This window comes from Panthera onca, chromosome C1 (genome assembly GCF_046562875.1).
Source record: "Panthera onca isolate mPanOnc1 chromosome C1, mPanOnc1 haplotype 2, whole genome shotgun sequence".
Classification (NCBI taxonomy): Eukaryota; Metazoa; Chordata; class Mammalia; order Carnivora; family Felidae; genus Panthera; species Panthera onca.
In genome coordinates, this window is record NC_138346.1 from 115,394,584 (window position 1) to 115,512,185 (window position 117,602).

Below are 117,602 nucleotides of genomic sequence, written 5' to 3' on the forward strand. Positions count from 1 at the left end.
AGCACCTGCCCCCCACCCCGAGCTGCAGCCTTGGGCGGGGCGGGACAATTAAAAATGTCTGGGGAAGGCTGCTTCAGTTGGATCCCTAGGAAAGGACTCGGAGGAAGTGCCTATCTCAGGCATCATGGGTTGACTAAGCACTGGACTTCCCAGCCTCCCTTGAGGAGGAGGCCATGTACACAGGTCTGGTCGATGAGATGGTAGTGGGAGCTGGGGGTGGGGGACGGAGTGTTCTGGGGAAGACCCACTTTCCAGAAAAGAAAGACAAGTATCCCTGGTATAGTCCCTTCCTGCTGATCCTTCAGCCTTGCGGGAAGGGGGAAACTGCAGAGGCAGGTCCTGAGAGCACTCCGGACCCAACATGTGTGAGAAGCAAGGCCTGTGCCCTAAGTGGAGGCTTCCTCTCAGAGCAGGTGATCCCAGCTGGACCGCCAGCCCCATGAAGGCCTGGAGAAGAGAATCCAAGCAGAGTTCGAAGGTCCTGGCTTAGGAGCTCCTCTGGCACGTGTGAAGGAGAAAAGACCTGTGTGTCTGGAACATGGACAGGCAAGAGTCAGGGGGCCCGAAAAGTCCAAGAGGGGGAGGGGGTCTTGCAAGGCTCCAAGGCTCCTGGAGAGCTATCTGGATTTTAAGTGCCTGGAAGACCACAGGAGGGTTTCAGGCAGGAGAGTGACAGTCTGACTCAGGTTTCTTAGAGGATCATCCTAGCCAGGACATGGAGAAGGAAACATGGAGGCCAGACACTGCTTTGGGGCTGACCCAACAGCAATTCCCACTCTTCTCTGGACACGTTCTTCTCTAGAAGCTAGAGGAATTAAAGGTTCCCTTTCCTGGTCGCTAGAGCACCTGGGTAGACCTCACTACCCTGATCTGGCCTGTGAGAGGAAGGTGACAGGGACTTCCAGGAAAACTTCTCTTCTTCCTTCTCCCCGCCTGGAGTAAGGCAGAAGACACGGAAGCCCGTCTGGGTGCTGGTTGACACCACTGAACTTTTGGATCTTGCCTACAGCCTGGGGTTCTATTGGGTGGGAAGAATAACACCCCACTGGCCAGAGCGGATGTAAATTGATTTTCTGTTCCACACAGAGCAGCTCACAAAGCGGGCAGGAGTCGGCACAGACCTGCTAAGATGCGGGTGGGGAGGTGGTGTGGACTACGGGGCTCTCCATTTCTAGTCCGAGTTTCCCCTAGTTGGTCTTCACACTCTGACACTTCCTAAACGCACATCTCTTCATGAACTGTGGGTTTAAAATCTTTTGCTGGCTCTTCATTGCCTACACGATACAAATCCCCCTCCCGTGCCCAGCAGGCAGTGCCCTTTGTGACTTGTCCCACCTTCCCATCTGGCATCTTCTCCCACCACTCCCACCCCTGCACTGTGCCCACCTCCAGTCAGACCCCCTCGTTAACACTGCCCACGTGCCAGGCACCGTCCCTGCTTTGTCCCTAACCCAGCAGCCCCAAGAGGAACAAATTACATGTTTTGGTTTATAGGTGAGAAAGCTAACCTCACGCAAGTTAAATGCCTTGGCCAAGGCCACACATCTAGTAAGTGCTGGGTCAGGACTTAAACTCTGGTGGCCTTTCAAAACAAATCACAGATGGATTTTTCTCACTTGTCCAGAAGTCCGAAGGCAGGCATGTGCTAGGCTGTTCAAGTGCTCAAAGATGCCACCAGGGCCTCAGTCTTCTGATCTTTCCTCTGCCACTCTGGAGGACTGGCTCTCTCACCCTCCTGCCCATCCCTTCACGGCCTTACCACGGCTTCTTGGCTCTAGACATCACATGCAGGTTCAAATCAGGAAGGTGAGAAAGTTGGGGGGGCACACCATCTTCATCTGTCAAACTCCCTCTCCCCCTTATTTTTGTTAAGAAAGTAAAAGCTTTCCTAGAAACCCACAGTGTGTTTGTATACGTGGCTGCCCTTGCTGCAAGGCAGGCTGGGAAACCAAGGAATGTGGTTGCTGCTCAGTAAATGCCATCCTTCCGCCGCTTGGGGCCGAGCCCACTGCTGCCCTCAACAAAGCCGATGCTCCATTAGCAAGAAAGGGGCAAGGATGGGGCACCTGGGTGGCTCAGTCGGTTAAGTATCCGACTTCAGCTCAGGTCATGATCCCACAGTCCGTGAGTTCAAGCCCCACTTCGGGCTCTTTGCTGACAGATCAGAGCCTGGAGCCTGCTTCGGATTCTGTGTCTCCCTCTCTCTCTGCCCCTCCCCTGCTCATGCTCATGCTCTGTCTCAAAAATAAATACATTCAAAAAAAGGGGGGGGGGCAAGGATGAGCCGGCAACAAACAGGGTCTGCCACCACCACCCTCAGCAAAATGGAAGCACCTGTGGCACCCTGACTCCCCCACCCCCACATCTCCCTGGCAAATCCCTTCCCACCTAGCACATGTCAGTTCCCCTGAGGCTTCCCTCACTCCTGCAGACTGACAAGGTATTCTCTTCCCTCCTCCTTTATATGTACCTACTTCTGTCACCAGTGTCTAACTTTACAGTCTGTGTTTGTGGTGTTGTTTAGAGAAAGAGAGAGAGTGAATGAGTGGGGGAGAGGGACAGAGAGCACGAGAGTCCCAAGCAGGCTCCACGCTCATCAGAGCCCAATGCAGGGCTTGATCCCACCACCCTGGGATCATGACCTGAGCCAAAATCAACAGTTGGACGCTCAAACGACTGAGCCACCAAGGGGCCCTACATTCTAGCCTTTATAGTGGCTGATATAACACGACTGCTCACTCAGTTATGCAAGCATTCATTCTTTCCACAGATGGTCACTGAGCACTAGCTGTGTGCCAGACACTGGGGCGGAAGTCAGAAACTCAGCACTGAACAAGTCCGGTTTATAGATTTGGTCCCTGCTCTGATGGAGCTTTCAGTCTAAAAGGCGAGAGATCCAAACGGTTAAGGTTTGGGGAGAAAACCTGCACATCTCCTCCCAGACTTTAAGCCAGCACGTGGCAGGATGGCCTCCCCACCGCACCTGGTGGACCTGGCAGACTGTGTCCCACAGAGCAGGTGCACTGTGACCACGTGCCAAATGCATGCTTTCCTTGGCTCGCAAATACATGCTAATCAAAATGCATTTCTTGGGGCGCCTGGGTGGCTCAGTCGGTTAAGTGGCCGACTTCGGCCCAGGTCATGATCTCGCGGTCCGTGAGTTCGAGCCCCACGTCGGGCTCTGTGCTGACAGCTCAGAGCCTGGAGCCTGTTTCAGATTCTGTGTCTCCCTCTCTCTGACCCTCACCTGTTCGTGCTTTGTCTCTCTCTGTCTCAAAAATAAATAAACGTTAAAAAAAAAAAAATTTAAAAAAAAATGCATTTCTTCTTCCTGCCAGGAAACCCCCCAGGAATGAGCCACTGTACCCTCGCAGGATCGCATCATACACTCAAGCATCTGAAAAACACCTCGTTCTCTCTCCACCTTGTTGCAGGCCTCTCCTCCCAGGAAAGTTTCCAAGAGTGTCTAATTTAACACTTCACATCAGAGGTCCTCAGCACATGTGTGTTTTCTGCTGAAGACTTCGTTCAGATTTTCTAAACAGGGACACCTCACTGTTGGAGCCACAGCTGCTGAAGTGTGATTCTGAAAGTACCCAAATAACTCCTCAGGTTCCTGTTCTATAGCTTATCATGCATAGTTTTAATAGTTCTTGAGATGCTCTTCTACTATGGCAGGTGCTGGCAGCTGGGAACAAGATGGACGAGACTGCTTGTGGCTGTGCCTGTTGCTATGGTGATGTGGACACAAGACACACAGGTGAGAGGTCCTTCAAACAGTGGGATGTGGAGGTCAGAGAGGTGGGGCATAAACACAGGAAACGTCTATGCCTTCTGGGCCTGGAAAGGACCCCTCAAGGCCAACTGGCCCACTCCCCTGCCTGTTAGCTGAAAACCAAATGGACGGGTGGCTTGTTGCTAAAAATCCTCAAGAACAAATTCCACCACCTCTTGAGTCACCTGTTAGTCATATTTCACAAGACACATTACCTTAAATAGGCTCTCTCGGTCCCATCTCGTTTTCTCACTGTCCTTCCAGCGGGTTCTGGTGTCACTGCTAAAGAGGTTCGTCATCGCCCGCACACTCTGTACAGTAACCCAGGAGGGAAGATGAAGGAAAAAACCTCAAAGAGCCCCACTGAAGCGTGGGCTCAGCTTGTTTCCACCCCAATCAGTTGCAGTCTCCACAGGGTCCCCATCCCTGTTCTGTCCAGCCCTGGCCCTGGGAGCAAGAGGCGGGCTGGCCTAGTGGGTCAGAGTGGGAGCAGAGCTACCCCCACACAGAAGGACTTCCTCCTCTGGAGTGAAATACAGCGGAAACATCTGTTTTTAATGAGTAGCTTTGCAAGCCTTTGTAACAGCAGACCAGGCCCGAGGCGGCCTGGAAACCCACACTGATGGCACCAGGGCTCTCCTGCTTCCAGGCAGTCCTGCAAAACACAAACGGTGCTGTTAAATCAGGAACGTGGCCCTGTCCCACCTCACACCAAACAATCCCAGCCCACAAAATCACTTCAGAAATCATCCTGCCTGAAAAATGTGAGATGGCCCTCATGGCAGAGCCTGGTATAAAGATGTCCCCCCTCCACCAAGCAGGAAAGCCCCCAGCCCAAGATGCAAGGAGGGAAACTGCTCCTGCCCCTTCCAGAAGCAATGGGAAGCCCCGCACCAGGGGCTTAAAGAAAAGGGCACTATGGGAGCACTCGGGGCCCTGCAGTCCCACAGCAGAGTGCGGGCAGAGCGGGCCCTACCCCCCCATTTCCCTGGCTCTCTTCACTCCCTTCACTCCCACACGCCTGCATTTCACTAGGCTCAGAAGACAGATGTCTCTTCCTGCCATGGACATGCCAGACAAACCCTGGGCCGCTCTTCACAGTCCCTAATTCCCCAAAATAGTGTCAAGAAAACTAAACACTGTATGAAACTTCTCTGTAGCTTCTCCCTTTGGTTTCCTTCCCACCCGGCAGAGAACATGGGAACACGGTGCTTATTTTGACAGGAGTAAAGAAGCCTCTGTCTGTAAGTGAGGTTAACACCCACCCTGAGGCTGTGTTCTTGCTGGTCTCTCTCAGCAGCTGAGCATCAAGATTCTGCTAATTAAGCTGCTTTCTTCTCCTTAATTAGCTGCATGTGAATCTTGTTGGGAAGTCTTGGATCCGTGAAATACTCTGGGATAAGAATCGAAAAGAGAAAATTATCTAAACCCAAGGGGAAAAGGCAGGGAGGGAGACGGCTTACTCGGCTCAAAAGCCAGCATGGCTCGGCCTCAGTAGGGCTGTTCCTGGCAGCCCAGCTTTCCGAGGTACAGGGAGAGGTCACAGCAGATCCGGAGGTCGCTGTCCCCGCCCGAGCCTGCCAGCTCAGGCCTTCCCAGGAAGGACTTACACAGGATGGCTCCGGTCCATTACCTGCTGCCCGGCAGCCTGTCGGCGTGCTGAAACACAGGGAGCCATCAGAGGGCTAAGGGATCTCGGGGTTTTCTGCTCCCGGCCCATCCTGGGGCCCAAACAAATGCCAAGTGTTATTCTTGCCTCAGCTTAGCTTGCCAGCTCGTCTAGGAGACATCACGCCCTCTCCTCTCTGAGAATATCCTCTCCGAAGAGAGCCAGGCTCTCACACGATGACGCCAGAGGAGGGTTTTCATACACCCGGCATGATGTGAATCAGAGGCGGCATCTGCTGTGGCAGCAAAGACGCACTAGACTCACTCAGAAATGGTGCGAGGCCAAAACCACTCCCTGGGCTAACAGGACCCAAGAAAGCGTCCAACCCAGCCCTTCCTTCTAAATACCTTTGACCTTAAGCCAGCGGCTGGGGAGTAGGAGGTAGTGGAGCCCATTAGGATAACCTGGGGAGCCTTTACAACTGCGGGGCTGGGCCCCAACCCCGGGCTAATTAAATAATCACCTCAGGGAGTATGCCTAGGCATCAGCATTTCTTAGAAGGCATTTCTTAAAAGCTCCCCAGGTGATTCTAATGCGTAGCCAGGGGGGAGAACCCTGCTTTAGGATTCCTGGGGCGGGGAAAGAGCTGCGAGTATGCTCAGTCCGTTAAGCTTCCGCTTAAATACAGGTTAAGGCTTCGTTAAGCCCCATGTCAGGCTCCCTGCTGACAGCTCAGAGCCTGGAACCTGCTTCGGATTCTGTGTCTCCCTCTCTTTCTGCCCCTCCCCTGCTCATGCTCGGGGTGTGTGTGTGTGTGTCTGTGTGTGTGTGTGTGTGTGTGTGTGTGTGTCTTTCTCAAAAATAAACATTTAAAAAAAAAAAAGAGCTGCCAGTATGTTCCTCTGGGAATCTCAAAATTCTTCATGGTTCTCACCAGGAGGAAGCTCCGCCTCCTTTCTGATCTGTCCTCATTTTGAGGAAGTGGCAGTGGAAGAAAGGGCCTTCTGAACAAAGCTCCCTGGGGGGACATCAGGTGAATAGGTACCCAGACTCCCAGGGAGAATCGTGGGCTCGTCCGGAGTCCAAATCTGCGATAATACAAACGTGCTGGTTTCTCAGACACCAAAACCGACGCTGCCTTACCTGCAGCAAATTCTTGGATGTCGTCCGGTCTTTTCAAAAACATTTCTCTGGAAAACATGAGGGATAAGGGCAGGAGTAAAGCTGGCTTGAAGGCAGGCCATGCTCGGGCTGGGCTGTGGGTCCCGCACTTTCAGGGAATGGACCCGCCCAGGGGTCAGTCAGCTGGAGGGCTCCCGACAAAGACCCTCCCACTGGTGACTGTCCTTTGGGTCCTGCTCAGAGGCAGGGGGCAAAGTGTTCCAGATGGCACTAAGCCCGAGCATTGCTTGCCCCCCCCCAGGACAGCTGCGCCACAGCCCAGCGAGGCTTGTCATTCATTCAACAAACATTTTCACATAACCGGAGGCCAAACCACGGGCGGGCGGTGAAGGCCCACTGCCTAGTCCTCGAGGCACAGATACACAACCCCACAGCCCGAGGACCACGTTCAACCATGGATTCCCACAGGGGCCAGGGGACAATACCATCAACAAAGCCGAGAAGATGAACTTGAGCTGCCGGTGGGGCCTGGTCCCTCACAGAGTTTTATGGTTCATAAAGAATGTTCACAAATGTTATCTCACTTTACAACCCTGGGAAACAGCAATGAGCCCACTCCATTTTACATATGAAAGAAATCAAACCTTCAAAAGGTTAATCATTTGCCCAAGTTCATAAAGTGAGTAAATACAGGGCCAAGGGCCCAGGTCTTGTGGTGCCAAGGTCAGTGCTCTCTACATCACATCCCGTCGGCCACGGATGCCCTTGCCCACCAGCCTGGAAGGCCTCCCCACCCAGAAAGCCCTGCCTCCCAAGCTTTAAGAATTTGGCCTCCCTCCTCCTTGAATTCCATTTGAGAATTACTGAGCACAGATTTTGTTTAAGTGACTATACTGGATACGAGGGAATGATTTTTTTTTTTTTTTAAGATAAAATACAGCACCTCCTCAAAGAAATTAGTCAAGTAAAAGAGAAGGAGTAAGTTCTTTTTTTTTTTAACGTTTATTTATTTTTGAGACAGGGAGAGACAGCACGAACGGGGGAGGGTCAGAGAGAGAGGGAGACACAGAATCTGAAACAGGCTCCAGGCTCTGAGCTGTCAGCACAGAGCCTGACGCGGGGCTTGAACTCATGGACCGCGAGATCATGACCTGAGCCACAGTCGGATGCCTAACCGACTGAGCCACCCAGGCGCCCCGAGAAGGGGTAAGTTCTCAAATGTCCAAAAGGCCAAGCAACCTCCAGGAAGGGCTATAAGAGGGTGTTAACAGTGTGCTGCAGACAGGGAGAAAGTTACTGAGAGCGGCGGGGGGAATCTTCACAGAGCAGCTGGCACCCCTTGAGGTGCATGTGAGATTTCAGTAGACAGGACAAGGGCATCCCACACCGAGGGGGGCAGCAAAGGCCCAGACATGAAAGGAAACAGCCCGTGTTCTGTGGATGGTGAACTCCTCAGGGTAGGGACTGGGTCCTGTCCACCTTTGAAACCCCAGGGTCAGAAGAGCACTTGGAGTGTCAGCACCCTCGACAATGTCAATGGGGTCAGTGGAATGATGAGGTTCCGTCTGGCTGGGTTGGGGGGCAGGCACACAGAGCAGGGGAAAGCAAAGGGGCTGTATTATGGAGAGCTGGAAGGCCAGGGAGAGACGATTACACTCAGTTCAGGAGGCAAGGGGGTGGGTGAATAACAGACTAGTCCCAAAGTGGAACATACCCGGCATGAGAATGGGGGGTGGGGGGGGTGCGGATCTAGGAGATACCATTGAGCAACTGTCACAAAAGAGCATGAACTGTAGAATTCCACTTACTAAAGTGCAAAAAAGGCAAAACAAATCTGTGCTAAGACAAGTCAGGATCCTGGCTACATTTTGGGGGGGGTTGTGCTTGGAAGGGGCCAAGGGCCCCTTGGAAGGGTCTGAGGGGCTAGTCAGGTTCTATTTCTTGATCTGGACCCTAGTACCATGTATATTCTACATCTTGTGAAAGTTCACCCAGGTTAGGGTATGCTACTTTTTATTACATTTCAACAGAATGTTAAAAAAAAAAAAAAGGCAGAGGGGGCAATACTGTAGAGTCACTGAAGATTTTTCCAGCCAAGGAATGACACTATCACTTCTAAACTTTGGGAAGATCCATCTGCCTAGCTATATACTAAAATATTTAATAATGCCTTTCTACAATTTCCCTACTCTTCCCATTTTTCAGGTCCAAAATTCAAGATATTAAGAGTTCCATACAGTGTGTACAAGTATACCCTGGAAAACTGTGACTGAATGACCATAAATCATTAGGATCTGGAAAACCCAAGTGGAGAGCTTGCTTCCCAACAAAAACACTTTGGAGCTTCTCATGGGTTAGAGTGAGTCTAGAACAGAGACCTGAAGAACAGGTGAGGGCAGGTATGCTGTCCAGAATTCCATCCCTTCCTCTCCCTTCCTCTTTTCCCAAGGGGACAACCATCTGAAGTATCCAGTACACTTCCTCTCCTCCTCCCACCTCCACCTCAGAAAGAGAAAGGCCTAAAAGGGGCCAGGAGAATTTCCTGTAGGTAGCTTCAAGATCAGCAAAGGGAAAATCCTGGAGGCTTCCGTGGCCTGGAAGGTAGGAATAATAAGGAAGAGAAGGGGCTATTCTTGAAGCAGCCAGGCAGACACCCAGTTCTTCCTAGAAACTTCCTGGACAGAGAAGTTGGGCCATCCCTGACATGTGACTAAAACACCACCCTTTTCATTCACCACCTTGTGTTTGTGAACAATGCAAATGATTTAATTCAGGCTTTTAACATCTCTCCCTAACCTCCCTGCTGGAGTCATTCCTAATGTGGACTGCAAGCTTCCTGGATATGAATGATGTCAACCTTTACTTCCCTTTAGAAGAAAAAGTACAAAGGGGCGCCTGGGCAGCTCCGTCGGTTAAGCACACAACTCTTAATCTCGGCTCAGGTCGTGATCTCACGGTTCGTGATCGAGCCCCACGCGGGGCTCTGCATTGACAGCACGAAGCCTGCTTGGGATTCTCTCTCTCTCCCTCACTGTCTGTACCCCACCCCCACCTCCTCTTATGCGGGTACACACACTCTAATGATTAAACTTTAAAAAAAAAGAAAAAGTAAAAGTGCAAAAGTGATGGCCTGTTCCCCAGGACTGACATTGACAAAAGACCCCTAAACTATTTTTTGCCCAAGCCTTATGCCTGGCCCAAATAAACCAACCTTCACAGAGAAGTTTCTATTTTCCTTTTCTCCATCTCCTATCTGCCCTGTGAGAATCTGCTGCCATTGGAGAAATGACTAGGATATGAAGAACAAACGGTAAGATCCAGGAAAGACAAAAAGGAGTGTCAAAAATAACAAAATAGTGTCCTACACCCAATGGCTGCCTGTTGAGTTTCTCAATGCCAAATTACCTCTTCCAAGTGTCAGAAGATACATACTTACCCTTACAGCTAAAATGACTGAATATTCATATTTTTGAGAATTGAGAGATAACTGAAGAAAACCTCTAGAGATAACTTAAGAACACTCTGGGTGCCACAAATCCCAGAGTTAGAAAAAACTCAATTTTAAAATATTCTCTAACTTTTGAGGTGCCTGGGTGGCTCAGCCAGTTAAGCATCCAGCTTTGGCTCAGGTCGTGATCTCATGGTTCATGAGTTCGAGCCCCAGGCAAAGGGCTCTGTGCTGACAGGTCAGAGCCTGGAACCTGCTTCAGATTCTGTGTCTCCCTCTCTCTGTCCCTCCCGCTCATGCTCTGTCTCTCTCAAAAATAAACATTAAAAAAAAAAACTTTTAATAAAAAATAAAATATTCTCAACCTTTAAAATATATTTATATGTGTACACACACACACACACACACACACACACACACAAAATACCTTTCTGACCCTAAAGGCAGCAATAAGGAGTGTTTAAAGAAAGAAGCGGTCAGTCACACTCATGTCTCCGCAGCCAAGATCTGGTCATATTTCCCACTAGTTGTGGCCGGCTGGGAAAACCACCTACCTGAAGAAACCACTTATGAGCAACTCCACTTCTTTGTGCGTCCTTAGGTATTTTTCGTTAGCAATCCGAGTCTGAATCTGGGGGGACGAGAGCAAAAAGGTCACGCTCCATGAGGAGCCAGATTTCAGGGTTCAAGACCTGCGGGGGTGAGGCCTTGGGGAAACAAGATGAGCCTCTGACCTGGGTCTCTCCCCGGGATGTGTGACATTTCAAGCCGCCTGCTTTCTTACAGATCAACACCCCCACGCCGCCGCCTGCTCGGGCTCAGGGGCCATTACTAAGGACGGGTCTCCACCGCCCGGAAGTTCTTGTCTGGATCGAAGGTACTGTCTCCGGTAATAACTTCGATCCACTTCCCCGTCTAAATGCCCGCTGTAGTTCTTCCTGCAGGCGCCTGTCGGGCTCGGTTTAGGGCCCCCGAGCCCAGGGGTCCGCCGGGGGCCCCCCAGCCGTCCGCCCCTTTACCCGGGAACCGGCCCTCGCGCTCCTCCTCCCGGACTTCCCCCCGTCTGCGGCCCCCCGTCCCGGGGGAGCCGCCCTTTGACGGAGGCGGGAGTGGGGGGCGCACCCACTTTGAATTGGCTTAGCTGCTCCTGCTGCGCGGGGCTCAGCGCCCCGGGGTCTGGCCCCAGAAACCCGCCCTGCAGCGTCGCCATCTTGTCCGGGTCGTCAAGGCGACGGGCCACGCGGCCGAAGAGGCCCCGCCCCCCCAAATCCGGCTCTCTCCGGCGCGCGGGGCGGGGTTGGGGCAAGTAGTGCGGGGGCCGCTCTGAGGCCGAGGAGTAACTTCGGGCTGCTGTCCGCGAGATCTGCTTCCCCAGAGTGGGGGCTCATTTCCCGTCGTGGTTGTATATGGAATGGGCCCTTCTGGACCCCACCCAGCCTCACATAGTGTTTTTTCTAGGCTCTAGAGGAAAACTGGAAAAGGGATTCCTAAATTAGCAGTCTCCCAGAATCTGGCTCCTAACCCTCTCCCTTGTTTGGCAACTGTTGAAACCTAATAGTAGGGAGAGAGGATTCAAGCTTCTTCCCCTTCCGCTGAACCCCTCCATCAGTCCTGTAGACACTTGACACTTAGCAGCCTGAAAGCATCCCAAAGGATGGAGTGAACGGAGTTCTGCAAAGGAAGGAACGTTCTCACGCCAGAGACACTGGAAAGGACTGGGGGGGGGGGGGGGGGGGGGCTCTTGCCAGATGTTTCCCCTCTTGGACTGACTTTCTCGTGGAGACAACGTGCTCCTCCTAAATTCTAAATTATCCCTCCCACTCCCAGTTGAACAGAGGAGGGGAAAGGCAGTTGGTCTTCAAGGTGGGTTCTTCTAGTGTCTAATTAAGAAAAGAAAGTGAAACCTAAAGCCAGAGAGCTGGAAATAGGCCTGGAAAGGGCAGGAGCCTTGTCAACACACACCATGCTGGTTTTTGCACACCCAGAGATCATGCCCAGGAAAGGCCTTCTGGAGAACAGGGAAAAGAGCTCAGAAGGAAGGCTGGTCTTTCAGATTTGGGAACCACTGCCCAAGGAGAAACAAGCCCACCATTGGGCCATGGCTCTGAGGGGGTCTTTCTGTGGTCTGCCTCTATCCTCAGCGAAGATGGAGGAGAAGAAGTGAAAATGTTGGCAGTTCCCAAGCCAGGGAAAAATCACTGAAGGTAGATTAGGTAGTGAGCTACAGGCCTCTTCCCAGGAATCTCATTCAGGTTAGCAATCATTGTGGTTGTTTGTCTGGTTTTTAGGAGAAAGAGTTAACAGAGAAGTAGATAAGCTGCCATCTGTCACAAGTGATTTTTTTCAAGCAGGAGCAGAGGTTAATCAGAGGTGGTGGTTCTTGTTGGCCAAGACCGGTCTCTTCCTGCCCCTTCACCCCCAAGAGAAGCTAGTGAGGGAAACCCTTAAGCTGCATCACCCGATATGGTCACCACGAGCCACCGGTGGGTGTTCGGCAGTCAAAATGTTTCTGTATCAGATGTGTTATCAAGTGTAAAATACACACTGGATTTTGAACACATACTTTGTTTGTTTTAAACTTATTTTTAGAGAAAGAAAGAGAGCATGAGTGGGGGAGAGGGGCAGAGAGAGAGAGATCGAGAGAGAGAGAGAGAGAGAGAGAGAGTCTTAAGCAGGCTCCATGCTCAGTGTGGAGCCTGACACTGGGCTCTGTCCCACAACCCTGAGATCATGATCTGAGCCAAAATCGAGTCGGATGCACAACCAAGTGAGCCACCCAGGTGCCCCTTGAACATGTAGTTTTTGAAGAAGTAAAACCTCTTAACAATCTTTATATGGATGACATGTTGGATAGTTTAGATATATAAACACTTTGAATAATATTTAGGATATATCAGTTAAGTATAATCTATTATTAAAAGTGATTTCGGGACACCTGGGTGGCTTGGTCTGTTAAGCGTCTGACTATTGGTTTTGGCTCGGGTCATGATCTCTTGGGTTCATGATTTCAAGACCTGCATCAGGCTCTGCACTGACAGTGCAGAGCCTGCTTGGGATACTCTCTCTCCCCCTCTTTCCCTTTCCCTCTCTCTCTCTCTCTCTCTCAATAAATAATAAAAACTTAAAGTAAAAGTAATTTCAGTTGTTTCTTTAACTTTCTTAATGTGGCCAATAGAAATGTTTGAATTACATATATGGCTCACATTATATTAAACAGCACTTGTCCAGGGGCGCCCGGGTGGCTCAGTCGGTTGGGCGTCCGACTTCAGCTCAGGTCATGATCTCGCGGTCTGTGGGTTCGAGCCCCGCGTCGGGCTCTGTGCTGGCAGCTCAGAGCCTGGAGCCTGTTTCAGATTCTGTGTCTCCCTCTCTCTCTGGCCTTCCCCCATTCATGCTCTATCTCTCTCTACCTCAAAAATGAATAAACGTTAAAAAAAATTTTTTTAAATAAACAAACAGCGCTTGTCTGGACTGGGAAGTGCGCGCGCACACACACACGCATGTGTAAGCATGTAAAATTTTCTCCATCTTCACACCCCATACATAAAATAAGTACTATCCTCCTTCTGCTAGTCTGGGGTCTCCTTGTGCTTTGAGAAGCAATCCAGCTTTCTTGACTGATCACATCCCATGGCCCAAATACCCTCTTGTGTACACAAGACAGGCTACTTCTAACTACTTCTGCTTTCTTACAGCATCTCAGTCGTCGCTGTTGCACCTGATGTTGGCCTGTCTTCCCTCTCCATTTGAGACAGAAGCCCCTTGACAGACGGAAGATCATATAATAGGTTGTTTGTATGGGCTCATGGTTTCTGTTGCAGATGGCCTCCCTCTGCTTTCAGTTGTTGAGGGCAGCAAGTGACTAGCAGCTCTGCCCACCATTTCCACCATCACATTTTGCCCTTTCTGAAAAACATCTCAATTATTCAGCATTTCTCATTTTCTAAGAATCTAAAATCAGTAGTGGAACTCTCCCTTTATAAAGTCAATCATCCTTTTTATGTAGGGCAGCTTAGCATTGAGTGCAGAATAAGAAGGAGGGTGAGCCTGGGGATGGCAGGTAGAGAAAGAACCTTGGAAGACCGAGGGCTGGGAAGCCTCATTTCCTCCTGGAGAGCAGCTCCCCAGAATAGCCTCTGAGTGGTAGGATTTACTCCCCGCCAGAGTTAACTCCCAGGGCAGAGATGTGCCCACAGTCACCCAGCAAGCATAGCCTGAGGCAAGCTCCCGCCTCTTCTCCCCTTACCCCTGCCTCTCCTTTCAGATGGAAACCTTCCAAATGGGAACCACAAGCTAAGCAAAGGATTGGAGGCATTCTGCTGCCTGCGGCTGTCTCCCCAATTGCTGACTGGGAGGAGGAGTGAGGGGAGTTCATTATAATTCATTTTTGTAAATGTTGAATATTTCAATTAATGTGATTAGCCCCAAGCCCAAACGGGAGGCAGGGCAGCAGACCTGCTGACAAGACATCCTCAGAGGGTGTGATCTATTTAGCATCTCCATAAATACCAAGATCAGATTAAGAGGCAAGAAAAGGAGCAGTGAGGGTGGAGTGTGGGAAGTTACTTTCCAGATGTGTCTGCACTCTTGGTTCCCTGGCACTGTCATCAGGTGTTCTGACCACGCAGAACTGGGTCCTCTACCAGCTCCCCTCAATATGCCCATCTTAGGGGCCCAACTGGGAGGACCTGAGCATCAATATGACAAAGTGTAATCGTATCTTCACACACACACACACACACACACACTTCAAACCCAGGCCAAGGAAGAATGAGAGGTGGTCAACAGAGAATCAAGCAGTAGAAAGAAGGCCATCTCTCACACAGGGCTGAAATGAAGACACAAGAGGAAGAAAGGCCAGGTTTAACCACTGTCCCCACTCCCACAGGGAGCATTTGATATGGAGGTTAAACTCAGGACTGAGGAGCCAGACCACCTGGGCTCCACCCTCACTGAGCTCTCTTTCTAGCTGTGCAACATTGGGTAAGCCATTTTATCTCTCAGTGCCTCGGTTCCCTTACCTTTATTTGGAGACAATGGTAGAAGCTTTCTCATAGGGCCATGCTGAGATTTAAACAAATTAGTAAATATAGAGCACTTGGAACAATGCCCGGGACACCATAAGTGTCATCTAAGCACTGGCTATTACTATTACTTCCTGTCCAGAGGAGAAGCCTGCCTGCTGTGGTAGCTGAAGAATGGGGGCTGCTGGGACTGAGTCGGGACATATTTCAGAGACATCAGTGCCATTGTGGGGACATCAGCCACACTCTGGGGTGAAGAAGGGAATGACAGGAGACAGGGTGTTGCACAAGAGCTGCAGGCAAGGGCTGCCCTGTCCAGAAGAGTCCATGTCAGCAGGTACTCCCTGCACCTAGTGGTGCTACGAGTGGCCCCAGTGCATGGAGAGGTTAAGCTCCCTGGAGATTATGGGGCAAACAGATCACCCATAGAATAGTTGTTAAGAGAGTAATGGCCCACAAGTGTGCTGCCCCCGCCCGTTTTTGCTACCGGACTCACTTTGAGAGTCCCACTCAAGGAACCTAACTGGGAGAAGGAGGCAAAGGGAGGAGAAATTGGGTTTCTTTGGCCCTCCAGGGGAGCTGCCAGCTGTGGTTCTTCCCCCTAAAGGAAACAGGAATCTCGTTTTACCAGAGGTGCTTTGCATCAACTGTTTACTCGAGAAATAACCGTTAAGCAACTAGGTATGAGCCACACACTGTGCTAGACACCAAACAGTAAAATGCTGAATTAAACGGTGTCCTGGTCTTCAAGGAGCTTCCAAGCAATAGCTCTCCAAGTGGTCACCACTGCCGCCTCCCTGCCCACGCACTTAAACACACAAACCACCAAGAGGGAGAGAAGGGGGCGTTGGCAAATGCCAGCAAGACATAGGTTTTCTTGGATCCTTTTCTGGAAATTGCACAGTTCTCTCTTTGCGCTCATTTCACCCTGGCTCTCCCCTTCCCCACCCCCCTTTCCATCTTTCCTCTCTGGGTGCCCTTCTGCCCTTTCCTTCAGTCTCTGAGACCTGCTTCCCGCCCCATCTACACCTCCCTCCTTCCCCCACCCCCAACCTGCCCAACTGTTCCCAAGCCATTTTCGGTTCCCTGGATTCTTTCCTTGGATCCCCACACTCGGTATCCCCAGATGCCGGCTTCCCTCTCCTCCTCCCCACTGCGCCCCTCTCCTGGGTCTTCGCCTCCAGCACCGGGGACAGCTCCAGCCCCCGGAACAATGGACCCCACCTTAGGGCTCCTCTATAAATTCTCCATCTTAGTGTCTTGCCCAACTCGTGATTGGGGAGTAAGATGGGGGAAGGGTTATTATCAACAGGACCAGCTGCTCTTCTGGGGGCGGGAAGGGAGTCAGAGAGGAAGGAGATAGAAAGAGGGCGTGGCTCTTGTCTGGATTGTGCGTCCCTCTCCAGGGTAGAGAATTTGTATTCCACCCCTGAGACTGACATCACTGATGTCAGGGGAAAGGAGGTGGGAGTGGGGAGGGGGGTGTGGAGGGGGGAGGTTTTTGTTGAGGAGAGCGCGGCCGGAGAGCAGAGCTCCGGGACCCAGGTGACCGGGAAAGCAGGCAGCCCCAGCAGCGGGAGCAGCCGGCAGCAGCCCAGGCCCGGGGACCAGGGTGGGGGTGGGAGGGGGGCTGAGGGGAGGAGCTGAAGGGGGGCGGCAGGGCAAAAGGGACCCCCGGAGCCCTGCCGCCATCAGAGATCCAGCATCTGGCATCAGGGATCTTCGGACCCAGCAGAAGGATCAGCCACAGGGGAGGTGTCCTCCCGGGAAAGCCAACGAGAGCTCCACCTGCCCCACATCAGGAGTGCCCCCACCCCTGAAGCTGCTGGCAACCTACCAGGCCCCTCCCCCCTAAGCCTCCTTCTCCATCACCCTCTGCAGGCCCTTTCCCCCTCCAGCTCTTAGCCCCCAGTCCCCAGCGCCCCTGATACCACCCTGATCCTCCAGGTTCTGAGCACACTGACCCTCATCCTGGGATATCTGCCAGATCTCTGGGAGGGAGGTCATTTGTCTGGGCTATGCCCCCTGGTGGCATGACAGTGTCTGCCTAGACCCCTGACCCCTAGCCCTCAACTCCCTGGGCCTCCTTTGTGTGAAGACCTGCCCCTCTGCTCAGCACTGTGGTTGGGGGCCAAAGGGAAAGCCAGCTCCGGCTGGGCCCCGGCCCCCACCACTTGCCTCCTTGCTGGGCAGCTCCCCTTGGCCTTTGGGCCTCTCCCTGATCCCTTCGGCCCCTTCTCCTGGGCCGCCCCAATGAAGGAGCCGGATGCCATCAAGCTGTTTGTGGGGCAGATCCCGAGGCATCTGGAGGAAAAGGACCTGAAGCCCATCTTCGAACAGTTTGGTCGGATCTTCGAGCTGACTGTCATCAAGGACAAGTACACCGGGCTGCACAAGGGTGAGGGGTCAGGCCAGGCTGGAGAGGTGTCAGGGGTGGGAGGGGAGGCTGGGAGGAGGGGAAGCCAGCCTGGAGGGCCTGAGTGGCTGGAAAAGACGAATGTGGAAGGAAAGAGTTCAGGGGCTAAGGAGTCGATGGAAGGGCTGGAAAAGAACAGCCAGGGTGAGCAGGGACTCAGATGCAGGCCCGAGGAGGACCTCTTTGGGGGAAGAGTTGTGGAGGGGGATGCAGAGATGTGGATCCTAGAGATGGGGGGTGGGTGGAGGGGTGGGGGGGGGTGGTGGTGGTGGTGGTGGTGTGGATGAACTCAAAGAAGGATGAAGGACCAAGAGATCTGGTTTGGGAAATAAGGAACCCAGCAAGTGCGCGCGTGAGTGCGCGCGCGCACGCGTGTGTGTGTGTGTGTGTGTGTGTGTGTGTGTGTCTGCGTGTATGCGTGCACACGTGGCTGCGAATGTTAGTGACCTCAGACATTATTGGGGTGGGGGTCAACGTAGTAAGAGTGGACAGGGACTGGGCAGGGCAGCTCCAGGACCCAAGAAAGGGACCTGAGAAGCAGGGTATGATGGACAGAGACTGGTACAGATCTGGGAAGTATGGGGGCAGGAAGTTAAGAGCGCTGGGCCAAGAGGCACTCCTCTGGCCTGTCCAGGGCTGTGCACTCTCACTAAGCAGGGTCAGGCCCCGGTCAGGACTTAGAGAGCTCCAGGCACTGGGGGTGGGGGTAGGGGTGGGGGCCACTCTCTCCCCCTCCACCGGCCTAGAGACTTGTAGGGAACTGCTCTATCCTTTTCTTCTCCTCTATCTCACTCTCCACCCTCCACCTGCCTCCCTCAGAGTTGGAGAGAGATGAGGAATTGGGAAAATGGAGAGGAGAGGGGTGATAGGGACCAAGATGGAGGGAGGTGGAGGCGAAGGAGAAGGGGAAAATAGGCCAGCTGTAAGGAAGAGAGGAACACATTGCGCACTTGTCTGGCCAGCACATTCTCCTTCTACCCCAACACCAAGCCCCCTCTCCAGATATCACCACCATATAAACCTCCCAGGCTCTGGGGTTCTGCCCCGAGACTCCCTGGGGTGAAATGTCTGGGCCCTCAGACAGGTCCCCACTCCCGCAGGCAGAAGGTGGAAAGAAGAGACAAGCCTCCCAGTCCTTAGTCTCACGGTGCGGGGAGACTTTTAGGGAGAGGAGACCAGGGACTCACCCCCACCCGGTCTCTTTGCCCCTGCCCCTCCTCAGGATGTGCCTTCCTGACATACTGTGCCCGCGATTCAGCCCTGAAGGCCCAGAGCGCCCTGCACGAACAGAAGACGCTTCCAGGGGTGAGTCCCGTATTTGCAGGGCCAGGGGGCTGAGAAGGGCCCTAGAAGGGACAGGGGGCTCACCACCTTCCTGAGACATGGAGCTCATTTTCTACCTCCTCTCAACACCAGGAAGCACCCCTCTCCTTCTAACACCCCTCTTTATTGCTGAAGATGCATGCATTTTTCTACCTGGAGAGAAGACAGACAGCAATTAGCAGAGCAAATGCGACCTTTGTAAGGAGGAGATGCAGCCCTGTCCCCACTTCCCAACCTGCTCTTGGGGCAACACTTAGAGAGAGTTCAGCTGGTTGGGAAGCGTGGGGATAGACTTTGACCACCAAGTGTGCAGCAAAATGAGCAGGAGGCACCCAGGCACTCTTGTGGCTCTGCAGGGGCAGCTGGTGTCTGCTGGACTTCCATCTTTGTCTGTGCTGGCTTCTGAACTCTAACAGACTCCCCCATGTCTCCTAGGAAGAGCCTCGGGCATTAGAGTGGAGTAGGGCCCCGGTGGGCCCCGGGCTGGGGGTCAAGCAGGGGCAGGGGCAGACCTCATTGCGGACGATGCCCAAAGTGTGCCCAGGGTAGCAGGGGTGCCTGCCCACAGCCATTGACTCTCTCCTGCAAGGTCAGAGCTCTTTTTCTCTTCTTCTGAGACAGACTTGCAGATTGCCCCAGGCCTGGGCTGGCAGGGATGGAGAATCTTGGGCTGTCCCCAGTCATGCACCTGGGGGGGAAGGATATACCATTCCATGCTGCTATCTGTCCGCTTCCGCTGTCTTCCGCCCTGTGAGCTCAGGATGTAGTACTGAGAGCTAACCCCACCCCTACCCTCCACAAACATTTGCTGAGCACAACCTGGGTGCTGGAGACACACGTGTCGCAGCCTCTGCCCCTTCCCCCATGTGGGAAATGGAGAAAAAGGCTGATTCCCCATCTCTTCCTGGAGGGAAATAGACAGATGGGCAAAGAGGGTGGGGGCATCCAGGAAAGTTAGAACTGCTTCAACCACTCCCAACTTCAAACCTTCAGTAGGTCTGTGCGCCCCCCTCCCCGTGGCCCTCAACCCTTGAATGCACAGGAGAGCAAATCTTGCAGCCAAGCCGGCTTTCAGCCCGCCGCCTCATCCTAGCTGGTGACCAGGCAGCCAGGACAGCCATTGCCCATGGAATCAAGGACCTGGGCGAGTGTGTGAGAAGGCTTGGGATCCAGGGATCCCACGGGTGTGGGTGTGCGTGCACGTGTGTGCGCCCTGCCAGGCTGGGTGTGTGGGTGTAGGTACACACGTCCCCGGGCAGCCTGGTTTCCATCACGTCACATCTCAACTTTCCTTTCCTTCCTTTTCTCTGTGGACACCCTGACAGATCAGTAGTTTTCATCTCTGTCACCGTGTCTCCGGCTCTTTCTGTTGTCTTGCTCTCGGAGCCCCCCACCACGGGAACCAGAAGGGGTCAGGGAGAAGGCAGAGAGAAGAAGGGAGCCTAGAGTGCGGACTTGGTGACAGGGATGGCCTGGGGGTGGACATAAGCCCCCAGGGCCTTCTGTGCCAGCCGGGGCACCTGTCATGGGTCTGCCCCCTCCAGCTGCCTGTGTGCTCAGGCAGGGCTCCAGCTGCCCAGGGTGTAGAAAGGCGCCACCTCCCCTTCCAGAAAAAATAGGCCCAGGGTGGGAGGTAAGGGAGAAGAGTGACTGGTTAATGATTGTCTAGCCCTGCCCCTGTGTGAGCTCTCAGGTGACACTGAGGCCTCCACTTTGGCCCTTGCCTCAGGGGACAGAATCCAGGTTGTCCTGACAGAGCCTTATCTAATAGGAAATGGGGGATTCTGTCCTCTATAGGGCCCCACATTCTGGGGGCGCGGGGGAGCAGATCAGGGCAGTCTAGGGGAGCAGATGTCTGTGACCAGGCTCTGCCTACCCCTTTGTACCCCCCCCAGGTCTTTTCTCTGCCACCTGCCGTCCTGGCAGTGTTGTTTGTGCATGTGTGTGCACACAAGTGTGTATAGTGTGCCAGCTCTGTGGGAAGTTCTTCCTGCTGTCTAACCTCTACACCCTCCTAATATGGGCTCTTTCTGTTCTTTTTTTTAAGAGATTTTATTTTTAAGTAATCTCTACACCCAGCGCGGGGCTTGAACTCACAACCCCAAGATCAAGAGTTGTGTGCCCCACTGACTGAGCCAGCCAGGCACCCCAGTACAGGCTCTCTTTTACTGGGAGCATTTAGCTCTTTCTCCTTTCTCCTCATCTTTGTCACCCCAGAATCTGGAAGGTGCCACCATATTAGGGTGATGCTTAAGCTGCAGAGAGGAAGAATGGAGGCTGGGCCTGTGGCTGTCAAGCCCCATTTCCTTTTCTCTCCCCTGAGTATTCCCAGGAGGGGCTCTGCCAGAAGCCCCTGGATTCCTCCTGCCAGCAGGGTGTGGCCTCCTGGGGAGGGACTCTTCCTGCCTAGCCTGCCCTACCGCCTTTGCTTGGGCCCAAATCCCACTCTGGAGACATGGGCCCTCACTGTCGGCTCATTGTGGGGCCAGTGGACTCTGCCCCCATGGAGAGGACCCATGTGCAGTCCTGGACACTTGGAGGAAGGAAGTCTGGAGCCAGGGATGGTAGAGCAGCAGGCCTGTGCCCTCGGGAGAATCAGATTTGCTGGAAATAATGAGCTCTTCCTGGAAGTGGGGTCTTTGCTACTGGGGATGAGGATGAGGGTCTTATGAGTGACCAAGCTGGTGAGGGGCCTGAGTGATACTTGAAGTATAAATAGCTTCTTCTTCTTTGGGAGGCCCTTGGGAGGGTTTATCACCTGGCTGGCGGTGGCTAGGGAAGAGAGGCGCCCGGCTCCCGGTTGCCAGGTAAACAGGGCCCAGCTGGACTCAAGGGAGGGGGCAGGTGTGCCCGAGCTGAGCTAACAAAGAGTGAGCTTCCCACAGGAAGTGCCAGGCCAAGAAGGAGAGGCTGGGCATGGGGCAGCTGCCTGTGAGGGAGTGAGGGGACCCTTCCATTCAGTGTGGTCTGTGCTGTGGCCTGTGCGCTTGCGTGTGTCTTTGTGTGAATCCATATCAGCTGATATTTATTGAGGTGCTATTTTTGTGCCTGGGAGCCTGTGCAGCAAGGGAATGGCATCCTTTCTCTCTGGGTCTCAGCCCCCCTCCCCCCAACTGGAACAGCAAATCCTCAGGGGCTTTTGGGAAGGGGTTAGTGTCAAGGAAAGAATCCTGATGCTGTGAAAGCACCCTGGTTAGGATTCTACCTCTTCTGTAGGGGGGTGGCTGGTGCTGAGGAGCACAGCGAGGGGGAGGGTACATGACTGAGAGCCCTGAGCATCTGACACCCCCACACACACACCTCTCTGTCACACGCGCACGCACACACACACACACACACACACACTCCTGAAGAGATTGAGTCTCTCGATGGGATAATCCCAGATTGCTGGAGGATAAAGCTGGGGGCAGATTGGCTGGAGGATTTGGGGGACCGTGACCCACCTCCCCCAACCAGCTGCTCTCAGATCCATAAATGGGGGTAGGGCAGGGCAGGAGTGTCAGCTGAGGTGGGACTTAGATTGGATCCAGGGCTGGGGATACCTCACCAGCAGAGTCCAGTCAGGCTGTCTGGGATGACCTGATGCTGGGGAAGAGGGTCCAGGGTGAGAAGGGGCAGGAGGCAACGATCAATCCTGCCCTTCTTTGTGTGAGGCACACAAGATCTCCAAAAGGCTAGAACATTAGAGCGGAGGGGAACCTGACTCACCACCACCGGATCTGCCCCCACTGTTTTACCGATGAGGAAATTGAGGCCTTGAGGAGAAAAGTGACTTATCCAAGGTCACCCAGCTAGTGAGTGGTGGGGCCAGTCCTGAGCCCCAGGCCAATGCCTTTCCTGCAGATACCTGTAGCCCCCCGAGAATGTAGATAAATGGTTTCTTTTGTTAATATTTATTTTTGGTCGCTGGAGCTAGGACTGCCCCACCATCGGATGAGCGGGGTGGGGTGACAGGTGTGGCCCCGATGGTCCTAGTCCACAATAGCAAAGTATTTTCAGACATGAAAACACTGAGTCCTTCCCCTCCCTCCAGTTCTGAAGGTGCTTCCCACCCTAGTTAAGGAAGTCAACCTGCAGGAGTCATTGCTAAGTCCTCTCACCAGACAAGAACATGGAGAGTGGAACTGGGGGGTGTCTGCTTTTCCACGGGAGACTGAACAAAGGGAGTGAGAAGGCAGAGCTCTGGAGGACTTCAGAGTACAGGGAGGGTCTTATACAAGCACGGGACAGCAGTTCCTCCTTCAGAGCCCTCTCAGCCGGGAGACACCAAGGATTTGATCTAGAGGAGGAAGGCAGGGGAAGGGACAGTGTGGCCCCAGCAGAGCCTGCTGGGCACACAGATCAGGAAGCTTGTCCTGGCCCCTCCCCCACCTCCCAGCCCCCACTGAATCTTCCACCCCCAGCACACCCTGTTCCCACCCCCCCCACACACACGCTCCTTCTCCGGGTGTGTGGAGCAGCAGAAGTGATGACGTCACCACGGTCGCCAGGGCGACGGGAGGGATAAATCAGGCTGAGTGGGCGGTTGCCATGGCGCGCATTCTCCCGTTGCCACGGAGACTGGGCATCTGCTCCCTTTGTGCTGCCCGAGTGCCTTCCCCCTGGGGTCAAGGGGTGTAGGGGGGCAGAAAGAGAGGCAGACACACCTCTAGGGGTCAGAAGGAAGTCGGGGCATCTGTGGGGTGTCCCTCGGTCTTGTCTTCTTCGGGGCTGCTTGATGGAGTGGCCTCTGTGGCTCCTACTTTGTAAAATCGAGGCAGCTCTTGCTGAATAGCCCTTTGGTTGGGCTCTGACTCCGAACCCAGGTCCTATGGGCAGTTCCATTCTCCCCCCAAAGAGAGCATCACTTATCCCTGGCCGTGTCACCTGAGGCCTCGCCGGAGCCTGGAGCCAGCCCCAGGAGCAGCCTCCTCTACATCCTCGCCTTCCACTGCCTCTAATCCGCTCAGGTCCTAATCCTAAACAAGATTAGGCCCATCCCTTTCTTCCCATCAGAGGGTTTACTCCCTCTAGCCTCTCTGCAGGTCTTGGCCTGGGGAGGGCTCTTGGGGGTGTGGGGGGGAGCTCCGAGCGGGTCCCCAGCAGTTGCCTTCTCTTCTCCCCTTTTAGATGAACAGGCCGATCCAGGTCAAGCCTGCCGACAGCGAGAGCCGAGGAGGTAGGTTCTGGACCTTTAGACTTTGGATTCAGTCGTTCCCCGCCAACCTGCAGGCCCCGGGGCTTGGAGAAGCTGAGGGACAGCCTCTCTGGAGGAAGAAAATTTGAGAATTCCAAAGGGTTCCCAGTCACGGTGGGGACTGGAGGCAGTGTGGCCAGAGGGGATGTGATCCAGCCCACTGTCGAGATGCCAAAACCGAAGCCTGGGGAAAAGTACAAGTCCTTCAGAACCCGGCTGAGCGCTCAGTGGAACTGGGCCCCATTGCCCCAGACATCACCAGTGTCACACGCTAGAAGCATTAGTTCCATGGTGAGGGGAGCCTCTGCAGCTCCAGGGAGCTGCTGAAGTTCATGAAAGGGCAGGATGTCTACCTGTCCCAAGCGGAAGTAGCCAGGAGGCCCTGAACATGCCCCTCCTCCTGTGCCCTACCCCCCCAGAAGACCGGAAGCTCTTTGTGGGGATGCTAGGGAAGCAGCAGACAGATGAGGACGTCAGAAAGATGTTCGAGCCTTTTGGGACCATAGACGAGTGCACTGTGCTCCGGGGGCCAGATGGCACCAGCAAAGGTACCCAGTCGCTACCCCTTCCCCAACTGGGCCCTCTGGCCTTCCTGCCTCTCCCCCATCGACTCCCCCGGAGCAATGGGGATGGTGGGGACCCGTGAGGGTGGGCACTCACCCTTTTCCTCATTGCTCTTGAATCCTGTAGGCTGCGCCTTTGTGAAGTTCCAGACCCACGCTGAGGCCCAAGCAGCCATCAACACCCTTCACAGCAGCCGGACCCTGCCAGTGAGCACCCCCACTTACATTCACATTTCAGATGGCATCTTCCCACTGTGACCCCTAGCCCTGTCCCTTACCTCCTAGCCTTGCCGTCCTCTCTGGCCTCCTCCACCGCTCCGCCTCTCCATCTCCTGTCTCTTCTCCCACCTTCCCGTACCCTCATCCCCACCGGCTGGGCATCTGAACACTTGCTTAGAGGCCCCGCGTGCCCTCTGCACATTAGCAGAGGGTCAACCCAAGGCACCTGTGGAGGGCTCTCCAGCAGAGCACACATCTCAAATGGAACTAGCTGACTCCAAAGCTTCCTCGGCAGAGGCAGGGCGAGGCTTTAGCAGGAACTTGGTCCAGACGATGCAACACTGGAGAGAGCACTGCATTCCAGATTCTGAGATTCTACAACAGTTCTTGCAAATGTTCTTGGGTTGGGTTTTTATTTAGTGCAGGGTGGTATTAAAATGTGAGGCTTCATCCTCTGAGCACACCACGAGGACTGGGATGAGGGAGTAGGAGTCACGGTGGGGGGCTGTGGCAGCTACAGGCACGACCAGCCTGAGATTAAACATTTGTTGTGGTTGATCCACCCTGGGGATAACTTCTGGCCCAGATGCCTCACGGAGAGGCCAGGGATGCCCTTTGGATTCTAGTCAGCCTTTCCCTTTTCAAGCACATGCCTTCAAGTTCCTCAACTTTTTCTAGTGTCTGGCACACCCTGGTACAGGGGGAGAGTGGGATTAAAATCTCCGCCTTTGCCGGAGGCACAGTGATGGCTGCTCTCCCAAAGAGGCCAAGCCTTCATGGGTGGAACTGAGGCTGGGTCCTGAGGGCTCTGAAAGGAAAGACCCCAACCCTGTCCCTCTGACCACACGTGCGGCCCATGCCCAGGGTGCCTCGTCCAGCCTGGTGGTGAAGTTTGCTGACACGGAGAAGGAGCGAGGTCTCCGCCGAATGCAGCAGGTGGCCACCCAGCTGGGCATGTTCAGCCCCATCGCCCTGCAGTTTGGAGCCTACAGCGCCTACACCCAGGCCGTGAGCACTGACCCCTGGTGCTGGGCACAGCCTGTCCCCAGCTCTTCCTGGCCTCCGGGACCCACCCCCATCCTCCCCGTGTCAAGGCCCAGGGTTGGGAGGGGAGCCAGGCCAGGCACAGGGGACCCAGCCCCGCTGTCCTCTCTTCCCCACCCCCCAGCTGATGCAGCAGCAGGCAGCCCTGGTAGCGGCTCACAGTGCCTACCTCAGCCCCATGGCCACCATGGCTGCCGTGCAGATGCAGCACATGGCTGCCATCAATGCCAATGGCCTCATCGCCACCCCCATCACCCCATCCTCAGGTAAGGCCCAGGCAAGGCAGGCTGGGCTGGTGTGAATGGGACGAGTCAGATGAACTACCACATGGTGTGGGGGACTGTGGGGGGTGGGACACAGGGTACTGCTCAGGGGGGGGAGGCCATGCTTCCTCCCTTCTGCCCTCAGACTTGCTGACTGGTTCTCTGCATTTGTGTGTGTGTGTGTGTGTGTGTGTGTGTGTGTGTCTGCATCTCTGCTCTGCTCTGGCGCTCCCTCCTCCCCCAGGAACCAGCACCCCTCCTGCCATGGCCGCCACGCCCGTCTCTGCGATCCCTGCCGCCCTGGGTGTCAACGGCTACAGCCCGGTGCCCACCCAGCCCACCGGGCAGCCTGCCCCCGATGCTCTGTATCCCAACGGGGTTCACCCCTACCCAGGTGGGGGTCTCCGCCTGCCCACCCCTCTCCCCAGCAACCATCCAAGCCGCCACTCCCCCTGCCGGCAGACAGCTGTGACACACCTTCCGGCCTCAGGCCTCTGGGTTAGAGGGTGCTTTGTCCTGCTCTGTCCTCCCTGGGCCGGGATGCTCCCTCCTGTTGCCAGCCAGAGAAGCTGAGGCTTCGGCCAGGGTTGCACAGCCAGTCACAGACTCCAGGCTCTGTGTGTTGGCGCGCTCTCCTGTCACGCCCGGCCCGTTGCCATCCCCCACTGCTGTGCCCCCCCTCCACCGCCCCCCCCACCTGCTGCCGTCCTGCCCCTCCCGCCGTCTCCCTCCCCCCGCCGCCCCCCCCCCCCCCGTGCTCTGCACCCCGCCCCACCCTCACAGTGGGTGCCACCCTCCCCAGCCCAGAGCCCCGCGGCCCCCGTGGACCCCCTGCAGCAGGCCTACGCGGGGATGCAGCACTACACAGGTGAGGAGCCCCGGGCCCCTGACAGGAGGGACCAAGCGGGATGGGGGCTGGGCTTTGAGGCGACCTGCCAGCCACCCCTTCAGGCTTCCCGACCACGGGTCCCACCTTTAGGGGCAGGGCACCCAGAGTCACAGGCAGCCCCTTTCCTGCCTCCTCTCTGCCCTGTCGACCTCACTGGCCTGGGCTATCGGGGAGGGAGATGGGGTGGCCAGAGCGCACTGGAGGCCAGGGGGATCCCGGGACCCCCATTAGCTCTGTCTGTTTTCCTACCCCAGCAGCCTACCCAGCAGCCTACAGCCTGGTTGCGCCCGCGTTCCCACAGCCTCCCGCCCTGGTCGCCCAGCAGCCCCCCCCTCCTCCCCAGCAGCAGCAGCAACAGCAGCAGCAGCAGCAGCAGCAAAGGGAAGGTGCGGCCTGGGGGGGTCCCCCCGGCTGCCAGCCTTCAGGGATGGAAAGTGCCCTTGTCCTGGGCTGGGGACTCCCTGTTACCTGCTCCAAGCCTGGCTCTGTCCCCTCGTGTGGGAAGAAAGCGAGTGGGGATGAGGTGTCTGGCACCGCACGTATGCAGGGGGCTGGGACTGGAGGGTCCTTCGGGGCCTGCTTTCCCTGGGGCCAGTCACCAAGCTCTTCCTCTGTCTCTGCTGCTGCCACCTAGGCCCTGACGGCTGCAACATCTTCATCTACCACCTGCCCCAGGAGTTCACGGACTCAGAGATCCTCCAGATGTTTGTCCCCTTTGGCCATGTCATCTCAGCCAAAGTCTTTGTTGACCGGGCCACCAACCAGAGCAAGTGTTTTGGTAAGAATAGGATGATCCCAAACCTGAAATACGGCACGTGTTGGCCACACTCCAGACGAGGACAAGGTCTGAGACGTTGGAAGACATTTAGGGTCGCGGTGGGCCCAAACTTTGAAACCCAGATTGTCCCAGAGTTGGAAAGAACCATTCCTTACGCCCGTGACATCCCATACCAGCTGCTGTCCGGGCTCAGCCCGTCCTCCAAATGCCACAGCTTCGCCCTTTCTCCTTGAGCACTGGTCACGTTCATGCTCCATGAGGTCTGGAAGAGGCTCAGCAAGTGGAGTTTTTTGCCTTCGAGTCTTTGAAAGGTTGCTTCAGGGGAGAAAGGGCTTTGTCCTCCTTGCTTGAGGGGTCACATAGGGCCAAAAGGGGTGTTTGCAAAAGGCAGGTTCAGAGTTATCCAGGCTAAGGCAGGGGCTGCCCTTCAAAGAGTGCCAGAAAGACTGTCCTAGTGCATGTGACTGGCTGGACTGCATTCATTCACTCAACCCATCGATCAGCAGCTACCTATCGAATGCCTACCATGTGCCAGGCAGCTCTCCAGGCATCCGGGATCCCTGGAGGAAGTAGGGTGGTGCCCGGGAACCAAAGAGCAGGTTCTGGCCCTAAGCACAGACGAGTGAGGTGAGCTTGGGCCGGGCCTTATGCCCCTCTCACCTCAGGCTTTGTGAGTTTCGACAATCCGGCCAGCGCTCAGGCTGCCATCCAGGCCATGAACGGTTTCCAGATTGGCATGAAGCGCCTCAAAGTCCAGCTAAAGCGGCCTAAGGATGCCAACAGGCCCTACTGAGGGCCCCCAGGTGGGTCCTGCTCCCATCCTGTGACCTCTCCAGCTCCCGCACACTGAAGCCAGGGCCCTCACTCGGACTGCCCCACCCCCTATTCCCTCAGCCTCAGGGATGCCCACTCCCACCCCGCCCCTGATGCTGGGCACTTGAAGCAGGGATCTGGTATCACTCCCTCCACTACTGTGTTTCAACCACCTGAGTTATTCTCTCTCTCTATCTCTCTCTCTCTCTCACACACACACACACACACATACACACACACTGTGACCACAGAGGGAGCCAAGTCTGTCTATATCTGTGTCTACTCCCCAGATCTTCCTCAGTATCTGGTCTCGTTTGTCTGGTCAGTGTCCATGTGTTCGTGCGTCTCTCTCTCGTTTTCCTTTGGATCAGAATAGAATTAGGGGAGTAGAGTTGGGGGGGGGGCAAGGGGGCTGGCTGAGGATACTGGAGGGTCCTAGAATCATGGCTCCTGGAATATGCATTCTCCTGAGAGGTGGGGACATCAGACCTTCGGTGCCCTGGACTCCAGGTAGTATAGACTCTGGATTCTTACGTAATACAGATCCATGGGACAGTGGAGAGTTCACAGAACAGACTGGGGGGAGTCCAAGCTTCAGGCCTCCCAGGAGCAGCTTCAGTTCAGGTGGAGGAGGCCAAATAGAATGCCGGACTGCCTGAATTTTACTGAATGGGTCCCTTTCCCCGCACTGCCCATCACCACCCCACAGCCTCATGGCCTCAGAGCTGTGAACTTTGGTGACTTTTGTGTTTTATTTCCTTTGGGCCAAACCCCTGAAAAAACACAACCCAAGAACAATACCCACATTTTCTGTTTCTCCCCCTTTCCCCCCAATCCTGGCTGCTTAACTCCCCCCACCCTGGGGGCCCCCCAGCCCAGGGCCCGTGTCCATTGTCGGCCGAAGCCCCCATCCCCGGACCCCTGCTCCGGGCCCCTGTAAGTTGCATGGAACGAGCGTGTTGTCTTTGGAGCCGATTGTTTGTTATTTGGGGAGGGGGCCGTGGAGGGAAAGCGCCCTTCAGCCCAGGGTCAGGGCCGGGGGCAGCTCGCGGGATGTGCTTGGTCAACAGTGGTTGGTGACTGTGGTCTGTGTGTTCTGTGCATTTCTCTCTCGCTTTCTTTGTCCCTTTCTGGAAAGGAATGAGAGCGCTCTCCAGGGGCTGGGGGGGGTCTTAGCCCTCAAGTCTGCAGCCCCAAGCCAAACCCCAGGCCCTCACCTGGCCGCCTTGCTCTTTCTCCAGGTGTCTGTCTGCTGCCCCTTCTCCTCCTTTCTCTTAGCTGTCTCTGCCTGCCTGCCTGTTGTCTCACTCCTTTGCTTTGTCCCCTCCAGTCCCTGTCGCCGTGTCTTCCAGCCTTTCTCTCATGGGCTGTGTGAATATCTCCTTCTGAATGTCCTTTGGTTTCTTGTATCCTGGGCCCTCTCCCTCCTGTCTCCTCAGTCCCTTCCCCTTGTCCAACAGCTGGGGGGCTCCGTTTGGACTGAAGCCTTCCCGATGACCTGCCCCAGGTGGCCCCATCCTGTACTGCGTCGGCCAGCCCAGCTACCTCTTCCCCTGCAGGGCCTGCAGTGCACTGGCTCTGTCTTCCCCGCAGCTTCACCCACGTCTCCTTCCTTCGCAGGTCTGGAGACACCAGAGGAAGGGGCGCCACACCCCGCTCCCCACGACTGGCCCCAGCCCTCTCTGCACACCTGCCCAGGGCCTCCATGGGGCTCTGGGGCAAAAGCTGCTTCATAGCCCTGGGGGAGCAGGACACCGGCCCATCCCAGCACCCCGCCCCTCCTGAAGGGCCTGTTTCCTCCCAGGTGCCCTTTTGGCCTTTGTGAGGGACCAAGGGACAGGCTCGAAGGCTCCGGGGGATCTGCCTTCTGCTGGGGCTCCTGTGGTGACCTTCTGGGCCCAGCTTTCGCACTTGCGTCCCCCACCAGCGGGCCTGCGGCCCCGGGAGGGCAGCGGGGGCCTCCCACAAGCTCCCCACCTCACCTTTGCCCCAGCCTCTTCCCCACCTTAGGGGTTTCTCAGAAGCTGGTTCTCACACTCCCTGCCACCCTCAGCTAGAGGTAGAATATCCCTAGACCCTGGACCCTGGGCCCCCGGCCCTAAAACTCACTGCCTCCCCCATGGGCCCCTCTAAGGAGGGTGTGGGGGAGCCCTGAGGGCTGCCTCTCCACCAGTCAGCCACAGAGACCCTCCTCCTTTCACGAGGAAAAGACTTCCCGCGAACCCCTAAGAATGTTTACAGTCTCTGCTGGTCCCTCCGTGTAAATACCACTACCACCGTGCGTTATCCAGCCCGGCCCGGCCCGGATGCTGCCACCTCTCTTTCTGGGAGTTTAGACAATGTTTCCCTTGGATTTTTTCTCTCTCTTGATTTCTCCCTTTGCTTTGGGGGTAATTGGGTGTTTGGGAGGAGGGGTGTGGGGAGGGTGACAGGGGTTTATTACCTGATCATTTTCTTTAGAAAGAGGTTTTAGGGGAAAGAAACGGGTGGGGGGAGGGAGTGGTAAGGGGAGACTGGGGAGTCCGTTTCAGACACTTCTCTATGCTTAACTTATTTATTTATTGCATTTTACTTTTAAAGAGTTGGTCTTTTCTGTCTAAATAAAGAAAACAGTTTAAAAGCATCAAGTGAGAGTCTTGGAAGATTGAGGGTAGGGGATTTTGTGCACTGGGGAGGGGAGGAAGGGAGGCGTAGGAGAGAAGCTTGTCAGGAGGGTCCAAGACCTTTGAGCGGGCCCAGGCCTTGGCTGGCTTCACGATCCCATTCTTCCACCTTTCTTTAGGGCTTAATTCTAGAATGCTCTGTGGCAAGAAAGCAGGTCAGCAGGCCTCTTGTGTCCAGCCCTGTCCCTCTGAAGGCTGCGGACTTGAGTCTCACGTTCCCAATCCCCATTTCTCCCTTGTTCATGGGGGTGAGCTGTTACTGCACCCACCAGTGGGCATACAGGGAGCTAAGCCTTTGCTCTGTGAATTCTGTGGAAGGCCCTTCACGTGCATTTCCTCATCTAACCTCCCAACAGCCCTGTGAGGCAGGATGTAATTTTACAGACAGGTTAAAAAGGGCTTTGGAGGGCAATTAACTGACTTCCCCAGAGTCACAAAGCTACTAAGGGTGGCTGCAGGAAGGAGGCCCAGTCTGTCAGACTCCAAAGCCCACTTACTCTCACGAGTAGCAGGCTCAACCACAACCACCTGTTCTTTGACCCAAGGCAACTATCCCAACAAACATCAAGCAGGCTGCTGCAGGGACTCCCATCAAGCGGAAGTGGATTGCATAAGCCCTAAGGTCCCTCCACTTTGGTTCTTAGATCCTTCTCTGTGAACTACCTTAGGGCTGGGTTCAGGGAGCTCACACAGGTGCTATAGTCTGACTTCACAGCACCTGCACCCTGCTCCCCCGCCCTCGTTATGCCCCTGGCTTTAAACTTGTTTACTTACCTTCCAGCCCAGCCAGCCTTAGGCCAGAGCTGTTCCATCAGGATGTGTAAATCCCCACCAAGTCCCTCCACCTCTCCCCCACACATCTGCTTTCTCTTAAACTGCCCCAAACTGAGAGCAACATGTGAAGTATTATAGAAACATACCTGTGGACATTGTTTCAGGAAGAAAAGTTTCTTAGATTGGCAGAGATGAGGGATGGGGCCTTAGAAGGAAGAGAATCCAGCCAGGAGCATCCAAAATCTCAAATATAGGTGTGTGTGTGTGCATATGTGTGGTCACAGGCAGGCAGAAGTGTACGTAGGGTATCAACACTAGAACTTTTCCCTAGGCCTCACAACAGTTTCTGGGTCAGGACAGAAAGATGGAAGGTGAATTGTAGACCAAAGGGCATGTCTCAGAGTGACATGCTGACTGCTGGGCTCTCCTGGGATGTGGGCTGTGGGAGCTGGGAGGCAATGGGACTGGGAAGCTTCCCACTCCCGGCATGTCCCCTGATGTCGGGCAGCCCCTCACCAAACACTGAAGACCACTGTCCCTACTCACCGCTCTGCCCCTCCCTGCAAGTCTGCAGCCAGATTTTCTCAGAGAAGCAGTAAATATAAGTTGAATGAAGGAGACACAAGAGAGGTCTTTGGGGAGGAAACAAAACATTTTTAGGGCAGGGATTCTCCAGGTTCTTCTTCTTATTTTAATTCCAGTATAGTTAACATACAGTGTTATATTAGTTCCCAGTGTACAATATAGTGATGCAGCAATTCCATACATCACCCAGTGCTCATCATCTCCAGGTATTTTTTTTTTTTAATGTTTATTTTTGAGAGAGAGAGAGAGAGAGGGCACACAAGCAGGGGAGGGGCAGAGAGAGAGGGAGACACAGAATCCGAAGCAGGCTCCAGGCTCTGAGCTGTGGGCGTACAGCCAGATGCGGGGCTCGAACCCACAAACGATGAGTCCATGACCTGAGCTGAGGTCAGATGGACACTTAATGGACTGAGCCACCCAGGCACCCCTTCTCCAGGTATTTTGATGGCAAAACATAGGACGCTCAGAGACAGAAAGGAAGCTCTGAACTATTTCTTGTATAAACAGATTCCTCGGGCATCACATTGGCTTCAGATAGAGTAGGAAGGGTGCACAGGAGGGGTAGTTCTGTTAGCTCCTGGAGTTCACTACCACCTCTTCTGAGCAGAAGAGGCTGGCAGTAATAAAATGGGACCATAGAAGAGATAAGAAATGAGGACAATGGGATCCCCTAATTCAGACCAAGCAGGATGAAACTCCACTTCTTTGAAAATAATCAAGTTACTGTTCAAACATTAACGGCAACATAAAGAGGAGGGAGAAGGGAATGAACCTCTTGAGGCAGAAGAGTGGAGCTGACAGGTTAATAGCAGGGATTGGGAGAAGCCTTCCATTTATAGAAACGAAAACAGACATTTAGAAAAATATCCTGAGCTAGGGGGGCTCCAGGGATGGGAGTGTGGCAGGGACAAGCCAGATAATTCCTCCAATGCATCCGTGTGCCCTGGCCATATTTTTAGAGCTTAGAAATGTACAAATGGCAGGCGAGGGGTCTCCCTTCCCCCCACCGCAGACCCTCCACAGCCTGTCCGATCTGCAGGGTGCCCTTTGTCTTTTCATTCTCCAGCTAAAATTTCAAAGCCTTCACAGCCTTGGCTTCTAGTATTTATGACTGCAGGCATTCCCACTCACGACCAAGACTTATGCTCTTCTCCAAGTCTGACAACCTGAGCCAAATGTCTGGTCCTTTGAAGATTCTCGTTCTCTGGGCCTTATCTTGGTCTACTTCCCTGAGTAATCAGGCAGCTTCCTCTTGCCCCCCACAAATGGAGTCTCCCTCCAATATATTGCATTCATCCACTCAATGATAAGGACTCCCAGGTGTGTGTTTCTAAGTGAACTTTTGTCCTGAACTCAGTCTAGGTACGGCCTTCCTCACAGGCACCACTGTTTACCCTCTCATGCCTCCTAGCCAATCCAACTGCAAAGTCCCACTAGTCCCCTCTCTCAAATCTATTGTTGACCTAGGCACACGTGCCTCTCCTCTCCATTGCCACCAAGTCCAGGCCACCCTCGTCCCACCAGCGCCCCCTGGTATCTTCATCTGTCTCTGCATTTCCCCTTCTATAACCACCGACCTACAAATTCATTCACAGACGGATGTTGAGTACATATTCCACTTTGTTCACCACTGTTTCCCCATCACCCTCAACAGTGCCCAGAACATTGGAAGGTGCTGAACAAATAAGAAGTAACTGCTACAGGGCGCCTGGGTGGCTCAGTCAGTCAAGGGTCTGGTTCTTGACTTTGGCTCAGGTCATGGTCTTATGGTTTATAAGTTCGAGCCCCAGCCGACAGCCTGACAGCACAAAGCCTGCTTGGGATTCTCTCTCTCCCTATCTCTTTGCCCCCTCCCCAACTCGCACACACATATGCTCTTACTCAAATAAACTAAGAAGAAAAAAAAAGTAACTGCTGGACATCTATATACCTAGATTTCTTATCCACGCCTAAATCATAATAGGTCCAAAGCTAAAACATTTTCTCCCTGTTTCAACTCTGAAGTATTTCTATTTTCTAGCCACCTAGACATGAAACCTTGGGAATCTTTTACTCCTGATACATGCATTCAATGTTATTCAATCACAAAAGATTTTACTTCCATAATTTTTTTCTCACACCCATGTTCTTCCTTTCAATCAGCACTGACCAACTAATCAGAACAGGGTCTTAATGGATTCTTCTGCATTATTATGAAACAGCAATGTTTCTAAAATGCAGCTGATGAAAAAAACACAAACTACTTTGGCTTTTTTTTTTTTTTTTAATGTAGAACGCTTCATCCTGGCGTCCATGGCTCTCCAAAGCCTCCCCTTCCATCTTATTCCTACACATTCCTGATTTTTTTTTTTTTTAATGTTTATTTATTTTTGGGACAGAGCATGAACGGGGGAGGGTCAGAGAGAGGGAGACACAGAATCCGAAACAGGCTCCAGGCTCTGAGCTGTCAGCACAGAGCCCGACGCGGGGCTCGAACTCACAGACCGCGAGATCATGACCTGAGCCAAAGTCGGACGCTCAACCCACTGAGCCACCCAGGCACCCCACATTCCTGATTTCTAATCAAATGGGACTATTCACTGTTCATCTGGACAGGTTTGATCCTCCCCCTCCCATGGTTTTTCATTCCCACTTATAAACACCAGGCACATATGGGCTCAGTAAAGTTTGAACACCTTGTTGAAATCCTGCTCATCCTGGATGATTCACCTCAAACGCCACTTTCTTCATGATTTCCTTAACTGCTCCCCTGCAGAGGTCCCCCCCTTTTCCCAGTCCTTATGGCACTCCCACCTTCCACTGCCGCACACGGTGTCATCGGTTCGTCTCTCATTCCTCTGCTGGACCGAAAGCTGACACAGTGGCTCTTATGTCTCCTTTGTCCTGCTGCCGTATTGGACACGATGTCCTGCATGTGGCAGGGAGCCAATAAATGTTTGTGGACTTAAGCTTCTGTAATTCAACTCTGCAATTCTATTTCTCTACAGATTCTTTCCTTGTTAAAGAAAACAAATTCTGCATCATCAGGTTCCACAGATTCCAATTATTCAATGCTGATGGCCAAGTGAAGGAGACCCAGAACAAATGTCTCTCCCCAGACTGTCAAAAGAAATGTCAACCTAGTCCTTGCTTTCATGGTCTTCAATCAAGGAGCAAAACCCCCTTCAATCAGGGGTAAAAAAAAATAAAATAAAAAGGTTTACAAATATATCCAGCCTAATACCAACGCTGAGATTTTGAGAACAGATTTGGCCTAGGAGCCCATGTACGGAGAGGAGGGGGCCAAACAGGCCACAGCACCTGAGATTCCTTGGTAACAACAGAGGACATCCAGGGCTACCCTGTTGGGGCTGTGGGCAGAGGAGGGGCACAACCACCCAGCGTGCCTGTCACTGTGCTGGCACTCATTAGGTCCCAGACCCCAGTTTCCTACCGAACTTGAACAATGAAACAGTGCATCACGTGGCTGGGGCTGGGGACAGTGCCGGGCTCTACTGGCAGAGGCCAACGAGCCCTGTAAGCCTTGCCCGTGGCCCAGGGCTGGCCGGCACAACTAATACGGACACACCTGAGGGAGGAGAAGGCATTTTCATAGGAGTCACTGGAAATGGAACTTTAGGCAAAGGGCCTTCCGGCTTCTCCTCTTCCTGCCTGACTCTATCTCCCGCCCTCATGGGAGGACCAGCCAGGTGTTCCTTCCCATCTTCAGACGGATCTTTCTAACCCCAATCTCAAAGGCCCCTCCTTCACTCCTTCCCACACAACCCAAAGGATTGGTAGTCTAGGAAGGCATAGACTAGTTTCATCAATAAATCAATTTATTTAAAAGAATATGTTACAATTAATTACACTAAGTGACATTACCAAACAATTTTAGAGTGGTTAGCTGTAGAACAAGGAATGAAAGAAACACTGTTAGCCATTATGTGTCTGTGTATTTTCTCTTCACATTTCTTAAATCACAAATAAAAAATACAAGATACTGCAGTGAAAATACAATTAGAGTTTGTCAAATAAATTAAAAGTGTGCATGGCCTGGGGAAAACTGAAGCCCAGCTCACCGGCTTAAAAAGGGGGCATGAAATAAAACCGGGGTCTAATTTAGCAGCTGGCCAAGTGCCTCCAGCCCACAGCACTGCCCTCTTTGCTTGTGCCCTTCCCCAGAACCCTAAGCACCCCCCACTCGAGATTATTGCTGAGGACTGAGCTGCCGCCCCGGGGTGAAGCCTGGCACGGCGCTGGGGGGCAGAGGGGAGGTAGGCGGGTGGTAGGACTGGAATGCGCGAGTTCCGCTGCTGTCTCTCTTCTCTCTCCGAGCACCAGCCACACTGTTCCCCCACCCCTCTTCAAAGGGAAGCTAATGGGACACACTGACTCTGGCAGGGGAATCTAGTGGGGTGCTGGGCTCCAACAGCCCAAATGGTCTCTAAACTGATCCAGCCAGAAAGCACGATGGAGACAAGGGGGCACAGTAGTCCCTCCAGGTCTGGAGACTTTGGGTCAGCCAGGATACAGTCCCCTTGAGGAAAACTGCCTCCTCGGAGCCAGGCCGTAAGGGGGCAGACTCTGAGAGGAGAGAGATGTGTCCCCTCCTGTCAATGCCCTGTACTGCAGCTCCAGGCACTAGGTTTGGAGCTAGAAGGGGATAACCAAAGCTACTAGCCTGGGTGACGACAGGAGAAAACTAGACAGGCCAGGCCTAGGAGCTGCCCTGAGCAGACAGCTGGGCTGAGCTTAGGCAGAGGGCAAGAGGAGGGCAGGAAAATGGAGAGTAGAATAAAAATATAAAGAGCAGAGAGCCCAAAGCATGGCCCAAGGGAATCTTTCTGCAGGGACAGGTTTCTCAGGGCCTGCATTTTTCCCTGATCTATACAAAACTCTGAGCTTTTACCAAAGAGGATAGAAACTGAGCAGTAGAGGGGAGGACAACAGATCAGGAAGACCCTGCTGGCTCTGCTGGGGCAAAGGAGGGGGGGAGGGGAGCCCCTCCATTTTCCATAGACAAACTGCAAAAGAAGACTGGGCAGAGGGCTCCCTGGGCAGAACCCAGGACTGAGAACCATAGCAGGGATTAGGGAGAGGAAGTACAGAACAAGGGGAGGGGGGCGGGGAGGAGTGTCACACTAACACTGCTTCATGCAAAAAAGAGCTTGATCCTATGGAGTCACAGTGACCTCTGCGTGCCGTCCAAGAGGCCTGCTGTGGGAGGAAGGGGGAAAGGTACTGTTGGCCAGGGGCTCCCTCCTTCCCCGTCCTCACTGCAGCTTTTACTGGTACAGCCAGTAGGGGCTGTTTCTAAACAGATTCTGCCAACAGGCCAACCACCCATGTGTGGCGCCCTTGCCCAGTCTCCAAAGCACCGAGTGCGTGCTCTGCCAAAGGAACAGAGTGGCACCCGCTCCAAGGGGCCTCAGACCCAAGGGCACCCTCCCCCCACCTGACACCTCACACCCAGAGGTCAGCAGTGGGAACATTGCACGGACTCCCAGATTTGTCCATTCCTTTCCCAGTCTGAGGGCACAGGGGAAAGCCGCTGCTGTGTTTGCAGTGGGAAAAAGCTGGCGCCAAAAGCCTCTTTGGCGTCTTGGAGTGGGGAAACAGATCTCCTTTCTAGGGCCCTCTGGCTCATTATTAAATTCACTTAAGCCAAAAGAAGCTAATTCTGTATCAAAACTTTCAAATCGGGGATCGCTCTCTGCACCTTTAAACATTGAGCATTCCTACGTTCTGCACTGTGATCCCAACTGGGTTTGGAGAAAGGGAGGGAAGACAGATGTCCTGTATGATGGACAACTGTCCGGGGGCAAGCAGCCGCCAGGGTAACAGAGTGAGAAAGAAAAGTGGCCTCACAATGATCTGCAAAATCAAGTCACCAAAACAGAAACTTCAAACCACCCCGCCACTGCTCAGTGGAGTGACTAAACCTGGTACGGTGGCCTCCCAGTTAGACAAAGCCAAAGACGCCACCCAGTGGAGGTTTTGTGTAGAGAGTGGAGAAGGGAAAAAGAAAAGAAGGCTCGTGGATGTGTTTCAGCAGCATTAGAGTCTGACTTCGAGCTCCCAGTGCAGTATCTACAGAGCCTGCCTGAGAGTGTTGCCCCAGCTGGTGAGCCCGGCCCCCCAGGCCCTGAGGTGCAGCTCTTAGGGCTTAAAATCCCAACATGAGATGCCAGCTGGTAAGCCTGGCCCCCCAGGCCCTGGGTGCAGCTCTTGGGTCTCAAAATCCCAAGGTGAGATGAGGAACTCTTTGAGAGACAGAAAGGCTTTCCTTCAGTCTCCTTTTCATTAGAAGTTGAGATCCAACCCAAACCGACCATATCCCTACTGGTCCTTCCTGGGTCCTCAGCTGGCTTGGATGGGCACTGGTTTGGCTGGCCCAGACCACTGACTAAATTTCCCCAAGGCCTTGGGGACACTGTCAGTTTCCTCCCCAACACAGCTGTTTAAGGAAGTCACAGAGAATGTAATGGTTATGGATGGTTACTGGTCAGGAATGGAGTGGGGAAAAGCTTAGGTATACAGGGTATTCCTTCCTTCCTTTCTCCTAAGTCCAATCTTTGTGCCTAAAGGTATTGGCTTTAACTCTGGTCCCTAGTACTCTGCCTGCTTCAGAAGGAGAAATGGGAAATGACAACCATGAAATGTTTCAGGTTCCTGTGGCATCAACCTCCTGAGCCCACCTCTCCCCTCCATTCTAGGTCAGTGGAGAGCACACAAGGGGCCCTCGGGAAGCAAGAAGGAGATGGGGAGTGTGGCTGGAAAGCCGTGAGTGGGAGAGCTGGGCCAGGAAAGCTGTCTTGGAATCGAGGACCACACCAAGTCTTCAGACTCTCCCTGCAGATCTGCAAGTCTTGCTGCCCTTGAGAAACACGCCTCGGTCTCCTCCCAGCAGCTTCTTGGAAGATAAAGAAACTATGCTCCTTGCTCCTCAGACTCTATGCCAACCCATAAGCCAGAATCTTCACTCAATACAAAAAAGGGGGAAAAAAACCCAAGCAGGTTGTAAACTTTTCGAGTCCTTCATGAGGAGAGGTATTTTCCCAGTAAAATATTTTTTTTTTCCTTTTTAAAGTTTGTTTCAAAATAAAGAGAGCAAGAGAGAAGTCATGAATTCTAGTGAAAGGTGTGTAAAAACACAAGCTAAAAAAGGTACTGCCATCAATATGAAATTTAAAAAGAAATATATATATGTATATACGTGCAGCTAATTTGTGTATATATAATTTTTACATACATACATATATATGTCTGAACAGTGCAAATGGATGGAGTTCATAGTTCCAGTTTTAAAAATATAGTACAAGGAGAGTCTGTTGGTGTGAGGCCCAGGTGAGAGGATAAAGACACCTTTGGCGCGTGGTTGGGTTTAATTTCCTGTCTGAACTCAGCTGCTCCCGGTGCGGACCAATCTGTCATTCTCTACCAGCTCAATTCCAGAGACATGAAACTCAGAGGGATTATTAATAGTATTTAGTTTAGGGCTTTTGAACATAATGACTTTTTTTCCTTTTTCTCTTCTTTTGTGTTAATGGTTACTCTGACACAGGAGACGGAAGGGGTGAGAGGATGAGGGTGAAGAGGAGGGGTGAGGGAAGGCTAGGTGGCCACATCCCTCTGCTGTGACCTCGCCATCCGGAAAATGTTCTGAAAGGAAAACAGAAAACAGTCACTGGGAAGCCTGAGGTATCTGCATCTCTCCCCTTCTGGAGGCCAGCCTCAGACAGACACACAGACGCATGGCTGGATGACTCCACCTCACTGGCCTCCACCTCTGCTACAACTTCCCATGTGGAAGCATAGCCTTTTAGACCCAGAGAGGAGCTTAACTATTAATAATCTGGTTCAGCCTTCCCATTTTACAGATGAGAAAACTGAGATCTAGGGGAGGCTTACTTGCCCAACACTGCAGGGAGAAAAAATGCTGGGAGAGAATCGTCGTCTGATTCTCAGAGCCCGGTGTTCTATACCAAGAATTTGAATTTCATGTTCTTGACTTTACCTTCTGAACTTCAGAAACATTTTCTTTGAGAATAAGTAGCTAATTATTCAGAATCTTCCGAATTCTCCAGCACTGGCATAAGGACAGCAGTAAAGCAATAGTGGAAACCTTCCCACACACATGCATTCCTGGTTAGCCCCGACGGGCACTGTCAGGAGTCATCTAGTCAGAACAGCTAAAACTGGGGACAGCTGCCCTTCTGGGTCAGGAACAACATAGGCAGTGATTGGATTAAAAAACAAAAACAAAAACCAGGCAGAGGAGGGTCCATGAAGTCACAGGAGGTGGAACAGCCTGCAGCCAACAGCTACCCTCTAGACAGAGGAAGAAGCAGGGCTTTTCTCGTATAGTCTATTCAGCATCCAAAGGCTGGAAGAATAACCAGTCTCTAACTAGTATTCCTAGAAAGACAGATGGAGGTGAGGGTCCCGGGTATCTGGCCACAGGCCTATCATTTTAAACAATAAAAGATGAAAAGGCCAATTCAAGATTGCTTCGAATTACCTCTTTTCTCCACTTGAGCTCACAGAACACCCTCTCGAAGCATTCGTGCATATAATTAAACTGAAAAACAAAACAAAAAACATAACAAAAACAAGATAGTGACGCTGACTTCTTATGACCCACCGGGCACCACAGGGCCATGCCTCTGAACCCATGCCCCCAGTCTCCCCACCTTCTCAACCTTGCCGAGCACAAGAACCCCTTCACTAGTCTGGGGCCCCTCCTAGTGGCAGCTGTGAGTCAGGCGGGAAGTGAAGCTGCCACTCCCAGTCTGTCCTCAGGACAGCCAGGAAGAACCTGGGGCTCTAAGGCTCAAAGACAACTGCTATGGCTGCAGCCCTCCCCATTTACGCGCTCAGCTGGAGAACATCAAACCCAATATACTTTCCCAAGAGTGCTTCCGGTCTACCACTCACATATGGTGTGAAGATTTTAACCCATCGAGGCTTCTTCTCTCCTCGCGCATACTCGAAGCAGAAGGCCATTCCTTCTTCATCCGTATCCCATCGCTGCATCTCGTCCCATTCAAATGCTATTACCTGGTTCTAAACGACCAAGAACAGAGTGTTAAGTCTGAGAATGCTGGGCACCTGAGCTGAGATGGTTCTGGGCCAGACAGCAGAAGACAAGGGAGTGAGTGTCTGCATCATGTCAATAAGACTGAGGGAAGAATGAGTCCATGTGAGCAGCCAGGAAGGTGAGGATCCTTGTGGACCCAGTGCTGATTTACCTGCCCCATCACCATAGTATGGATTTCATCTCCCCTCCTGACAGGAACGAAACCAGAGTGAGTGCGTAAGTGGCAGTGTCCCCAGTGCTCCCAGCCCTGGCCCCATGCTGAACTGTCACCTCCAGCTGTCCTTCTTCAGTGCAGGCATGCAGTTTAAAGTGCGTGATGCTGATGGCTGTGATAACGTGCCCCTTCCTCCTGGAGTCACAGGCGCAGTGGGGGAAGATGATTTCATTGTAGCCCTCACAAGTCCTCAGCATGTTGAGATACTGGAAAAAAAAAAAAAAAAAAAGGTGTGTGTGTCTGTGCGTGTGTGCGTGTGTAACAGGGTTACTACGGAACTAAACCACCACGAACAGCTGCTGGGATGTCACCACAGAAAGAACAAAGAGAATCCTCTCACCCAGCAACCTGAAGACCGTGCTCTGGTCTCACAGCATGACTAGCTCTAAGAAGGGCCAGGACTCCAAGCCTATTCTTTGTTCCACTTCCAGCCCCACCTCCTTTCTCTGCCTCAAAAAGTACACAAACGAAGTCAGAAGAGGTCCTGTGACCAAGACCCGTATGTGGAGAGGGGAACTCACAAGGCTGTTTAGGCTGCCCCTCCTTTCACTAGCATCCAGGAAGGGAATCAAACGGATCTACATGACTGAGTAAAGGGAGCTCATGTCTCCTCACAAATCAAAAGTTACAAGGACCTCAGTGACGAGGAGTAAGCTACCCTCAAATCCCATACTCATAACATGTTTAAGCCAGTCATTTTACAGAAACCCAGAGTCACAGGAGACTTGCTGAAGGTCATAAGTAATAGTAAGTGGCACAGCCAGGATTAGAAGCTAGGTTTAATTTCATGGCCACTGGTCCTTTCTCTATCGCCAACTAGGCCCCAAATCAGCACCACCATCCCCTGATCTCCAGTACACATGCCTCCTTAAAAATCATGTGGACCAAAATCGAGTGGCATATATGACCCTCAAAGGTACAATGCTACAAGACTGATTCAGAGAGGACTTTAACTCAGCTCTCTGTCCTTTCTCCTCTACAGTGAAGACTGGCCTCTCTTTCACTCAACTCACTATTTTGAGTTGAGATGGGAGAGTAAAAGATGAGTGGGAAGGAGAGTAGAAGAGAAATAAGGAAAAGATGATTAAAAAAAAAAAAAAAGACACATGGACTCTGAGCCGGTTTCTCCTTAGGGACTGACTAGGAAATAAGTAAAGAACTTTGAGTCCCTGCACCCTCAGCTGCCCAGCACACAGGCCAACAGGGTGCACTAGGAACATGTGGGGAGTGTTGGAGAGAAGACAGAGGCACAGCACCCTAGCTGATTTCAGCTAGATGGGCAGGGAGACTGGAACACATTGGAGGGTCACCTTTTGCCCAAGAAAGAAGAGACCAAGGGACCTAGGTACAAAAAGGGCCCTGGGCAACCGGCAGCTCTAGTACCAATGAGTGGCACTAAAGACGGTCACTACTGCCCCAGAGATGGTCTGGGAGGACTTAAGGACCTAGGGAAAAATCACACCACATACTCCCTTTCCTACCTTGTACTTATTTCTGTTTAGGTAAAATAATGGCAACCTTGAAGGGGAAACATTATAAAAGGACAGCAAGAACACAGCGACAGGATCAATTCAGAAGTGCCACAATAACTGACTTGCTTTTCTCAGTTCTCCTTCCTTCTGTCCCACTCCTCCACCCCCTATCTCATCACCCTTCCTGTACCAGGGAGAAAAGTAGCCACTGCTTGGGCCTGCCAGTGGCACTATGAACAAAAAATATCTCTGGCCAGGGACAGGCAGTGCCACAGAATAGAACTCTTCTGGGGTTGAGACAGGAAGCAGTACGAGGAGTGGTCAGGAGCCTGGGCTCAGACCACCCTGGGCTTGAATCCTGGCTCCACCACTTCCTGACTCTGTCACCTTGGATGAGGCACTTGCACTCCAGCCAAATTACTAACTCCCAGGAGCTCTAGTTTCCTCTTCTATAAAAAGAAAAGAATAACAGCACCTACATCACACAGTTACTTGTGACCATTAAAGTATTTAGCACAGTACTTAGTACATAATTAGGTATTCAATAAAGGATAGCTTAAAAAAATAATTTTAAAGGCTCCATTATCCCTAGCCAGAAGGCTCAACTATTTTCTCTCCAGGGAAAAGCGCATGCGAGTGAGACGGATGAAACAGGAGTGGTAGAGAGCAGAAGGTTGCTGCAACTGATTAATGGGTACTTGGGGGGCTAAATGGACTATTCTTCCAACTTCCTTACATACTTGAAATTCTCTACAATAAAATATTAAAGGCAAAGAGAAGAGTCCCTGCATGCCAGTGCTCAATCCAAGGCGCCCCCCTAACACAGTCATGGGGAAATTTCTGTGTGCTCAACAAGCAGCAGGTACCGCTCAAAGGGGCTCAGGGAGGCGCCTGCGTGGCACAGTAGGTTAAGTGTCTGCCTCTTGATTTCCGCTCAGGTCATGACCTCACAGTGTGTGATACTGAGCCCTGAGTAAGGCTCTCTCTCTCAAAATAAATAAATAAAATTTAAAAAGAAAAGAAAGAAAACAGATTTCAAAATTGCTTTAAAAAAAAAAAAAGGGTGCTTAGGACCTCTGCAAACGCTGGAAGGTGTCACGCAGCCTTGAGACTGGTTCTGCTCACGTCCTTTACCAAAAAAGCCTTATGTATAACACATTTCCTAAGAGTTCTCCTCTTTAAGAGGCATCACTACTGCTCTAAAAGTTATCTCTGGAGCACCTGGGTGGTTCAGTTGGTTAAGCGTCTGACTTTGGCTCAGGTCATGATCTCACAGTTCGTGAGTTCGAGCCCCGCTTCGGGCTCTGGGCTGACAGCTCAGAGCCTGGAACCTGCTTCAGATTCTGTGTCTCCTTCCCTCTCCCCTGTCCCTCCCCACTCATGCTCTCTATCTCTCTCTCAAAAATAAATATTAAAAAAAGTATTTCCGCCTTATTCCTAATGGGGAGCTTGACTTTATTTATTAAAAAGAGAAACATGCAAAGGGAGGGATTAGGAAAAGACACCAGGTGAGGCCTGGTGCTCAGCATACCCTGAACTCTCTGTGACTCTGTAAGTTACTCTGCCTAGGGGCTTCCCCCTGCCATTTGGAAATAAAGGACACTGCTGTCAGCTTCTTTTCCCTGTGACAGCAAAGAACACATGCTTTGAAGCAAGACAGAAACAGGTTCAACTTCTAGTTCCACTTCTGATAAGCAATATGATCTTAGGTAAGAATCGTGATCTCTCAGAATCCACTTCTCCTCTGTAAAGTGGGGATAACACCTGCATGGTTGTTATCAGGAGGAAATGAGAACACACATACTGTGTCTGGCATAGTACCAGGCACATAGTATGTGCCCCTCTCTCTCACCTTTGAATCAAAACACTGATTTATCCCTCCATATTCAAGAATGTAATAGTCCTTGAAAGCAAAAGACCTTCAGAGGACTTCCTTTTTTTTTTTACATTTTATTTATTTTTGATAGAGACAGAACACAAGTGGGGTAGGGGCAGAGAGAGACGGAGACGCAGAATCTGAAGCAGGCACCAGGCTCCGAGCTGTCAGCACAGAGCCCAACACGGGGCTTGAACTCACAAACTGCGAGATCACGACCTGAGCCAAAGTCAGACGCTCAACCAACTGAGCCACCCAGGCGCCCCCAGAGGACTTCCTAATAGCATTAAGTTCTAAAAATAACCTGAGTGGAATTTGGTGACAAGACAGAGAGGTAAAGTCTCATTTGGGAAATATAAGGTTTTCAAAGATTCTCAGGTCAGGCAGTACTTCTCAGTTTTAGACAAAGTTCTACATTCCTAGATTTGCACAAAGTGTAAAGAGAAGAAATATTTAAATTTTTACATACATCCAAAGGTTGTTTGGTTTTTTTTCTTTGAGTTTATTTATTTATTTTGAGAGAGTGTGTGAGCAGGGGAGGGGGAGAGAGAGAGAGAGAGCAGTGGAGAATCCTAAGCAGGCTCCGCACTGTCAGCACAGAGTCTGAAGTGGGGCTCAAACTCATAAACCATGAGATCATGACCTGAGCCCGAAACCAAGAGTTGGATGCTTAAGAGCTACCCAGGCGCCCTCTACATACATCCAAAGTTTCTTTTTTTTTTTTAATTTTTTTTTTTAACGTTTATTTATTTTTGAGACAGAGAGAGACAGAGCATGAATGGGGGAGGGGCAGAGAGAGAGGGAGACACAGAATCCGAAACAGGCTCCAGGCTCTGAGCGGTCAGCACAGAGCCCGACGCAGGGCTCAAACTCACAGACCGCGAGATCATGACCTGAGCTGAAGTCGGAGGCTTAACCGACTGAGCCACCCAGGCGCCCCCATCCAAAGTTTCTAAAAGAAGAGTGAATTTTTGTTTTCAACCACATTTATTAAAGTTATATATTTAAAACACAGAATTGTCCTGTCCATTCTCCTTTCTTATTAAGTTTTGACTGGCTAAATATGTATCCTATACTATCTTCCTTGATCCACGTATCATTTAGATGAGGACCCACATTAGGCCAGAGGTGAGGAAAAGTATAGCACAGGACATCTTATAAATGTTCAGTGTTCAGCAAGATAAGTAAATATAGAAACAGGACAATTATTAAAGCAGAGACTCAGTACTTAACAGAATAAATACTTTAGGTTGAGTGGGTTGAGATCCATTCTAGAGAACTCTCTGTTCTCCCAAGCAACCTACTAAGAATCAAACCAGGTCTAAAACTGAAATAAGGGCTTGAAGGGAACCTCAGGAGCCAACTCTCCCAAGCCCCTAGAATAGCGATTCTGAAGCAACTAAAGTTTTAGAATCACTAGGGTGCTTCTGTAAAAATCTTTACAAAGATTCCTAGGTCCTACCCAAGATTTTGGCTTAGTAAATGTGAGATGGGGGTCCAGAAAGCTGCATCTTAAGTAGGTTTCACAAGTGACTCCCATGTAATTGAGGTGAGGACCACACTTTGAAAAACACGGACTTTCACATATATTGCCTTGTGTGAAATCTTAATTAAAAGTCATATTGAGAGGGGCGCCTGGGTGGCTCAGTCAGTTAAGCGTCTGACTTCACTCAAGTCATGATCTCATGGTCCATGAGTTCGAGTCCCAAGTTGGGCTCTGTGCCAACAGCTCAGAGCCTGGAGCCTGCTTTGGATTCTGTGTCTCCCTCTTTCTCTCTGCCCCTCCCCTGCTCATGCTCTGTCTCTGTCTCTCTCTCTTAAAAATACATATTTTTTAAAATAAAAAAATTATATTGAGAAACACTAACAGAAATTTTTTTGTCAGTTTAACAATGATAAATATCAGGCCACTTAAATACAAGAAAACCATAAGTTATACACGTCCTACTGTTTGTGTGAGAGTCAAAAAAAAAAAAAAAAAAGAAAAAGAAACAAAATCTCTCTTGTATATTATATTCTCAACCATCCAAATTTGAGATTCAATCTACCTTTGTAAATAAGTAGAAAACAAAACCATTTTTTTTATCACACTGGGAATGTTTAAGAATTTTGGGAGTTTTTGTCAAGATTCTACTTGACAGCTGGCAATCTGAACATCCTCATTTTAAAGAAAAGAAACTAAAACTGAGAAGTCTGTTGAATTGTTGGAGGCCTCCCAGTAATTTGGCAACTAACAGTGATTTGGCCTAATCTTAGGCCTATCAATCATATTAAGTTGCTACAGATAATGGAGTCAAGGTGTATGGGCTTGGAAGGGTCCATCTGAGTTGGAAGTTTCAATGTACTGAACATGACCGCTGGCTAGGCTAATGTCTTTGAACACTAATACTTGAATACACTGAATACAATTTAAACTTTTCAAACTCTGGTGGGACTTTATATAAAATCTGATTGCAGTATTATGGGGCTAGTACACACTTGTTTGTTGGCACTAGGTTTTTAAGATAATAGAATTCCATTAATGTTTAAGCATATCTTATACTCATTCCAATGACCCAAAAGGAAAACATCAACTGTACTCAGTTCTTAACTGAGTGATAACAAGATACAAACTTGAGTCTAAAAGTAATTTTGTAATAGATTACCATGCTTGTTAAATTCAGATTTTCTATATATTGCCACAGAACAACCCAAATCTACTTATATATTTTTTAGCACTTTGTACTGTGTCTGGCACACACTCAGTACTCAACAAATATTTTTAGTTGGATACATATATGGAAGTTATTGTGTTTGAAGTACTATATGTACAAAGAAACAATATATATCCCATACTGTCATTATCAGTAGCCCTTATGAAATTACTTTGATTTGCCGCCTTTGGCAAAGGCAAAGATATATTTCAGAGACTGATGATCCTTCAGTATTTGGTCCTTTTCGTCAAAAAGATGCAGAAGTGCTGATCAGAATCATGCACTAATATACAGAAGACAATGCCATGATCTTTAAGAACAGGTGGAAATCGAGTTTTAAAAGTCTGTTTCTCACATAGTAAAATTGCCTTTACCAAAATTCTGCCAAGACCTATTTAAAAGATTTTTGTGTCTATTCTAGCCTGCTGGGATGCAGAACACTGATAAATGGTTCCCTCATCTCTGGCAGTTTTCTAAGGCAAACAGATTTATTACTTTTTGTCATATAAGTGATAAAATAACTATCTAGACAAAAGATTAGGGGCTGAGTTCAATGGCTGACTTGTTTGCATTCTTATTCCAACCCAATTAATTTAGATAGAGAATGTTCCCTCATAAAAAATGCACACAGAGAGGGTACAAAAGAAATTCAAGTGACCTATCAGAATCATCACGAATACAGTAATTGTCTTGTGAGAAACCATGAAAAATTATAATTGGAAAAGTTTCAACTATATGTGAATTTGCAAAGAAAGAAAATTTAAAATGCTATGAGTGAAAGTTTTTATAAGCATAGCGTCCCTTACAAAATTTTTTTTGACAATTTCCATCCCTGTATTTATGGCAGGTGCAAATTGAAAAATAATTTTATTTTATTTTTTAAGTTTATTTTAAGTTTATATTTTAAGTTTATTTATTTATTTTGAGAGGGAGAGAGAGAACCCCAAGCAGGCTCTGCACTGCCAGTGTGGAGCCCGACACAGGGCTCAAACTCATGAACGGTGAGATCATGACCTAAGCCGAAATCAAGAGGTGGATACTAAACCAACTGAGCCACTCAGGTGCTCCTGAAAACTAATTTTAAAACATTTACAGGGGGGGGAAACAAAAACAAAAACAAAACATTTAGGCACTACTATAGGCAGCACCCCCTCAGCACTCTGTGATGATGAAAATGTTCTGTATCTGAGCTGTCCCGATATGGTAGGTACTTACTCAACACTTGAAATGAGGCTGGCACATCTGAGGAACTGGATTTTAAACTTTATTTAATTTAAATGAGTTTAAAATTAAACTTAAATAGCCACATGATGCTAGTAGCATCTATCAAATCAAACAGCACACATATCACACTAACCAAAGACACTACTGAGCATTTTAAGCAACTGTAGAGAAGGAAGTTGTAAAGACAATTTTGTAATTGCTAAATCACAAATAAAACACTTTCTAATGTTAAAAATCTAAATATCAACTCTTAGAGAATTGATATCTATGAAATGTTTTGTACATCTTTTGTTTTAGAACTTTCTATCAAAAAATAATACTCAGTTATTACTAATTATAAAGCTATATACACATATATAGCAACATATCTTCTCATGTGCTAATGGAGGAACATAATGGGTATGTTACATCTATATCCCCTCCTTTTTTTTTTTTTTTTTTAAATCAATTAAGCCACTAACCAGTTGTATTATCTCTCAGAAATAACTGGAACAGGTTTAAGAGATGTAAGGAGATTATGGGGACATAAACCTACCATGACCATTTTCCTTTGTTCATACAGCTTCTGTAACTGGTAGGACTTTTCCTCTGCTTTGATATAACCTTTTTTCACATCATCAACGGCCTGTCACCAAAACAAGGGCAGGGAAGAAAGGAACATCAAAGTCATTATCAAGCACATTCTTGACAAAAGAGATACAGATTCATTTCAGAATAACTTTTACCCATTTGGACCATCATAATCACCACCAGTGAACTCTGCCACGTGGATATATTTATTAGAATAAGCAGCACTTAAAGAGTGCCCAGTATGTGCTCAAGAACCGTTCTAGGCACAGGAGGGATCTTGTTTCTCATGTTAAGAGATTTAAATTCCACTTAATTTATACAGTGTAAAGATGAGAGAACACTGAAAGGTAGTCCATAATTGTTAAAGGTAACAATGAGGTAGCAAAGATGTATGATAGTAAGTGATACATGTAGTCAGGATAGCAGAGCTTTTTGCTAATTGTAGTTATCAGGAAAGCCTTGATTGGACTCCAAAGGTTAGGCGGACAGAATAAACTACAAACAGAAGTCAGGAATGTGTTTGAGCTTAAATACATTCAGGAGACAGATCTGTCTGATTTAAATAAAGGGTATGTGTCAGGGGACAACAAAAGATAATGCCGGATGGGTAGATTAACAGATTATGAAGGATCCCAGAGAACAGGGACAGGAATTTAAACTTAAGGACAGCAGCACTAAGACTACTGGAGCTAAAATAAGGAATAAAAATGTGTGTTATTTTTCAAAGAAAGATTGAGGGGCGCCTGGGTAGCTCAGTCGGTTGAGCGTCCGACTTTGGCTCAGGTCATGATCTCGCCGTCCGTAAGTTCGAGCCCCGCGTTGGGTTCTGTGCTGACAGCTCAGAGCCTGGAGCCTGTTTCGGATTCTGTGTCTCCCTCTCTCTCTGACCCTCCCCCGTTCATGCTCTGTCTCTCTCTGTCTCAAAAATAAATAAATGTTAAAAAAAAGAGAGATGATAGTGTCTAAAAAAAAAAAAAAAAAAAAATGCTCTGTCTCTCTCTGTCTCAAAAATAAATAAACGTTAAAAAAAGAAAAAATTAAAAAAAAAAAAAAAAAAAAAGGGGTGCCTGGGTGGCTCAGTCGGTTAAGCGTCTGACTTCAGCTCAGGTCACGATCTCGCGGTATGTGAGTTCGAGCCCCGCGTCGGGCTCTGTGCTGACTACTCAGAGCCTGGAGCCTGTTTCAGATGCTGTGTCTCCCTCTCTCTGACCCTCCCCCATTCATGCTCTGTCTCTCTCTGTCTCAAAAATAAATAAACGTTAAAAAAAAAAAAAAATTAAAAAAAAAAAAAAAAGAAAGATTGATTTGTGTATGAGTGCCAAATGAATCAAGCTAAGGAGAGAATGAAATAAGGGAGAATGACAACGTTATAGTGCTTTAAGCATGAAGTGAAACAAGACTGTAAACTAGGGTGGTAGCAACTGGAAGAGAGGAAGTAATAAATCTGAGACCCCATGCAGACAAAAGTCCCCAACAGGACTTGATACAGGTACGAAGGTACCTAGATATAATACGCTAATTCTAAACTACTCCTGGCTCAGCTATACGAAACGTGCATCCCCTTCCCAACTTCACTCTACCCCAAGAAAAGCTTTTAAAATCTAATAGAAGGGAAAACTCATCTTTGGAAGAAAAAAAAAAGAAAGGAAAAGAACAAACACAATCATTTGTACAGGGCACTCGGAATCTAACCTCAGTGTTTTACTACAAGGACAACTTTTGCAGGCACCAGGCAGGGACCCGCTTGAATCTTTACCAGAAGGCTGCTAATTTCCTTAAGGTAGAAATCAATCCCTATATTTAAGGGAAACTACGTGCATAACACAGTGAGTTCAGGGTGCCTGGTGGCTCAGTCAATTGAGCCTCTGACTCTATTTGGCTAAGGTCATGATCCTGGGGGTTGTGGGATCATGCCCCGTGTCAGGCTCTGCACTGAGCATGGAGCCTGCTTGGGGTTCTCTCCCTCTCCCCCCGCGCCCCGCCCCTCTCCCCTGTTTCCTCTCTCTCAAATAAAAAATAAAAAATAAAAATAAAATAACACAGTGAGTTTAGAGTTAAAGTCAAAAGACTAGTTCAACTTCTACCTCTGTCACCTATGCTTGAGTATGGGTATGGGTATGTTATGTAGCGGGAATGGGGGAGGAAACGTATCTAGAGTCTCATCTTCTATACTAGGAAATCAAGAGATACTGCTTGATTAAAAAATCAAGTAGGAGCAATATAATCAAGTTATAACAGAGAAATGGAAGTAAATATAAAACAAAACCAACAATAACAAACAAAAGCTAAAGGAGGTGAAAATGGTTGCCTAAGGGAAGGGGAGATGAAGACAAGCAGGGTAACTAGTATTTTTCACAATAACCTATGTAGAACTATTTGATGCTTTAAACTTTATGTATGTATAATTCTGATGAAAAAAATTTTTTTAACAAACCTGGTTACTTTTTAAAAACGGTGTTTTTTTTAATGTTTATTTTTTGAGAGTCAGAGAAAGACAGAGCATGAGTGGGGGAGGGGCAGAGACAGAGGGAGACGCAGAATCCGAAGCAGGCTGCCTGCTCTGAGCTTCAGCACAGAGCTGGACATGTGGCTCAAACTCACAAACCATGAGATCATGATCTGAGCCGAAGTCAGATGCCGACTGAACCACCCAGGGGCCCCTTGATGAAAAGTTTTTTGAAAGATATATAGCCATATGCTAATTTCCTGTTGTTTAAAAAAACAGTAATAATTTATTCTTTTAAAAAAAATTTTTTTTATGTTTTACTTTATTTGGGGGGGGAGGGGCAGAGAGAGAGAGAGAGAGAGGGAGAGAGAGAAAGAGAAAAAGAGAGAGAATGTGAAGCAGGCTCCAGGCTCTGAGCTGCCAGCACAGAGCCCAACGTGGGGCTCGAACTCACAAACACTGAGATCATGACCTGAGTCGAAGTCGGAGGCCCAACCGACTGAACCACCCAGGCGCCCCAGTAATAAATTTATTCTTAACTCCAGGACATCTTTACTTCTTAAATTTATTTATCTTTTGTTAAATGGGTTAGAATATATTATTTGATTCTTTTTTATTTTTTTATTTAAAAAAAAAAAAATTTTTTTTTTAACGTTTGTTTATTTTTGAGACAGAGAGAGAGAGCATGAATGGGGGAGGATCAGAGAGAGAGGGAGACACAGAATCGGAAGCAGACTCCAGGCTCTGAGCCATCAGCCCAGAGCCCGACGCGGGGCTCGAACTCACGGACCGTGAGATCGCAAGATCACAACCTGAGCTGAAGTCGGACGCTTAACCGACTGAGCCACCCAGGCGCCCCTCTTTTTTATTTTTTAAAGATTTTATTTTTCAAGTAATCTCTACACACAATGTGGGGCTTGAACTCACAATCCCAAGATCAAGAGTTACATGCTATACTATAGACTGAGCCAGCCAGGCACCCCAGGATAGAACATTTTAAAAATGTAACTTAACTAAGATCCAGGAGGCAAAGCAGCTTGTCCAAGGATTCACACTGAATTGGCAAATAACTCACTACATACAAGTATAAAAAGAAATCAGGCCTTTCCAGGAAGATCAATTCACCCACCTGATGAAAAAAGTAGGTAACAGCAAGGTCATTGTCATTTAAGAGGATTTCTTCTTCTGTCGTAAAAAGCCACTTTCGAATGGTCAGGCAGGTGCCTGGCACAGCTGATGTGTAATTCTGGACGTAGAGTTTATGAGGAAATTCATTAGGTGCCAGCTTACGTACTGAAGAAAAGACCAAAAAAATAAAAAATAAAAATAAAAAAGAAAGCTAGAAGATTAAAGATATATAAGGAATTTCCCTAGCATAAACTGTGTAAAGCAGACTACGAATGGCAGGCTATCCTTAACCAGAACATCAGGTTAGATCCATCAAGCAGCCTGCTATGGGACCACAAAATAACCATTTCTCTACCCAAATGTATCCCTTCTAACTATGACTATGGCCAATTAAGTCTTAAACTGACTGAAATCTATCACCTGTATGACACATCCTTCAGTTAACATGCAGACTGGGCAGACAGCATCTATTCCAAAGTCAATTAAAATATCTTATCTATTATCTGGTAAGTTACAGTGATGTCCACTGAACATCTTTAAGGCAAGCCTCTCCTCTTACCCAGCTATGGAGCAATCAGAGTCTCTCATGTGGCAATTCCCTTGTTTGTTAAGAGCTGAAAGGCTCTCCCCAATCCCCATCCCCAACTCTAAGACATTCATCAAAGTGAAAAATGTTTCTGAGTAACGTTTCTTTCTCTTCCTAACAATGCACAGGCAGGATAAAACACTATCACATTTAATTTCTATATTGCTTTTCTTAAGAAAGGCTCAGAGTTTTTTCTTCTTTTGATGCTTACTTGACTTTGTAACACTGCAAAAAACAGATTTAATATTTCCCATTTTATTTCTTAACTAAAGCTTAGAAAAAAAGGATAAGATTAGAATCCAAGTGCCCGGTTCCCTAGCAATCCTTTGTAACATTTATATCTGCCTAGTTAGACCACAGGGAGTTGGGAAGATGAAGAATAATAAAAAGATGGCTGCTTCACGGAGAATCAACCTAGTTTTATCTTGACCAGGGATGGCAAGGTCTGATCAATCAATATTATCTGTTGTTTCTGGCCTTAGCCCCATGTATATGTAATGTGGAAAAGACCCATAAACTATAGGAAATCTATGTCATTCATAGCAAGCACTCAGACTTCCTCCCTTTTGTGATCTCAATGCAACCAATGTGGCCACCATCCCTAGCTTTTATAAAATAACATGAGAAACTTCCTGCCAACATGCAATGAAATTTCCTAGAAAGAGAATGTATATTTACATGGAAACTTAAATATATGCATCAACGCAAAGACTTTTAAGTAATGTATATTTTTCTGACTCCTGAAAATAAAAAGCTATTCTTAACTATCTACAAAAAGCATAAAGTACACCAAAATAAGTTGTGGCTAGATAGAACATCCCTCTTTTTGGCTATTTCATTGGAATATATTACTTTTGAACCCCTGATTTAAAAGAAGTTCATGAAGTATCTGTTTCAGTGCTAGGTATAAGTAAGTTATACTTACAAAAGAGGAAAAAGGATCATCAGTGATCAGACACCTTTTTGACTTGGGCTTAATAAGATTTGCCTGGTCTGCTTGTGGGAGACAGTCCTAATGAGTGTGATCTCCCCTTGCCTTCAAGCTCTTCTTCTCTAAGCAAATAGTTTCAGTCTGACGGCTTCCGGGAGCTTCAGTCTGATAGTATTAGAATAAAATACTCACAAACAAAACTCAGTATTAGGCTACTGATACTTACCAAAGGAATGATTGATCACTTCAAATAAGGCAAAGTAATTCACCGTTGTACTGTCCATGCCAACCTTTGCTGCAATAGCCTATAAGTAAACAGGATAGATTGGTTTCAGGGTAACTAAATCAGACAAACTATGGGAAAAGACAGGTGTGTGCATGTGCAGGGGGGAGAAGGGAGGAGTTTTGCCATCTCAGCTTCACATGAACTAAATTCATGGTCTATACCTTTTCTTTTTATATGTATGTGTGCACATACTCATGCATACATATATATGACATAAAAGGGGGAAAATACCTATATTTGACCGAAATAGATATAATCTCTAAATATGAGTTTCCATGTCCAATTCAAGCTAATAAGCTATCCTTAAATATCATCTTCCTTCTCTGAAATATGATTTCATCCCACAAAAGTCTTTTTTAACAGCACTTACAAGTAATGTGCTTCACAAGAACAGACCTTAAGAAGAAAATAAATTCTTAAATATCCAGTCTCATACATGTAACCTACATTTATATTTATTTATTTGTTTGTTTATTTATTTATTTTCATTCAACCTACATTTAATACAGGCTGTTAACATGCAAAATCTTTATCTTTGGTTCTTGAGCCGAAAAGAGTTTGTCAATTTTGTTCATGCTTCACAAATTGTTCTTATTTATTTTTTGGATGATCCATGCCTCAGGCTGAGGATCTCCATTTCCTAAGAATTACCATCATTGATATCGACATGAAAACAGCAAAATGTTGTAACAGAGACATATTAAACAAGTATCAGTCCTCCTCTCTAGGAGCTAATATGACAAAAAGCAATTGAAAGATTCCACGTACAAATAAAACTAAAATTACAAATGACAACAAAACTCAAAAAACACAAAATAGTACCACAATTTCTTTTCAAGATCAATCCCAATATAAATAAGGTATTAATTGAACAAAATACAATTGTGGAATGTCAGTGGCTCAGTAGACCAAGTATAATTATACCATTCTCATTCTCATCCCTGATGACACTATAAACGTTCTAAGTTACCATTCTTTACTGCAGTGAATGGAAACTGAAATGCTCTCTGGGGTTGGAAAATGGTTTATAGCTACAAGTCTCAGTAAGCGGATGAGGAGAAAAGTGCTGCTCCTCACCAAAAGGCCTTGCTAGAGACAATTTGGGGGCGAGAGGCAGAAACAAAGAATACAAAACAAAAACATGAGCAACTTGTAAAATTAACATTTTCCTTGCAATCACTTCACCCTTTTATAATTTCAGAAATACCTTGAATTCTGCACATACCCTTTGCCATGGTATACAGTACATGAGCAAATGTATGGGGAACATATTGTTTGCTACAAAGGAACAATAAACATTAATATCCAGAAACCTGTTAGTCTCCCTGAAAATCTTGATCACATCAGGATTAAAGACAAAAAGGCCTAGGCCTAAAAGCAATGATTATATCTAGCACCCAGATCATGATCTTTAAATGTAATTTCTCACTGAAAGAAACCAGGACTCCTTGAGGGAAGTGGCTGATTATAGATCTAGGATAGGAAATACACAAAGATGAGGCCAGAACACCTTGTTGTACCAAAAAGCAAGGATGCTATCATAAACAAGTAAGTTGCATCAGAAGAATACAGGAGCAGATATGAAGGAGCTTCCACTGGCCAGAGATGAAACAATGTGAGCATCGAAGATGATACACATGATTGATTAAATAATACTGAATGTCTAAAACCCACAAATACTAAAGTAAAATAAAAATAACATAAAATAAAATAAAAATAAAATAAAATAAAAATATCTCATTGGATATCATTGGAATCACCAACATCACACTCCAATGCCAACATTACACTCTGAAAATTGGCAATTAAAAAAATTAAATATTTATCCTCTCTTTCCTACAAACTGTATTTTAGGATAACTATATACATAGCCTTAGTTGGTAAGGAAAAGTTCTGTATAGAAAAATTCTACCTAACAAATATGAAGAAATGACAGAATTAATGAAATTACTGGTTAAGGCAGCAATCATCAGTGTATACACTCATCTGATTACAGGCCAATGGGGAATTTTACAATAGAGAGCCCAGGTTATCACCATCTAAATAAATGCACCGATTAATCTCAGTATCACTAAAAATGGGACAACCAGACAGATACTGTGTACCTCCTGAAAGCAATAGGAAAGATATATCTCACCAGTTAGGAAGTATTCTTATAAAAAAGCTGAACCTATTCGAGCTCTCTAGAGAAAACTTCCATTCATGCAGAATGTAAGGAGATGGACATATTAAATGATGCACATAAAAATAAATAGATAAATTCAGAATGTGGGACACTGTACAACACAGACCCAATTTCTGCAACAAACTAATAACATCTAAATAAAAAAGGTGAGGAAGGGAAGGGAAGCTGCTTATATTCAAACAAACATAAAAACTGGGGCGACTGGGCGGCTTAGTCAGCTAAACATCCAACTTCGACTCAGGTCATGATCTCATGGCTCGTGGCTTCGAGCCCCACACTGGGCTCTCTGCTGTCAGCACGGAGCCTGGAGCCTGCTTCAGATCCTCTGTCTCCCTCTCTCTCTCTGTCCCTCCCCTGCTCGTGTTCTCTCTCTCTCTCAAAAATAAACATTAAAAACAAAGATAAAAAACAAACCTTGTTTAGATCCAGATTTTAACAAACAATAAAAAATCATTTTTAGACAGCTGGAAATATTGGGACTATGGATTTGTTATTAGTTAATGCCAAGGAAATACTGTTAACTTTTTAGGTCTGATAATGGCTTTTGTCTTTATGTAAAAAGAATGCCTTTATTTTTTAGAAATTTATACTGAAATCTATACAGGCCCAATAAAATGGAATTTGCTTTAACATATTTAAACAGGGGCACCTGGGTCGCTCAGTCAGGTAAGCATCCTGACTCTTGATTTCAGCTCAGGTCATGATCGTGGGTTTGTGGGTTCAAGCCCTGCCTTGGGCTCCGTGCTGACAGTGCAGAGCCTGCTTGGGATTCTCTCTCTACCCCTCTCTCTTTGCCCCTCCCCCACTTGTGCATGCTAGCTCTCTCTAAATAAACATTTAAAAAAAATAAAACATTTAAACAAAGGAAAAGAAAAAAAAGATACACGTATAATGCAAATGTGGCAAAATCTTGATGGTTATTAAATATGAATGATGCGTAAATGGAGGTCCACTGTACTGTTCTGTTTATATTAAAGTTTTCTACAATTAAAAAGAAGCAGGGCTGGAGCGCCTGAGTGTCTCAGTTAGTTAAGCATCTAACTCTTGACTTTGGCTCAGGTCATGATGATCTCACAGTTCATGAGTTTGAGCCCTGTGTCAGGCTCTGTGCTGAGAGTGCCGAGTCTGCTAGAGATTCTCTCTCTGCCCTTCCCCCACTGGCACTATCTCTCAAAATAAATAAATAAACTTAAAAAAAAAAAAAAAAAAAAGAAAGAAAAGAAAGGGAGGGGTGGCGCTAATTTCAACCACTACGACCCAGGATACATACTGTACTTTTCTTTAAAGGAGGGCAAAGTACTTTCACATTAATAACAACATCAGTAGTAGTAGCTCACATTTAATAAATTATGTGCCAGATAGCCCAAGCACTTTATTAACTCATTTCATCCATCCTCCTTAGCTTCATACCATCCAATGTTGAGTCTACTTGTTCAAGTTTAATTTACCTGATACACTTGGTCTGTAGTACTGTTCTTTTTAACCCTGACTGTAACTGTTGTTCCATCTGGTAATGCTACTCTCAGTTCTACGTCGGACACACCATTGTAGTTCTGTGGGAAAAGACACAGAGACATAATTTGTAACTCAGCATATCCTCACTCTCCTTATAACATGCTGACTAAGCAACAATCTAAACATGTGATAGAAAGTTAAGTTCCAACGAAAAGGGGAAAAAGACACCTTAAAGTCAATACATTTTACAAGTCAGAAAGCTGACTTCAGGCTGCAGCAAAAGTTAACCTTTAAGATGAACAGGGAGGAAAGAAACATGTTAAAGCCAGTGTGCCCACATTTCAAAACGGAACACTTGTGTGAGGCAGTCTAGGTCAAATACAGATGACATTTTTGGCCTACTTCCAAACATTCAGAACTCACCATTGAGAAAAGAAAACAACTGGAAGCAGTAGTTTTGACAAAAATTCTCTGGGTTTAAATGGTTAGGCATGCTAGATTGGCTCAAGTAGTGTAAGTTCCTCCCTGAACTCAGAAGGAATCGTGACACCTCTGACAGGAAAAATGGATGAAAGGCAGGAATCTGAGTTAACGTGATGCCTAGTTTTCTTCGAAAGAGTAAACAATTCTTATCCCTTAATTCAGAAGATCCTTCTTTCTTATTGCTTTTGATGATTAATACATTCCTCTAGCTTGTAAGTTTGATTAGAGAGAAACTATTGAGGAGCAAGTCCATCTTCGTTTATCACTTAAAAAATGGTGCTATCTATTGTCTAAAACCATCCTAAGCATTAATTATAAGCACTTGTCTGCAAGAAATTTATAACCTAGTTGAGAAAATAAGACATACACATATAAAATAACTAGTAGATAACGCACTATTTAATATAGCAGCATTACATATTCATTCTTCTATTCAATTAGTATTTATTAAGCACCTCTAATATGCTTGACATTATTGTAAGGCACTGGGAATACAAAGATGGTCAAGATTTAGCTCTTGGTCCAGAGCTCTAATGTATAATACCATGGTGACCAGAATTAACAATACTGTAACGTATACTTGAAATTTGCCAGGAGGGTAGATTTTAAGTGCTTTCACCACACGAAAGAAAGAAAGAAAGAAAGAAAGAAAGAAAGAAAGAAAGAAAGAAAGAAAGAAAGAAAGAAAAAGAAAGGAAGAAAGGAAGGAAGGAAGGAAGGAAGGAAGGAAAAGAAAATGGTAACTATGAGGTAATGGATAGGTTCATTAGCTTGACTGTTGTGATCTTTCACAATGTATACGTACATCAAAACATCAAGTTGTACACCTCAAATATAGATGATTCTTATTTGTCAATTCTAACTCAATAAGGCTAGAAAAAAAGACTTAGCTCTTACCTACAGGTAGTTCACACTGTAGTGAACTAAAAATATAAAGTAATAATTTGATTATATGTACACAAAATGGGAGAATAGGATAGCAACAAGGTGATGATTGAGTGGTCTGACTGCAAAAGTTCCTAAACCAAAGACTTGAGGGACACCTGAGTGGCTCAGTCAGTTGAGCGTCCAACTTCAGCTCAGGTCATGATCTCATGGTTTATGAGTTTGAGTCCTGCATCAGGCTCTGTGCTGACAGTGCAGAGCCCACTTTGGATTCTCTGTCTCCCTCTCTCTCTCTGCCCCTCCCCAATCACGCAGGCTCTTAAAAAAAAAAAATAAATAAATAAAGATAAAGAAAAACCAAGGACTTGAGTATCAGGGAAGGCTATGCAAAGAGAAAGTGAACCAAGCGCTAGGTCTTAAAAGATAAGCAGGATACATAAGAAAGGCAACTTGAAAAAAAAAACGGTCATTGGGGGAATTTACAGCAATTCAACCTGTAATTGACATCTTTATCCCCCGCCCGCAAGGAGCCAAGGGGTGAACAGTCATTGTGGGGAGTATTTACCTACCTCATCTGATTCTGATAGGAATTCCTGCATGATGTCACTCTCACCAATGACACGTATTGAGCATACTGTAGAAAACAAAAATTGAATCTGGCGTGAGACCCTAAAATGGAGACTTTAAAGTCAACAATGTATCAAGGTTTAAGTATAAATCATCAGTAGCAGGCAATGCTGAGGTGGTCATTCCTGATGTATAACACATTAAGGCACAACAAACATTCATATAAATATGAACCACAACAGAGGAAAATTAGGATGTTCAAAGATGTAGCTTGCTAAAAACATTATACATAGCCAAATGAAGTCATTCAAAATAACACTTCAGTAAATCTAACTTTGCAGTCTCATGTGAACGAAGACCAAGCCAGACAACAGAGCTAGGGTAAGGTCAATCAGGAATAAAGCAAACACAAAACTGAAATACAGAAGGAAAAATGTATACTTGGTCTACCTAGGAACGAGGCCAGTCAGAGAACCATAAGCAGTTAAAAACACTTTGGGAAAAATGGGTAGGTAATTAAGTATTAAGCTCAGCGCATCTTCTCACCTCACTGACTTAAGCTTCAAAACAACAACCTTTAAAAGGAAGGAAGGAAGGAAGGAAGGAAGGAAGGAAGGAAGGAAAGTAGCTAATTGTCTAAATCTAAGAAAGTTAATTTCCTGACACTCTCATGAGGATAATGAGTTATACTGATGACTTCACTTCATTTTATTAAAAAAATTTATACCCTTTTCATTTCCCAAGGGCTGTGTTTAGAGGCCATTCCATGTTAGAAAAAAGCTAAAAACAGATGAGGAAGTCTCACTACCTTCTACAGGGGAAACAGTTTTTCTTCAGGGATAAGGCTCTCCACTAAAATTTTAAAAAATTCAACTAGGTCAATTAGTTCTTACACAAGGACACAGAATTAATAAATATCACATAAGACTATTTTTCTATTAAATTAGTATTTTAAAGAGAAGCCTGTTGCACAACTGGCAAATTATATAACTCTATAATGGAGCGAAGCAAGGTGTCTTCTCTGAGCCACAAAATGAACTATCTTATTCCGGAGATCTGGGTCATTTCTCCTTGACTTTCCGATAACCAAATGTTTCAGCATCCATATCCACAAACTCCTGATGTACTATTTGGAAGTCCTGAGATAACAAGTAAAGTTTCAATACTTCCACCTATAACCTGCTTAGATCAAGGGGACTTTAGAGATCCACAACTTGGCAAACCTATCCATGGACAACTGTAAGAGGAAAAAGGACTTTTCAAGTAGGATATGCCAGTGAACTAAGAGTCATTTCAATAAAAATGTTTTAAACACAGCCCACTTAGTTGCCAAATCAATTCAGCATGTTGATGAGTAGGTCTGTACGTGTTTGCTGGCAAATAACATAACCCAATAAAGGTCCCTAATACATCAAAAACTAATTATGCATTTTTCTGTTTTTAAGTGCTCAGCAAGTCAATAACATAGGCTATTAATCCTTGTATTGGACATTTCAGTTTTGGCTTCAAAGCTCAGATCATTCAACACCAATGGTCAGAAATTTGATTTACTTTCACTATTCAGTTTCAGGAAACTTAGCCATGCGGTTTAAGAGTTGCAACACATACCTAGAATCCAAGTCTACTTAAGGTAGTAGCATTTAATAGGCCAACTTACCTTTTTCTAGATATTCTTCCAACCCCCGACGTCGGGCATCTAATTGCTGTTCTGATAAAGAGAATGGCCACTTCCCTGGAAGTCGGGGAAATGTAAAGTTGGCAAACTCTCTCTTCAGGTTCTGGTGTAGGATAGCAAACTCCCGGTACCGCTTAGAACACAGCTGCCTCCCTGCCATATAAACATTGTATACCTGGTGAGGGGGAAGAACAAAAAAAAAAAAAAAAAAAAAAAAAAAAAAAAAAACAACAAACAAACAAAAACAAAAAACAAAAAAAGCCTACTTACTACCAATTAAATCACAGAATCATCTAAAGTCAAGCTCAGGCTGATACTGGTGAGGTATATTCTGCTATGCACTTAACAGAGAACATGTTCAAGGTCACTGTCAAGTAAGGCTTACTTTCAATAAGCATGCCAGAAATGATGTGGACAACAGAGTGCTACTCTTTTCAAGTGACCCATAATCTAATTTTTGCTATTAAAATTACCTCCAACACAGTGCTTTCAATATCTTCAAAGACAATTTTCAGCTTTTAAGCGTGGATCTTTATTTTTAGAAAGTTAAAAGTCATTCAAAGCCAATGGTAAATCTAGTGAATGAATAAGCAAGCAAATTTGGAGAGAGATGGATGTACAAAACGAAGGTGGATTATAAAGCATTGTGACTGATATTTGTGTGTGGTCCAAACTTCTAAAGGAATGTCTAAAAATGATGTAACAGTGGCATTTTGTTAGCAAAAGGTTTCTGTGGCAAAAACTCCTTTCCTGAAGTCAGGTATCCTTAGCTTTGCTCTTCCTTAAAATCGGGTTAACAAAAAGTGAAATAAACGTATTCTAAGGACCATCTTGTAATAACAAAGAGTTAATAATCCTCATGAAGAAACAGTTAGAGATTTTTGTTTATTGTTCATAGATGCCTGCCAAACTTTTAGAACAGGGTCTGGAACATAGCAGGGAGTCAGTAAGTATTTGATGAAGAAATTAATGCATATATGTGAAGTTTCTGAGTATGCACCCACATAAAGGAAACTCTTGAATATGTACCCTCATAAAGTGACGGAATGTGTAATCCAAAAACATCTAATAATCCAAGTTACCCTATATTCTCAGAACATATCAAATTAGGCAGAGATGGGAAAAAAAGGCCCCAAATCACATTTACTGGTTTTGCAAAAATCATTCTGAATTTTAAATGTGCACAAAACAGATCATCTACACATGGAATCAAGAGTTAATCACTGAGAATGTGTGGGCCAAAGCCTTCCCTTAAAGCTCAAAAAGAATCTTTACCATGCTTCTGTGATTTAGGAAGTATGAGTTAAATGCAAAAATAAAATAATTTACTCATTCAAGACTCCTCTCCCATAACTCTCCAACTATGATTCCTCCCCCAATTAAAGGCAAAATCTCTAATCACTATGAAACAGTCTCCAGGGATGTGTATGATCCTGATCAATGAGCTTTCTTCCTGTGATTATCACTCAAAGTTGTGACTGTCTGTGATGAAGCACATATATTACCAAAGTATTCCCATCACTTCCTCCTGAAGTACAAATGCATAAGAAAACAAGAGTCTCTTTACACAACACCACCTGTTCTCTTTGGAGCAGGCAGTCTTAAAAAAATTTTTTTTTAATGTTTATTTTTGAGAGAGAGAGAGAGGGAGAGAGAGAGAGAGGGAGAGAGAACATGGGGGGGAGGGGCAGAGAGAGAGGGAGAGAGAGATGGAAACACAAACTCTGAAGCAGGCTCCAGGCTCTGAGCTGTCAACACAGAGCCCGACACGGGGCTCAAACTCACAAACCATGAGATCATGCCTTGAGCCGAAGTTGGACACTCACCCAACTGAGCCACCCAGGCACCCCTGGAGCAGGCAGTCTTAAGAAGTCTTATTCAGTTTGGTCTTATATACTTCCATCTCAAACTAAACTATCCAAATTTCTCACTAATATCACCATTCCTTTGCTTAAAAAGCAAGTCCGCAATACTATAGGTGATATGTATCAGCCTGAATTCCTCATACAATGAAGAAAGGAAGGGAGGTAAAACTAGTTAGTGACACTGCCGGCTCAAAGATCTGCCCCCAAGTCTCTTTCCAAGGAAGAGTACAGTAGGTCCTTGATAATGTACATGAAGACTATGACTGCATTTCCTCAAAGGTGACCACTTGAGTGATCTCCAGTCCAGTAAAATATTTCCTAGGGTAGAACCCTAGAGCTTGAGAAGCCTTTGTGATAGTTTCAAAAAGAAATCTGAAAAGTTGATTCAACTTTCAGTTTCTTGATAAAGTGAGAAGAGTTAACATTAAATAGCCTCTCACCTACCTCCCTACCAATCTCTATTTAAATGTGGCATCACAGGAAACAGAAATATAAACAGGATGCCTGACAGTTCTGTAATATTTTAATGCAAGTAGAAATGGCTTCCACAAGAGCCAAAAACACTTTTAAATTAACTGTGCTTAGTAAATGAGAAATATACAAAAAGATCACAACAGGAGCACCTGGGTGGCTCAGTTGGTTAAGCCTCTGACTGGCTCAGGTCATGATCTCAGTTTGTGGGTTTAATCTCTGCATCAGGCTCTGTGCTGATAGCTCGTAGTCTGGAGCCTGCTTCAGATCCTGTGTCTCCCTCTCTCTGCCCCTCTCCTGCTTGTTCTCTCTTTCAAAAATAAACAAACATTAAAAAACTTTTTTTTTTTAAATCACAACAGAGACTGCTTTGTTCTTCATTGGTCCTTAAAATGAACCAAGATCTATTAGTATTTGTATTTCCCTGGTTTGGATACACTCATTTGCCCAAAAAATGACCAATTCACTTAGTGCATGCTGAGATCTTCTGCCTAAAACTCATGAATGTCCATGATCCATGAGAAACGTCCAGAGCCTCATTACAAATGAGAAAGTCCATCAAAAAATATATTCTCTGGGGGTGTCTGAGTGGCTCAGTCGGTTAAGCATCTGATTTCAGCTCAGGTCATGATCTCACGGTTTGGGAGTTCGAGCCAACTGTCACGCTCTGCTGTCAATGTGGAGCCTGCTTTGGATCCTCTATCCCCTTCTCTCTGTGCCCCTTCCCTGCGCATGTCCTCTTTCTCTCTCAAAAATAAATAAATGTTGAAAAAAAATATATATATATATTCTCTGGACTTAAAGGAGAACATAATCAAATAGAAATTAAAGATATACACAGGCAGGCCGTGCTTCTAGGATCTTTCCATTTTAATTTAAACCCTAAGACTGGTTGGCTCATAAATGGAATTAGATGAAGTTAATCTAGCTTGTGATAGTACACTGAATTTAATGATCACTGGTCACCTTCTTCTCCAACTGACCATAACCTACAAGACTTCAAGTTGGAATGTTCAGACTGCAAAACCAGTTGTCTGAGAAAACAATTCTTTCTTCCTTTTTTTTTTTTTTTTTTTTGGTTTATACTAGTTTATTTAGGGATTCCATTTTCATTCCTCAATAGACTTTATATATTTCTTATATTTTTCTTCACTCATTAATTCATCCAATTCTGAAGGATTACTGTTATCTTGATCAGACAACCATCTTCCTAACAAGATTTGTTGACAAGTCCTGGATTTTCTCTAAGAGCTTCATTAATTTCAGTTACTTCTTCTGATAGAGGAGAATAAGAGTTCACCAGCAGCTTTCACACTGTCCAAAGCACCAAACTCATTTTGTTTGTTCAGTTTGGTCCCAACTTCAGGCAGACTACATTAAACAACATCTCCCAAAGCTTCCTGTGCAAAATTGCTGATTCCCACTGTTCCAACATCATTTCTGTTGTTTGTCTGTGAATTCATGCATGGAGAGCAGAGCCCACCCTCAGCCCCAGGACCTGGGCAGGCAGGGCACTGCAGGCATGGATTCCGTACACAGGTTACAGGCCTCAGCCCGCATGCTCCACATCACTCATAGCACCATTGAGGGTAACAAGTTTCAGTCCTCTTGAGATAGTCTTTGTTCAGTAAGAACCCAATAGGGAAAAAGGCATGGATTATAGGTGGGGAAAGTGTAAAACTTATCTGATCAGTGATCTTATTTTGTTTCTCTAGATTCTGTAAGTCAAAGTTCCAAAATTCAACTTCAAAATGACTTCTAAATATGTAAATGCTGAAAATCCATGCTATGCCATTTATCTCTCCAGCCTCATGATTTAATGCTATGTAATGAATGCCAGAAGATGGTAACTGGTAAGTTCTTTTCTTGCTTTCTTTCTCTCTCTCTTTTCTTTTCTTTTCTTTTCTTTTCTTTTCTTTTCTTTTCTTTTCTTTTCTTTCTTTCTTTCTCTCTCTCTCTTTCTTTCAAGTAGACTCCATGCGCAATGTGGGGCTTGAACTCACAAGCCCAAGATCAACAGTCTTGTGCCCTACTGATTCAGCCAGCCAGCCGCCCTGTAACTGATAAAGTCTTACAATAAGCACAAGCCACTGTGGGAAAGCAATTCTAGTAACATCTGGGTATTCAATAGCAAAACTGAAATCCCAGATATCAGAGATCTTCATTTTGTTGGTTCCTTAACCCTCCCACCTACAGATAAGGCTTTTAAGTGATAACGTCTCAACCTATGTAGGATCTAGATATTAAAACGTTCTCATTTTTTCAAACCTTTAGTAAACCGACAGGAATTGTGCTACTGAACAGAGAAGAGAATCTCCATACATAATGCAAAAGTGAAAAAAAAAAAAAAGTAGAATGATGACATTTTGGCCATGGCAATATCACTCAAGTTCAGCTTCTGAAAGTCTAGCAGACACTGTCCTGGTTCCTGCCGTTGATCTGGATGAATCTTCAATGTACATTATGACCAACAAATTGCTTCCAACAGCACCCTGCCATTTAATCTTATTTTTAGCTGAAAATTCATCTTAAGAAAACCACATTAGGGACACGTGGGTGGTTCAGTCAGTTGAGCATCTGACTTTTGGCTTAGGTCATGATCTCACGGCTTGTGGGTTCGAGCCCTGCGTCGGGCTCTATGATGATAATTCAGAGCCTGGAGCCTGCTTCAGATCCTGTGTCTCCCTTTCTCTCTGCCCCTCCCTCCCTCATGCTCTGTCTCTGTCTCTCAAAATTGAATAAACATTTAAAAAAAATTAAAAAAAAAAACCCAAACATTATTGCCATTCATAAGCTGCCTATAAAAGCAAAAGGAGATACAGCACTCTTAGCTGATTTCTGAGTAAAATGGGTGAGATCCTTAACAATGGAACACTGAAATATTTTTCCTAAATGCTGAAGCATTAGGCTCCTTCTTGGGAAGAAAAAAGCATAAAGGCCACAATATGCTCTTAAATAACTTCGGTTTCTTGTGTGTGTATTCTCCCTAACATGGATCATAAATGGTCTCCATTACTTTTTTTTTTTCTTTATTTGGACCTTGGGTATACAGAACTGGATTAATCATAATCTTTGGTTCACAACATAGTCTCATGGCAAGCTCTTTGGATATTAAATTAGTTATTTTTAACCTTGCAAAAAGTAAACTATAAACTAAGACCCTGACACTTATTTCTTTTTTTTTTTTAATTTTTTTTAATGTTTATTTATTTTTGAGACAGAGAGAGACAGAGCATGAATGGGGGAGGGGCAGAGAGAGAGGGAGACACAGAATTGGAAGCAGGCTCCAGGCTCTGAGCCATCAGCCCAGAGCCTGACGCGGGGCTCGAACTCACAAACCGCGAGATCGTGACCTGAGCCGAAGTCGGACGCTCAACCGACTGAGCCACCCAGGCGCCCCATGACACTTATTTCTTTTTTTTTTTTTTTTTTTTTTAAATTTTTTTTTCAACGTTTTTTATTTATTTTTGGGACAGAGAGAGAGACCGAGCATGAACAGGGGAGGGGCAGAGAGAGAGGGAGACACAGAATCGGAAACAGGCTCCAGGCTCCGAGCCATCAGCCCAGAGCCTGACGCGGGGCTCGAACTCACAGACCGCGAGATCGTGACCTGGCTGAAGTCGGACGCTTAACCGACTGCGCCACCCAGGCGCCCCTGACACTTATTTCTAACCATAGTCTCTGCCTCCTTCATCCCCTCTCCCTGCTTCCCTGACCCCCAAAATGATCATAATCATGTTCATCATTCCCTCGCTTTTCTTTTTATAGTTTTTTCCTGTATTTATATGTAATACTTAAATTCTTTTTTATTTTAATTTTTAAAGGGCATTTAGGTTTTATAAAAAGGTTACCATGCACAGTGAGACCTTCCAGGGCTTATTTTTTCCCTTAGTCTCATCCACAATGTTACACACCTTTGTGGTTTATTCTGCTGTATATAACAGTTGTTTTGCTTTTTATTTATTTTTAATGTTTATTTATTTTTGAGAGGGACAGACAGAGTACGAGCAGGGAAGGAGCAAAGAGAGAGGGAGACACAGAACCTGAAGCAGGCTCCAGGCTCTGACCTGTCAGCACAGAGACTGATGCAGGGCTTAACCCCACAAACTGTGAGATTGTGACCTAAGCCAAAGTCAGAGGCTTAACCGACCGAGTTACCCACACACCCCTGTTGTTTTGCTTTTTAAATACCTGTTCTGTTGATGAGCACTTGGGTTGATTCTGGGTTTTTGCTATTGTGAACAAATACTGCTATGAACTTGTACATATGCCCCCTGTTGTACGTATAAGAGATTCTCCTAGATGTACTCAGACTAGAACTGCAGGGTTATAAGGTATGTGAATATTCAACTGAAAGAGATCATGCCAAACTGTAAGCTAAAGTGGTTACATCAAGTTATACTCCTTTCATAATACATAAAAAAATTCTTTTACTTCTTGCCAATGGGGAATGGGTGGGAAAAGATTTCCTACTGTGGTTCCAATTTACAATTCTCTTAATGTTACATGTAATGATGTCAATCATCTCTTCACGTATTTATTGGCCATGTGAGTGTCCTCTTCTGTAAAAAAACATATTCATATATTTTGTCCAGTGTTGCATTAATTTTTTGTGTTTTTCTCACTGATTTGTAGAGTTGTTTATATGTTCTTGACATAATCTTTTTCATGTTGTATACACTGTATCTTCTCCTACTGTATCATTTGTTTTGTCACTTTATTAACTTGGTTTTTTTGGGGTTTTTTTCTGTTTAATTCTTTTAAAGTTTATTTATTTTGAGAGACAGTGCACATGAGCAGGGGAGGGGCAGAGACAGAGGGAGAGAGAGAATCCTAAGCAAGCTGTGTGCCATCAGCACAGAGCTGGACACGGGGCTTGATCTGATGAACTGTGAGATCATGACCTAAGCCAAAATCAAGAGTTAGATGCTTAACCAAAGTAAGCCACGCAGGTGCCCCCCAAATTTCTCAGTTTTAGAGTCCAATTTATCATTATTTTTATTACCAGTGCTTTCTGTGTCTTTTAAACTCTTTGCTATACCCAGGATCAAAAAGCTATTCACCTATACTTTCTACTAAGAGCTTTTAATTTTTTCATTTTGTCATTTAAGTCTTAATCCATCTAGAATTGATTTTTCTAAATAGTATGAAATAGGATTCTGTTGGTATGTCTTCTAAAATCAAGAAATAAAATACCCATAAATAAAAATATTCTGCTTTTATAGGATAGTCTGGAAATTTTATGGATGGTCTGGAATTAACCTTCCACTGTAAACACTAGAAACTAGGCAAAACATAGAAACAACTATTTTTGGACAGTGGACAATAGGCAGCTAAGAACTGTGATCCCTGAGAAAAGGAAAACAAACACGATGAGCCCTACCTCAACCTAGGCTTCCTGTCTAGAGGTAACTCTTGAACTACAACTCAGACAGGGGCAACCAAACAATTTGGCAACTTCACGGAGTTGTGGAGACAGAGACTAGAGTTTAGGGAGGCTAAAGCAGCTAGACTTTGCAGAACACAAGAGGAGGGAGCTAAAGAGAGACAGAGCTCTAGAAATCTGCATAGGCTCCCCTTGAATTTTGGCTGAATAGCAATTTGAGGAAAAGAACTATTACCAGGGTGAGTTGTAAAAATAACAATTACCTGAGTTCAAAGACCATCTTTAATCATCTGACTTTCCTCCAACCAGAATAGAGAGACCTCCCTTGAATTTCTATAGCAATCAAAAGAACTAAAAAGGGCTATGCTTTAGGAGTAGGGCTAAATTAGTTCTAGAGTAAAAACTACTCTATGCTCATACTAAAAGAGCTTAAAAACAAACCTAAAAAAGAATCAAAGTAATCTGTAAGGAACTTAACTGCATGCCAGCAAAAAAAGAAAGAAAAAAAAAAAAAAGAAAAAGAAAAAATTTCAACATTCTTTAAAGGAATGTAACAAAATCTAACACACAATAACATTAAATTAACAGTGTACAGGGGGTGCCTGGGTGGCTCAGGATTAAGCGGTCAATTCTTGATTTCAGCTCAGGTCATGATCTCACCTGATGAGTTCCAGCCCCACATCTGGCTCTGTGCTGACATTGCAGAGCCTGCTTGGAATTCTCTGTCTCCCTCTCTGTCTGCCCCTCTCCCATTCACAATCTCTTTCTCTCTCTCTTTCTCTCTCTCAAAAATGAATAAACATTAAAAAAAAATTAACAGTGTGTGATACCCCATCAAAAATTACTAGACATACAAGGAAACATGAAAATTTAACCTGTAAACCAGGAGAGAAATCAGTCAATAGAAACAGACTCAGAAATAACAGAAACAAAAGAAGTAGCAAATACATTAAGCAACTGTAGGATTTAGGAAGGTGCAAGAACAGTAATCTCATTCCAGACATAAGAGAGCTCCTATGCACATGCAAGTCTCCCCCCTGGGCCTCTTGTGCTCACAAGAAAGACTAGGGACAGAGCAGGAGCCTAGAAATGGTCTACCATAGTAGCCTAGGCATGAGAAAGGTGACTGGCAATTGTTAGGGGACAGACACAATGCTCCACCCACCTTCCCTAGACCTTTCTCTTCCATTAAGCAAAAGCCTTAGTCCCTTGGGGGATGGGCAGCAAACCCTTTCATCTGGAGGGCACTGGTGAAGATCCCCTGCTTCTGGGAAAAAAGTAAAAGCAAAAACCCTCCACTCCTGGTGAGAGGCAGGAAACCATCTTAGGCCCAAGTTCCTGATACTAAGTAGAGATTGGCCATAGCTGGGGGAGGGAGAAGAAACTCTTCCAAGACTAACCACAGATACAAGGCAGAGTTTAGTTGTGATAAGGAAGAAGGGTAGAAAAACTAAAAGTCTCACTCCCAAGACATAGGCACAGGGTCTAAGTAGACTGCCTAAGACAGAAGCAGGACCAGATAACAGAGAACCTTATTACAAACCTAGCCTACATAAAAAGCAAGAGTGGTTCACCAGCGGAAGAGAGGCAAGAGTATGGAGAGAATTTGTCTGTGGTACAGGCATGCAGGGGTGGCTAAAAGTTGAGAGAGGGAAGAGGAGAACAGTGAGAAAAAACAGAGCCTCTGACCCCAGCCCCCAGTCTAAGCACAAAGCGACTTACTGTTAGAGGGATTTGAACTTTACAGCACAATAAAGGTACCAAAAGCCACAACAACACCCAAATTGAGCTTGACCGGCTCAATCCCCTAACAGAAGAAGATGCCTGCATATTTTCAGATTCAAATACTACTTACCTCAGTCGCTACTGTTATACACATGATGCTTGGCATATTCAATCACATATTACAGGACAAAAAAGCAAGACATAAAAAACACGTATGTCAAGAGATAAGGTAGTCTCAGAGATATCTAGATATTAAAACTATCAGACAGGGATCTTAAAATAACTATGATTCAGGGGCACCTGGGTGGCTCAGTCAGTTGAGCAAATGACTCTTGATTTCAGCCCAGGTCATGATCTTGTGTTTCATGGGTTTGAACAGCATGATGGGCTCCACGCTGACAGTACAGAGGCTGCTTGGGATTCTCTCTTTCTCTCTCTCTCTCTCTGCCTCTTCCCTGCTCACTCTGTCTCTCTCAAAATGAATAAACAAACTTAAAACAATTTTTTTAATAAAATAAAATAACTATGATTCATATATTAAAAGATCTCATGGGGGCGCCTGGGTGGCTCAGTTGGTTAAGCGGCCGACTTCAGCTCAGGTCATGATCTCGCGGTCCGTGAGTTCGAGCACCGCGTCGGGCTCTGTGCTGACAGCTCAGAGCCTGGAGCCTGTTTCAGATTCTGTGTCTCCCTCTCTCTGACCCTCCCCTGTTCATGCTCTGTCTCTCTCTGTCTCAAAAATAAATAAACGTTAAAAAAAAAAAAATTAAAAAAAAAAGATCTCATGGAAAATGTACACAGCATGTGTAAATAGATGGACAATTTTAAGGGAAATAATAGAAATAAAAAAACATGATGCCAGAGATGTAGAATTTCTCTGACAAGCTCATCAGTAGACTGGACACAGCTGAGGAAATAATCAGTGAACTTGCAAATAGGACAATAAAAATAATCTAAAGCAAAACAAAAAAGAAAAACAGAATAGAGCATTCAAAAGCTAAAGGCCAATATCAGTCTAACACAGTGTAATTAGAATCTCAGAAAGACAAAAGAAAAAAAACACAGCTGAAGAAATATTTGATGACATACTGGCTGAGATTTTTTGAAAAATGATAAAAGATATCAAACCATAGCTCTATAAAGTTTAGAAAACTCCAATCACAGGATAAATACCAAAAAAGACCTAGTTTTGAAGTTTAAAAACTTTGACAGTAGCTAGAAGGGGTTAAAACATTACATAGAGAGGAACAAAAACTGGCAGGCTTCTCACTTCTCATCAGACACTAAGCAGGCCAGAAGACAGGAGTCACATTTTAAAGTATTGAAAGAAAAAACTATCAACCCAGAATTTTATACCAATAAAAATATCTTTCAAACGTAAGAATGAAATAAAGACTTCTTCAGACCAACAAAAGCTAAGGGAATTCATTGCCAGCAGATGTGCCCTATAAGAACATTAATGGAAATTCTTCAGGCGGAGGGAATAAGATAGCAGATGGAAACTGAATTTACACAAAGGAACGAAGGACACCAGAAATGGTAAATATGTGGTTAAATATAAAAGAACTCTTTTCTCATTTCTAATCTCTTGATTAAAACAAAGAAAACAACAAAGTAATATGGAATTTATAACACCTTTAGAAGTAAAATGTACGACAACAGCACAAAGGATGGGAGAAGGAAATGAAATATACTGTTGTAAAATTCTTTCATTATATGAGAAATAATATTGTATTATTTAAAGATAATACTTATAAAGATGTATAGTGTAAAGTGGGAACAACTGCTAAGAAAATAAAACAACAAGGGGCGCCTGGGTGGATCAGTCGGTTAAGTGTCCAACTCTTGCTCTTGGCTCAGGTCATGATCTCGAGGTTCACGAACTTGAGCCCTGCACTGGGCTCTGTGCTGACAGCGCAAGGCCTGCTTGAGAGTCTCTCTCTCTCTCTCTCTCTCTGTCCCTCCTCCACTCGTGCTCTCTCTTAAAATAAATAAATAAACATTAAAAAAAACCCAAATTATATCTAATAATACAATAATGGAGATAAAACAAGATCATTAAAAAATACTCCATTAATTAAAAAGAAGGCAGGAAAGGAGGACAAAAGGAATAAAGAACAGATGAGATACAGTTCATAAAGAATAAGATGATAGATTTAAACCTATTTCAATAATTATATGAAACGTAAGTAGACAACACACTCCAAATAAACGACCAAGATTGCCAAATAAAAAGCAAGACACAAGTATATGCTGTCTATAAGACTTACCTTAAGCACGGCTATATAGATAAGTTAAAAGTAAAAGGATGGAAAAGATACCCAATGAGAACAATAATCAAAAGAAAGGTGAAGTAGCTATTAGCGGCCATATGTTAATATCAAAGAAAGGTTTCAGAACAAAGAATATTACAAGAGATAAAGAGATAAAGAGATATTTCACAACATTAAAGGGGCCAATTCATCAAAAAGGCAACAGCTTCATTATATATGAAAAAAACTGATAGAACTGAAGTCTCCTATAGACCAACCTTTCCAGTGATAACAACTACAAACTCTGGACCAAATGCAAAAATCAATTACCCGATAATTCTGAATACTACACTAAATGCAGGCAGATTGCAGAGGGACATTAAAATATGGAGCACACCACTGAGAGGGGTGGGGGGAGGTGTCCTGCTTTTAGGGGGCTTTGCCCAGACAGTGGGCATAAGTTACAAAGTAGCCTAACTTAGGCAACTAAAAACTCCAATAGAAACCCTGAAGTCTTCCTGCCTGGAGGAAAGAAAGGATTCTACAACCATGGCCGCCACCAGAAAGAGTAGAGAATTCCAGAAGAGAGAAACACAGAAAAGGATGCCTTAAGTTTGTGAATGAACACCAAGTATCTCATACTAATCCCTCCCTGAATGATACAAATGCAGAACAGATTCAAAGTAGTACAGAAAAGCCTGAAAGAATTGAACTGAAACATGAAGTACAACCCACAAGCGGCATAGCTTGTTAATTGCCAGGTAAAACAAAACATCAACATTCCTCAGGGAATATCACAGAACTCAGGGCCTACACAATGCAACATTCACAACATCCAGGATACAATCCAAAATTACTCACTGTACAAAGGAGCAGGAGGATATGACCCATTTTCAAGGGAAAAGACACTAAACAGAAGACAATCTCAAAATAACAAAAATATTGAAATGTTCAGACATAACCAACAGAATACAGAAATAGAACCACATGTTCAATTGATTTTCAACAATAAAGCCAAGGTATTTCAATGGGGAAAAGATATTCCTTTTCAACACAGGCTGCTGGATATTCAAATGGGGAAAAAAAAATCTTGACCCTTATATCATTTAGTATTGATACAAGAATCAACTCAGAACGGGTCCCAGACCTAAACATAAGAGCGAAAACTATGATGCAGCCATTTTGGAGAAAAGTCTGGCATTTCCTCAAAAGGTTAAACATAAGAGTTACCATATGACCCAGTAATTCCATTTCTACGTAATATCCAAGAGAAATGAAAACACATATTCACATCAAAAATTGTACATACATGCTCAAAACAGCATTATTCATAACGGTCAAAAAGTAGAAATAACCCAAATGTCCATCAGTTGAAGAACAGATAAATTAAATGTGGTATATCCAGACAATGGAATATTACTTGGTTGATACACGCTACAACATGGATAAACCCTGAGAACACATATGATTTCATTTACATGGAATGTCCAGAAGAGGCAAATCCATAGAGACAGAAAATAGATTAGTAGAGAGCAGATGGGAGGTTTGGAGGAGGTGGCTAAAAGGTACAGTGTTTCTTTCTGAAGTGAGGAAAACGTTCTAAAATTGTGGTGATGGCTGCACTACTCTGTTGATCATACTAAGAAACACTGAATCATATACACCTAAGGTATACAACTGCTGGTATGTGAATCATACCTCAATAAAGTTATTACAAAAACAGACACCTAAAACTATAAAATTTTTTCAAGAAAACATAAAAGATTTGTATCCTTGGGTTAGGCAGATTTCTTACAACACGACCCATAAATGAAAAAGACAAACTGGACTTCAACAAAATTTAAAACCTCTGTTCTTTGAAAGACACTATTAAAAATAAAATAAAAAGGCCAGCCACAGCCTGGGAGAAATATTTCACAAAATATCTATCTGATAAAGGACTCCAAATACATAAAGAACTCAACAACAAAATAGGACAATCCAAGTTTTAAAATGGGGGAAAAAAGTTGAACTCTTCACCAGTAAAAATATAAGAATGGCCACTAAATACATGAAAATAAAGCTTTCATCATGAGTCTTTAGGCAAATGCAATTAAAACCAGATGGACAGGGGCGCCTGGGTTGCTCAGTTGGTTGAGTGTCCGACTTCAGCTCAGGTCATGATCTCATGGTTCATGAGTTCGAGCCCCACGTCAGGCTCTGTGCTGACAGCTCAGAGCCTGGAGCCTGCTTCAGATTCTGTGTCTCCCTCTCTCTGTGCCCCTCCCCCACTCACACTCTGTCCCTCTCAAAAATAAATAACCACTAAAAAACAATTAAAAAAAAAAAAAAAGTGGGAATGCAAGCTGGTGCAGCCACTCTGGAAACCAGTGTGGAGGTTCCTCAAAAAATTAAAAATAGAACTACCCTACGACCCAGCAATTGCACTACTAGGCATTTATCCAGGGGATACAGGTGTGCTGTTTCGAAGGGACACATGCACCCCCATGTTTATAGCAGCACTATCAACAATAGCCAAAGTATGGAAAGAGCCCAAATGTCCATTGATGGATGAATGGATAAAGAGAATGTGGTATATATATACAATGGAGTATTACTCGGCAATCAAAAAGAATGAAAGGGGCGCCTGGGTGGCGCAGTCGGTTAAGCGTCCGACTTCAGCCAGGTCACGATCTCGCGGTCCGTGAGTTCGAGCCCCGTGTCAGGCTCTGGGCTGATGGCTCAGAGCCTGGAGCCTGTTTCTGATTCTGTGTCTCCCTCTCTCTCTGACCCTCCCCCGTTCATGCTCTGTCTCTCTCTGTCCCAAAAATAAATAAAAAAAAAAAAAAAAAAAAAAAAAAGAATGAAATCTTGCCATTTGAAACTACATGGATGGAACTGGAGGGTAATTATGCTAAGTGAAATTAGTCAGAGAAAGACAAAAATCATATGACTTAACTCATATGAGGACTTTTAAGAGACAAAACAGATGAACATAAGGGAAGGGAAACAAAAATAATATAAAAACAGGGAGGGGGACAAAACAGAAGAGACTCATAAATAGGGAGAACAAACTGAGGGTTACGGGAAGGGTTGTGGAGGGGGGTGGGCTAAATGGGTAAAGAACACTAAGGAATCTACTCCTGAAATCATTGTTGCACTATATGCTAACGAATTTGGATGTAAATTTAAAAAAATAAAAATTAAAAAAAATAAATAAATACAGTATTTAAAAAAAAAAAAGACGAAGATACCACTACAATGCCTAGAATTTTAAAAACCGATAATACCAAGCATTGGAGAGATTATAGAGCAACTGGAACTCTCCATTGCAAATGAGAATATGCAAAAATGGTACAGCCTCTTTGGAGAACAGTTTGACTATAAGGTTAAACTTTTACCATATGACCCTGCAATTCCACTTATAGCTACTCAAGAGAAATGAAAACATGTATCTACCTAAAGCCCTGTATATTAATGTTATTTCATGGCAGCTTTAATCATAATAGCCCCAAACTGGAAGCAACCCAAACGTGCATCAACAAGTCACTGGATAAACAAACTGCAATGAATTTATCCAATTAAAAAGTAATTGCAATTAAAAGAAACAAACTACTGACATACACAACAATTATAAATCTTAAAAGCACTACACTAAATGAACAATGCCAGACACAAAAAAGCTACTTATATGATCCTATTGATTTGACATCCTAGAAATGGCAAAATAGAGTAACAGAAAGATGATCAGTGGTCAACACGGGTAGTGCTACAGGGAAAGGGCTAACTATAAAAGGTCACAAGAGAAGTTTCTGGGTGGTGAAAGTGTTCTTCTATCTTGATTGTGACAGTGGTGATTATAAAACTATGTACACTTACCCAAACTCATGAAACTGGACATGTTAATGCAGGTAAACTGCGCTCAATAATGTTGATTTTCTTAAAAGGGACAATCAGTTTCATTCCTTTTCTAAAAGGGACAATCAGTTTCATTCCTTTTCTAAAGACTACAAAGGTTCTCAAGATCCCAGGTAATTCCCAAAAGGTCTCAACATCCATTGCGCTCTAATTTTAGGACCTGACCTTGATTTCTACTCTTTACATGCCTTATGACTGAATGGATAGCACCTCTGAAATACGAAACTCTAAGCTGTGTACATGGCTCTGAGAATCCATAGACCAGGCCAAGCTAGACTGTGCTCTGTACTACCATCACCAGCTAAATTACAGATGCAGTTGAACATTGTTTGATCCTTCTGAATTTTTCTGGTTTACTTGCTTGCTTTTCTCATCTCCTCACTAAAAAGAATTTACCACAAGTGTCCTGTAGCTCATTCCTATACAGGGAACAAATCTCAGTTTCAGAGACAGCAACTTGAGTCAGCAGTTCAGCTTGAAACATGTGTAGTCTATTTGTCAATGTCTAACAGAACCCACTGCACTTTCTACAAAGAATAATGAATTTCTCATTATATCAGCACTCCCCAAATAATCAAAGGCAAATAAAGCATACCGCAATCAAGAGAAAAAGTAAGTAGATTGGGCTATCAACAGCAACTGGGTTTTGAGGAACAAGCAAAGGCACTCAGAAAAGGGGCGGGCACCCAGAACTCAAGGTGGGCTTTCCCACACATCTACAACAGGAACAGACTGGAAATGTAATAGAGCAGTTCATGGGAACTGTATTCAGAGTATAATTAGGACCTTGGGAAAAACCCACATTAATCATTCACATGGACATCTCCAAAGAAAATGAAAAAGAACAAGATGTGGAGAGAAGGGTAGGGCACTTGCAGGTTCTGATGTGGCCAAACTCTGTATTACCAAAATGTTTCGAAGACACCACCTTTTAAAATTAATCTTGCTCTACACCTCAGCAGAGTCAATAGTAAGTGAGAGACTGCTAGTAGCAAAGAGATACAGCAACTAATAAAAGAACAAACAAAACCAACTCACACATGTTTACAACCAGAATACAAATACAAATTTAAAACTGTCTGGAAATAAAATGGAATACACTTAAGCAGAAAGAGAAATCTTCTTCATTACTGTAGTTCACCTCCTGCAAAAAAAATCACGGTCAGTGTCTTTTATTTATGTGTGAACCCATCTTCCTGGTAGGCAAACTGACCTAGGTTGCGGTGATTGCATCTAGTGCTCTAGTATAAATCATAAATGATAAGCCTGAGGGAAACAAAAGCTAGATGTTTTGAGGACTGAGTTGGGCTGACACTCACCACAAACTTCTCACCATTCTGCTCCACATGTTTGTATGTGGGGACCGATATGGGCACTGCTTGCTTTTCTGTATAATCATAAAATGATTGTCCCAACGAGTCTTCACTGGGATCTAGGTTATCTGCCTCATGTGGAGGCACAGACAACACTGTCAAGATCAATTCCTTCTCGCCTGCTCGGATCAGGTCCACCACCTGCTTGTGTGTCGCCCCCTCAACATTCACGCCGTTCCTAAGGGGAAAAAGGGAAAAAGACAATCCCATAAACAAGAAGGGTCCAAACACCTTGTATCTCCACCCTCCTACCCCACTCCAGTGTCATGCAGTATGAACCATAAAAACAAAATTAATTTGGCTCCAGAAAGGCTGTTTATATTTTTATAGATCATAATGTTAAGAGCTGTTTGTGAACTTACAGCAGGGAGAACAAAATGGAAACGTTGGAGAGGACCTGACCCTCCAAGCTAGAATCCCACACTTCGTTTCAAGAAAGCACACGGGAAAGAGGGCACAAAGCTTTCAAAGCTAATTTCCTCACCCTAACCAAGCATGTATACTATACAGTCAAAGTAGCTTTTAACAATCCTGCCATTTGAACTGTACTTAATCCTTTTTAAACTTTCTGAAATTTCTGTTATCAGAAAGTTTTTACAAAATGTATTCCTTTAATTTGTAAAGACTCAAAAAGGATGACTTAAGATAATTTATATATGTGTATCTGATTTCATCCCATATCTTCAAATCATTCAACTTAACTTTCCTTTATACTGAGTTTCATCACCTTGAGAGTTAAATGGTACAGATATTCATACACACTAGTCTCATTTTTAAAAAGGCAAGGGGATGGGGCGCCTAGGTGGCTCAGTTGGTTAAGTGTCCAACTCTTGATTTTGGCTCAGGTCATGATCTCACAGTTCATGAGATCAAGCCCCATGTCGGGTTCTGCGCTGATAGCATATAGCTTTCCTGGGATTCTCTCTCCCTGTCTTTCTGCCCCTCCCCTGCTTTCACATACTCTCTCAAAGTAAAAAAAAAAAAAAATTTAAATAAAAAAATTTTTAAAAGACAAGGAGATAACTAAATTTTCATTATCTTAACCAACTTCTTTGTCCTCCCAATCATGTCAATTAATCCCTCTTAGCATTCTATCTTCTTTCTGTGCTATCTCACTTAAAATTCTGTGTAATCAGTTCAAGATAAAAAAAAAATGTACATCTAAAGTTATATAGGGGCGCCTGAGTGGCGCAGTCGGTTAAGCGTCCGACTTCGGCTCAGGTCATGATCTCACGGTTCGTGAGTTCAAGCCCCGCATCAGGCTCTGTGCTGACAGCTCAGAGCCTGGAGCCTGTTTCAGATTCTGTGTCTTCCTCTCTCTCTGACCCTCCCCCGTTCATGCTCTGTCTCTCTCTGTCTCAAAAATAAATAAACGTTAAATAAATAAATAAATAAATAAATAAATAAATAAATAAAATAAAGTTATATAGTAAATCAACCTACTCATTCTCCTCCCTGTTTCACTGTACATAAAAAGGCTGCAACTAGGAAAAGTACAAGGTTTGGAAGAACAATAATTTTGTCAAGAAAGATGCTGAGTCTCACAAAACTCACTCAGCAAACTGAAGTACCTTCCCACAATGCTGACCCTGCCTGCCATCTCAGCAAAAACCACTAGGCAGCTAGCTGACCAAAGGTTCCCTCCATGGCTATCCCATGAGAGTTAGGAAACACACACCTGGCCTTTAGTCAATTTGATAAAAGCTTATGTACCCTTTAGAGTTAAGCTCTTTTTCAGTTACAAACCATTAGGATTTTTCCTTCCTGAAAATGATGCTAAGTTTAGTAACAAGCCTTCCACAAATGTTTCAGTCACTGGAATTGTCTCTGTCAGACTCTGGTACCTGAAACATCCATGTACATAAACAGAAAAGGCAGGAGATCATCCAGCTAAAGCTCTTTCCTTTTGGGTTTAACAACCTAGTCAGTAAATCAGCGCGCTAGACATTTCACAACCTAAAGTCTAACTTATACACACAAAAACTCAATATTATTTTACAATTGGCTACCTGTAGAAGAAAATAAAAGCACCTTCACCACTGATTGGGAACTGGGGCTTCTAAAATTTGAATCAGGTCAAACTAGTAATCAGGAAAAAGTGATCAACTCTGATCACAGAACCAGATGGTAAAACAGAGAAAATAGGCATTGAAGCTAGATCTACATGGGTTCAAATCCTGACCCTGCCTTTAGTACTGGCACTGGTCTTAACTAAGTCATCTAATCTTTCTTAGCATTGATTTCTGCATCTGTAAAGTGGGGACGATAATAAGTCCCAAACAAGGTTATTGTGAGGATGGATGTAATGAAACATGTAACCTGCTGGGAACACCACCTGAACACTTGCATTAGAAGTACTGTGTAGATGCCTGTTACAAAGAAATTCTGGTTGAAGAAGAAATGGAAACTAAAGTTGGGGATTGCCAAAGGATTTCATCTAAATCTTAGCCTTATACAATCAAAAAGAATGAAATCTTGCCATTTGCAACTACATGGATGGAACTGGGGGGTATTATGCTAAGTGAAATTAGTCAGTCAGAGAAAGACAAATATCATATGACTTCACTCATATAAGGACTTTAAGAAACAAAACAGATGAACATAAAGGAAGGGAAACAAAAATAATATAAAAACAGGGAGGGGGACAAAACATAAGAGACTCTAAAATATGGAGACAAACACAGGGTTCCTGGAGGGGCTGTGGGAGGGCGGATGGGCTAAATGCGTAAGGGGCATTAAGGAATCTACTCCTGAAATCACTGTTGCACTATATGCTAACTAATTTGGATGTAAATTTTTTTAATAAAATGATAAATAAATAAATAGATAAAAATAAAATTAAATCTTAGCCTTATTAATAGTTCTGAGAAAATGTTTTGCTGGTAGAAGAAAAATAAAATTGAAAAAGCAAAAGTTAGAAATCAACAGAAAACTTCATTTACCCCTGTGAGTCTTAGCTTACTTATGAACAACCTTAATTTTTATTGTTGTTGTTATTTTGTTTTTTAAGTTTATTTATTTGTTTTGAGAAAGAGGGAGAGAGAGTGTGCATGTATGGGGGAGGGGCAGAGAGAGAGAGAGGGAGGGAGAGGGAGGGAGGGAGAGAGAGAGAGAGAGAGAGAGAGAGAGAGAGACAGTCCCAAGCAGGTTCTGCACAGACAGCATGGAGCCCGATATGGGGCTCAAACTTACAAAGCAGGAGATCTTGACCTAAGCCAAAATCAAGAGTCAGACACTTAACCAACTGAGTCACCCAAGTGACTTAATTTTTTTAACAAAGTGGGAAAAACTCACATTTTAGAGGCCGAATAAAACATTTTAGATACTAAAACAAGATTTTTATGTTAGTAAAATCAATCTTATGAGATGCACATCTATGAAAAAACGTTTAACAGCTCTGCTCAAATCTTATTTTCAGCTCCCTCATTTTTTTCCTTTAAAGGATCTTTAACCTGGGGTATAGTTGTCAATAGACTTTGGGGGTCGGTGAACACCTATATAGCATTTGTATGAAAAACTGTATTTGTGTGCATATATGCATTTTTTCCAGAGGAAAGTCTTCAAAAGGGAGCAATGTGACCTCCAGAAAGGTTAAGAACTACTGCTCTCAACACACACTTCCTCCACCCATTGAGTTTTCAAGTTAGAATGCACTGTTCCCAGGGTCACTCGCAAAAGCAAGCCCAAAAGTCATCAAAGAAACTGAAGTAAGGCTTATTCCAGGAGCCAGGGAACTTGCCTATTTTCACTTCTTTATCAGAAAGACCAAGCTTCAAATTGGCTATCATCCCAAAAACCTCTTTAAAAATAAATTAAAAAATAAAGACAGGAATGAACTACCAGTCTCACATTCTAAACACACTTGCTGGAAACCAATTTGACAATAAATTTCATATATTTAAAAAATAATAATAATAAATAAATAAACACACTTGCTAATGTTTATTTGGTTCAACTATAGAAAGAATGCTATACATGTTGCAATTTAATACAAGGCTGGAAATTCCTTCATTCTTCAGAGAATGAAATGAAGTTAGTAAAAAATGCTAGACAACTAATTTCAAAAAGGGCCCTCCGTCAAGAATTAAGAGGCCTTTACAATCATAAGAATGTTTACATGACATCCTCTTTTCCACTAGAATTCCTCTATAACTAAACTCAAATTAAGTGTGGCCCAATTTGGACAATTCTAAAGACATAAATGCAAACAATAAATTCTGCCATAAAGGGAATTTATAGCAGTAGACTTCTGGTTCAAAGCATGGGTTTTAGAGTCAGACAGACTTGGGTTTGGTACCACTTGTACCATTTAACAGATGAGAAATTAGGTAAGTTATTCAATTTCACTAAACCTGTTTCCTAATTCATAAAATGGCACTAATAATACCTACAGCTAACAGAGTGAGAACCAAAATGGGATAAAGCCTTAGAACATGGTAACCACTAAGTAAATGATAGCTATTGATTGGGGCGCCTGGGTGGCTCAGTTGGTTAAGTGTCCAACTTCAGCTGAGGTCATGATCTCATCGTCCGAGAGTTCGAGCCCCGCATCGGGCTCCATGCTGATAGCTCAGAGCCTGGAGCCTGATTCAGATTCTGTGTCTCCCTCTCTCTCTGGCCCTCCCCATTCATGCTCTGTCTCAAAAAAATAAACATTAAAAAATATATAAAAAATAAATAAACGATAGCTATTTATATGATAGTATTTGTGTCAGCTGGGTAAACAGGTTAGTAGCATGTTAGCCTCCTGATGACACAACCCTTTCCACCGCCAATTTCCCTCGCCTTTCTTCTTCTTGTCTTTATAACATGATCTATGGGCACCTGCACGGTTCAGTGGTAGTGTCTGACTTTGGCTCAGGTCATGATCTAGCAGTTCTTGAGTTCAAGCCCTGAATCAGGCTCGCTGCTGTCAGCACAGAGCTTGCTGTATCAGAGAGATACTCTGTCTCCCTCTCTCTCTGCCCCTGCCCTGCTTGAGCTCTCTCAAAAATAAACAAACATTTAAAAAAAACTATTATAATTCAGCTGGAATTCATTTGAAAATAAATGACTCAGTTCTCAACCTATGCTGATGGGGATCACAAGAAGGGTATCATCTTCGTAAGACCACTGCATCAGAGAACCACCTAGTCCTACACCATGCAGAAATAACTCTGCCCAATAGGGTCTTACTCATGTATGTTATTCCAGAAAGAAAGGGAATGGCTTAAACACACTATCAAAACATTTTCATCAGATAATGATTAAACAAATAGAGCTAAATGTTAATTATAAAATCTAGGTGGCACATATGCAGAGATATGCACTGTTCATTTCCTTCAACTTTTCTCTATGTCTGAAATTTTTCATAATAGGTGAGGAAACAAAAGGCTACCAAAAATCTCCCAACAATCCAAATAAGACCAAATTTTGTTTTCTTAGGTAACTAGGTGATACCCAAAATTTCCTTTGTGTTTTCAGCATTATAAAGATATACCTAATAATTTTATTTTTTTTATGTTTTTTTAATTTTATTTTTGAGAGAGACAGAGCACAAGTGAGGGAGGGGCAGAGAGTGAGAGTGAGAGTGAGAGAGAGAGAGAGAGACAAAAATCCAAAGCAGGCTCCAGGCTCCAAGCTGTCAGCAAAGAGCCCAACATGGGGCTCAAACTCACAAACTGTGAGATCATGACCTGAGTTGAAGTCGGCGCTTAACTAAAAGAACCACCCAGGTGCCCCAATTACACAAAGGTTTTTAAACAACCTCCCTATTTTCTCTACAATATATCTTCTAGGAAACTGGGTGAAGGCTCACAAGTTGGAGAAAAACAGACTCTTGACACATGAGATGAGGGACACTGCTTTGACTTTTCACTGCTTAATTGCCCAGTTAGTGGGTACAGCAATACTAGACACTTAGACTATAAAAGCAAGGAACTATTCTACTGAAATCTGAATATCTGTCCTTTCTAATTTTGCAGTTCAGTCATTTGACTGGCTTAGATTGGCTACTTTTCTTTCTTTCTTAAATTTATTTATTTATTTTGAGAGAGACAGAGAAAGACAGAGAACGAGAGCAGGAAGGGGGAGGGGGGGAGAGAGAGAGAGAGAGAGAGAGAGAGAGAGAGAGAGAGAATCCCAAGCAGTCTCAGTGCTGTCAGTGCAGAGCTGGATGCAGGGCTCACAACTGTGAGATCATGACCTGAGTCAAAGTCAAGTCAGATGCTTCACTGACTGGACCACCCAGGTGCCCATCTTTTTTTTCTTTCTTTCTTTCTTTTTCTTTTTTTATGAGCAAGCTCCAATGTGGGGCTGGAACTTATAACCCTGTGATCATGGGTCACATGCTCCACCAACTGAGCCAGCCAGGCATCCCAGATTGGCTCCTTTTCGTCAAACTCTGCCTTCTTACTATCTTACTTAGGCAAACAATCAAGCCAGAAAATATTTTTATTGACTAATAATCTTAACACTCATGCTGTACTTTGCCTTTAAACTCTTGAGATAATAGATTCAAACATGCATAAGCCATGAACATAGCCACAGAAGTGTAGCTTGGATATGTCTACACAAAATTACTATTCTGGATGACTAAATACCAAGAAATTTTTGGAATTTTGTTTCAGAAATAGTAACATTTTCATCTTACATTTTATTGTAATTTATTTATCCTAATTTATTGATAAGAAAAGAGAAGTATAATTAGAGAAAAGTAAATGGTCAAAGGTTTCTAAAATGTTTGAGCCTTGGGGCACCTGGGTGGCTCAGTCGGTTAAGCATCCGACTTCGGCTCAGGTCATGATCTCACGCTCCGTGGGTTCCAGCCCCGCGTTGGGCTCTGTGCTGACAGCTCAGAGCCTGGAGCCTGCTTCGGATTCTGTGTCTCCCTCTCTCTCTGGCCCTCCCCTGTTCATGCTCTGTCTCTCTCTGTCTCAAAAATAAATAAACGTTTAAAAAAAAATAAAATAAAATAAATAAATAAATAAAATGTTTGAGCCTTTTCTATTTTCTTTTTTATTTCAGAGAGAGAAAGAATGCGAGCTGGGGAGAGGAGCAAAGGGGGAGAGAGAGAGAATCTTAAGCAGGAGCCCAATGTGGGGCTTGATCCACGACCCTGGGATCGTGACTTAAGCAGAAATCAAGAGTCAGATGCTCAACTGACTGAGACACCCAAATGCCCCAAGTTTTTTCTAACTGTAAATCTTGTCAACAACTTAAAAAGTGCAAAATTATCATCACAATTACTTTTAATGTTAACTTACATGGAAAATGAGATGATGACTATGTAAATAGGTAAAAATGCTTTTGAAAGTAATTTCACTGGTAATATGCACTAAAGTTATAAAAATGTTCATATTTTTTTCAACTAAAATGGCATTATGAAAATTTATCCTAAGGAAAACATCAAAACAAGAGCTCCAAGAGGGCAAGAACTTCACCATGGCATGTAGACCACTCTCAAGTCTATGTTGAAAGAAAAAATGAAGTAACCCTAAACAAAGAAAAAGGTTGTTTCCAAATTTGTTCTTATAAAAAGTCAACAATAGAGGGATGAATGATTAAGAAAATTAAAGCACAAATTGAATACAAAACAGTTATTTAAAATTGTACATATGAAGAAAATAATCTAGAAACATGTTTGACCTGATGTTAAAAAGTGGATTATAAAACGCAACTTCTAAAAGATAACATAGAAGAAAATCTAGGGTATGGCAAAGAGATTTTAAATACAACAATAAAAACATGATCTATGAAAGAAAAAATTGCTAGGCTGACCTTTACTAAAATTAAAAACTTTGGGGGCATCTGGGTGGCTCAGGCAGTTAAGTGTCTGACTTTCGCTCAGGTCATGATCTCATCGTTCACAAGTTTGAGCCCCATGTCAGGCTCTGTGCTGACAGCTCAGAGCCTGGAACCTGCTTCAGAGTCTGTGTCTCCCTCTCTCTCTCTGCCCTCCCTGACTCGCACTCTGTCTCTCTCTCTCTTTCTTTCTCTCTCAAAAATAAATAAATATTAAAAACAATTAAAACTTTTGTTCTGTGAAAAATACTGCTAAGAGACTGAAAAACAAGCCACAGCATGGAAAAAAATATATGGAAAATGCATATCTGAAAAAGCGCTCATATCCAAAATACAGAAAGAACTCTTAACAACAAAAAAAAACAACCCAAATAAAAATTGGGACAAAAGATATGAACAGAAACCTCACCAAAGAAGATACACATAGGGCAAATAAGAGTATGAAAAGTTGGGGTGCCTTAACTCTTTTATATACAACAGTCGGTAGAGCACACGACTCTTGATCTCCGGGTTGTGAGTTCAAGCCCCACACTGGGTGAAGAGATTACTTAAAAAAAAAAAAATTAAAAAAATATGAAAAATTCATCATTAGTGAATTGCAAATCAAAACAAGGTACCACTACACACCTATGTGAATAACTAAAATCCAAAAAACTAATGATACAAAATGCTGGTGAGGATGTGATACAAGAGCAACTCATGTTTAGTGAGAATGCAAAACAGTATGGGCACTCTGGAAGACATACTGACAGTTTCTTAAAAAGCTAAACATAGTGTTAACCATAAGATCCAGCATTCACACTACCAGGTATGCACCCAACTGAGTTGAAAGCTTATATTTACACAATAAACCTGATGAGTGTTTTTACCAGCTTTATTCATAATTGCCAAAAACTGAAAGCAACCAAGTTATCTTTTATAAGTGAATGGATAAAAAAACTGTGGTACATGTAGACAATGGAATATTATTCAGTTATAAAATGAAATGAGCTATCAAGTCACAGAAAGACATGGTGTGGGAGGAGAGACCTTAAATGCATATTGCTAAGGGAAAGAAGCCAATCTGAAAAGGCTATATACTTTTAGTAATTATTTAATTGTGTATATATATATATGACTCCAATTATATGACATTCTGGAAAACGCAAGATCAGTATGTTGCCGAGGGCTTAGAGGGAGGGGAAGGATGAATAAGTGAAGTGCAGGGGATTTTCAGGGCAGTAAAACTATTTTGTTTGACACTGTAACAGCACATGACATTATGCATTTGTCAAAAACTATGGAACTTTACAACACAAAGAGTAAACCTTACTGTATGCATTTTTTTTTTTTTTTTCAGAAATCAACTAATAGGGTGGGAGAATCCCAAACTGTGACAAGAGAATCTAACTGTATTTCAAATATATTTCAAACAACCTCACCGAAGGGGGTAGGTAATGAATGAATTCTGTAAGATAAAGACAAAAAAGGGACTGCACATAAGTACTACACTCTAGTCAATACAACTGCTTCCCAGGGTAGAGTTTAACAATTGCTTTCCATATATACTGGAGTTGAGCAATTAAGTAAATGAATGGTGAATGTGGGGAGCCAAACTTCTTATTGTTGAAGTGGAAATGTACAGATCTGCAAGAGGAGGGTAACAAAAGATCCATATGGAAATGGAGTAAAGCTAGAGACAGCGATAAGAACTCATGTTTAACTTAATATAAAGATGATTACATATAGAAATATTTATAGACACGTGTATACACAAGAGTTAATGTACACACACTTTTTATTTTATTTTTTTTGCTTTCAGCTGGGAGGAAAAAAGAAGCTACATCCAGTAGCAACGACAACACCTATCACCCTGCTCTTGGTTTCTAACACCATCCCCCAATAAAAAGAACTAGGACTCCTTGGAGAAATGGTTGATTCAGGACTGAGGCAGGAAATACACAAGATGAGCTCAGAGCTCATCTTCTGTAATAACAGAGAGTAAAAAAGTACTCAAAAACAAAACAAAAAACCCTGCACATTAATGGGGGTATGGCAGGGTATGGCAAAAGTGTAAAGGAGCCAACTGAAAGAGCTATCCATGGTCAAAGCTGGAACAATTAGAAGGACAAAATAGAGCAGCACTGGATTATATAATCCATATTATATAAAATAAGTATCCAGGAGCCCATAATGATATAAATGACTGAATAAATTAATACATGGGGGAGAACAGACATCCTTCTCCTATGCAGAAGAATTCTAAATAAATTATATAGATACTATACTATAAAGGAGGGAAGCATCACCCCTCCCCTCAAGTGTAGACTGCACATAGTGTGACTCCTATCCAAAGGGTACAGTAGGGGAGGGAAATGAGAATAACCTTGCAATGAGAATAACGTTACGGTATAGAAACCTGACAAACACAATTTTGGCCAGATGATCAACATCACAAATCATAATGATGGTATGTACTCTTAATGTGAACTGATGAAAATGGCACTTTACCTCTGTAATATTCTTCACCCAGACACCAAACCCCCAGTCTAATCTTGGGGAAAAAAAGAAAAGAAAAGAAAAGAAAAGAAAAGAAAAGAAAAGAAAAGAAAAGAAAAGAAAAGAAAATTCAGGCAAATTCCAATAGTCAGGCATCCTATAATATACCTCACCAATACTCCTCAAAACTGTCAAGGTCATCAAAAACAGAAAACAGAAATTGTTGCAGCTAAAATGAGCCTAAAAAACGGGGCACCTGGGTGGCTCAGTCGGTTAAGTGGCCGACTTCGGCTCAGGTCATGATCTCACGGTCCGTGAGTTCGAGCCCCACATCGGGCTCTGTGCTGACAGCTCAGAGCCTGGAGCCTGTTTCAGATTCTGTGTCTCCCTCTCTCTGACCCTCCCCCGTTCATGCTCTGTCTCTCTCTGTCTCAAAAATAAATAAACGTTAAAAAAAAAAAAATTTTTTTTTTTTTAAATAAAAAAAATAAAAATAAATAAAATGAGCCTAAAAAGACACGATGACTAAATATAATGTGGGATCCTGGAACAGAAAGACATTAGGTAAAAACTAAAGGAATAATAATAAACTATGAGCTCCAGTTAGCAATAACATATCAACACTGGATCATTAATTTAAACAAATGGACCATACTCATGTAAAATGTTCATAAAAGGAGAAACTATATGGTGGAGGTGGGGGAAGGATATAAGGGAAATGTCTGTTTGATTTTTCTGTAAATCAAACTGTCTGGAAAATAAAGTATTAATTTTTAAAATGAGATTACAAATTGTATATAACGGTATGATTTCAACTTCATAAAAAATGCATAAATAAAAGACAGACAAAATACCAAAAGTAGGTATGTTAGTATGATAAGATGACGGGAATTTTTTTTCTTTTCTTTAATCTCCAAATTTTCTCTAACCTATTTACAATCCTTTTATAATCTAAAGAATGAATTTTATACCACCATATACCTATTAGAATGACCAAAATCCAGACAGACCACTAACAGCACCAAATGATGGCAAGGATATGTATTAAGAAAAACACTCCTTTATTGTTTGTGGGAATGCAAAATGGCACAGCCACTTTGGAAGACAGTTTGGCAGTTTCTTACAAAACTAACATACTCTTACCACCTGATTTAGTAATTGTGCTCCTTGGTATTTACCTAAAGGAGTTGAAAATTTATGGGGCGCCTGGGTGGCTCAGTCGGTTAAGCGTCCAACTTTGGCTGAGATCATGATCTCATGGTTTCGTGGGTTCGAGCCATGTGTCCGGCTCTGAGCTGACAGCTCAGAGCCTGCAGCCTGCTTCAGATTCTGTGTTTCCCTCTCTCTCTCTGTCCCTCCCCCGCTCTCATGCTCTGTCTCTGTCTTTCAAAAATAAATAATAAAAAAAGGTTTAAAAAAGTTTTTAAAAAAAGAAAATTTATGTCTACACAAAAACCTATAAACAGATGTTTACAGAATTTTTATTCATAATTACCAAAAACTGAGAAACAACCAAATATCCTTCAGTAGAGGAATGGATAAACCCAGACAATGGAATATTAAAGTTTATTTTTGAAAGACAGAGAGCATGAGCCGGGGAGGGACAGAGAGAGAGAGAGAGAGAGAGAGAGAGAGAGAGAGAGACAGACAGACAGAGACAGAGAGAGAGAGAGACAGAGAGAGAGAGAGAGAGAGAATCCCAAACAGGCTCCATGCTGTCAGTGCAGAGCCCAACACAAGGCTCAAACTCACAAACTGTGAGATTATGACCTGGGCCAAAACCAAGAGTTGGACACTTAACCAACTGAGCCACCCAGGTGCCTCCCCGCACAATGGAATATTATTCAGCACTAGAAAGAAATGAACATCAAGCCATGAAAAGATATGAAGGAAACTTAAATGTATATTACTAACTGAAAGAAGACAGCCTAAAAAGGCTAAACACTTTATGATTCCAACTATGTGACATTCTGGAAGAGGCAAAACTATGGAGAAAGGTAAAAAGGTCAGTAGTCACCAGGGCTCAGGGGAAGAGAGGAATGAATAAGCAGAGCATAGAGGATTTTTAGGGCAGTGAAACTACTCTGTGTACTATAATGGTGGATACAGGTCATTAAAATTTGTCCAAACCCAAAGAATGTACAATACCAAGGATGTACCTAAGGTAAACTATGGCCTCTGGGTGACAATGACGTATCAATGTAGGTTCATCAATTATAATAAATGAGCCCCTGTGGTGGGGGATGTTTCTAATGGGGGAGGCTATACATGTATGGGGTAGGAGGTATATAGAAGTCTCTGAATCTGTTCCAGTTTTGCTGTGAAACTAAAACTACTTTAAAACAGAAAAACAACTAAATGTTTTAAATTTTAAAAATCAAGAACGAAATCTCAAAAAAATATACGCAAAAGTGGATCTGACCTTAGATGTCAAACACTGAAATTCCAGATCAGAAGACTAGAACTCTATCATGACTCCTTAGTAAATAATTCAATAACAAGATAGAGTGTGCTATTCTATTTCTGTCATGAAAATCAAACCAAGATATGAAATCTTCAAATCAAAAAAATGCTACACCTTAGGGGTGCCTGGTTGGGTCAGTCAGTATGCATGCAACTCTTCATCTTGGGGTTGTAAGTCTGGGCCCCACATTGGGCATAAAGATTACTTAAAAAAATAATGATTTTAGGGGCGCCTGGGTGGCGCAGTCGGTTAAGCCTCCGACTTCAGCCAGGTCACGATCTCGCGGTCCGTGAGTTCGAGCCCCGCGTCGGGCTCTGGGCTGATGGCTCAGAGCCTGGAGCCTGTTTCCGATTCTGTGTCTCCCTCTCTCTCTGCCCCTCCCCCGTTCATGCTCTGTCTCTCTCTGTCCCAAAAATAAATAAAAAACGTTGAAAAAAAAAAAATTAAAAAAAAAAAAAATAATAATGATTTTAAAAAGCTAGAAAAAAAATGCCACAGCTTAAAAGAGTTAAACAGTATTTTATTTCCACTTAGGAAGCTAGATTCACAAAATAATTTCAAGAGTCCCTATTTCTTTCCCTGTTCATCAATTAGAAAAACAAAAACAAAAACTATCTTTCCTCTCCTCAGTTAGGATTTAATGTAACCATTTTCCAGCCTGAACAATCACTGAATATAACTGAGCAGAAAACTACATCAAGGTCTCAAAATTACAATCAATTTGCTTTTTCTTCTTGATTTTTTTTTTAAATTTTTTTTTTTAACGTTTATTTGTTTTTGAGACAGAGAGAGACAGAGCATGAACGGGGAGGGTCAGAGAGAGGGAGACACAGAATCCGAAACAGGCTCCAGGCTCTGAGCTGTCTGCACAGAGCCGGACGCGGGGCTCGAACTCACGGACCGCGAGATCATGACCTGAGCCGAAGTCAGCCGCTTAACCGACTGAGCCACCCAGGTGCCCCTCTTCTTGATTTTTAAGAGCATTATCATGTAATATAACAATTCTGACAAATTATTTGTTACTAGGAAAAGAAAATATTAAAAGTAAAATGTCTGGCCTCAAACTATAGCCAAAAGCAAAAAACAAACAAAAAACCTCACCATGGGGAGCCTGGGTGGCTCAGTCATTTGAGTATCCGACTACTGATTTCGGCTCAGGTCATGATCTCATGGTTCATGGGATCGAGACCCTTGTTGGGCTCCATACTGGCAGCAGGGAGCCTGCTTGGGATTCTCTCTCTCCCTGTCTCTCTTGTTCTAAGCTTATCTTTGGTTAATGAGGGGAAAAAACAAAAAATGTCAACTACATGTAAACCAAATTAAATGATTTCCAGCATTCTATGCAAAGCCCTAGTTCACAAATTCCTTGGTGTATTAAGTATCAAAAGCAGAATTCAATATTTATACCAACATTTTCAAGCACTAATATCCAGGAATTTTAACACTGGGCAAAAGAGAATATTAATAACAATAAAATATGGCTCTGACAAAGTTGAGAAACAGAGAAGTATGTCAATCACGTCTGATCTTCCCAAAGAGAGAAAAAATAATAAGTACCTTGTCAAATAAGCTGCTTATCATCAACTGGACTCTTCACCCTTAGCTGGGTGTTCTATTCACAGAGAATACTGTCCGAGGCAGGAAAAGTACAAATAAGGCTCACATGTATTTCAACCTTAATACCTCCTGCCAGAAGTAATAAGGGCTTATTACTTGGGAAGAAGTAACAGATTCCTCAAACTTTCTAATTCAAGGCAATTCAGTATACAAATATTATCTATGCAAGTAGATTTATTTTTGAAAAAAGTATAAAAAGGCTTTAAGATATTTTTAAAGTATTTTTAAAGTAAAGTATAAAATTACAATCAAGCTATTCGAAAAAAGCTCATTGTTATTCAATAATTACATGTAAGGCCTATGTAACCACTAGTCCCCAAGAATACAAACAAACTTGTTCATTTCCCTCCTTAACAGAACCCCAGTCTTATTTTAAAACAGGCTTCCAGAGGAAAAAAAAAGAGAGGTTAGAGTGGGAGAGAGCCAAAGCACTTAAAAACTGAGAATAAACTGAGGGCTGATGGGGGGTAGGAGGGAGGGGAGGGTGGGTGATGGGTATTGAAGAGGGCATCTTTTGGGATGAGCACTGGGTGTTGTATGGAAACCAATTTGACAATAAATTTCATATATTTAAAAAAATTTTTTAAATAAAAATAAATAAAAATAAAAATAAAACAGCCTTCCAGGGGTGCCTGGGTGGGTGGCTCAGTCGGTCAAGCGTCCAACTTCAGCTCAGGTCATGATCTCACGGTTTTTGAGTTCGAGCCCCGTGTGGGGCTCTCCACTGTCAGTGCAGAGCCCGCTTCAGATCCTTTGTCTCCTTTTCTCCACTCCTCCTCCATCCTCTCTCTCTTAAAAATAAATAACATAAAAAAAAAAAAAAAAACCCAGGGGCGCCTGGGTAGCTCAGTCGGTTGAGCGTCCAACTTCGGCTCAGGTCATGATCTCGTGGTCTGTGAGTTCAAGCCCCGCGTCGGGTTCTGTGCTGACAGCTCAGAACCTGGAGCCTGCTTCGGATTTTGCGTCTCCCTCTCTCTCTCTGACCCCCCCCCCATTCATGCTCTCTCTGTCTCAAAATTAAATAAAACATTAAAAAAAAAAAACAAAAAACCCAACCTCCTATATTTAAATCATTTAGGCTATAGACCTGTGTTCTAGGTTGCTAAGACACACCTAGTTTATATCTGTTGTCCTGGAATAATTAAGTCCTCTTTCATTTTCAAGTGCCTTGGTTTGGGTGATAAATTACATAATCCTTATAGTTTTAGTACATTTTGTCTGGGAGACTTCTGCTAAAATGCACAAGTTTCCTGGGCACTTGCATTTACTAATTTAGATAACTAAGGGCAGAAAAGTACCTAGGGGGATTTAAGGATAATTGTTCATCCCATTGGTAGACTAGAAGAGGAGAGGAAGGTTGAGACTTCAGGTCAACTGGGCTTAAGAAATGACCTGAGGCTTCTATCCTTCCTCCCCTGCCAACCCCAGTCCAGGCAGGTACCATCTTTATTTCCTTGGCCCTCCCATGGTTTACTCCAACAACAAACTGTTAATCTTCCCATTCCCCACCATACCATAAATTTCCTAAAGGCAAAGACTACATGTTATTTAGCTTTCTATCCATGTCTAATCCCGTGTTCATCAGGTAGGAAGCGCTCATTAAATTTTTTCCCTGAATGAATGAAAAAACATCATTAAGGCTAGCACAAAAAACATTCAATAATGGTTTTCCTCCATGCACTCCTTATTTTTAACTTTTACATTGGTTTCAGTGTTCAGGGGGAAGTACTAAAACCATTATGCAAGCTCTACATTTTTCAAGTTTTAGTATTAGTGATCATTTTGTTTTCTATTATAGGAGGTAATAAAAATAATGCTTAAGAGTAAAATATGGCATTCAATTATGTAAGCAATTTCAAAGTGGGGCTATGTTTTCTTTTATTCAAATATGTTGAAAATAAAAGTAAATTGTTTTTATTAATTTTTTAAAATATAAACACTGACTCCAAGGATAGCAAATGAGGTTAGAAGGAGTAAGAAATAAACATGCTGACATTTAAAAAGCAAGTCTATATTTCATGTGAATTCTGGGAATAATCTATTGTAATTACACTGTTTCATCTCATGAAAACTAAATGCACCACACTTGGTATGAAAAAATTTAAGCACAATAGGTTCCTTCACATGACAGATATGAATTACCAATAAGGTATTAAAGGAAGTTCTGATACTAAAACTATATACAACATTGACTTATTTTGATAGGATTTTGTTTTTCAATTTTTGTCTTTAAACATATGATCAACAAGTAGCAACTCATGGTTCTCTTGAAATGTAAGGCTGGATGTGAAAATGGGTTACTTCTTTATGCTGTGGGATGATGAATGTTAGGGGTAAGAAAGCTACTAGTTTCTCTAGCCTGACAGCCTCCTCAGTACACTATTGCTGAGAACTTCTCCCTCAGTTATACACCAGAAAACAAACATAATTAGTCCTAAATCATTTCCAACACCAACTCAAGAGTTTGAGATCTGCTATATTTTGAACCACTGCCTACATGGCAAAGTTAAATGCCACACCCAGATGTTTTTAATTTGGTATACTGATCACAATGAAAGTTAATTAAAGAATAAAATCCACCAGCTTTATCAACAACCTTAGTTTGCAAGTGACATAAATTACCAAAGATGGAATCTTAATTTTTTTAAGTTCTATTTCACGACTATTTCTGGATTACTACATAATGTGTTTTAAAGCATGACTCCACATGACTCCTCCTGTGATCTGTTCTAGGGTAACAGCCTGCACCCTGAATCCCAATATTTATCTCCTAAATATTCAATTACTCTCAAGAGGTACTATACATGAGTGCACAAACAAAAGTGTAAATCTATCACTACTGGGGAAAAAAAGGCTCAAAATACCTTCACCTATGACAGCCTTTAAAAATTAGTAACAACAACAACATTTAGTTATTAAAAGATATACTTTTGAAGGGATATAGCCCTTTAGCAGTCAAATAACACTCTTTAATTCAAATTAATTGTGGGCAATGTCTTTTGGAAGCTGAGGAACACAGACTACAGCTTCTGTAAACTGTGGTCTATTTCAACACATTGAACAAGAAGAAAGGTACAGTAAAACCTTTTCTAATCAGCAACATAAAGGACAATTGGGTATGGCAGGGAAATCTAAAGTAATCAACAGCACATAACTCGTAAAAGTGTCACACTTACTTAGATTCAAAATACCAGCTATAGAACAAAAGTCATTGCTGTTTCCAAGTAAAGACAGATGCAGGTTACATCTTTAGAAAACAGATCCAAAAAGTAGTTTTTAACCCTACCAAAATACTGGGTTAAAAAAATTCCAGTAACCCATGGTGCATTCAGTAAACAAACTACACACTTTATAAGTTACAAACTTTATAGATAATTAAACTGATCAGCAAAAGAAGTAGAAGTTTCCAAAACTTTCACATTTTCCAAGATCACCAAAAATTAATTTAATCAATCTCCCATTTAAAAAAAATTTTTTTTAACATGTATTTATTTTTGAGAGACAGAGCATGAGTGGGGGAGGGGCAGAGAGAGAGGGAGACACAGAATCTGAAGCAGGCTCCAGGCTCTGAGCTGTTAGCACAGAGCCCAAGACTGGGCTCAAACTCATGAACCATGAGATCATGACCTGAGCCGAAGTTGGACCCTTAACCGACTGAGCCACCCAGGCGCTTCAATCTCCCAATTTTTAAAACATGCTAAATGAACAAACTAAACTAGACAGACCTAAAAATATAAAAGTACTGCGGTCCTGGCCGTGCAGCAGGGAGATAACTTCCTGGTTTGTCCTGAATGGTTGTCTAGGAGTAATCAGTTGCTTGAGCACAGCTGGGAGAATATCCACAAGCAGCTGACTCTCTGCAGACACTCTGTAGTTTTCCAAAGAGAAGTAAACTAATTACTTGTGTTTCAAGTCCACAGAATACATAGATCTGTCAGTCTAGCTTTGCTCTGAGGTCTGATGGCTTGAGCAAAAATAAATCATTTAAAAGATGCTTTCATAACAACGGAAGTTCGTGGAAGGAAGTACACATAAGAATACTCAAATACAGTTCCTTACTCTGCAACTTTAATACCTTGTAGACAGGTGTATTTTCTCAACTATCTCAACCCTTACTTGGTTAGCAGGGAGCACTGAATAATAAACAAGAGACTACACACATACCACCTAGCATATGGCTAATACAATACCACACAATTTAATCCTGAAGTACCCCTCGCATTACTGAAAGCAAAAAGACACTTTTTAAGTGTCTCTGTAGGGGCACCTACATGGCTCAGTAGGTTAAACGTCTGACTCTTAACGTCGGCTCAGGTTATTATCTCCCTCGTTTGCGAGTTTGAGCCCCGTGTCAGGTTCCTCCACAGACAGTGAGGAGTCTGCTTGGGATTCTTTCTCTCTTCCTCTCTCTCTACCCCTTCCCCACCTGCTTAAAAAAAAAAAAAAAAAAAAAAAAAAAAGTCTTTGTATGAATTTTCATTCTGAAGGCAGACAACAGGTATAAACCTTTGTATTATGTTAAGTTACCTGTCTGTCTTCAGTCTCCTCAACTCCCAACAATATGCTATATACAGAAACAAAAGATTTAAATTAAAGGAGGTATCTTCAAACACCATAAGCAGGGCAGAGCACACTGGACCTCCAGCATATAACGATCACTTATCAACTATAAACACAACAGTATGTATACTCACTTAACACTTGAAAGAGAAGTGGATATTCAAGAAGCTAGATTGTGAGGTAAAACATACACAAAATAAAGGCAACCAGCTCCTCATCAGCTGTTCCCAGCTCTGGGTGTTAAGAGCTTAGTTGTTCTTTGTTCCCTTCTTTATATAGTACAAGACAGCCCAAGAGACTAGATGCTCTGAAATTCTTCGAATTCTAATAGTGATTTTCCTCTTTGGCCTTGGAAAAGTTAGTCACCCTCTTCAGGTAAATAATTAAATAAAAAGTAAATTCACAGGGAGTCCTAAATATTAACACACATATTATATTCTGATCTCAAAAACAGAACAGAATCCAAATTTGGTAGCATTGCATTCAAAGCCCTTTTTATTTTTAAATTTTTTCTTAACGTCTATTCATTTTTGAGATGGAGAGAGACAGAGGGGGAGGGGCAGAGAGAGAGGGAGACACAGAATCCCAAGTAGGCTCCAGGCTCTGAGCTGTCAGCACAGAGCCTGATGCAAGATCCTGACCTATGATGAAGTCAGCCGCTTAACTGCTTAACCACCCACTGAGCCACCCCTCAGAGCCCTTTTTAAATGTTTATTAGAGAAAGAGAAAAAACACACACGCAGGGGAGGGGGGCAGAGAGAGAGGGAAACAGAGAATCCCAAGCAGGCTCCCCACCTGACTTGGGGCTCCAACTCATGAACCACAAGACCATGACCCAAGTGGAAATCAAGAGTGAGACGCTCAACCGACTGGGCCATCCAGGTACCCCAAAGCCCTTTTTGATCTAACTTGAAGCACAACTGTCTACAGATAAACAGCAACTTTAGATTCCTTGTTATCCTAAGAACTTTTCATACCTTCCTCCCTTTGGTCACACAGTTTCCTCAGCCTATGAAATCCTTCCCCCTTTTCTGCCTACTGAAATTATACTTGTCCTTCAATCGCCATTTAAATGCCTTCTATGACCTATCTACCCACCAATCATTTCAAGCATATTCACTTTTCCCTTTAAACTACCATTGTATTTTTCCTTTATCTCCATTAATTCCTTTTTTTTACACACGGTAAATTGTTTATATGTACCTTCTCTGCTACAGGAAATGCGGGGACTCTGTGACTCGTACAAGCCTAACGGTAATTTACACATAGTTTGTGCTTAATTATGGAACCAGACTGAACATGAGGTGGTATCAGTGGGCCAACATCAGAAAAGTGATGCCCAAATTACTGTTTTTCAAACAATGGACCATAACCTAATAGTCATGAAATTCATGACTATTCATTCACCATCAGCATTCAAAAAACAAAAAATTCCAAAATACTGAACAGACTAAAAACTGTCAGGAGGCATGATACCAGTAAATACAGTTTAGTGAAACTTGTTTCACATGGATTTTTTTTTTTTGTATTTATATTGGGTTCTAATATAAAATGTATTTCTTACAGAGAGTTGAAAGTTTTTAAATATATATATAAAATGTTCATTTTTGAAAGAGAGAGAGAGAGAGAGAGAGAGAGAGAGAGACAGAACATGAGAGGGGGAGGAGCAGAGAGAGGAGGAGATAGAGAATCTGAAGCAGGTTCCAGACTCAGCTTCAGCACAGAGCCCAACACGGGGCCAGAATCCACGAACCGTGAGATCATGACCTGAGCCAAAGTCAGATGCTTAACTGACTGAGCCACCCAGGCCACCCCAAGAGAATTGCACGTTTTTAAGAAATATTTTAAAACTGTGGATTAAGCGTCCAAATCTTGCTTTTGGCTCTGGTCATGATCTCACAGTCCGTGGGTTCATGCATAGGCTGCTAGGGATTCTCTCCCCATCTCTCTACCCCTCGTCCCACCCCCTTTCTCTCAAGATAAATGAACAAACTTAAACTGCCTATATATTTTTTTCCACACGTGGAGCTGGAGTCATACCACCCATACATAGGTTTTTTTTTTTTTACAGGATTGCCAGAGCAGCACAGAAATCATCTACACAGCAGTCAAAGAGAACGATTCTAAATGCCTCTAACCTAAACCACCACAATATCCAGTGTCAGAAATGCCACCATCTACCGAATAAATTCACCACAGATCATGCTCCCAAAGCACCATGCAGTGATCAAAAATTTTAAGTGTCTGCTTGTCAAGTGAGCCTCTTGCTTATCCTAAGAATCACTCCCAACAGAACTTATCTTAAAAAATAATTATCCTTGAGAGCATGGTAACAAACCCTCACCTGGAACAAACTAGTCAGTGGGGGCTGACTGAACCCTTCTTCACAATCATTTATATGACCTAGACACATCTTCATGTTACTAAACAACAGGTCTGTTCCTGGTAACGGCAATGTTGTGGAAGTGATTTCTAAGGGGAAGATAATGGTATTTTCAAATTTAGTTTTATTTGTTTGCTACCTCAACTACCTAGGGAATTAAAAGCGTGTCCTGGGACTGCAATTACAATTATGTCAGGCTCTCCTCACTGATAACCAATAAAGATAGCAACAAACAAGGGCAAAGAATAACCACTTTGTTCCCCCGTCACCCATTCAATTTTACAACCAGAGAGATGGTAAATAAAGATATAAGACAGTTATATTTTGTAATAATAGAACCAAAGCTCAAGCTAATATCCAAGTTTATAAGGATGTGACTGAATTTTAAGTGACTATTTAGTCAAGAATAGTTGACTACTAAGAGTCAAAAATAGCTCAGAAAACAGGGACACCTTGGTGGCTCAGTCTTTTAAGCAGCCAAAACTCTTATAATTTCAGCTCAGGTCATGATCTCACAGTTGTAAGATCAAGCCCTAAGCTGGGTTCCACACTGAGCACAGAGCCTGCTTGGGATTGTCTCTCTCCCTCTCTCTCTCTCTCTCTCTGACCCTCCCCCACTCACGCTTGCCCTCAACATAAACTTAAAAAAAAAAAAAGTTAAAAAAATAGCTGAGAAAACAAAGAAATGGAAAATATACCAGATTTAAAATTCAAAAACCTGGATTTAATTCTGGTTAACACCCATTAGTGCAACACCCAGTTTCCTCTCATAAAAAAGGGACAGATAATGCTCATACATTCATTCAGCAAGTATTTATTGAATAATAGCCTCTACGTGCCATTATGTTGGCTAGGGAAACAACATAGATGAACACAGTCCCCAACCTCAAGGAATTTGTATTTTCCCTATCTCACAAGGCTATTGTTAAGATGAAATGTAAACACACTATGCAAACACACTACATGAAGTGCAAAGTGATATAATGATTTTATTAACTTGTTTTACCTCTTCATCACCCATCTTTACTACAACATTTAGAAAGATTCAATGAAGTCTAGATGAGCAGATGTAATAGTCCACTATCTTACTTAACTGATTTTCTATGGGCTGGAATTCAGGAGCCTAACAAATCACCATTAGTACAGTCTTTGTTCATAACTCTCAGTATAATCACGAAAATAAAATGAAACGAGAATTCAAGGCCTAGAACCTGTAGTGTCATCCAGGTCTGGGCTGGGTATGTGGGTTGTATTACCCACACCTGCCTGGCAAAGGGAGTAAAAAATAAACACTTCTAGGCCCCATGCAAGACCTACTGAATCATACAAAACCCTTAAAGGGTGAGCCCAAGAATCTACTACACTTTTGACAAGCACACCTAGTGATTCCTATGCTCACTAAAGCTCAAGAATCACTACCACAAAATTTTCTTTTGATTAACAACCATGATTTCAAACACTATTTCCAAAATCTATCTGGAAACTCTGGGCCAAATAGAAGTCAGCTACAAATGAGAAAGCAGATCCTGGGAAGGTACTTAGCAGTCAACATTAAATGACTCACACTTAACTCATAAAAATACTTCTTGTGGCACCAACCTCTTTTTAATCCAAACTTTCACATAAAATGAAGCCCCACCCACCCAAAAAAAAAAAAAAAAGGAAAAAGAATGCCCATGAGATATCCCTAAATTATTAAAATTAACTCCAAATAAACAAATTTATATAGATACATATAACTTCAATTTTCTTTCTTTTTTTTTTTTTGAGAGAGAGAGAGAGAAGGGGAGGGGTAGAGGGAGCAGGAGAGAGAGAGAATTTTACGCAAGCTCCACGCCCAATGTGGAGCCCTATTCAGGGCTTGATCCCACCCAGGACCCTAGGATCAGGAGTTGGATGCTCAACCAACCTAGCCACCCAGGCCCCGCTATAGCTTCAATTTTTCTTATGGTTTAACTTTAACAAGGGGAAGGTGATGGGAATATTATCTTGTAGCTATCAAGAGGGAAGGCATATACTCTACCCGGCATGAATATAATCATGATTCTGAATGCATACAAACCAATCTTTATCTTATAAAAGAGCACACTACCCAAATACCAAACTAGCCAAAAGACAAATATAATTCCTCAAAAATATGATGGTACCACAACCATATCCACTGTATGTTTAAACTCTCCTAAGGTCACCTCCAAGAAATCAGTCAGGAGTCCTTAGACTCCTACTTTAACCTTAAGAAAATTAACCTGAAATCAAATGTTACTTCACATACTATATAATTAGTGCGAAGATATATTTATTTTGGTTCTATTTATTCAAAGTATCCCTCCAGGTATACAGAGATCAAAGGGAAGACATTCAATATATGCTACACTGGGAAAAATTACAAGGTGGAGACTAACATTGCTAGTAGAAATCTTACCATCTGCAATAAAATTTAGAGCCCAGAGGGCTTGTTCATACTCTAGTACCAAAGAAATTGATGTTCTTCCTTTTGTCCAAGCCTTTCATCCCTTAAATCTCAAAGTTGCAGTCTTTTTTCACACCTCACACCTCTATCAGTTATCCAAACAACTGCAACATATGAAAACTGGAATAATCTGTACAGAAGGAAAACATCTAAAATAGGGACAAATCTCAAACAGCAATTATCAAGGTCCAGACATGCACCTATGACTTCTTACAAACTATGTCTACACAATAATAATCTACCTGTGCCTAATCCTGACCCCACTTGGCACTTCATCAACATGAAAACTTTCCTGGGACAACAGAGAAGTTAACTTAAGGAACTTGGATGGGAGACAAGAGAAAAGCTCTAAGGAGTGCTGTCTAAAGAATGCTTTATGAAAATTAGCATCAACCTAACCAAAAGCAAAACAAGTAGCAGGCACATATATCCCTCAAGAATCATGTCTGTTTGACCTCTGATTTCTTCCTCTCACTTGAAAACCTAAGGAGATAATGGAGACTTTGGAGAAGGGAAGAGACTCTAGAACTGAGGTCTCAGAGAACTTGCTAACTTGCTTGACTCTCTGTTGCAACTATCACCATTTCCACTCCAGTAGCAGAGAAGCTTCACAGAATTTGGAAATCAAAATAGTTGGAAGGTGAGAAACCACTGCCAGTAAGACGTCTGATCACCACCGCCTTCCAAAGAAAGGTTCTCTAAGCAAAGAGGATTATTTTGCCCTGCCCACTTTCTTGTCTCTTTTAAGACAAAGTTCTCCAGTCACCACCAGAATGTGCGAAAATTCAATGTTTTCTCCCTAGAAGGAGGGATGGGCCTGGACTGGAACATGGGCCTGAGGCAAGTCCTTCTACTTGTCCTAGCAGATCTGAGGTCTCCCAGTACCTAATTTAGATCTAGACTCTGCTGCAGAATCATAATAAAGGCAAAAAGCTACTATGTTCACATATATATACACATATATGTTTGAAATGGTTGATCACGTTAGCTGTAGTCTTCCTCAGTTATTTATTTTCGTTTAGTTCCTTTAGCTCTTATAAAGAGTAAATGATTTAGAACTTTATCAGAAATTTACAATTTTAAATAAAGACTTCAATTTTAAATTTAAAAATAAACAAACAGCTGGATCCAAAGTTAACTTCCAAAGGGAAAGGAAAATGACAATTCCAAGAGCTTCTACCAGAAGGAAACATCAGCCACAGATTTTGAGTCATCTAGAAAGAAAAGAATTAGATGCCCAGGTATAAAGCAAAAGGTCACTACTGCATTCTTTATCTGAAGGCGCAGATGCCCGAGGATTAAGAACGTATTGCCAGAGAATAAGAAAAGAGCATGCCAGGCACTGATGAAAAAAGAGAGCATAAACGGAAGGTTTAATAGCGCCAAACACTTACTCTAGTGAGCCGCTCTTTCTTCAGAAGAGGAAACAGAATGAGTGGATACTGTAGAGTAAGAATGTCCAGGATAAGGGCAAGGGGCATAAGGTGGGGTGGATAAGGGGTGGATTCCTCTTCGGTCCAGATCTTCAAGATACTAACCTCTTTGAAACCCTGACCAAGCAAACCTACCATTTTACTAAAGGAGAGGCTGGAGGTTGTGGAAACTAAAACTAAAAAACATTTATAAAAAATGAGAAAGACTTCATGAGGGCAAACCCAAGCCCTGAGGGAGAGGGCAAAAGTCTGAAAATCAAACAAGGTTCAGTAAAAAGGCGAGAGATCCAGGACTGAGGACTGCTGAGGAGAATGTTGATAATGAGAGAGTAAACCCCCCACCAGTCCACCCGCAATCACCAAACGAATTTTAATACAAAGTACAAAGTACAAAGCCACAACACCTGGATAAAAGGGTGGAGCGGGTCTGCGCGGAAACTGCAAGAAAGGCGGCATCCGGCTGGAGCTTTATAGGGATGCGGTGGGGAAGCGAGGATGGAGTGTGAGGGGGGAGGGGCTGCAGCAGGGAAGAGGATGGGTTGCAGCAGCAGAAGGGGCCTAAAAAGAGAAGGGAAAGCAGCCTGGAGGAGGGAAAGAACAGGATAAAGTCAAGCGCGGGATCACAAGAGGATAGAGCAGGAGAGAGGATGGAAAGACATGCCAGAGAGGGGCATAGTTTGGGGGAAGTGAGAAGGAAGGAGAGCTTCACCGTAAACTGACTTTTAGTAGGAGCATGGAGCGAGCAGGAGTGAAGATGGGGAGCCAGAACAGGGACGCTCTCCGAGGGATGTAGTGATGGGAGACTCTAGATTCAAAATCCTGGTGTAATACGGAAAAGAAACGACCGTGTCCAAGACACCCTCCCCCACAACCACAACCAAAACAAGGGCATGCGAGCCAGGGTCAGAAAAGGAGGTACACTCTTGGGAGCGTGCATCCAAGAGGGAGGGGAGGAAAGGGACACACGGCAGGGTAGAAAAATGCAGGGGGTGCGTAACCAAAGGGAGAGGGTATCTAAGGAAAGAAAAAGGAGTGCAGCGGAAGGGTGCTGTTCCCAGGAGAAAAGTGGGAGCCGACCAGAGGTCCCGCCTACTTGGTCTAGGGGACAGAGGGGAGGTCCACAGGGGCGGCCAGCAGTAGTGGAGAACAAGAAACTATGATGCTGGAAAACTTGGGGAGGACACGACAGGGGCCGGGTCAGAAAAGGAGACACTGTCAGCGAGCGGCAGAAAGCAGCATGCTCAGGGGGGGAAGAGCAGAAAAGAAGGCGAAAGAATGGGGGCAGGGGTAAAGCGGCGGGGGCGCAGGGACGTAAGCTAGTTACAGGGAGGGAGGTGGGGGTCGCGGAAACCCAGGGTGCGGGGAGATGAAAGGGTCAACTCCCACGGAGGTGCGGGGTCTGAGGGGGACCGGGTCGCGAAGGCCGGTTCAGGGGCTGGGGGAGGGGGGGGGTGCGGCCTGAGGGCGACAGGGGTAGAGGGAGATGCAGGGACTGGCGGAGGAGACAGGGCGGGGCGGGGTGGGGCGGCGGGCAGCCCAGATACTCACACCTCCAGGATGCGGTCCCCCTTGCGCACCCCGGCCCGGTCGGCCGCCCCCCCGGGCAGCACGGCGCTCACATGCTGCAGCGGCGCGTACAGCTCCCCGTTGATGCTCCGCAGTTGCCCGCCCTCGCTCACTTGGCCCCGCACGTTGAAGCCGTAACCGGACTCGGACTTGACGATGCGCACGACCCGCGGGCCGCCGCCTCCCCCGCCGCCGTTCCCCGCGCAGTGGAGCCCAGAGCCCCCACCGCCGCCGCCACCTCCGTTCCTGTGAGGGGCTGAGGGGTGAATCCCTTCCCCGTCCTCGTCCGCCATCTTGCGAGCGAGCGAGCCGTACCCCCGCCCCCCTACGCCTCCACTCCCTCCCCGCGCGCGCTCGCCCTTCTCGGCAGCCGCGCGACCCCCGGAGCGCGCGCCCGCTCCGCCGCCCGCGGAACCCGAGTCGGCCACAGAGCTGCCGGGGGAGGTAAAGGGGAGGCCGGGGGCGGAGGGAAAACGGACGGTTGGGACTCGTGGAGCCTCCTGGGAGTTGTAGTTTCTGGACGGTGGGGGCGGGGGAGGGCGCCGGGCCCGGCCGGAGCGGAGGTTATGTGACGCAGTTGGGGAACAAAGCCTGCCGGGAGTTGTAGTTTGAACAGCTAACCGAGCGCCGAGTCTGGCATACTGATTGAGCTCATATCACGTGGAACGAGTTTTTTTCTTCTTTCCTTTCGTAACTCCGTTCGTAGTCTCTAAAGCAATATTAGGATAAATTGACGTTTGTGATTCAACAGACTTAAGTTACAGTCTTAAATGATAATAGCTCATTTGTTCAGTACCTTTTGTGTTCCCGTACGTTAGTTTATTCCATGGCCCCAACAAACTTGTGAGCTGACTGGATCATGAATTCATTTGTCTGTTTCACTTATTAGGAAGCTGAACCGTAGAGAGCCCAAAGTCACCCAGCTATTAGGTAACAGGAACTAAGGCCCAGTTTTTCGCAACTTTTTTTTCATGTATTGCAACTACATAAAAACTATGCCCCAACTGTACAAAAAGCATATGTGGAGGAAACATGTCTCAGCGATTTAGAACTGGATATCAGAGGGGCCAAGTAATAATTTAAGTTGGGCAATGATTTTGAAGTTACTTTAATTTCAAATTTATTTTGTTTCTTCCAACAGCACAGTAGGATTCTTTGCCAATGGCAGCAGTTGATGTTTTTTGGCAAACTACCCAAACGCAAACTCAGTGTGCAGAATGCCAGGCAAAGGGAAGTAAAAACAGTAAGAGCAAAAATAATGAAAATAGCTTACTTAAGCAATTAGTACTCAAGACCCGTATTTGATTTTATGGTACTGATGGGCTAATGAGTTAGTCTGTTACTGTTTCGTGGATGCTGACAAAAGTCCCAGAATCCCTGGGTGGGAGACAACGGGACTGTTATGACACAGGAAGTAACATGAGCTTCAGCACGTTTGTGTCAATTCCTCTTCCCCCCAAGTCTATGGGAATGACACCAATGGCTCAGATGAATGCTGTGCATTTATTTGGTGGATTTACACCACAGCTGAGAAACACTGAGCTTGGGGAACCTGCCATTTTATAGGGAAGCAGTGAGCAAACCTGTTCTTTGTGCTGGAGGGAGACATTACTTCATTCCTTAAAGTTGTTCATTATAAACACAACCCTGGGGAATGACCCTGGTAAAGAGCAGTCAGAGTCTTGAATTTTTGGCATACCCAGGAAGATGGGTAGAAGCATGACAGACTCCTGAAGGCCTGTCTCTCAACATTACGGTGTGTCAAACACTTCTAAGCGCTTTACATCTATAATCTCATTTAATCTTCACAACCCTGTAATGTGCCCTATTTATAGATGAATAAACAGGCAGAGAGAGGCCACAAAGCTAATGAACAATCCAGGAGAGGGGCACCTGGGTGGCTCAGTCAGTTGGGTGTTGACTCTTGATTTCAGCTCAGGTCATGATCTCATGGTTGGTGGGATCAAGCCCCACGTCAGGCTTCATGCTGACATGTGGAACCTGCTTGAGATTCTCTTTCTCCCCCCTCCCCACCCTTCTCCCACTCGTTGTCTCTCTCTCTCAAAAATAAATGAATAAACTTAAAAAAAAAGACAATCCAAGAGAAGCAACAGGAATGCATAGTTAAAAAAAAAAAACAACAGTAAAAGTTAACTTGCAGAGAGAGATCTGATGACTCATAAAAGCAACAGGTGGGCACCTGGGTGGCTCAGTTGGTTAAGTGTCCAACTTTGGCTGGAGTCATGATCTCCTGGTTGGTGGGTTTGAGCCCCACATCAGGCTCTGTGCTGACAGTTCAGAGCCTGGAGCCTCCTGTGTCTCCCTCTCTCTCTGCCCCTTCCTCTTCCTCTCCCTCTCTCTCTCTCTCAAAAATAAGTAAACATTAAAAAAGATTAAAAAAAAAAAAAAAAAAGCAACAGGCAACCCCCTGAAAGAATTTGTGGACTGTGTACAGGTTTCCAGTAGTTGCTCAGGATGTGGGGGAGGGGAATAGTGGAATAATTAAGACATTGCAAAACTGTGGGATAAGGATTCAGTTATTAGAACATAAAAGTTAGGGGCGCCTGGGTGGCTCAGTCGGTTGAGCATCCGACTTTGGCTCAGGTCATGATCTTGTGGCCTGTGAGTTCGAGCCCCGCGTGGAGCTCTGTGCTGACAGCTCAGAGCCTGGAGCCTGTTTCAGATTCTGTGTCTCCCTCTCTCTCTGACCCTCCTCCGTTCATGATCTGTCTCTCTCTGTCTCAAAAAATAAACGTTAAAAAAAATTTTTTAAAGAACATAAAAGTTAGTATGACCTTATTTTATAACCAAGTTAATGAAAAAGAGTGTCAATAGTTACACAACTATTACAGCAACACAGCATTACAAAGCTGCCATGTTGTGATTAGAGAGTTCTAGACTCTCTAATAGTGGCTAGGGATACAAAGATAAGTAAGATGGTATCTAAACTCCATGAAGGGCAATATGACATGGTGCAACTCACAAATGCACACACGCTTTGATCTGGCAAGTCCACTTCTAGGAATTCATTCTAAGGTCCAACTTCTACATGTGTGAAGTGACATTTTTGTGAAGATAGTCATTGCAGTATTATCTGTATTTGCAAAAGACTGGAAATAACCTAATGTTTATGTGTTAACTTAGGATACAATCACAATGGAAAATTGAAAACTGTAAATAAAGAATAAGGAAGCTCCTTAGGTACTGAAATGATCTGGTGGATACAGTACATAAGTGGAAACAAGGTACAGCACAGTCTGTAGAACATGACACCATTTTGGTATAAAAGGGGCACCATAGGTATGTTTTCATCTGTGGAAGTATTTGTATCTCTGGAAGTATTCACCAGAAACTGCTAATATTGATTGCCTCTGGGGAGGGGGACTGGGCAGCTGGGGTGGGGACAGGGGTTGGAGGGAGACTTTTCATTATATAGTTTTTTGTAGCTTCGGAATTTTTAGATGAATGTGTTGCCTATTCAAAAAATAAATACATAAAATATGTAGAAAGGATGAGATTGGAAGAAAAGGTGATCAGAGCATCAAAATAAGAAACGAAGACACCATTACTCCTCTCAAGAACTCACTATCTAGCAAGAGAGACAGCTAAAGAAGAAATTACAACACTGGCCTTGGGTCTCTGGAGTAATGAGAGCTGTGATACAGAGACCTGCACAGCCGGCAAGAGTGCCCATAAGAGCGGGGCCTTCAAAACGGAACCGCTTAACTGAGTAATCATGGGTAAGAAGGGTTAGTAAGGCAGAGAAGGATGGCATGGAAGGGCACTTCTGACCGGGGGAACAGTGCGTTCAAACAGAGATTTGAAAGAGCAGGGTGCAGAGTGAGAGCCGCCGGCAGTTCGGTAGGACTGCGGCCGAGGGGACGGGGCAGGTGGGCCAGAATAAAGGGAGGTATTCAGATATTGATCATCGTGTCCAAGAGTTCGAACTTCATTCCCAAGTATTTAAGGGGCCTCTGAATACTTTTAAGCAGAGCAGACATATTACTACATTTGTGTTTCAGAAAGTTCATCCTGCAGGAAGCGTGAACAAAATGAGGTAGTATCGACTGAGAAGTTGGTGGCGTGATTCCCGCGAGAATTGACGAGATCGAGTCTTGGGCAAGGGTGGTGGGAGGAGGCCCCCGGGGCAGAAGGCACTTGGCTACCCTCGGAGACCCGCTGTGAGGGCGGGGCAGGAAAGAATGGCCTAAGAGCCCTGACTTGGCGGTGTGATTGCCCAAGACCGATGGAAGAGGAAGAGGCTGGTGGGGAGGACAAGAAATTCAGTTCCGGGTGTGGATTGGAGGGGTTTGGGGGAGATCCAGGCAGGATGGATGACTAATTGGGTGGACACGTGAATCGCGCTGGGGAAGGGGTCTGGCCCCAGCATGGATTGGTGAGCATGGGCGCCAGGTGGTAGGTGGTGGTGGATGATGCACCAAAACAGAGCGGGTAACAAAGTGAGAGGGGTGCCAAGTCCGAAACCTGGAATGGTGTACCCTCTAGCCGGTCAGGAGGCTTAAAGAGGAAAGAGACCTGGTGACGGACTGAGAAAGAGGATTCCCAGAGCGGGGGATGGGGGTTAGGGGGCTAGGAGAGAGTGGGGTCTTGGAACTCACAGAAGCTGCCTTTGGAAATGGGACCCAGACCGTTTGCAGAGCACTTCCAACCCAAGAGCTTACGTGGTCCTCACAATAGCAAGGTAAATAGAAGTACCTACTGGAAACCAGGCTCAGCTAACCAGCAGGCCCCACTATAAACTGCTAGTTTATAGTAGTACTGAACCCAGATTTTCTGACACCATGGCCAGGACTCTCTTCACTACCCAGCTTTCTTTTGGTTAAAGAAAAAAAAAGTTCCTCCTACCCTTTATGATGTACAAAGTCAGCAGGTTTCCCTTAGGTTTATTGTTGGTATTAACTTAAGTGAAAACCCCACCTTCAAACCTTTGCTTCCGTGTATAGTCCTTTGATCCTAGATGGCCCACCTCTTTTCCTCTTTGCTGGTCTAAATTCTACTCCTTCAACCTCTTGCTTAAATCCCTCTGTAAAGCCTCCCCTGAGGATTCCAATTCACTCTGACTTCTCTTTTTTTTTAGATTCCTGTGGCAAATACACCTTCCAGTGACATCTCACACACATACACACACACACACACCTTCCAGTGAGTCACACACTTGTATAATCTCCCATTGCGGGGGGGGGGGGGGGGGCAGGACTTGTGGCTTGCTTTTAGGCAATAGAACATGGCAAAGGTGAAGTGTGTCACTCCTATGATGACAGTTACATTATATAACACTTCTTAGGAGACTGGGATCAGAGAGTCTCCTGCTGGCTCTGAGGAGGAAAGCTGCCATGTTGTGATTTGCTTATGGAGAAGACCCATGGCAGGGAGCAGCAGGGGCCTCTGGGAGCTGAGACTCGCCCCTAGCTGACAGCAAGAAAACAGGACCCTCAGTCCGGTGTCTGCAAGAAATTCTGCCAATGCCTGCATCAGCTTGGGAGAAGATCCTGGGCTCCAGTAAGAAACAGAGCCACGCCAGCATCTTGACTGCAGGCTTGTGAGATGCCACAGGGGACTTGGCTAAGTTGAACCCAGACTCCTCACCCACAAAAACTATGAAATAACAAATGTGTGTTGTTTTAAGCTGCCAAGTTTGTGGTCATTTGTTACGTGGCAGGTAACAAACATTGCTCCTATTGCATTATCGTGTGTCCCTCTGTTCAGACCATAATAATTTAATGTCTAGTCTAGCTTTACTTTTCCAATCTGAACAGAAGCTTCTTGAAAACAAGGAACCTGTCACACGTGACTTGTGTTCTCAGAGGGTAGGAGAGTGAAAGGCACAAGAGAAAGTATTGATGGAATCTTAGTCCAGGAAAGAACCATAAAGTGGCTGATAACGTGTGCTGCGTAGGGATGTGGTGGGGCAAAATGAGGAATGTGTGGGAAACACGTAAACTGATAACTGGATAGTTATCATTAGATATATTAATAAATACCACATCTAGCCCCATTCCCTCATTTTGTGGATGAAGGAATAGCTCCCTCCACTACCACCCTCCAAAAAAAGAAATAGACCCAGCAAAGTACCATGACTTGTCAAAGTCACTCAGCAGTTCTGAGGCCAGAACTCACCGCTCAGAAAAAATATTAAATGGGTTAAATGAGGCACTAAGGCACGTCATTACCCATGAATTCACGGGTTGAAGAAAACAAAAAGAAGGCCCTTTTTCTTAGACCCTTTCCCTCATTCTGACTCTCCTCCTCACTATTTTTCCTGTACTTTTTCCATGAAGACCACATGAAAAATTACTTTTTTGGTAAATTGAGTAACTGATTTGCAATAGTTGATCATATGTACAGACTAGAGGGTTTCTTCAAGATTCCTTTAGTTGCAAGGGACAGAAACTCAGTTCAAACCAGCTTAAGCCACAAAGAGAATTGATTGATTCACGTAACTAAGAATGACACTGGGTATCCCTGTTAACCGTAGCTGCATAACAAATCATCCCAAAACTTAGTGGCACGAAACCATCATTTTATTACGCTCACAGACCCTGCAGGTCAGGAATGCAGATAAAACACGTAGAGATGACTGGTCTCAGTCCCGTGGTGCCTAGGGTTTCCCCTGAGAAGCCTTGAATGCTAGGGTGATTTGAGGGCAGAGGTCATCTAGGAATGTTTTAGTCCTGGCAACAGAGGCTAACTGTCTGCTGGGACTTCAGCTTTTGGCCTGACTCCCATACATGGCCTCTTCATGAGGCTTCTTCTTGGCTTCTTCAAGCATGGTGAAGGTTACCAGGACCTTTCTTCCTAGTCCTCTTTCAGTACAACTGGCTCTCCCCACATCTGCGCCAAGAGCCTTTGAGACAAGGAGGCAGAGAGGAAGACTCAGAGCCAGTGAGTCACATGAGCACTTAGCACCAGCAGGTGCTGGCAGCTCTCACAAAGTCTATTTACTGACAACACATATCTACTAATATTTACTAATCCCTCAGATGTTTGCAAATGAGGCAAAGCTGTGAGGAGCTGTGCGGAGAAGCGGCAACTGGGCATCCAACCCCAACACCCATTCGTGGAGGGCCACATCTTCCACTGGAAGCTACCAAACCCCAACCCCATGTCCAATCCCTGGAGCTGAGCAGTTCTGTTACATAGACTTGAAACCCGGAGTCTCTGTTCATATTTAACCTACTCACTTCAGTCTTTTCCAAAAAACATAAAGTATGAAGATCTTCAACAGAGAGCACCCACCATTCCCTTAAATTCATGTCCCAGAGACGTGATCAGACAATTTTCTCCCTATGTGTAATCTTCCATAACTAAAATAAATTCTGGGCAAATGGCCTCCATCAAGCTGTGAATGCTGTGTGCCCTCCAAAGCACAAACATTGAACATTAGCCATCAGTCCTCTTCATTTAGCTCCTGAAACCAGGCAAGTGCTCCACAGCTCCCTTCAGGGACAGCTCAATCCCTACCGTTACTCCTCCATGGCCCTGAGGGTGGGGGCAACAAGAAATTGAAGCACCAGCTCTATTGCCAGTAGGTAAGCAAGATTATCTTTCTATATAAAGTTCATATCCTTAAGTCTTGGTTCTTGGTATTCTAGAACTTTTGCAAGACTATAATCTAATGGGAACTGGCTTCTCAAGGAATCAAAGTCTATTATGTAATTGAAAGGCCCTTGGACACGTTATCTGGACCCTATGGGCTTTTGTGATGATCTGGAGTGTGATTATTGCTGATTGGAACTCTGGAGGGGATGAGCCGGTGCCAGTGCCCAGCACACCTCACCACCCTCACTGGGCTTCCTCTCCTTTCCACACCTTAAGGCACCCAGTCTGGTGCTTTTCATGCAATAGACACATGGTAATTTGGGCTATTTTCCCCTCTCAAAACAAAACAAAACAAAACAGTGTTGGCTTTTCAGAAACTTCCAGAACCAATTCTTTCCCGAGTAAGGGCTTGCTAAACATGAGCAAAAGAAACGGACACTTCTCAAGTAGCTCTAGGAAATACTACTGGTCTAACACACGAGCCTTACAAATGAGTTTTTAAAATCGCCTTTTAGCCTGCCAAACTTCTACCAGCCTGTAAAATGCTCCCAGCTCTTCTCAAAGCTCTGTCTCTGATGATGTGAGCTGTAGGCAACTTAAACGAGGACAGCGATACATTTTCAATTTTTCATGAAATATTTACTTTCCTAGAATCCAATTTCTTTTTTAGGCTTGGTCTTTTATCTTTTTGGTGCTAGACTTAATTTGCAACGCCGCTGCCTCGTCTCATCCCAACCTGGCTGGCAGCCCTTTGCTAAAGAAGTGAGTTTGGCATTCACAGCAGGAAAACTTCAGGGCCCCAGGCGAGGTTGGAGGAGAAAGCCTGCTTCTCTTCCTGTGCCCACCACCCCCCCCACCCCCAGCCCCCCGCCGACGTGGCCACCTGCCCAGGTGCTCAAGGCCCTGCTGCTGCCCTCTGGTGGCTGCAACCTAGGGTGCGGCGGGACCTCCACTTGGCAAACAAAAAATCCTCTAATTTTCAGGTTAGCCAGCTGAGTAAATATGCTCTGAAGGCATTCCCCACAAGACCCAGGTCATTTAAAAAAATTTTTTTAATGTTTATTTTTGAGAGAGCATGTGTGCCCACGCTGAGTGCGGGAGGGGCAGGGAGAGAAGGAGACAGAGATTCTGAAGCAAGCTCTGGGCTGTCAGTGCAAAGGTGGCCGTGGGGTTCGAACCCATGAACGGGGAGACCATGACCTGAGCTGGAGTCAGATGCTCAACCAACTGAGCCATCCAAGCGCCCCAGACCCATGTCATTTTAGAGCTGGAAGGGACCCTAGTCCAGCCACCATTTTTTATGCTTTTTTAAGAGAAGGATCCCCAAAATGAGAGAGATTCCATCATTTAGCCAAGGACACATCCTAGTGAGAAAAGTAGCTTGGAATGGGACCTCCATCCTCACTGGAAGACAAGGAGGGAAGAGGAAGTTTTAGACACAATGATACCGAATTGTTGCAGACTTGGGGAGCCAGATGTGCAGAGAAATCTGGTGGGCTTCTCTCCACCTGTCAGCAACCCCCTCCCCATCTGCTACTCCCCAAGGAAAGCTGCTTTGTAAGTGCACACAGGCCTTGGATAAGGACCATCTCTTCCTTTTTGGAGCACTTTCTTATACCTAGAACACAGCATTCTGGTGTAGGAGATCTAGATTCTTGGGGGTTTTTTTTAATGTTTATTTTTGAGAGAGAGAGTGAGAGTGAGTGGAGGAGAGGCAGAGAGAGAGGGAGACCCAGAATCTGAAACAGGCTCCAGGTTCAGAGCTGTCAGCACAGAGCCCGACGCGGGGCTCAAACCCACGGGCCACAAGATCATGACCTGAGCGGAGTCCCAACCGACTGAGCCACCCAGGCACCCCCTGGAGATCTAGATTCTTGTCCAAGCTTCCACCTTGAGTCACTCACCCCCTCACCCCCACCTTTGGGCCTCGACTTCCTTACTTGTAAAGTGAGGAAGTGCTATGCCTTCTGTGGTTTCTTTTAGCAGTGCTAGTTTATGATTGTCTGTTTGCCTCTTGGCCCAAAATATCTGGTGGGACTAACGTACTGGGAGCAACTTGAGGGCAGAGTCTGTATCTCTGTTCATCCCCAAAGCTTAACTCTATACTTTTGACATATTAGATGCTCAAAAATATTTGCTAACAATAATTAGCATATTCAGTACTTGCTGTGTACCAGACACATTACACGTGATCCTTCCATATGGCCTTGTGCTGACCACCACCACACCTGTGAGGTTATAAAGCACCACACTAAGCACAAGAGCCATGGGATCAGATCGCCTATGACCACCTCCTGGTTCTACACTTCCTATCTATGCATCCCTACTCTCCGTGTATCCATTTCCTCATCTGTAAAGTGGGATTTAAATGGCAGTGCACACTGTAAGCACTCAGCAGATGTTATTAGGTAGACGTTATCATCTTGATTTTATGGATGAGTAAACTAAAGCTAGGAGAGGTTAAATAACTTTTCCAAGCCAGCATGGCCAATAAGTGACAGATCTAAGATTATAAGCAAGACCCAAAGCCCATGCTGAGTATAGGCTCCATGCTACACTAGTCGCCTCTGACTAACCCAACATAAGAACAAATGAATGAATGAAATTATTCATTGTTGGTGGCAGTGCTAATAGTTGGTACTTGACTTTTCCACGGGGACTATTCCATGAGGACATGAGTATTAGTATTCAGGATGTGCCTCCTCCTTACTCCCTGGAAACAACTAAGACAGAAGATGAAAACAATTTAACAAAACAAAACAAAAGTAAAGGGCCCTCTTCAGCACAGAGGCGAATACGGGTTTCTTCTAAAGCAGTGAGGACTTCGTGAGCATGTACTATGTGGCAGTGGTAGGACCAGGCATTGTGGGGACTGGAGATACCTCTGACCTTTAAAAGCCTGCAGTCTAGTTGGGGAAACAAACCCAAGCCTGGATTATAATTTGTTTCTAATGTTCATTTATTTTTGAGAGAGACAAAGACAGAATGCGAGTGGGTTATGGGCAGAGAGGGAGACACAGAATCTGAAGCAGGCTCCAGGCTCTGAGCTGTCAGCACAGAGCTGGATGCGGGGCTCAAACTCACGAGCCATGAGATCATGACCTAAGCTGAAGTCGGACGCTCAACTGACTGAGCCACCCAGGCACCCTGCAAAGTCTGGATTATAATGTTTATGCCCCAAAATGGGGTAATGCAGATTATTTGTGTTGAGTTCAGAAAGGGAACACACAGCCCAGGCTTGAGAATTCCGGGAAGCCCTCCTGGAAGGCTTGAAGCACGAGCGACTTTCCTTGATGTTATCTTTGATTCCTTTCTATGTCCTGTGTTCAGTTGGTCAGTCACCAAGACATAACCATTCTTTCCAAACTGATTCATACCAGTCCCTTACTTTTCGGTTCCGTGGCCACTACCCCAGGTCAGTTTCTCATTACTTCATGTCTGGAGGTGCCCTAACAGTCAGCTAACCTGTCTCTTTGCCGCCAGCCTTTACCTTTTCAATCTGCATCATCCACCTCTTTGGGATTAGCCTTCATTCCAACTTCCCTTTAACCAGTATTTTTTGAGCATCTACTGGGCCAGGTACCACTCCTCTATGCACTAGGGATTTGGTGTTGAACCAGACACACAAGAAGATCCCTGCCCCCCAAGAACCTACATGCTAGTTTAAAAAAAAAAAAAAAAAACAACTCCATTGGAGAACTGTTGCTGTCAAGATTAGAGTCCACCAGACCCACCCTATTTCCCCCTGCCTCCCCTCCCCACTACTTTCCAGGAGGACTTTTCAGCTGCACTCACTAACCCCCACACAGGCTGATTATTTCCAACTCAGGCTTTCTTCTCGCCCTTTCTCCTGGGCCTGCTTCTAACCCCACATACTGCCCCACCTCTTCTCTCACAGCACTACTCACCTCTCTCAGGTGAGCATCTGCGTGTTGTTTTCCCCCCACCCACCTGACAAGACTGTAAGCTTCTGGAGGCCACAGTTCTGTTCTGGATTTGTCCGTTCTGATCTCCCTTAGCACCTGGCACAGTGCAGTGCAAATAATAGGTTTTTTTTTCTTCCTCCTCCTCTTCTTCC

The 117,602-nt window shown here is 44.9% G+C and overlaps 3 protein-coding genes and 1 long non-coding RNA gene across 13 annotated transcripts; 2 read left to right on the forward strand and 2 right to left on the reverse strand.

Moving 5' to 3' along the window:
- Positions 1-4,309: 4,309 nt before the first annotated feature.
- On the reverse strand, positions 4,310-11,212 carry RIIAD1 (regulatory subunit of type II PKA R-subunit domain containing 1). Its single transcript, XM_060622833.2, has 5 exons — positions 11,081-11,212; positions 10,509-10,585; positions 6,528-6,574; positions 5,041-5,168; positions 4,310-4,430 (listed from the first exon to the last, which is right to left on the reverse strand). Exons 1-4 carry the CDS (start codon positions 11,162-11,164, stop codon positions 5,098-5,100), a joined length of 279 nt encoding a protein of 92 aa, XP_060478816.1. The 5' UTR covers positions 11,165-11,212; the 3' UTR covers positions 4,310-4,430; positions 5,041-5,097.
- Positions 11,213-16,450: 5,238 nt separating this feature from the next.
- On the forward strand, positions 16,451-35,494 carry CELF3 (CUGBP Elav-like family member 3). Of its 7 annotated transcripts, XM_060622829.1 has the most exons (14): positions 16,451-16,523; positions 17,271-17,376; positions 18,617-18,699; positions 23,827-23,875; positions 24,313-24,441; positions 24,584-24,663; positions 25,540-25,683; positions 25,844-25,985; positions 26,227-26,376; positions 26,785-26,850; positions 27,126-27,257; positions 27,506-27,649; positions 28,315-28,452; positions 30,083-30,420. In XM_060622829.1, exons 4-13 carry the CDS (start codon positions 23,827-23,829, stop codon positions 28,440-28,442), a joined length of 1,164 nt encoding a protein of 387 aa, XP_060478812.1. In that variant the 5' UTR covers positions 16,451-16,523; positions 17,271-17,376; positions 18,617-18,699; the 3' UTR covers positions 28,443-28,452; positions 30,083-30,420. The 7 variants fall into 7 exon arrangements, with proteins under 7 accessions (XP_060478812.1, XP_060478809.1, XP_060478807.1 ...); XM_060622826.2 differs by lacking the exon at positions 16,451-16,523 and having other exon boundaries at positions 16,547-17,376; positions 24,316-24,441; XM_060622824.3 differs by lacking the exons at positions 16,451-16,523; positions 30,083-30,420 and adding an exon at positions 35,472-35,494 and having other exon boundaries at positions 16,548-17,376.
- Positions 35,495-36,281: 787 nt separating this feature from the next.
- On the reverse strand, positions 36,282-106,471 carry SNX27 (sorting nexin 27). 2 transcript variants are annotated; one of them, XM_060622821.3, is made up of 12 exons: positions 105,947-106,471; positions 79,158-79,389; positions 62,225-62,417; positions 60,570-60,634; positions 58,626-58,730; positions 54,933-55,011; positions 53,191-53,354; positions 49,581-49,670; positions 41,837-41,986; positions 41,404-41,532; positions 40,988-41,047; positions 36,282-40,128 (listed from the first exon to the last, which is right to left on the reverse strand). In XM_060622821.3, the coding sequence occupies exons 1-12, from the start codon at positions 106,255-106,257 to the stop codon at positions 40,081-40,083; spliced, it is 1,626 nt and encodes a 541-aa protein (XP_060478804.1). In that variant the 5' UTR covers positions 106,258-106,471; the 3' UTR covers positions 36,282-40,080. The 2 variants fall into 2 exon arrangements, with proteins under 2 accessions (XP_060478804.1, XP_078307559.1); XM_078451433.2 differs by lacking the exons at positions 79,158-79,389; positions 105,947-106,471 and adding an exon at positions 62,716-63,843.
- A 2,744-nt stretch (positions 106,472-109,215) lies between these two features.
- Positions 109,216-111,618, forward strand: LOC132671709 (uncharacterized). Of its 3 annotated transcripts, XR_013557363.1 has the most exons (3): positions 109,216-109,704; positions 109,987-110,666; positions 111,270-111,618. It is a non-coding gene; the product is annotated as an uncharacterized LOC132671709 (long non-coding RNA). The 3 variants fall into 3 exon arrangements; XR_009607227.1 differs by having other exon boundaries at positions 109,216-110,666; XR_009607226.1 differs by having other exon boundaries at positions 109,216-110,360.
- Positions 111,619-117,602: the final 5,984 nt, after the last annotated feature.

Coding starts and splice junctions, on each gene's coding strand:
- RIIAD1 (XM_060622833.2), bottom strand. CDS start 11,164: ATGGCGACGCTGCAGGGCGGGTTTCTGGGGCCAGACCCCGGGGCGCTG. Junction 10,586..11,080: donor AGCAGCTAAGCCAATTCAAA/GTGGGTGCGCCC, acceptor TCGTCCCCCCAG/ATTCAGACTCGGATTGCTAA. Junction 5,169..6,527: donor CATCCAAGAATTTGCTGCAG/GTAAGGCAGCGT, acceptor TTCTTATCCCAG/AGTATTTCACGGATCCAAGA.
- CELF3 (XM_060622824.3), top strand. CDS start 17,232: ATGAAGGAGCCGGATGCCATCAAGCTGTTTGTGGGGCAGATCCCGAGG. Junction 17,377..18,616: donor GTACACCGGGCTGCACAAGG/GTGAGGGGTCAG, acceptor GCCCCTCCTCAG/GATGTGCCTTCCTGACATAC. Junction 24,664..25,539: donor ACAGCAGCCGGACCCTGCCA/GTGAGCACCCCC, acceptor GCCCATGCCCAG/GGTGCCTCGTCCAGCCTGGT.
- SNX27 (XM_060622821.3), bottom strand. CDS start 106,257: ATGGCGGACGAGGACGGGGAAGGGATTCACCCCTCAGCCCCTCACAGG. Junction 62,418..79,157: donor AGAATGGTGAGAAGTTTGTG/GTGAGTGTCAGC, acceptor CCCCCTCACCAG/GTATACAATGTTTATATGGC. Junction 41,987..49,580: donor AACAAAGGAAAATGGTCATG/GTAGGTTTATGT, acceptor TTTTTTTTCCAG/TATCTCAACATGCTGAGGAC.